The sequence below is a fragment of the Lottia gigantea genome (assembly GCF_000327385.1).
Source record: "Lottia gigantea unplaced genomic scaffold LOTGIsca_7, whole genome shotgun sequence".
NCBI lineage: Eukaryota > Metazoa > Mollusca > Gastropoda > Lottiidae > Lottia > Lottia gigantea.
The window spans coordinates 1,115,158-1,251,179 of record NW_008710370.1 but is presented as its reverse complement, the minus strand read 5'-3'; the positions used below and the strand labels follow the sequence as shown (position 1 = coordinate 1,251,179).

The following is a 136,022-nucleotide window of genomic DNA, read 5'->3' as shown; positions in this document are numbered from 1 at the left end:
CTGTATGAGCATGTGAAACGTTGAGTTAATAATTGTCAGAAATAGTATATCCATATAATCTTGTGCTTCTTTACCTACTCCTATTTCTATATGTCTTATAAACAGTAGATATAGCAAGTAATGATAATTGTTAAATTTGCTTCTATATGTATTGTATTGTAGAAGGAGAATTAACTAAACATACTGGTAGAAGACCGTCAGATAGACATGTATTTTTATTTGATAATTTAATTATACTGTGTAAACAAACCAGAAGATCATCTATAACAGGTTCCTCTGCTGAATATAAACTAAAAGAGAGATATTTTATCAGAAAAATTGAAATCAGAGATAGAGATGACTTTGATGGTAATTTTCATGTTTCCTTTCCTTATGTTTTTGAATAAACAGAACTTCTTACATCTATTCAATGTTACAAACTGATTATTAAAATGCTGATCTAGACATTTCATGATCTGTTGCTATGGTTACAGAACACATGTTGTAGGTTATTAGAATTAAGAGTTTCATCAAATGATATGTCTAAATGCAGAATTCTAGAATATAAATTTTAAAAAGTGATCATCAGCCAGCTTTAAACCAAGTTCTAATTGACAACTTTTTCGAGCATGAGACCAAAGTTGACTACAATGATTGAAGATGATTTTATCAGATCATCGTGTACGATCATTGTATAGGGTAGCCTGCAGAACACAAAAACACAAAATGAAAAATATCCATTTTAATCAGTCAATGTTATAAGTTAAATCAAGATTTTAGTCAATTGCATCGGAGAGAATATATGATTAAATATTTTTTTTACTTTCTAGACTTACGTCATGTTATTGAGTTACATCCTAGAGATCACCCTGTATTATATCTTACTGCCAAATCAATAGAAGATAAAGCCAACTGGATGGCAGCCTTAGTTTCATTACAAACTAGAAGGTAAGTTTAATGCTGTTTTCATGTTTATAAAACATGGTTTTTTATCTAAGAGCTAGAAAAGGTCAAATTCCCTTAATCAATAAGTGTTCATGTGTTTAAGTAGAATTTTATTCTCATAAAAGATGGCTATGTGTAGGATGTGCATTGACCCTTGACATAGGAGACCAGTTATGTCTCTTCATTAATACAGATTCATTGAAATTGAAGAGGTCACTGATAATAATAGGGTAGGGCTTTAGTCAAAATTGACTTTCTCCCTATAGCTTCTATAGCACAGTCGGATAGAGCAATTGTTCTCAACATGACGTCATTTGTATGGTTACATCGAGCAAATGGCGGCTGTGGGTTCAATTCTCGATCGGCGTGTGATAGTCTGATGGCCTTGAATAAGTTTTCACTCATAATTCCAGTCAACCCAGCTGTAAATGGCTACAGATAAGCCAGGAAAGATCAATGCCAAGAGGTTTGACCAAGGACCAGCTGGTGGAAAGGATCCTTAACTGTGAATCTAAATTCCTTGTAAAATATAGTTGTTTCTTTCTTTCTGTTGTTTCATGGATTAGAAATCTTGATTAATGAAACTGTATTCAATATTATTTATTTGTAGTATGTTAGAGAGAACATTAGATAGTAAACTAAAAGAAGAAGAAAAACAACATCCTCTCTGTCTCCCTTCTCCTGATAAATATAGGTATGTATTATTATTGGTTGATGTATTTTACCATAATTGCTGTAGATGTCTTACATTGTAAGGAAATGTAACATGATACTGTCCTTTTAGGCTCAGTTAGTTATAATATTGTTTCTAGACTCTGGGTTTGGCGTATGATACATTAGGATCTTTCAGTCTGTGTCTGTTAAAGGGATTGTAAAGAGATTTTCTAAATTTTTAATATGTGTCTTCGTTCCGACTTCGTTGGTTCTTGCTATTCCACTAAAACTCTCATGACATCACTAGAGGGGAGCTACTGGAAGCTACTATTGATATCTATGCAGTTCCTCTAGTGATGTCATAAAACGCGCTAGTTTTACTGTAATTGCAGGAACCACAGATGTCGGAATGAAAAGTGCAATGGTGCAAATTGAAGCTATCAAGTGTCCACGATACACATAAAAAGTTTAGAAAACCTCCTTACAATCCCTTAAATGAATAACTGATTATGTTTTCAATATTTTTTGAAGAGAAAGCATTATGTGGAATATATTACAGGGCATGAGTAGAATGTTGGTATGAAGGTCAAGTGAATGACCATTTAATACAAAAATCTTAACTTGTTTAATGCATTTTTCAGATTTGCCGAAGAAAATTCAGAAGAAAATATAGTATTTGAAGAAAACCAAGACTCTTCCATTGAAAGTCCTCTAATTAAAGGAGGTCTCCTCGTTAAGTTAATTGAACGGCTCACATATCATATGTATGCAGATCCTAAATTTGTTCGTACATTTCTGACAACTTATAGATCATTCTGTAGTCCACATGAACTCTTAGATCTACTAATTGAGAGGTAGGTCAGATTTTGAAATTTTCCAAGTCTCAATATGACTATTGTTTAAACCTTTTTTTTAGTTTTGCAGAAAATATAGAGTCTATTCTGACATTTAGTCTATCCGCATAAGTTAATAAAACTTGTTAAAACAGGCTCAGTTCTGGATTGATTTGAGTAAGACATGAAAATCCCTTTTGAAAACAAAATATACACGTAATTGTCTAGTTACTCTGCAAAATGTGTTCCCCCCTTAAAACACTCAAAAAGATATAATTCCTAAGATGTGATGGTATAGTGTAATGTTCTTAGAAGTGTTTATTTTTAAACAAATATTTGTTGTTAATTTGTGGCAGTGGACATATGTCATCATGTTTACCAACCTTTCTTGTTTGTTTCTAGATATTATGTACAAGGTATTAAACAGTTAATTCTTGATACAAATTGATGATTATTTTTTCAGAATGTAAAATTTTAAAGTTTTGTTTGTTTGTTTATAGATTTGATATACCAGATATAGAAGTATGTAATGATGATATTTCTACTAACACTGTTGAAATTGATCCTAATCTTAAAACAAGAGAAGATTTAAAGAGATTTCGTAAAGAATATGTTAAACCTGTTAAATTTAGGTAAGACTATCATTCTGCTTTATTTGTAACACTTGGAAATCAACAAAGAGTAAGCTATTGCTTCCGCCTTTACTAAAGAAAAAAAAAAAAAAAAATGAAAGTAAAGTGTTACAAATACGTTTCATTTCATTATTGTGTATGTATTGTAATAAATTGCCGATTATTAAATCAAGATTTTAAAAACTTGTATTATGGCACAACCAATGGTGTTTCCTCAAGAACTAAGGCTAGTCTGCCCAACCCCCTAGTTTCAAATTTCTTATCATTGTGTTCGTCAATGCATGGTGCTGTGAGCCCGGTTGACAATTCTGTGGCCACTACTTGACCCCCACCTATTCTAATGATTCATAAAACTACTATTTATTGTAGAATGGTAAATGTACTCAAACATTGGGTAGATCAACATTTTTATGATTTTGAACGAGATGAAACCTTACTTACCAAGTTAAAAGATTTTCTGGCAACTGTTAAAGGCAAAGCAATGAAGAAAATGGCGGAATCCATTTTGAAAGTTATTTGTAGAAGAAGAGAGAGTGTGAATGCTGAAAGAGAAATAACATATCAAACAGAATTACCTGCTATAGAATGGCATCTGACTAAAATATATACTGAATTTGACTTAATGACAGTAAGTTTATTTCACTGTAATAGCGTTGTCAATCTTAAAGAGACTAAAGTATCCAACATCGTATGCTCGAGGATTTGAAAACTAACCACTGTTTTTTGTGTGTCACATTTATCAATCCAGTTTTTCCCGTTGTCAGTCCCAATAGGACAATATTTTGAGGACCTTGTGCTATCAATCATCTTCACAATGTCAAGCTTTGTCTTATACCTTGACTGGAATAGCCACTTTATTTGTGTCACAGAAGTTAATACATGCAGCCAATCAGTGGCTTCAACAGAATGTCTGTAAACAATAAGCCAATATCTTTACACTCATTATGTCAAGGGCTCTGATTAGCTGTATTCGGTAGCTTACAATCCAATCAAATTGCTGTATTACTATTCCATGATACAAGAAAGGTGGCCTTTGCTATCAAGGTATATCTGAATCATTTCCTGATGTCGGATCTTTTATCTAAATTTATGCTTATTTTTAGTTACATCCAGTAGAGATAGCTAGACAAGTAACATTGTTAGAATTTGATCTATATCGTGCTGTACAACCATCAGAATTAGTGGGTAGTGTTTGGATTAAAAAAGATAAAGAGAAAACATCACCCAATCTTTTAAAGATGATACATCATTCTACTATGGTATGTATTTGATAGATTATTATAAACGTGGAAAAAGCGTCTAGTATTTCGGATGTGACTATAAACTGAGGTCCTGTGTGCCACAGACTGGGAACATTAAAAGTTGGAAATCAAAAAAGAGTAGGCTTATGCGGCTGTCCTGGCAAAATTCTCCTCATTGCACATTGCATGGCAATGCCTGTCTTTATTAGGTGCTTGAAGAGTAGGATGTAAAACTCCATTCATCTCATTTTTTTTTTAAATTGTCTTATTTTTTGGAGAATGCCAAATTTTCTGGATTTTTCTCTGACATCCAGTATTTTATCTGATCTATTTGTTCATTTATAATGGATAATCAAGACTATGCCAATGTTTTTCTTCAACTTAGATAATTATGATAATCTTTACTGTCTTTCCTTGTTTTGTGATAAATTAACACCATCAAATGTTTATTTTTTTTCAGTTTACATTTTGGATGGAGAAATGTATTATTGAAGCTGATAATCTAGAAGAAAGAGTCACTGTTATGTCACGTATTATAGAGATTATGTTAGTGTTCCAAGAACTTAATAATTTTAATGGTGTATTAGAAGTTGTTAGTGCATTAGTTTCAGCCCCAGTTCATCGTTTAGAACATACTTTTAAGGTATTTACTCTCTTATTATTACATGACAAACATATAGAATTATTGATCTTTTGACCCTAAACTATTTAGGCAGATTGATGCATTTTCACCAATCTTCCAATGGTATAGTTAATACATTTCATTAGTGAATTATGGACTCACTGCCTAATTACATGATCTGGTACAGATAAAGTTGAAATCTTATACAATGTATATATATCATCATAATTACAGTGGGTCAATCATTCATTGCTTGCGTTAGAATAATCTTTTTACTGATAAAGTGAAGTCTTTTGCCAGATAAACCTAGTTAAGTATGTGAATTAGCCTGTTCCCTTGACAGAAGATGCATAATGACTGCTACAACATTGATGGTAATCCCCAAATAACACATAGATAACTGCTATTTAAATTTGCATTAGGTCACTCAGTAATATACACTGCTGATGGAAAGATTGTGTTTCAAGACCTATATTATCATTTAAGTTTATATTAAGTAAATAGTCAACTACTTATTACCTGTGGGTACCTTACAGTCTTTCTCTATCAAAAATATACAACAAATAATAACAATAATGTAATATTGATTGTTTTACAGGAATTACCACATAAACTGTATAAATGTTTTGATGAGGCTAAAGAATTAAATTCTGATCATTATAAAAAATATACAGAGAAATTACGTTCTATTAATCCTCCTTGTGTTCCTTTTCTTGGTAAGTCTTAGATTTATTCAATCATTTATTATTTGATCACTGTAGTGTCTAGTTATTGTTAGTTGTCTAGTCACTGTGATTTGTATTCAAGCCCAATTAAGCAAACTTTTTTATTAATTGGTGTTTCTAACGAATTATCATGTATTCTTAATCATATCATTATTTTCTTATTTTAACTTATCATAAATGTTCATGTATGTACAGTCTGGATAAACAAAAAAAAAAAACATATTGATCTTTTTTGATCGATCACTCATTGGAATTCTGTTGGTAATTCTCTTTTAATTTAGCTAATTATGAATTAATTATGGACAAGTGAGACAAACTGGTATTTTTCCAACTCATTAGAACACCACTATTTTCTATTCATATTAGCATTTTCATTTTCATAAATGAAAATAAGGGAACCCATTTTTAAACAGCTGAAGTAAAGTGGATGAAGTGTTACTGCTATCATGTCAAATTTACTTTATTGCTTACTGCCTGATCTTCAGAATAGAGGTTAAAATGATATTTCTGTTACAAAAGATCAAAGATGTAACAAGAGCTATAAATATTATTGCATATTTTCATTTCGTCTATGACTTTCTTTTCTTCAGGAATGTATTTGACAATTATATTGTTAACTGAAGAAGGCAATCCAGATTTTCTACAGAATCGTCCAAAAGGTCTGATCAATTTTAGTAAGAGAAGAAAGGTTGCTGAAATTACTGGTGAAATACAGCAATATCAAAACCAACCTTATTGTTTACGAGTTGAACCTTCTATAAGAGTAAGTTTTTTGGTTATTTGTTTTCTTATTTATTAAACTACTTTTTAAATTTCAACATCTGAGTTTTACAGCGATCTGTAAAATCAGACATCAGAGTCATGATTTATATTCTATATTGTCAGTCTAAAAAGACTTTTAGTGCTACACCATGCTGTATACTTTGAATTCCGACACTAATATTCGATAATTGGACCCGACAAGCACATAAAGCTATATGACATCAGAATATTTGCTAGCTACAGTGAAGAGATTTTAGGTTGCAAAGTTGCAGATCGAATCATATTTTGGTATATCATCAAATTCATGGATGTTGCTAAAAAATGGCTGTGCTGGTTCTTAACTTTAGTTCTGTCCTCATCATGATATGTTTTCATTAATTAAAAGGAAAGAAACATAGGATGGTCTAGATGATATGAAAAGTATATATATGGAATTACATCATAAACCAAATAATAAAATTGGGAATGAAGAATGTTGATGAGCCCCAAAAAAATTCATAGAAAAAATATAAGAATCCGCAGATCAAAATGTTATAAATTTACCCAAATATTTTCCATAGTTAAATTCAAAATGTTAATACTCTTTGCGAGGTAATAGTGTTGTTTTGATGGTATCTATATATGTCTACATACTGTTTGTTATTTTAGGAATATTTTGAAAAGTTAAGTCCATTAAATGGTATGACTGAGAAAGAGTTTGTGGACTATTTATATGAAAGATCATTAGATATTGAACCTAGAGGAGCTAAGCAGGCTACTAAATATGTAAGTATTACCCAATAATGTTGCTGGTAGGCTGTGAAAATTTAAAAACTTTCTGTACTATTACCACTAAAAATACTCCAGCATTTTGAGTCATTTTATATGCTTTGAAGTCGAAAAAAAAGGGCACCAATTTATATGCATATAATGTATATTATATAAAATGCCATAAGTTTTGATTTGATATGACGTATATTCCTCACAACAGCAAATGATGTTTTTTCAAATGAAAATGTCTCCTAAATTGAGGCCAGATCTTTTATGTTAACTGATATTTTTTTCAAATCATTTTTTGTTCAAGACTTAATGCATTTTATTTTCAGCCTAAGAAATACCTAGACTACTCATTGAAATCACCTGGTGTTAAATTATTATCTGGTCAAAGACAGAGTTTATCACGATCCAGTCAATCCTTTCCATTTAATATTCCAAAGACTTCCGAGGACGATGACTCCTCCTCCCCATCATGTGCTACTCCTCCTACCCCAAGCACACCCCACACACCAACAGCCCTTGGAGCTGGGGATGGATCATTACATGGTAGTACATATACAATATCAAGTTCTAATACAATTGTTGGTAGTTTTGGTAGTGAGTCATCATTTGATATCTCACAAGTCAGTATTGATGGTATAGGTAAGCATGAACATTACTTATCTCTTGTTCTAGGTTCTGTTGTGACTCGGCCAGTAAGAAATGAAATGAAATGGAGTTTTACATCCTACTTTTCTGCACCATTTGGGCTAATGAAGACGGGCAACGCCATGCAGAGTGCAATGAGGGAAATTTCTGCACGACAGATGCATTAACGTGGTCTTTTTCAATTTCCAACTGTCGAGGGATCTTTAACGTGTACAGGCTGTAGCACGTAGGGCTTTGGTTAATTGTCCCATCCAAGCCACTAGACGCTTTTTCCATGTCGCCCCTCTTACCTGCATCACTGATGGGGAAACTGGGTTAAAAAATCTGAAGGTATTATCTCAGGACCTTCAGGTTAGCAAGCATGGGCCTAACTCACTTAGCCACTGTGGCTCCCCACCAGCCAGTAAGAGGTATGCTTGCTAAAATAGGCGTTAAGATATAGCTCTGCATGATAAAATTCCTTATAGTTGGTGATCAGGCTATTGCTAGCAAAGTTTCTTCAGCACATGCCAAACAAGGTTTGGAAGAGTGGGAGAAGATTCTATATTTGTGTTCAAAGTCAGTGCTTGAAATCCAGAGATCTAAACCAAGTGATGGACAAAGCTGGTAGTATGCAATAACCTGGCTGCTTGGGCTGGTTTCCTGCCGTTGAACAAAATTCGATTAAGAAAATTACATCAATTTATGATTAGTGCGTCTTTAGATTTGAATGTAATTTTTTGTAACATCTTTTTTCAGATGGCAATGACCCTTTGGAACCCCCAGTTTTGAAGCCTCCGCCTTTACCACCCAGACGTAAACATAATGAACCAGATGTCAGTTTATCGGCACTGTCATATCCGCCTATACCACCTCCACGCCATGATAGTTGTGGAGAACCACCACCAGTTCCACCAAGGAAAGATTTCAGCACCTTACCACGTTCATTCAGTCTGTCGTCACAAGCACGACCAATTATCCCACAATCCTCCAGCTCAACATTACCACGTCACAGTTCTGATAAAAGTTTTCCTAACCATTCAACTTCAAACCTGGACATAAATGGCGGTGAAGCACTAGAACTGCCTGCATTACCGCCTCGTACATATAAACATGTTCATTCACGGAAACAGAGTAGCTAAGTGATCATAATGACATGCTTTCTTCAAGCTTTTAAATAAAACAAATAAATATCTAGTCTAAATTCAAAGCTTTGATTTGCAATTGTCTAAACTTAAAATTGATTAGAATTTCAACAGAAATCTATTAGAATACAGAGATATATACAACTTTTTGAAATAATAATATCAAAAAATTAAAAGCTTTATTTGTTTAAAACAATTGGATCAAACAGCAGAAACAATTAATATTAATATATTAATTAATATATCATAAAACCAAATGTTGATGTTTATGGAGCATGATTGTGATAATTATTTGTGAATCAAAGGACTGTGTTGGATTGTTGATGTCTAATGGATTCATTTCTTTGTGGACTACATCATCATTTAACGTGTAAATAAAAGACCAAATAAGGAATTTTTAGCGAGATCTTTAAGGATCAGACATTTCTTAAGTGAATTGTATAAAATTTCAGAAAACAAAATGTGGTTATAGATTGAGAACAATGAATCACAAGTATTTTTTCACAGGAAAAGTTTCCAAAAAACTTTTGAAGAAGTTTTGGAAATAATAGAATGTACAAACATGTTTTGTGCTGTATGATATGGAGCCTATAAAGATGGACAGACTATTTGGAGATGAGCAATATTTTTGTGTAAATAATAAGCTTTTGACTAAACAGATTCAGTGAATGACTATGTTATCTATATAAACTCTGTATTATTCAAATTGTAAATATTTTGATGTGTCAATTGTAGAGTATGTGTACTTAAAAAAATATCTATCATAGTTTATTGCTGAAGGACCCTTTTCAGAGATGGTTTTATTTTCAATCCAAATGAAGATCAAAGTGCTATTGCTTGTTAATTAAATATTTAGGCTGTATAGACTGTACTAAGCAAACCAGTTAGAATTCGTTACTAATTCAAGGCCCTGTTGACAAATGATACAATCAAATTGTTACTTGTGTCTTTGAAAGGCATTTTGCAATTGTAAACACAATATATAGACACAGCTTTATGGGAAAACAATCACTGGTTAAAGTTTCAACGTTTCAACTCATGATGCGAGAAAGACGGAAACATCTGCCTCTTTTCCAGCCTCTTATAGCTATTTTGAAAGTTGTCGGCTAATGTAGAGACAAAAAAACTAGGCCCTTTTTTTCAGGAATTTTTTCGCACCTCTTAAAGTGCGGGGAATTTAAACCTATATATTTAAATTGGATCCACCAAACCCAGATATAGTGGGAAAGAGGGATATTTTTGTAGTTCAGTCATACCATCATAACCCATTATGTGAAACAGTGGAACTAATCTCTTGTGGGCCATTAAGAACTGCGGACACAGCCAAAGTTTAAGGATCACAGAGTCATGTGATGCTAACTAAACGAAAATTACTGTGATGCCCAACATTAATCTACAGTCATTATTTATAATTATATTAATTTAATATTATGTTAGAAGAACACACCTTCAGGGGTGTGGAAAATCTCCATAAAATAAGGCCTAGTTTTTTTGACTCTCCTTTAGCAAATAACTGTCTAAATAATTATCAGAGTCTGGAGTGTAAGTTGATGTTTCGGACTAGATATAAGAAATACTTTGAAAATTTGCATATTAAACTTAAACCAGTGAATGGCTCGATAAAATTGTGTAGATATATTGTACTGTACTTAGGCATTGATGTAAAATTTGACAAAATATCATGTATACAGTATGACTTGATTATGTGTTAAAGTAGGCAAATTTGTTAATTGTGACAAATTGGAGAAATATTTTGTCAAAGCCTTCAAAATGGAAAGTGAGACATAGTCTACTAATACAGTTTAACAAAGCAGTTGTCAAGTGTGATACTTCAATACAAATTATCCATAAAATGAAGCATAGTACTTTAAAATTACATGTCTAATATGGAAAATTTATTATTTTTTCAGATTAATCTTAAGTTCTGTTTCAAATGATACGTACAGCAATCTATTTATTTTTATCATTTTTTTATGCTTTGTTAACTCTTGTTTCGATGTTGGGTAAAAGTGATATATGAATATCATTTTATGATGATTAATATTATTATAAAGCAATAATTGTTGAAATGTGAATTTGGAGTTTCTTTTCTACCATTTTATCTATATCGAACATTATGTGCCTTATTTAGGTCCACCATTCACTTTGTTGTTGAAATACTATGGGTACTCAAAAGTGCTTTTACAGCCATTGTATGTTATCTAGGAGGCTTATATACAGAATTATTATAGTTTGAAAGTTAAAAAGATGAGTCGTCTTTTTTGGAGACACTGCCATATATAGAAAAGACATTCATAGAAATAGGAAAAGAAATTCCTAGTTTGCGATATTTTTGAAGGAATTATGCGATTTTCGTACATTTCTAGTACTTCTGAAGACTATTTACATACATTCAAAACTCAAATCAACCCCCAAAATGGCACATTTGTCCTTTTAAACCTTAGTACTTTCAATACAGTGCATGTGGGAAGCTCTATCAATAGATATTGTCGACAGATGGATTATAATTTGTTGGGTGATTTGATGCAAATTTTCTGTATCAGTAATGGAATGATCTTGACTTGGTTTGAGCGAGTAGGATTATCATCTTCATTGAGATTAGCTTCAGGGATGTGAATTTCTCTCAAGGTAAGATAAAATCCAGAGGACAAACCAGAAGAAAGTTGGCATCAATCGTCAATCCCCTCCTCGCATCTTGCTATAGAATTCCTCAACAAATTGCATGAAAATCATGTTGCATGTATATTTGTATATGAAAACGTTGCTGAGTAATAAAACAAAATCTTGACAAAATCAGGATCCAGCTTACAAGAAATGAATGAATAATTGTTCTCTATCTCTGGCAGTTCTTGCCATCAGATTTTGACATAACTTGCTAATATTATTCATTATCATGCAAAAAGTTTGAAAGAAGTGTGGTTATATTGAATATTTCATACTGTTTATTGTCATTACTGTCAATTATTTTTATTTAAAATCAAAGCTGCCAGCGAGCGTATATTACCTTTCCTGGCAAGCGTTGCAAAGCCAACAGGTTTGGTTAGATTTTTATGAACCTGCTGTTCAGTATACGTATATTCTTCGGCTACATTTTATTCCTCGCATTTGAATGAAAATTTTTAAAATAAGATTTTCCAAGCATGAAATTGTAAACAAAAATTGAGAAAACGATTTTCACTGTGTGATTTCAGTATCTTTTTAATACTGGTACTGGTATAAGGATTATTTAAGCCGACTGCGGCCATATCTACCCTCGCCCACGAGAAAGTGGGGAAAAGGCCACAATACGAGAAAAAAAAGGCGAGAAAACGAGGGTAAGGCGAAGAAAAGGATGAGAAAGCAAGGAAGACGATTTTAGAATTTTCGCCCTTTTGTCCGCTTTCTCGCCTTTTGCCTAGCCTTTTTTCCCCTCGCTTTCTAGTGGGCGAGAGGTCGAGAGTAGATGGCCACAGACGGAGTTCTCGCACTATATCTTCACATTTGATAAAGATTATCATATTTAAAACCGGTTTTTTTTATTATACCATTTATTTACCTTTTCTTGTTTGTAAAATTTGAAAAAGTGACTCTTAGCTTGATTTCAGTGAAATAGTAACTAAAATTGCCATAACTTAAAGGGACATTCCGCTTTTTTTGATAAAGTAAGTTCATTTTTTTGTGAGCATCTTTTCTTATTTGTAATTACCCTTAATTTATGCCTATATTGCTATCTTTTTTGAGACCATTAATTCGAATTTTTCATACAATTATGGATCTCCACGCCCATATTTTGACCTGGCTTGTATACCTTGATCCCCATTTTACACAATATACAACTTTGATTTGTTCCAAATTACCTGCACAATCCATTGCTATAGTCTTAATAAATGCCACAGTCTACGAGCAGTAGCCAATTCTTCATAAATTATTTTATTGTTTAATCCACACATATTTACAAGCTGCAAATTAAATTGCTATTTTAATCTTTGTGTATATGTAAGCAGTATTGGTATATTTCTAATTATAAGCGCCTGTCAAAATAATCTTTATATCCTCTTTAAACTATTGTTATTTTTTATTATCCAGTGTAGCCTACGTATACTTATGTAATCTTCGGTATGTTAGCCACTAAGATGTAGGACTATCTGGTACATCCATTACTGTGATATATGAAATACATATTAGGCCTACTTATCAATGTAAAGTGTATACATGTGGTATTTCCAATACCGGTATTAAAAAAAACCATTCTATCCAGTGGTGGCGCCGGTCAGGTCCCCTTAATGAGTCAGTCTCCTCGTGAGACGGGCGCCGCCTCTAATCCTATTTCTGTTATATTCGATGTATTATTGCACTGTAAATAAGATATGGCTAACCACATTTGCCACAATCTGATTCTCTTGAAATCGGATAAGTTCGCTGAAGAAAAAAAAAACATTAATATCACAATTTCGTGATCAACTTTGATTGCGTTGAATTGTGTTCAAAGTAATCCACATCGAATTTAGTTGTTAGTTAATGGTAGGGATGTCTTGTCTGATGTTGAACGTTATCATAATCGATTCGTCCGTGGTCGGTATGTCTGAACTTATAAACTCGGTTATCAAGATAAAATTTATCGTTTACAATATGGTCTGGATATTCAAATCTATAATGACCAGTCGACCCATATTTAGGTTAATACCCTAAAAAAATTAGTTATATGACGTGTGAAAAAAAGAAAGAAATACGGAATCTGCTCGTTTATAAATGCCAGTCTTCATTAAAATCTAGAGTAATAGTTTTGTGGAAAATGATTCTATGTATTGAACTAATAGGATTTTGATTTTTAAAAAATATTTTCCAATGCAGACATTTGTATTTACTATTTTAATACCTGTTTTGGAGAAAAATAAAAAGTATAAATTCGCTGTCATATTCCAATATTGTGTCATTGATAACATTGTATTCTGAGTGGAAACATGTGTGCAGGTCGTGATCAAAACTAAAGTTCATTGACAGTAAATTTATTAAAGAAATACAACATTGACAACAATCAAAATGCCAGAAAAATTAATTTCTGATATTCCCAAATTGAAGGGTAGGATTACCACTCTCTCTTATATTTTTATTTGCATGACAATTGTTTTAAAGTTAGTTTGTTTTAACATTTACACAGAACTGTATATGTATGCTATAGTTCTATTGTGGTTTGAATTGAATTTTTATTAAAGTTTTTTTCTCTAGTAATAATGTTTATATTTGAAATTTTTGAATAGGTCTTTCTATCTCTCACTTTCGAGATAAGCTAATTGGACTATTCTTAAGTGAATTGAAATATCAAAACAGTAGCCTAGTCTATTAGACCACTGATTAACTTAGCTAAAAAGTCCCTGTTTTTGAGACTAAGGTGCGATTGGTCAAACGGATGGCAAACTTGTTCTTTTAAGACTTTGAATACTATTTTGAAGTTAAAATTTTTAGTCAACTGCATCCCCAAGTATTTTAAGGTGATTTTCTTTTTTTATATACCGGTATATGTTTTAACATTAATAAATTGTAAATCTGTGTAGGTGTAGAAATGGAGATAGCCAACACCCTACGAGAGAGAGTCATGATATTTGATGGCGGAATGGGAACTATGATTCAAAGAGAGAAATTGGAAGAAAAAGATTTTATTGGCACTGAGTTTGTAGATCATCCCAAGAGTTTAAAAGGAAATAATGATATTCTATGTCTGACCAAACCCGATCTTATTTATGAAATACACAAGGTAAATGTACATTATGTGTTTTATGAAACTTGGATTGCAATGGTAGTGGTTGTTGCATTTAAAGGGATTGTTAAGTGGATTTCTAAATTTTTTATTTGTATCGGGAACACTGATAGCATCAATTTGCACCATTCCAATTTTCAATCAGATGTGTGTGGTTCCTGCAATTCCACTAAAATTTAAGTGTTTTACGACGTCACCCCTGCAATATTTGCTTGTATCACATAAGACCTTTGCAGGGGTGATGTCATAATTGCTAGAACCACAGACATCTGATTGAAAATTGGAAAGGCGTGAATTGATGTGGCGCAAATTGAAGCTATCAGTGTCCCCGATACACATACACAATTTAGAAAACCTCTTTACAATCCCTCTAACATCTGAATTTTTCTAAACTGATAACCATTATCTTTTAGAAATATTGTCAGTTTGTTTTGTGAAATAATAAGTCTTTGTTTTTGATAACCAATTTGTTATCAATAAACTTGTGCTGTTGATAGCTAATATTGGCATATGATTTAAAAGTGAATTTTGTTTTCCACTCAGCAATCAAAAATAGCAAAAGAGTCTGGAATTGAGCTGATAATTCATGTTTATATATGGCTACCATTATTTTTTATATGAATTTTTTTTTCTAGCAATATTTTGAAGCTGGTGCTGATTTTGCAGAAACCAATACATTTAGTGGAACATCGATAGCTCAAGCAGATTATGGTCTTGAAAAACAGGTATACAATAAGAAAAGAATATCATGGATTTATTATTTTTCATGATAACAAAGAAATGCAATAGATATGACATGTACAAGGATAGACAAATATTATTTTCACTGTTACAATGATGCTTAGTGGATTGTGGATTACAGAGAGATATATAGAAATATACAAAAAGGGTTGAAAATTTGAAAATCATAAATAAATGTTTTGTAACAAGAAGTAAGATACCAAAAAAAATCAAAGTTACTACCGTGTTATTGATTTTTAACTTTTCTCTATTTCTGATTAAAACATGCCTTGCGAATAATGAATTGAAGGAGATATATATACATTGCAGGTATACAGGTTAAATGTTGAAGCAGCTAAACTAGCCAAGAAAGCAGCCAAAGTAGTCACAGATGCGACAGGTATTTTTAAAAAAATTATTGCCCTTGATTTTATATTATCAGCTTGTTAACTCAACAGAAACGAGAGTTTTAACTTATTTTTGATGAAATTCATCATGCTTATGCAGATGGCTTAGTTAGAAGATGACAATGTTTCGATGAATAGTTTTAGAGTTATTGCTCTTGGCGGTGTGGAAAGCGTCAGTAATACCTTGTTAGTTCCAGCTGAAGCTTACAATGACATATCAATTAGATCTAAATCAAAGTTGATGTCCCTGAAAAAAAAAATCTGTTTATTCCAAATGCTGCAGTGGGCATATGTTACCATGTCTGGCAAGCCATCTTACTCAATACCATACTGAATTCTTACTGGTGTTTATCATTCACTTTCTACAGTATATTATACATCATGTTATATTTCATCCTCTCGTGATTTTAGGTGTGAAAAGATATGTAGCTGGAGCTATGGGACCTACCAATAGAACTTTATCTATTTCACCGTCTGTAGAAAAACCAGAATACAGAAACATTAGTAAGTAGAAATCGCTTATCGTAACAAGTGCAGTTCTCTGTAGCCTTTAAACCTCCATAATGAATATGGATCAATACAACCACATCGAGTTAAGATTGGTTTATGCTCCTCTAAACTTTGCAATGTCAAGTTTTCAAATGTTGAGCTAAAAAGAAACTTTAGACAAATACATCAACGTTTGTTTTGTCAGCTTTTACAGTGTCTCAGGTTGGTTTCCAAGCGAAGAAGTAGAACACATCCTTCGCTTAGCTTGAAAATGAACTTTCAAAGGTATAGTGAAAGTCTTTATTGCTGAACTTTGAGGCTTGCTACTCACAAGCGCGAAATATTCTGCATTTTGCTTTACAGAGCATAAACTGGCCTTTTGTGAAAGCTGACACAAGGCGGAAGCACAAACATAAAAAATGAGGGAGTTGAAACTAGAGACCTTTGACAACAATTCTATAGTAGACCAAAATTTAACTCCCCACTACTGGAATTTCATTATTCATATGTGACTTTTTCAATGCTTGTTAATTCACGAGTTTATCATGATAAGATTGAACATCAGAGCACTATTTCAACAGTGAATATATTTATATAAATATATTATTGTTCTCTCAGCTTTACAAGTTATAGTTGATCCATAACTAATATTTAATCAGAGGCTCCAAATTCTTACTGGTTTATTGTAGTACACTTTGATGTCAATATATACTGTTACTTTCTTTCAGCTTTTGATGAGTTAGTATCAGCCTACAGTGAACAAGCTAATGGTTTACTAGATGGTGGTGTAGATTTATTATTAGTAGAAACTATTTTTGATACAGCAAATGCTAAGGTAGTTCAATATTGAATGTAAAAACATATTGCTTTTAAATTGTTATCAGTTTATTCTCATGCAAACAATATTTTCATCAAACATTGTACTAACAATTACTTAATCAAACATTTTTAAGGCAATTAGCATCAGAAAAATAATTAATCAGCACATGAAATTAGCAATTTGATTTTCTATATACAAAATCCAAATAGACTCTGTATGCTTATGATAAGCTTGATATATTCTCTTAATCCCTTCAGATATCAGCTGAGTGTTAGTATTCAAATGTTCAGGGACGGTGCCAGTAGGGTACAGGGGGGCATTCCCCCCCTAGAAAAGTGGTTTGCACCCCCAATTGTACCCCCACTTTATTTTCAACAAATCTAAATGTGTACCTTTTTTCTCCAAAATATGTGTCAGAATGCACAAAATCAATTCATTTTTTCTAAAATTTCTTGAGAGAACCCTCTAAGACTCTCTATAAGAGAATTACAACTATAACACCACCACAGAGTTGCCAAAAATTGAATTCAGCCTCAGCAGTTGTCCCCCCATTGAGTCAGTCTGCCCCCTATTTGTACCCCCAGTCTCAGAAAGCTTGCACCGCCACTGCAAATGTTGTTCTATTTGTTCATCAATATTGTGTACCATTTAAATTCTCTATAATTTAAGGCTGCTTTGTTTGCAATAGAAAATGTATTTGAAGAAAGAGGTGATAGATGTCCAGTTTTTGTAAGTTATCATGTTATTTTTCAACAATTTTTGATAGTAAGAATAGCACACGAGTGTTAGCTTCACATGCCGGGGGACTTTATCGAGATCATATTGTCTCCAACACCCCATACAAACTATGAAGTTTTGTTTTATCTTTGGAGCGTATTTTGACATAAATATTCAAGGAACAGGTTCGCTATATGTTTGACCAATTGAAGTTTTGTCTCAGAAACAGGAATATTTTAGCTAAACTAATCAGAAATAGTGTTCAGAGCTCACTGTCAAAATCCATGTATGTCTAGAATTTGTTCACATTTGAAAGTTAAAATGACAACTCTTCAACTTTTCTTGAGACCATATATAGAAAATCTTCTTTTCAAATTTTTGGTATCCAACTCATATTAAGATATTGTTTAAAAAGCTATGATATATAATTAATACATTATTTTATATGTTAACAGGTATCAGGAACTATTGTTGATAAGAGTGGTAGAACACTTTCAGGACAAACTACAGAGGCCTTTATCATCAGTGTCTCTCATTCTAAACCTATGTGGTAAGATTCTTACATTAATTAGATCCCCTGAATAATTTATCAGTCAGCTGTGGGGAGTTGAGATGCTCAGTGGTTGAATCTAAAGTCTACATTCTAAAATGTTAAATTTTTGTTTAAATGATTATATTTCTGCTTTTTTTGCAATTTTTAATAGGCAAGGTAGTTAGGTGATCATCTTCACAATGTCAAGTTATTATGAACTTCATATTTTTACCTTGACTACAATGGTCACCTTTCTTGTATCATGGAAGTTGATGTCCACGGAACGCAACAATATGATTGGATTGTACACTAGCAAATCAGAGGCCTTGACGGAAAGTCTGTGAACACAAAGCCATGTAACCTTTATAACCTTTCTGTCATGGGCTGTGATTGGCCGTATTTGCTGCCGTACAATCCAATCAAATTAAAGAATAGTATAAGTATGAAGTCTGTAATAGCTTGGCATTGTGAAAGTGAAAGAAATGGGATGGATAGATGTCAAACCTTGATAACAAAATTCGCATAGCTCTCTGATTGTATATAGTTAGACCGAAACATCTGTCTCTATTCCAGCCTCTGATAGCTACTTGGATGTCAGCTTGTGTAGAGACAGAAATAATAAGCCCTGTTAAATGGGGAAATTCCACATCTCCTATTTAGATACCTTGGATCTGCAAAACCCAGGTATATTTGGAAAGATGAATATTTTTGTAGTTCAGTCATACCATCATTTTCTCCCTACACCATTTATGTCATGTCTCCGGTTCCATCAAAGTTTTATTTTGCCAAAAATGATCTAGTATCAGCCATTTAAAACTTTGTAAATAGTATGGAATAGAATGTGTACAAAATTTTAATTTATCATATCTTTATATACTATTTATAGTTAGCTTTGTAGATGTTTGGAATATAACATCGCTGATTTTTTTCTAATTCAGCCTAGGATTGAATTGTGCTTTAGGTGCTAGAGAAATCAGACCTTTTATAGAAGCTGTTAGTTTAAACACTACAGCTTTTACAATCTGTTATCCTAATGCAGGTAAACTACTTATTCACAAATCCTAACTTTTCAGATTTCAAGTGTCCCAAAACAAAACATACATTGAAAATACCAATACAAGGGGTCACTTGATTGGTGAGATCTGAATGTGCTCTGCACAGGATTTATGCTATCAAATGGACATTCAGTTCGTTCAAAACAAATACAGTACAGACTGAATTCAAAATGGTGGAGAAAAGAATTTGTTTTTCTTAGTACATTTGTACTTCTCATTTTGTTGATGTTTTTAGCCTACCTACATGATACATTTGTATTTCTAACTTGTTATTATCAGGTCTACCCAATACATTTGTATTTCTGACTTGTTATTATCAGCATAAATAATACATTTGTATTTCTGACTTGTTATTGGCCTACCTACATAATACATTTGTATTTCTGACTTGTTATTGGCCTACCTTCATAATACATTTGTATTTCTGACTTGTTATTGGCTTACCTACATAATACATTTGTATTTGACTTGTTATTATCAGCCTAAATAATACGTTTGTATTTCTGACTTGTTATTATCAGCCTAATGATAAAATTTCTGACTTGTTATTATCAGGTCTACCCAATACATTTGGTGATTATGATGAAACACCAGAAATGACAGCTGAACAGTTACAAGGTTTTGTTAAAGATGGTTTAGTAAATATTGTTGGTGGATGTTGTGGTACCACTCCTGATCATATCAGGTTGTTTTTCAATTGAATATAAAGTATAAATTATACAACATGCATTGACCATCAGTTCAGTGGGAGGTTGAAAATAATAGAGGCTAAAATCGCTGTGGTAAATCGGCTGCATTTTTTAGCTTTCACAAATTTCAAATGACTCAAGTTAAATTATGAAATTTATGTATTAATTGAATATTATTTCAGAGCTATATCTGAAGCTGTACGTGGTTTACCACCAAGAGTACCTCCTGCTACCTTACATGAAGACACTATGTTATTATGTGGTAAATATTATATTGGTTTAATCAAGAGTTCATGGGGTTTAGTTGGGGGAAAAATATGCTTATATAAGTATGAATGCTGTGTTTATAAACCTAGTTGATTTCAGAGTTGTATTATTTCAGAAAGTTGGAATGAAAACCCACCATTCAGTAATTATTCAAAAAAGATCGTAAAAAAGTTCCTGAACTGGGCCATAAGATCTTTAAGTTAATTATTTGAGGTATAGGCTAAAGAAGAAAATGATTTAATGGGATTGTTAATGCTCACTTCACACCAACGGCGCTTTGATGGCGCTTTAAAGCGGCGTACAAAGCGGTACCAAAGCGTAACAAAGCTCGACCAAAGCGCCAGGGTCGTAATAGATCGTTGGAAAGCTTTGAGCAAAGCTGGATATTCGGCAAGAGCGCCAAAAAATTTTAAACTGTTTAAAAATTTTGGGCGCTCTGTCACGAATTGATTAAAGCGCCGAGAACGTATCAAAGCTTAACAAAGCGTAACAAAGTTCAGCAAAGCTTGACTCAAAGCGTAGGAAAGCTTAACAGAGCTTTATTCAAAGTGGGGACCCCAGTCTTCACAGTCTGTCACCACTTGATCAAAAGCGGCATGAAATCAGCCATTTCGAAATTTTCCAATATGTAACAGAGCTTAACAATGCACAACAGAGCTTGATAATCGTATCAGAGCGTGATTTAAAGCGTCATAACCGCATCAAAGCTTAATAAAGCTTATCAAAGCGTGATTTAAACCGTAACAAGACCTGATCAAATCGGGAAATAATTCGTCCCCAAAGCGTAACCAATTCGTATCAGAGCTTATCAGAGCGTAACATTACTTAAGAGATCGTGATATTTTTGGAAAAGCTGATTTAAAGCGCGGCATTTGCCGTTGGTGTGAACTAGGCATAAGAGGTTTTCTAACTTTTGTGTGTATATCGGGGACATTGATATTTGCACCATTTGTGGTTCCTGCAATTCCACAAACAATAACCGTTTTATGACGTCACTATTGCAAAGGGTCTTTTGTCATATAAGCAGTTTTTGGGATAGTGATATCATTAAATGCTTAGTTGCTACAAATGTCTGACTGAATACACATGAAAAATTAAGAAAACCTCTTTACAATTCCTTTGATTTATTATTAGTACACAAATTATTTTGCTAGTTAGTAAATAGTTGGTATTTAATACCATAATGAACGTAAAGAAATATTAATCAATTCCTGAATGAATTAGATATCATATTTTCTATTTCCTTTAGGATTAGAACCAATGTATATAGGAAAATTTACTAACTTTATTAATATTGGTGAAAGATGTAATGTTGCTGGTTCTAGAAAGTTCTGTAGACTCATTAAGACTGGTGCTTATGAGGTAAAGTCTTTCTTCTGTTTTCATTATTTCCGCAAGATAGGTGGACATAAAACTCGCATTTCATCCATCTACCAAGTCAATCCTTACTAGATCACACAGCATTCGATTTTTTTTTTTTATTAATTTTGAGTTTATATGGATACATAGTTTATAGTTTGTTAAATCTGTTTGCTTGTTAGTGCTGCAGAATTTACATTTCTAGAGTATACAAATCATGAATCCAAGATAAGTTCAAATTTGAGAAACAGCTGTTATTGCTCTTGCCCCAAGTACTGAAAGTGCCTAATTGCTTCTTTAATATGTATATTACCTACAAATAAAGATCTTTTTGGAATGGGCCATTTGCAAAGATTTAAACAATTTCATGTTAACATATCTTACCCAATAATAAAAAATTATAAATTCCTAGTGATGATAATCGATTATTTGATCACTTTATCCAGCCCTACTGCTAACATGAAAGGAAGTACAGATAATATCAGGTAGATTTGAATTACCCATTTAAAATTAATATTTCAGGAAGCTTTGAGTGTAGCCAAGTTACAAGTAGAAAATGGTGCCCAGGTTTTAGATGTCAATATGGATGAAGGGCTATTAGATGGTGTAGCAGCTATGACTAAATTTGTTAATTTAATATCTAGTGAACCAGATATAGCAAGAGTAATATTTCTTTAAATCTTGTCTTATATTTGGATTCTCCCAACTTTATCAATGGCTACCTCAAGAACATTTTGGCTCATGGTGTCTCAAACATAATCATGTTAAACTGAAAAGCTTGCCTAAAAACACACTTCTATGAACAAAAGATCTGAACTTGTCTTGAACTGCACACACCCAAACAAGTACTACTTGTAGGGCAGAGGGGACACCTGCAACACCTGCCCCCCTCGCAGCCCCGTAGGCATGTTTTTCGGCAAAAATCTCATAACTAGGTTAGAAATTTGGCCAACCTAAGGTATTTGGCCCCCCTCGGACGTAAACCTGGCTCTGACACTGGCTGATAAAAGATCAATTGTCTGTTTAATATTTCTTTAGAAATTAATCTTTAAAGCATTGAACACTATGTTAAAGGGGTTGGTGCGGCTTTTGGGGGAGTGATATTAGTCTTGAATGTAGGTAAATAGTAAAAAGTACTAGAAATGTACATTATTCCTTAATAAATACTTCAAACTAGGAATTTTACTCGCTATTTCTATATATGTCTTTTCTATATATCACAGAGTATCTTAAATTCACGAGTCGTCATGTAACATTCAAACGTGGATCATTCTTGACACAAATGGATTTGAAGACTCAAATTTCAACAGTGATCTGCGAATATTACTGATTGGCTTACCTAAAAAATTCCTCTTTCTGAGATTAGAGTATGATTGGTCAAAATAAATGGCACATCTGTCTCTTTAACTAAAATAGTGTATATTTTAGTTGTGAATGTATGTAGATATGAAGTTTGTTTTCTCTAGGTTCCACTCTGCATTGATTCATCTAATTTTGCTGTAATTGAAGCTGGATTGAAGAGTACCCAATCTAAATGTATTGTTAATAGTATCAGTTTAAAAGAAGGAGAAGAAGACTTTATAGAGAAATCTAAGAAAATTAAAAGATATGGTGGTGCTGTTGTTGTTATGGCTTTTGATGAAGAAGGACAGGTATCCATGTCATTTTATCAATATGATCCAAAAATGGTTTTCTCTATTTTGTATGTTATCTTGAATAGTTATAGATTCTACTTGTTCCATTCCAATACCCTGTTTGGGGTCTTTGGTTCCTGTAATTCCAAAGAACTTGGACATTATAATGATAGTATGGCATTGTCCCGTAGTTACAGTGTATAAGTAGATTGTGTCTTCTGAAAAAATTCTGACAATCGATCAGTACCATTACTTCAACTAAACACCATACACCATTGCTCCTCCAGATATATTAATTCCCCCTCCGAACAATCTGGCTATGTGCCTGTGGCATTCATTGCTTGAAAGGCAACTGTGCTATCAAAATGGAGCAAATTGTAGCTTTTTTTTGAATAGATGGCTTTAACAACTCCCAGAAACAACAGTGCTGTTTGTCTTAAACAAGAGAGGACAGTGGCCCAAAATCAGTTTTACTATGCTTAAATTAGTTCATTCTGAATCTATATAACAATCATACCATATATCTGAACATGTTTAATTTGGTGTATTTTGAAGTTGATTTTAATTGTTTACAGGCTACAGAAACAGATAGAAAATTCAGTATTTGTAAACGATCCTATGATATATTAGTCAATAAAGTGGGATTTAATCCCAATGATATTATATTTGATCCTAATATATTAACAATTGCCACTGGTATAGAAGAACATAATACCTATGCTATAACTTTTATTGAAGCCTGTGCTATTATAAAGGTAAGAATTCAAAAATTCTCTTTACCTAAAGCAGGGGTTTTCAACCTAGGTGTAATTACTCCCAAGGTGGTATTTTTAAAATTTTGGGGAGTAATGAGATATATTGTAGTCTAGACAGGAGGCATGGTGTCCAGTGAGTTAGACTCTTGCTCGCTAACCTGAAGGTCCAGGGTTCAATACAGGCATAGGTCGAGATGATGCCTTCGGATTTTTCAACCCAGTCTGTGATGTAGGTAAAAGGGGCTGATATGGAAAAAGCGTCTAGCCGTTCTGAGGCCCTGTGTGCTACAGGCTGTGCACGTTAAGCATCGAGTTCTATTAGCTCTTACAGCTGGTAAAGAAAATAAGGAGAATGTATTCTATTCTTTATTTAAAGTGTTTTATTTCAGAAAAATTTACCAGGTGTGAGAGTAAGTGGTGGAGTTTCCAATGTGTCTTTTTCATTCCGTGGTATGGATGCTGTAAGAGAACCAATGCATAGTGTCTTCCTTTATCATGCCATTAAGGTAGGTTTCTTAACCCTCCAGGTGCAAGCTTAAAAATTATTTGACAAGTAGTAGAAAGATACAGATGATTTAACTTCAAATACATCAAGAAATCATAAGATTTCACTTTGGGATTATAATTCATCAATATCACTTGTTTTGTTCTGTAGCATTTACGTTATGACAGAATGAATCACTGACGTAAGTGGCCAAATCATTGATGGAGTAACAGATGCACATGTCTTTGTTTGCCTTTTTCCACAAGAATTACTTTCGATTGCTTGTAATTCTAATCTTAAGACTTTTTTTTGGAGAACACGTAATCATAAACTTATGATACCCGTAAATTCATGTCATAATCGTAAACTTTGTGGAACGATATCCTTGGCTATTGCTTTCTAACCATAATCTCTATCTCAGTCATTGAAGTAATATGGAGTGTTTTCAGAAAGTGAGTAAGATACCTTAGAAGCTTTGATATTTTTATGCTTTTTTGGGATAATATATGTTTATTGTTATATGAAAATTTTGAAGAGTTGAGATGTCTGGCAATGTCTGAGAGCATCACCCATGTGATCATATACAGAACTAATATATTGATATGATATTTCAGGCTGGTTTAGATATGGCTATTATAAATGCTGGATGTTTACCAGTTTATGATGATATAGATAAAGATTTATTGTTATTGGTAGAAAATATTATATGGAATAAAGATCCTGAGGGTACTGAGAAATTATTAGAGTGTGCACAGGTAAGTCTCAGTCTTTGCAGAGGGATAATCCTAGGATTATAATTGTCCACAAGGTTTTTCTTCAATCTATTTGGTCCAAAGTCCAAAAATTTTATTGATTTTCTTCTCCACTAGAATTAGTTCTGTAGCATGATCACTATAATTATTTTTGAAACAATGGCTTAGCTTGCAACTTTTGAAAACAATTTCTAAAGTTTTTGTAAGGTTTCTGAAAAATTGAGTTTGGCCAACAGGCCCACATTCACTAATACTATAAAAAGACGTCCCACTTTGGAATCCTGAAAAAAATGCTTTTTACATATCGATGCTGATATTTCATCTTTGTAATTTTTGTTTTAAGAAAATGGGTAAAAGTGCCAAGAAAGATAAAGCTGATGAAACATGGAGGAGTACTGATGTTGAAGAAAGATTAAAAACAGCCTTAGTTAAGGTCAGTTAGTGCAATTATATTTTACAAGGATAAGAACTTAGGTTCACAGTTAAGGATCCTTTCTACCAGCTGGTCCTTGGTCAAACCTCTTGGCGTTGATCTTTCCCGGATTATCCATACCCATTTACAGCTGGGTCAACTGGAATTATGAGTGAAGATGACTTATTCAAGGACATCCGACTTTCACACGTCGATCGAGATTGAAATCCACAGCCGCCATTCGCTCAACGTAACCAAGAAAATGACGTCATGTAAAGAACCAATGTTATAACCGACTGAAATAATCAACTTATTCAAAAAAATAAATCTTAAGTCACTGTATCAAGCTCTGGCCATTTTACGGGGCTTGTTGGTAGGACTGATGTTCATTAGCATTTTTATTTAAAAAAAAGACCCGTGCTATGTCTACACCATGAACTGTACAATCTTTTGTCACCAGCCAGTAGGGCATAAAATAATATAACCAAGACCAAATGGTTGGTGTGCCTGTCAAAAACCTCCTTCATGATGTGAAATTTTGCAGATCACACAATTATTTCTGAATTGCTCAGAATTGACTGCAACATTGTAGATCTTGTTGAGGAAGTATGTTGGAGGATTAATTCATTTAGTCATTGTTTTAGGGAATTGATAAGTATGTTATAGAAGATACAGAAGAAGCTAGATTATGTAAAGAAAAATATCCCAGACCTTTGAATATTATTGAAGGACCATTAATGAATGTAAGTATTACTTGTTTCAAGTTAATCCAGTTGTTTGAACAGTGAAAATATTGTAATATATGCAAGGTGGTCGTACGACTTATCTATAAGAGTTATTTCCCTTGGAAAAGCAGCACAAGGTCGCTCAATCGGTTAATTCTGCACATTTAGGAGTCATGGAATCAACCAATCGTTCATTAAAAACAAATTTGGAACAGGTCTTGTGTTCCAATAGTAGGTGTAGACAGAATTCAAAATGGTGTAGGAAGTAATAGATGTGAAAATTATGAATATGACATATCCGCTTTCGTACCGTTCGATGGAGGCCAGAATTGGAACAAACGGAACATTTTCAGAACTTTTACAATCTAGCGCCACCAATTTACAGCAATAGTAGACATATCAGACGTCAGATTTCTTTTAATCAGGAAACATCTTCTAGTATCAATGTCTCTAGGAGTAGCAATGCCTATATTTTGTAGGGAATGAATGTGGTTGGAGAATTATTTGGGTCTGGTAAAATGTTTCTACCACAAGTCATCAAGTCAGCTAGAGTTATGAAGAAAGCTGTAGCTCATCTTATACCATTTATGGAAGAAGAAAGAAATGCGTCGATGGCTGAAGGCACTACAGCTTGTGTATGTATCTTTTTTTAGAAAGAGAGAAGCAACCATTTCTAACCAGGATAAAAACATCTTATTTTAAAAGACGGTCCTTGGCACTGATCTTTTACTGGATAATCTGTACCCATTTACAGCAGGGTAGACTGGATTAATGAGTAAATATTATAAGAACCCATGACCCTAGTATCTATCTAAGGAATAAAGATTAGGCAGGCATGAAATATCAACACAATGATGAAAATATCTTGGGAAATATATTGTGTTCTTATTTATGTATTTGAAAATTTGCAGGAACCATCATATGCAGGAACTGTAATTATGGCAACAGTAAAAGGTGATGTACATGATATTGGTAAAAATATAGTGGGTGTTGTATTAGGTTGTAATAATTATAAGTAAGTAGGCCCTATTACTTACTTTTACACCGATGTGTGTTTCATATTGGTATGGATATAAGGTGTAAATATTTCAAATTACCAGAATTGACATCTTCTTCATGTCAAGCTATTACGAACTGTATGTAATACTGCAACAGCCACCTTTCTTGTTTGTAAATACAGCAATTTGATTGGATTGTACTCTACAGAATACAGCCAGTCAGAACCCTCGACAGAGAGACTAAACAATTTGGTTGCATGTGTCATTGGTTTGGTTGACTGTATAATCCAATCAAATTTACAAATTTCTGTGATACAAGAAAGAAGACTATTGCAGTCAAGGTATTAGACACACTTTGTAATAGCTTGATATTGAGAATTGCCGAATGTTATAACTCAATATTGTGTTTTGAAGTTTTAACACATTTCCTATTCTATGTTCTATCTTCCTGCAAAATGAAAAAAAATATTATGTTTTTCATCAAATGATAACTTTCAGAGTAATAGATTTAGGAGTTATGACACCCTGTGAAAAAATTTTAGAGGCAGCAATACAGAATAATGCAGGTAAGAAGGTGTTATTTAGTAGATTTCAAGGGTGGTAGGCATTGATTATGAAATGGTGCTGGGTATTGTCAATCATGCCACAATACAATACGTATCACGATAGGATAAAAATGAACATTTTATCTTCGGAGTTTCAATAATTATCAATTTATAACTTTAGAACTGTGATATTCGGTACAAACAATACTTGGTCAAGTCAGTATGGAAAAATTTTGTGCTTACGATCTCCGACTGATAAAAAAAACCCCACTTTTTAATGGAATGAGTGGTATCGTCAAGTATCGATACGCGAGGTTGCGATACCATACGCGCATCGTGGCATGTTGTAATGCGATACATCAATTCACTGATATATCGTGCCAGCACTAATATGAAAACCATAATTCAGATGTCATTTACAATTCAGATATAATTGGGTTATCTGGTTTAATAACACCATCATTAGAAGAAATGGTACATGTAGCTAAAGAAATGGAAAGAATAGGAATGAAACTACCTTTATTAATAGGTGGAGCTACTACCTCAAAGTATGTTAATGTTTGTATTCTTCAATTTTCTTGTTCCGTCTTCATTAGCCCACATGGTGCAGAAAAGTAGGATGTAAAACTCCATTCATTTCATTTCAGTTATCTTGTTCATTTTATGGATGTAGTTAAAACTGTTGCTCTATAATCTAGGGATCAAAGGGTAATATTCCGTACAGGTTGAGACAGTGCCTAGTGATTCTCCAAACTGATTTCACAAATTGACATGGAAGCAAATGCAGAGAAATAACCTACCCTTGACTGTTTAGAATGAACAAATTGATGGTTTTAAACGCAGCATGGTGTTGTTTCCAATCAGTAACAGAAATGTATAATGCATGAATTTGTATTTGTGATCTGCCCAAAAGTGCTATCAAATTGCTTCAAACTGATATGGGATACAAAAACACTTACATTTCATTAACTGTCACTTTTTTTTATCTATTTAAGGCAGATACAGTCTTCAAAAAAGCACCAAAATCAAATTAATATGTGAAACAGAATCGATTTTCATTAATTTTTCCGTTTTCTTTTTGTGTTTAATCTAGGGCACACACAGCTGTCAAAATAGCACCCAAATATAATAATCCTACCATTCATGTCTTAGATGCTTCAAAAAGTGTAGTTGTGGTAAGCATATATTTATAGGTGATTTTAAAACTAATTTGGAAAGAAACCTTTTGTCAGCTTGTTTATGGAAAGTTTGTCATAGTGTATATCACTTATTTATATGTTAACTTTGTATGTGTTGTTGATATGCTGATATGACAGTTTTGTTCTAGCATTGGCCCGGTATACTACATTGTTTATATTTGTAGTGTTCATCATTATTAAATGAGAATGTATATGAAGAATTTATAGAAGATATTAAAGAAGAATATGAAGAAGTTAGAGAAGAACATTATGATTCTTTAAAGGTAAGCTTCTTGTTATGTTGCATGTTTAAGATCCCTCAACAGTTGGAAATCGAAAAAGAGCAGACAAATGCCGCTGTCCTGGCAAAACAGTCCATCTTCATTAGATCACACAGTGCAAAAAAAGGCTAAAATTCATTCCATTTCATTTTCTATAATCTATAGAAGGACTTCCCTGAGTCTTACAATTTTTCCAAATATGTCATTGATTTCAGGATAGAAAATATTTAAAGATAGAAGAAGCAAGAAAGAAATCATTTAAAATTGATTGGCCTAAAGAAGAAAAACCAGGTGAGAACAGGATGTAGCTGAAAAATAACATACAACAACAAACTCTGAAACTGTTTTTTATTTTGCAAATTATACAAACACTTAACACTTACTACTATTTTGACTATCTGATCTTTGTTTTTTTTTTTCCAGCAAAACCATCTTTCATTGGAACCAAAACGTTTAAAAACTTAGATATTTCTGTATTATTACCTTATATTGATTGGAAACCATTTTTTGATGTATGGCAGCTACATGGAAAATATCCTAACAGAGGGTACCCAAAAATATTCCAGGACAAAGCCGTTGGTAAGTCATGTTTTTTTTGTATTGTTCAATTATGATTGAATAAAAATGAATCATAAGGATATTGATATTGAATATTGACCCAAAATGGTAAGATGCATTTAACTGCATGATCATGGAAGGCCAAATGATTTGCAAATAGAGCCAACTGCAGAAAATGAATCAAAATTTGTGTTTTAATCATACTTTCTCTAATGATCGTCAATCAAATTTTACTCGTATTTTTATGTGAATTTGAATACCAGATCCAAATTGTAAACTGATACTAAGATACAGTATTGTGACTGAAGGCTTTCAAACTAAAAAATATTACAATTTTGGAATTGAATATTGCCCTTTTGTAAATTTGATTTGATGATATCTGCTTATGTTGTCATTGTTATCAACATAAAGACTTATTCTAAGAATATTATTACTATTTTAAAGCTGTTCATATCACACAATTTGGTCAGTCAGTAAAACTCAATTCACCAAGAAAAGCAAGAATACAGTTGTCTCCCTTTAATCTATGACATCTCTTAAAGATGAAAGTATTTTCTATGTTTTAAGGAGGAGAAGCTAAGCGAGTATTTGATGATGCTCAAGTAATGTTGACTAATATTATAAATAACTCAAGTTTAACAGCTAGTGGAGTGCTAGGGTTTTATAAAGCTAATAGTATAGGTGATGATATAGCTGTATATGATGAAAATAACACTCAGATAGCTACACTACATGGTTTACGTCAACAGGTATGTCAGACTAAATACCCGGTTCCCAAACTGGGGTGTTTTCACTCACTAGGGTTTAAGGGGTGTGGCCAACCGGTGTGTGGGACTAGGGTGTAAGGGGTGTGACCAACTGGTGTAGGAGAAGAATTTATTTTGATTTGAGAGAGCACCTCACATCATCACATGCTGGAGTGGAAATGTGGATAAAACAAATTTTTGGGGTGTGAAAGGTCCAGGTGATTGCTCCAGGGGTTTGATTGTACTAAATTGATATTTCTGTGTTCGTTTGTGTGATCAAACTGCTCCTAGCTGCTGCTCTAGTATTCCCAACATAATTGATTTGTGACTTATAAACAGTATATGTATATTATAATGACTGGCTGGAGGGTTACTGAATAGAAAATATATCAACTCTGTTGTTATGTGCCTAATAAGATATATTATTTATGATTATAGGTTGTAAATGAGAATGTAGATTCGTATAGTTGTTTATCAGATTTTATAGCACCTAAAGATAGTGGAATAGATGATTATATTGGTTTATTCGCTGTTACTGCTGGTATTGGTGTAGATGATATGTGTAAAGTGTAAGTAAAGTTTACATTTCACCTTCGGGATTCAATGTGAGTCAAATTTGACAACCTTCTTTCTGTTTTGCTTGCGTTTGTATTCAAAATAAACAACATTCTTTTATGAAGAATAACTCTGTCTTCCAGCTGATCCTTGGTCAAACCTTTTACCACTGATCTCAAATTATCCATACCATATTTACAGCTGTGTCAATGGAAATATTGACTGCAGATGACTTTTTCAAGGTTGCCATGATTGAAAGAGCCATTTAAATGTATTGTATGTAACAAAACTACAGACTTCAAGATTTCAATTCTCTAATGCTGAGCTATAGTACATCTCTTATACCATTGATTTGTCTAAGTTTTAGTTTCAACTGAATTAAGCCACTCTACAAAATACTACCGACACCAAACATTATTTTCAATAATTTTAGATTTATAGATAATCATGATGATTATAATTCTATTATGGTAAAAGCATTAGCTGACAGACTGGCAGAGGTAATATTGTTATGTATATTTACCAGAATGACACGTAATAGAGCCTTTTTTAATAAATTAAAAACTGTTACCTTTAAATAGTAATGAAATACAAAAAATATAAGTTATTATGTAATTTAGATGAAACTGAATTGTATTCTTTACAAAAATTGTTTATATTTATTGCAGGAAAGTAAATCTAGAAGGTTTACAACTTCATTTCAATTGATTCTTTCAACTGGCTGGTCTGGGACCAAACCTTTTTGTAATGTTCTTTGTCAGATTATCTATATTCATTTACATCTGAGCGTCATGTGAATAATGAAGATAGGAGATCTGATATAGTTTTTCAGATTGTTGTAGATTTAAGAAATTTGTGCATCATGTGTTCCATCTAGTTCTAATAAAAGGTGTAATAAAGGTAGAGAAAATGAAATGATTGTTTGCAATAGTACTATTTTGATATGATTTGTTTCCAGGCCTTCGCTGAATATTTACATGAGAAAGTAAGAATAGAATATTGGGGATATTGTCCTGAAGAAAAGATGGAGACCAAAGATTTACATAAGATAAAATACAAGGTAAATTCTTCTATTGAACACTGATACTTGATACATGGAAAATATATTACTACAATAGATCAGTTTTATTTGCTTACATCTACAATAGGTAAATGGGACAAGATTGTGATGAAATTGAAGATGTATTGGCCAGTATGACACCATTATTTGTCATTAAAACATTAACAAGGCTCATCTTTTTCTTTGAATGTTTACATAAAAAGTTACTGTACAATTGGGGATTGGTATGCCAAAAAATATAACTGTACAGCATAGCATTCCATAAAGCCACCATCTGCTGTAAGAGCACAATTATAAGCATTTCCCTGTTTTTACTATACTGTCTATGATGTTTCAGGGTATAAGACCAGCACCAGGCTACCCTAGTCAACCAGATCATACAGAAAAAGAAACTATGTGGAAGCTGTTAAATGCTGATGATGTTGGTATAACATTAACTCAATCACTAGCTATGGATCCTGCTGCCTCTGTTTCTGGTCTATACTTTGCTTCACCTCATTCTACTTATTTTTCTGTTGGTAAAATTACTAAAGATCAGGTAAACAGATTTCGATAAATTCTTAATTTTTCTCTCCATTGTTAAATAATTATTTCAAAGCAAATATCTATACACACTTAACACATTTGACTTTCTGGAAATCACACTGAGGGGGGCTTAAATATGATGGTTGCAACAAATAGCAAATTTATAAAATAAAATAAACAGTTGATTGCTTAAAGTGATACTAGGTCTTAGAATGAACATAAAATTTAATTCTCAAGAATGGTGTCATAAAGTTACAACAGAATTCCTGTAAAATCTGGACGATAGAAAAATTAATAAAACTAAGTAATTATTGAAAAACGCTTAATCTTAATATTAAACATTTTTCAATATAGTTAATTGCATTTTTATTAAGTTTTTTGGATTAATCGGATTATATAAGGATCCTGTTATGTTATTTATGAAACCAGGTATATCTACTGATATATATATGCTCTTATTGGCCAAGTTTAAAACTTTTAAATTTTATGTTTATTCTAAGACGTAGTATCCCTTTAACTAATATATGATGAGAACTTGGATGAATTCTTCTTTGAAAACTCAATTGTGTCTTAGTTATGTGTAATCTTTAAAATTTCTCTAAATACTGAATGTTTGACACAAAATGTTTTGTTCAAGGTCTTTTTTGTCAGGATTAAAAATATTTTTATATACTGAATAATATTTGATATGAATTTCTTCCCACTGCCCCAAGAAAAAAGATAATTATGAAAATTGTAGAAAATTTTTGATGTAATTGTATTGATGTTTTCTTATTTTTAACTTTCAGGTAGAAGATTATGCATCTCGTAAAGGATTACCAATAAGTGAAGTTGAAACATGGTTATCATCTGGTCTAGCTTATGATGTGTGAAAGATTGTAGACAAACATAGATTCAAAACTAATATATATTGGTACATTTCATTGTTATGTATATCATTATTCTTGTTAAGTTTCTAAACTTGGTGCTAGAGATAAATAAAAAAGTAAAATTATTTTTCAATGGTCTAAACAATGTCTGCATTTATATCAGATTATTGTTTAGTTATTTTACTTACTACTCTATATCAATTTTCTGACTGTTTTTTTTGAATATGCATTTAGTGTTAATTAATAAAAAAAACACTAATTTAGGGTATATATTTTAAATTGTATACTTTTTTTATATATATTTTTATGACAAATTTAAAAGCACTCACTTATTTTTTACTACTGTGCATTATCAGATAATGACAAAATAATGTAATATTTGTATTTAATAATTGGGAGTATAAAAAACTGGACATAATTGTATGGAATCACTTTTATATTATTAAAGATGGGCTACGTTATGGTAGATGGTGACAGATCAAGAGAGGTCAAAAAGTCTTTTTTTGTTTATCCAGACTGTACATACATGGACATTTATGATTGGTTAAAACTCTTAATCATATGATTAACATGATAATTCAATAGAAACACCAATTTGATCAATTAGTTTGCTAAATTTGACACTAAAATCTAAGGAAACCCACTTTAAATTACTTGCAATGTTTCAAAACTGTCTTTATCATGATGAAATTCAAAGGCAGGCTGGTTTGTCCAAAAATTTTGAAGGGGTTGAGGGAAGCACGACTCTGAGCACCCGTCTGTGCCAAAAAGATAGTATTTCCCTGCCCCCTTGTCTCCTAAGCCTATGATAAAATTTATTTAATTTAATCAAGTGATTATTAGACATTCTCTATCGTAAAACATCACAAGTTTCTTGAAGTAATTAATTTCTGTATAATTGTGTCCAGTTACTAGAATTTATGCTAGATAGATTTACTGCTGGATTATTTTTAGTTTATTTATACCAGTTTAGAGTTTTTGTACTATACAGTAAAACCTGCATTAAGAGACTACTCAAGGGATGAGTACTGTGTACTGTTTGTATCCAACAAGGAAATGTTGATATTTATTGAAGTCTCTGCAACTTATCTTTTAGATACAATAGATGCTCTGTTTTTATCATCTTGATAAAACTTGGTATGCATGTTGTATGGATGAGAATTGTTCAAGTTCAAATATGGTATTTTATTTAGATTTAGACGCCTTTTACGTTGTTCCCCTCTAAAGTGATTGTAAAGAGATTGTGTATGGGGGGACACTGATAGCATCAATTTGCACCATTTCAATTTTCAGTCAGAATTCTGTGATCCCAGCAATTCCGCAAAAAATAAGTTGTGATGACGTCACTAATCGCTAAATATACTATTTTTTGCTATAAGTGAAGTCATCAAACGCTTAGTTTTAGAAGAATTGCAGGTCTGATTGAAAATTGGGATGATGTAAATTGAAGCTATCAGTGTCCCCCCATACACTTAAAATTTAGAAAACCTCTTCACAATCCATACATATTACTCTTATTGATGATATTCATGTCAAGTGATGATATTCATGTCAAGTGATGATATTTATGTCAAGTGATGATATTCAAGTCAAGTGATGATATTCAAGTCAAGTGATGATATTCAAGTCAAGTGATGATATTCATGTCAAATGATGATATTCAAGTCAAGTGATGATATTCAAGTCAAGTGATGATATTCAAGTCAAGTGATGATATCCATGTCAAGTGATGATATTCAAGTCAAGTGATGATATTCAAGTCAAGTGATGATATCCATGTCAAGTGATGATATTCAAGTCAAGTGATGATATTCAAGTCAAGTGATGATATTCAAGTCAAGTGATGATATTCATGTCAAATGATGATATTCAAGTCAAATGATGATATTCATGTCAAATTCTATGATTTGACAACATTATGCATTTTATGGTTTGTATGATTTGAAGTATTTTTTGTCAAGAAATGATATCAATCAATGTCCCCAACCATTTTTATGATTTACTTCAACAGATATTCATAATATATAATGACATAGCTCTGAAAATGATCAGGTTAGAAAAGGAAATTGATAAAGTAAGTAATTAAGTATTGAATTTCATTTAAAAACTACCTCAAATCACATTTGAATATCTATCAATTATTGTTGTTTTTTTAGTTTAGTTTTTGTGATCAATGCTAATTCTTCAATAATGGATATCAAGTTGTTTGTTTGTGGGAACTGGTTTTTACTTGGAAGAGATTTAGTAATATTAGACAGTTAATACATGATAGACAGTTTATTTACAGTACAACTTAGAAATAAAGGTGTTTTTTCCATTGCTTCAATGTCCAACTTCAATGGCCAAAGTGAATGTTTGGAAATATTGTTTTGTTCTGTTTTACTACTTGCACTTATTGCTTATATATATTTTATGGTATTTAAAGTCCAACCAAATTGATTAAAATAAACTCTACCTATATATTATTTATTCTGATCTATAACTGAATTTTGCTTTTAACTTATTATTGTCTGCCCTTGTTTGTTTCGTGCCGTATATCATCGTCAGCCAATGGCCGGCCATGAACTAAAGCAATAGCAAATACAGCATCTGTAAAGTATCTTAAACTACATCAATATAGTTAACCTTCACCAGAATAGCAAAAACAGCATCTGTATTAAAAAATTGGACAGAAATAGCAGCATCAGAAGCTAAATTGGTATCAATGGACATTAAATTAGCAGAAATAACATCTGTATTGAAGATATTAGCAGAAGCAGCAGGTAAATTGGACACATTGGCTACAGTAGAAGAAGCATCTGTTTTTGAAATATCGGAAAGGAACACCATCTGTAAGAAAACATCAGCAGTTGCAGAAGCAACATCTGTATTGAAAACATCAGAATAAGCAGAAACAGCAGCTGTATTTAAAACATCAGCAGTTGCAGAAACAGCATATTATTGGAAGCAGAAGGAAATATCATAATAGCAGAAACAGCATCTGTATTGGCAACATCTGCAATGGAAAAAGCTAGATTAGAAATATTAACAAAAGCAGGAAAAGCAGCAATATTGAAACATTAGCAATTACAGAAACGGGTGAGGAAGAGGCAGCATTGTATTGTCAGCATCAGCAATTTCAGAAACAGTAGCTATACCTCAGACACAGCATCTGTTTCGGAAACATCAGCAAAAGCAGAAGCAGCATATGTATTGGAAACATCAGCCATTGCGGAAATAGCATCTTTATTCTACAAAAATGAAATAAGTTTTTCGTCCTTTTTCTCTACTTTGATACAGAAAGCATTTATGGGCATGGACAACGTGTACCAAAGAAAGTCTTAATTTATTATTCCTTCGAGTCTTTACGAAAAATAATGACGCTGCATCAGATCACCGAAAAAATTACGTTGGAAAAAGCACGTTTCGTAGTTTGATTTCAAGGCTATTTTACTAAATTATTTGACGATAAAATCGAAAACTTTTTATTATTATTATATTTTGATGGCCCTGTTTTGAAAGAACTTAACATAGTAAACACTCAATATTGTATTTGGGTGGACAGAAAGTAAACAAATTATGTTGACAAAAATCTCATTTAGAACATGTCGATCAGTCAATATTGGGTAAATATTATTCTAAATTTGATACAAATACAATGGGAGACATAGAAATTGACATCTAATGTACACGACCAATGCATGGTCTATATAGACACAGTAAATTTCTTATCCTACAAAAGATAACTTGATTACGTGCTGAGACCGGCTCAGGATTCAATGTCAAAAATCAAAATCGATGAGTTTAAGAGTTAAACACACCAGAGACAAGTTGGGTTGTTGTAGACTGGCCAAATAAACAGACATGTTAAAAGGTTTCTTCTCAACCTCAAATTGACACTTTCCATCAATTTTTTCACGCTTTTTGTTGGCTCAAGGAATATGACACTTCCTTGAACGCGGGTTTTTGACGGATGTTCAGATAGAAAAATACACTGTGCCATGCATACTAGACGGAGAAGAAAATGTTCGATGGTATGAAAGGGTCGAAGTAAGATCAACAATGTGTAGGAGAGGTGACGATCGGTTGCTACTATGTACTCCAAATTACTTTCTTATTTGTCGAATGTTTTTTGATGGTTAACTTTCAACATATACATTTGATTTTAAGGCATGAACTTAATTATTAGCTTGAAATAAGTAAAGAAAATTGTGATCGTAAACTACTCAAAGTGTTTCTGGAGCAGGAGGTTATCCGAAACATCAGGAGAATAATACAAACCATAACCTTTTCCGGGATATAAAAAATCATTGCATATACTAAATGAATGTAGGTTTGCGTTCAATTCAACAAACCTTATATAAGATCCGACAACATTGGAAGTCCAGCGTTGTCCGTCTGAACAAATTAAAGGGATTGGTTGAACTATGTCCACGAGTCCCAACCCCTAAAGCGACTCCATATCCAGAAAAAAAATGTACCAAAGTAGGCCCATACCATTAGGTCAAAATAAGCAATAAATGAGAAATGAAATGAAATGAATGGAGTTTTACGTCCTACTTTTCTGCACCATTTGGGCTAATGGCAACGCCATGCAGGGTGCAATGAGGGAAATTTTACCAGGACAACGGTATTAGCCTGCTCTTTTTCGATTTCCAACTGTCTTTAACGTGCACAGCCGGGGCCTCGGTTTATTGTCCCATCCGGACGACTAGACGCTTTTTCCATGTCAGCCCATCTTACAAGCAATAAGAAGTGAAAATCTTTAAATATTCCATTAACAGGCCTTTAATTGACTTGCAGGAGAGCATAGTTTATGTCTATAATTTAGACTTACTATGCTTGATATTATTATGTATCTTCTCTGTATATTTTCTATACGTTGAACTGGCGACAGAGTATTTCGAACTACAGACCTGCAACTCTTCATTTTCGGAGGTATGTATGGAATTATTGCTGATTGGTTCATTAATATTTGCTGGTCCAATCAGAATCCATTTCTCATATCTGCTGCACAGTAAAAATGGAGCCCGGGGGATTCAACATACTTACTTAACCGTTTTTTTTTTAAGCTGTTTGTGAGGGAAACGCTTTGATATTTTAATTCGGGGCTTTCGCGAAAGGTAGGGGACATCTTCATCAACATGTTGGTATAAAATTTTATGTATTTCACGCTCCAAACCATAAAAATCAATTGAAAAAAGAATCCACATTAAACACAGGAAATTGGTGAATGGACCTGTTGAATTATATCATCCTTCCCATCCACAATTTTAATATTATATGTAAATATTATTCGTCCTACAGCTGAAATACGTTAGAAACTAACTAAGAATGTACCTTTGAAAAAGGGGGTTACCTCCCGTACACCACATCAAAATTTATGGCTAAATTTAGCGCGTATTAATAATTTGTCATGGTCGTTGTCATTCTGTCCGTCGACATTTTTTCGTAGTCTTCAAAATTTGCTAGATTATCCCTACTACTTTTTTGGAAATGCCGAACTTCCAGATTCATTTTTTTTGGTTACGAAGATTTATGATTTCGAAGATTTACCTCGACCAGAGCAGAGGATGAAACGCAGTCTTTGCCTTGGCATGCTTATTAAGATTGATGCCTCTAATGAGATTTCGTAGTGCTTGTGTTATTGTCACAGGCAGACCCAATTACAGAGAGCGTTCACACGTGAGGAATAAAAATTTACTCAGTTCAGAATATCGCAAAAGTCGATATCCAGAATCAGTACATGTATAGCATACATAAAACAAGTATCCAAGTATCATATTTGTATGGCATGAAAAAAACCTGTCTTAGAAATCCCTTCGCTGAAGTTCAATTTCATTCATTCGTTTCATTCATTCTGTATTTATAGGATGTGTTTGAAACTGGAGGATAAAGAGATAGAAAGTATATTAAATTTTCATTATTTAAAAACAAGTAGGTTTCTATTATTATGTTTCTTTCATTATTATTTGTCACACCTGTACCAAAACATTCTCCGTACAAACACCGTATATATCGGGCATCAGATATTTTGACAATATTGCTCTATTCACACTATGTTATTTTTTAACCACAGTATCTTTGATGTGTTGTGGGTGGCCTGAGGATATACACCTGTATATTCAATCTAAACTGTTCGTATAGTCATCGTTCAAAACCGGCTGATAACATAGGCTGTCTTTTTGCTGAAATAGGCCTAGGATTCTACCAATCAGAAACAATTTAGAGCCCTTTCGACGATTATATAAGCGGAAAACTTCGGTTTCCGTAAATCTTGAATATATTCAGATTGGTCGATTTTGCTGCATTGTTGTATTCCAACTTATGTACTCAAAAAAAATATCAGATCATTCGACTAGATCAACTAATCGACCAACATATCTGCAGTGAATGTTCGCTTATATTCGTTTTACTAAGGGACTACTACACTTTGTGCCTGACATAGTTACTTATAGAATCAGAATTCACTGTCCGGTAGTTTCAGGACCATGATTATTTTTGTACGAGCAAACATTTAATATTATGAAGTTAAGGTACTGCATGTAGCCTACAGAAAGAATTGGAACTAAATATGGAGTTAGTTAGTTAGTTAGTTAATAGAATCCCCAAATTTCCAAAAATCTTTCAATAGGCCTGGTGTTCATATTAGCGGAGATATTTTATCCAAACTATTGTAGCTTCAATGTCCTGATTGTAGAACGTTATAAGAAGCCCACTTCTATTTTAAACAAGTAGGCGAAATGAAAATAAGATTATGTTATATGAGAAGAGGATGGCCATTCATCAGCCGAGGTTCTACATGCAGATATCACTTTTGTTCTTGTGGTTTTTAGGATGGGTCTTTAAATGAGAACACGAGTCATCCATCCTGGATCTATAGTGAATCGCGGAAACCTAAACACCCAAATTTTAGCAAAAGATATTCCTATGATTCCGAACGCGTTATCTCGACTTAATTCCTTTGATTTTCTACAGAATAAAAAGGGTCAATTTATCATTGGGAATAATTTATAAGGTTCTGATAGTAGTCTTGTGATTATTTGAACCGACCAATAGAATTGGGCACCGGCTTACGCATATTAAAAAAAAAATTATTATTATACCCCCAAAATACAAAACTTGTCGACTGCTTAATAGTTCTGTAAAAATTGTGGACCTCGGCTAACTAAAGGGACATTGGTTTATTATTAAAAAAAATGCATATAAAAAATATACCTTCTTTACATCACGCTATTGTACTTGTGGCTCACCATACATGTATAAGCCATGTATTAAAATAAGGTCAATCGAAATTTGCACGTGTATTTGATGCCCAATGCAACAAGTAGACGAAGTGACGTCTTGATGAAGCATGGATGATTATAGTGATATTATTTGAATTAACTCTTCTATTTGCTTATTTCGTAGTTACAATTGCAAAGAAGGAATGATGTTTTCATATAGAGCGGTGAAGATCAACACCCATCAAACCATATACATGATACAGCATCACGAAGTATGTTATTGTATCAAAATTTACAAATTAAGAAGAATATTGGCAGGTTACAACACTCGCCACCCTTGATCTGGATACATTTTTCTTAAAGTCATGTTCAGTCAAATTATGCCCAATGGGCCTATCATCAAAATGTGTCATAACTTATACTACTCGGATCTCACCCCCAATAACTAACCAACTTATACTAAAATCTTTATACATGTACTAATTAAACCTTCCCTTCCTCAAAACCAAATTATCCACACATACTCTATCCAAGTATACATACTCTATCTTATAACGTTTTTTTCCCTATATTTCAGATTGAACTGATCCCATGCTATCAAGTAAAAACGACAGTCCGTGAGTTATTTTTTTTTATACCAGAAAAACATTCAGCTAAGCATGCATATCACATTGGGGGGAAACAGAAAGTACATGAAATACAAGAACTGAGATATCATTGAAAGTGCTTTGTCAAAATAAGGTATTGGCTATTGGCATTTAATTAATATCATTATCAGGCATATATCAAGGGAAGAAACGAACTTACACAAATACTGGTACAGCCGGATTCAGTAAAATTAGCTTAAATATAAACTGAAATCATTAGCCTGTTAATAAACAGTGTATGGTGTTAGGTAAATCAGCACACACAGTCACGAATGACGTTTATCATGTGGTGTAACTGATTGATATTGGTGTTCTAACATAAGTATTCCAGAATATTTTAACCTATAGTCTTGGGTTAGGGTCTCTTAATGTTTAGCCCTCAATTGTTTGAAATTAAATAGCTCTATTGAGATGGGTTATCTGAATTCCTGAATGATATTCTGATTAAGATATCTTTACATCATGGGCATGAAATTTGTTGCCCCATATACTTTGCCAAAAAGTCTGAATTCCAGTTTACTTTCACTTACACTCGTTTCTGTAAAGTTAGCTTTTAATTAAACTCTCCACTGAAAGGAATAAAACTTTACTAGACCTATTGCTTTAGTATTGCTCATGAGGTCGAACTTGCAACTTGCAGAATGTGAAAGCAACGGGATTCAGTGCATGCCACCATTACCACCATATTATATATTATTATGCTCCAGCAAAACTTGAATATGAAAGTCTACCTGATCAGTCAGATTTCGTAGCCACTCAGATAGTTGTTAGTATTGGTTGATTTGTCGATATGACATCGATATGAGCCATCTTTACAATGTCAAGCTATTACGAACTTCGTACTTATACCTTGACTGCAATAGCCACCTTTCTTGTATCATGGATATTTGTAAATGAAGTGATTTGATATGATTGTCCGCTAGTAAATGCAGCCAATCAGAGGCCTTGGCAGAGAGTCTGTGAACAGAAGGCCATAATGTTTACAGCCATTCTTTTGAGAGCTCTGATTGGCTGTATTCGCTTGCGTACAACCCAATTAAATCGCAGCATCCCGCGATAAAGAATTGCAGTCAAGGTATAAGTTCGTAATAGCTTGACATAGTGAAGATGGGATATGAGCATAATATACGATGGATCCGATGAGATATTGTGAATCGCCAAGCGACACGAGTTAACACCAGCTTTTACTCAATCTCATGTAGCTTTAAATATCCAAAAATACGTATCACATTATCAAGTATCATCTCATACTGAATAAAGAAAGTGAATAATAATAACAGCTTTAAAGAAAGAACGATGGGACTCTAACAACTTTCCTTGTGGGCGATTACGAGAGACAACCAAAGAACACTCTATATTGAAACTTAGCCCATTTTATATCTACTTCAGAGACGGTCTTTATGAGGGGAATCTTTTCTTGAAACTTCGAAACCTTATCAGTTTCATTATATTGTCGCTCAAGTACATTAGGATGAATGTAATCAAAGTGTTATTAAAAACCGTGTTTTTTCCTTAATCCACCAGGTGATAGTTAGATGTTTATAGAATTTTTTACAAAGTGTAAGAAATGTTTTTAATTGTCTGAGAAATATACTAATAGTTACCTACGATTGACCCAATTCTTTTTTTAGGGGTGGGCGTGGGGGGCACCTTTATATCACCATTTGAATATCTGATATATTGTACATCAATTTCTCGGTGCTCAAGATATCTATTCTTCACGACAAAAAATAGTATTCCTCAAGTAGAATAATTTTACTACGTATATCCTTATTTCTTTCCAATTCAAAGCAGAAAAAAGTTTGAAAAAAACCTAGTAAGATGTATATTTTGAGGTTATATTTACTTCATGATTATAAGGCTCTGTTTTGCAAAATTCTGATAAAAACACAATTCGTAGGAAATACAAAGATGTCGTGCTAGTAATAATTACGATCTAAGTTTAAGATTTGCGACTGACAAATTGCTGTAAAATTTTGTTATCAAGGCGAGCCACTGTATTTACTTTAAGGCTTATTAAGGAAAATACTGAGAAAATCTAGTCTAAACTTCATCTTTACGCTAATGAATACAACACTTGGATACGTCAAATAATTAAGAAATACGAGACTTAATGGTTCTTTTCATTATCTCCTTGTGCTACCTTTTATAAGAGAAAAACAGTAAAAGAAATAGTGTTGCCAAAAAGCAGCACTGATTATTTTTCATGAATAATTAAGAATGAAAATAATGAATAAAAAGTTGAGATGTATCAGTTCTGTAAACAAGTTTGTCAGAAATGTAAACAGTTGTAATAGAGAGAGATGTTTGAAGTGACATTATAGACACAATAGCATAATCTTTGTCTTAATTAATTTACATTGAATATTAGAATACAGTTTTTATCACTGGCATAATGTCCTCCTTTTTTATATTGATTTCAACTTGGTTATTTTGTGGCACAAGATGTGTTTCTTCCATGATTAAGTGATGTGGAAATTTGCTCTTTTTATATACCAAGGTAGTATGTACACTTATAAGAGGAGTGCATGTTGTTCCAGGCAATGTGGTTTTAATCAAACTTACAATGTAATGGTCACAGGGTGTAAATACAAAAGAGGAGGGGGAGGGGGTCGTCGATTAAAGAGTCGGTGCATCAACGGGTACATATGTATTGTATGATGGGATACTTATCATCAGTGAGCCAATGCTAAAATGAGTCAGTAAAAGGTATCAATTCTAGGGCTCATCAGTGGGTCAATATTATGTTGAGTCAGTAAAAGGAGTCAATACTAGGTCTCATCAGTGGGGCAATGTAAGGATGGGTTAAGAAGAGGATGTCTCAACAGTGGAGCAGTATAAGGATGGGTCAATAAAGGATGTCAATACTAAGTCTTATCAATGGGTCAATGTTAAGATTAGTCAGCAAAAGGAGTCAATACTAGGTCTCATCAGTGGGGCAATGTAAGGATGGGTTAAGAACAGGAGGTCTCAACAGTGGGGCAGTATAATGATGAGTCAATAAAGGATGTCAATACTAAGTCTTATCAATGGGTCAGTGTTAAGATTAGTCAGCAAAAGGAGTCAATACTAGGTCTCATCAGCGGGGCAATGTAAAGATGATTCAGTACAAAATAGCCAATACTGGGTCTCATTAGTGGGGCAATGTAAGGATGGGTTAAGAAGAGGAGGTCTCAACAGTAGAGCAGTATAAGGATGAGTCAATAAAGGATGTCAATACGAAGTCTTATCAGTGGGTTAATGTTAAAATTAGTCAGTAAAAGAAGTCAATACTAGGTCTCATCAGTGGGGCAATGTAAGGATGGGTTAAGAAGAGGAGGTCTCAACAGTGGAGCAGTATAAGGATGGGTCAATAAAGGATGTCAATACTAAGTCTTATCAATGGGTCAATGTGAAGATTAGTCAGTAAAAGGAGCCAATACTAGGTCTCACCAGTGGGGCAATATAAGGACGTGTCAGTAAAGAGAGTCAATACCAGGTCTCATCAGTGGGGCAATGTAAGGATGGGTTAAAAAGAGAAGGTCTCAACAGTGGAGCAGTATAAGGATGATTCAGTAAAAGGAATCAATACTAGGTCTCATCAGAGGGGCATTATAAGGACGATTCAGTATAAGGAGCCAATACTAGGTCTCACAGTGGGGCAATGTAAGGATGAGTCAGTAAAAGGAGACAATACTAGGTCTCATGTGATACAATATAAGGATGGGTTAAGAAGAGGAGGTCTCAACAGTAGGGCAGTGTAAGGATGAGATAGTGAAGGAGACAGTACAAGGTCTCATACGTGGCACAATGTAAGGATGAGTTAAGAAGAGGATTCCATTTTGGTATTTATATACGATGACTTTATAAAATATTTTCACTGTTGAAATAGTTGTTCCTTTATGTTCTGTTTAATATTACTATTTCTAGAATGACTTTATGTATAAATGCTAAGATGATTAAATCCTTCCTCAATGGTTTCAACCATAAATGGTAGAATTTTTCAAAAATATATTTATTAAGGAAAGAATATTGTACTTTAGTCAATTAACCTGCTTTTTATGTCTTCGTTCATATGAATTCAGGACAAAGCATCTTCCGTGAAAAGACTGTCATTTATAGCCATTCTAGCATTTCAATAGGCAGATATTGATTGAATCCCTGAACCAAAAATATCACTTTTGTTACACCTTTTTCCAATATGAATAAAATAGGCATGAAGAGATGACCCTGGGGCTTAATACATTATAGAATAATAAACTGAGATTTTATAGTAATTAGTCACAGGTAAAAGTCTATAGTGATCATTTAGAATACTATCATATGAACATAGTAAAATAATTATCTCCGACTAGTTTGGCCTAATACTGCCTTCAGCAATTCTCATATTGGTCATAGCCAATTTTTTGTTATAACTTTTGATAAAGACGGATTCAATCAAGCTTTCTTTGCGTGAAATAGTATACGTTTTGGTGGATACTACCACATATTGGCCTACTATTGAACATCCGGTATCAACAGACATGTATCCGTCCAGCGAAAACGGACAAAAAATTGTCTGTTATCGAAAGAAAAGAAAATCGTTAAATATTTGTCGAGAGTTACTGCCCTTATTGCCCATCAATGTATTTCGTCAACAGTTCAACAATTAAAGTGATACTATATCTTAGAATGAACATAAAATTTAATTCTTAAGAATGGTCAATATGAGTATATATTCATCAGTGAACTTACCTGGTGTAATAAAGTTACCACAGAATCCCTTTGAAATCTAGAAAATTGGAATCAATATCAATATTAAGTGTTTTTCAATATAGTTAATTGCATTTTTATTAAGTTTTTTGGATTTATCGGATTATATAAGGATCCTGTTATGTTATTTATGACACCAGGTATATCTACTGATGAATATAATGCTCTTATTGGCAAAGTTTAAAATTTTAAAATTTGATGTTTATTCTAAAACGTAGTATCCCTCTAAACTTATAAAAAACTCTCGATATAGCATTTTTTTCAGTATTCAAGTTCTCTAACGCCCTCACAATAATTCATTTTTTAAGCCTTACAGTTTAGAGAAAATCCAAATTTTATAACAATGCTGAAATTTCTGACAAGTTCTGTTATCTTGTGGCAGTGGAAAGTTAACTTTGAGTTAGTATCAATAAACACTTTATATTTTCGATATATTTTCGTATTTTGGTGATGGGATACACTGATGTTAGGGGTTGGTAACGTGGTATTAAAGAGAAGCTCTCTACATGATGCTATTAGAAGAGAAAGCATCAAACTAATTAATACTTGTCCAATCTCAATATGATCCCCGCCTTCCTCTCCAATTCAACACATTAGGTTTAATAAGGCGAGAAATGACTACACGCCTAATTTACTCTCAACTACTGTCGACTTTTGTTATTTGATAAAATAATGGTTTTCGTAATACAAACCTTCTTAAAAGGGGCTTTAGCAGGATTGGCGGTGATTTATCTGATTTTCTCCGTAAATTGTACATAGTCATTGGCAACAAGTTCAGATCTGCGTTTACTTTTTCTATTAAGATAATTGATAAGTATCACCATTGATATCATTCTGATTATAAAATATTGTAAGAATATTATAGGGCCTACTGGAGATTATTCTAAAAGCATGTATATTGATTTTTATGTGTTAGTCTGTTTCATATTGCAGTGCAGCATATTTACGATATAGATGTCATTACATAAATACTTATAGTCCGAAACATCTGCATCTTTTCCAGCCTCTGACAGATATTTTGACAGTTATCGGTTGTTTTGCAGTCGACAACTATTAAAATATCTATCAGAGGCTGGAATAGAGATCAGAGACCAAATTCACGATTACCAAAGTTCAAATGATTTTAGCATTGTATTTGAGATGATGGTCAGCAGTTTCTAAAATTGATAATAAATTCAGTTTCTAGAACTAATTAAATTAATGTAGTTTCGAAATTTAAATATAAGGTCAAGGTAGAATATCACAGTTCACCATTGCATCATAAGCATCATCAAGAGAAAACCCTTTTACCAAGACCAGATTACCTATAACAATTCTAATGAATAGTTAGGATCAGCCATAGGTTACAATAACCCCAATCCTACTTAGCATAATCTTGAAAGCTTCTTTCACATCTGAAGATTGTAAACTTTGATTCAGAGGATGCTTTCCTTTAAAAACATCATTACCATACAAATCAAAATGTTGTTGAAGCGTAACCAGTAAGTCCTATTTAATTTTCTAAAATCATTGTGTTATGTCACATAAAAAGAAAATTTAACCCTTCAAGTAAAATAGAGTTAAAGATGTTTTTGGAGAGAGAATTGTGTAGGGTTAAATTGAAATTTCAACGTGATTTATGTTCACAATAACAATTATTTGGTGATAACTCATTTTCCGCTCTGTCCATTGGCATTATAGTTTCAAAATTTCTTTCTTTAGCGATTTTGAATCATTTACAATGTATATTTGGTTACAGCGATCTACTCGATGATTTTTCAATTATTTTCCATCCAAAATGTGTCACTTTTACTTGAAGCTTTATTTTGTCCAAACATCTGAAGTTTTTTTAAAAGTAATTTGGATACACACACGTAAAATGTTGACTTTAAACTTGCATAAAATTTTATTCTCACAGTTCTTGTTGAATTTTTTTGAAACCTTTTACGCAGCAGAACGCTCGTGAAGCCACAGTCTGAAAAGAGTTGTCTTACTAAATATTAAATATGTCATGTTGGCGATGGCCTTAAAATGTGTGATTCGAAACGAAACAAAATTTTAAAATTGTGAATTCCTATGAAATTGATATTAGAAATCTTTGAAGGATTTCCGAAAGGAGCTTGAATAAATACATCAAAAAGAACGAAGTTCAAAGCATTCATCGAAAGTGGTTAATAAAAGTTGATTTTCATCTTTAGAAAATAATTAGCATTTTATAGAAAAAAGACACCAATTGAGTAAAGTTTACTTAACAGATTCCACAATTTTAATGGAGACGGTTTTTGACCAGGTTATAAAAGAGGGTCATGTGTTGCAACAAAAGTTCAATATTTGCTGTATTGTAACGAAGAGGGATTTACTATGTGACATCTATTGTGTACTTGTCTCTTATTTTCTTTTCTGTTTGTGTGAACAAAATATGGTCAATATTGAAATTCGCTTCCTTCCAACTACCAGACCATCAAAATTTTTACCTGTATGTTATGTTATACTTTTTCATATTGCACTCTTAATTATTAACATTGTTTTTGGTCAATATTCGATTATTCAAAACAAATGCTCATTTAAAAAGGCTCAAGTTTAATTTTTAATCGTGTACAGTTGACGAGGCTTTAATTCAAACATTGAAAGAGCAGTTATTCAAATTCCTGGCTATTTATACGAATGTCATACCACAAAATTAAGTTTTAATACGACGAACTTTAGTCTAGAACAAGACTAAAATAAAACTGATATAAAATTGTAATATAAAAAAAATCAAGCCAGTTACAATAAAAGCCCGTTGTCTAATTAAAGCAAGTTAGTTGGGAGTGATAAACCACATCAGTTGAGATCTGACAAATACAATCAGTTTTGGTCTGACAACAAATCGGTTGTTATTTGACAAAAAAGGCGGTTATGGCCTGATAAGAACACAATTAAGTTGCCATCTAATGTGATATGATAAAAAAAATCAGTCAGTTATGATGTGATAAATACAGTTGTGATGAGATAAAAACAGTTGTGATGTGATAAAAACAGTTGTGATGTGATAAAAACAGTTATGATGTGATAAAAACAGTTGTGATGTGATAAAAACAAGTCAGTTGTGATCTAATAAAAACAAGTGAGTTGTGATCTAATAAAAAACAAGTCAGTCGTGATCTGATAAAAAAACAAGTCAGTTTTGATCTGATAAGGACGATACATTTGTTGTCTGATAAAACAATACAGATAAGGTCTGATAAAAACTAGATAGTTGTGATCAAATAAAAAATAAATAGACAGTTGTGATCTCATGTAAATACAAATCGGTTGTGGTCTCATAAAGACAAGTCCTTTTTTGCGTGGTCTCATAAAGACAAATCATTTTTTGGGTCTGTTAAAAACGATACAAATATGGACGGGTAAAAACGAGTCATTTGTGATCTTATAAAAATAAGTCAGTTTTTGGTATGATAAAGGCAATACCAATGTGGTCTGATAAAAACAAATCAGCTGTGTTCCGATAAAAGTAAGATTTAATCTGATAAAAACAAGACATTTGTGATTCAAGAAAAACAAATCAGTTGTGGTCTGATAAAAATATCGATACTTCTTGTCCAGGCAAAAGCATGTCAATTGTTTTTTGTGTATTTACTAAATATTTAGACATTTGTTGCATTTCTTCGCTGCATATTGCAGGCTTCTGTGATTTTACTGCTTATTTTGTTCAAAACCATTTTCATTGGTAAAATTTTAATGGTGAAAATTCTATCTATGTTCAGATGCCTATTATTTGAGTATGAAAGAATGATATTTTTGCTATTTTCTCTGTGCAAATGTTTTAGAAAATGATTCCCATTCTTATACACAATTACAATATCTGCTTAAATATATCTATTCTAATGTTTGACGTAAAATTTCTATAAAGAATAAATCTCTTTTCCAGTCCTTTATCTAGCCTATTCTTTACTCGAAAATTATTCCTCTTTCAGAAAAAAGAAATTTTAAGCTTCATGCAATAACCTGCCAAAATTATTATACATAACAAAACATAGAGGAACAAAACCTCTACACAAGTGTCATGTACGAGTAGACTTCCGGCTTTTTAAGGCTGAATCTCTAATCTGGATGTAATGGGGTATAAGTGTGAGAAAAAAGGACGAAAAGAATGACAACACGGTGATTGCTTTCTGAACACCTGAATCATTCTCTTTCCAATCTCGTTTTTTTAAAGAAAAGGACTCGCCATCCACTTGAAACGAGAGTATTTTAATTCTGAAGTGTTGTATTGAGTGGTGCGAAATGGGCTAGAAAAAAAGCAATGTTATAATCCCTTTTAACATAAGCCTTTCTTACGCTATTCACAGTAATCTACTCCAATATTCTCGTTCTCACTTTAAACATTCTATTCAACACCCTCGTCTTGTTAGCTCCAGTTCGTGCCATTACCTAAACCAACTCATCCATATAACAAAACAAACGTCGCTTATATCATTGTTCTTTCTCGCACGTGGCCTGCTATTTTTGTGGTGCCTTATTGTTGTATGACCATTGAAGAGTGAAAGAAGGCCACCCGCATTTTTTGTTACCACATGTAAAAAAACTTTCTATTCAATAGTTGTAACATAAGATTTTTTCCCAACAATATAGTGGGGTACGAAATATGGTCTTTGGTAGAACTTGTTTGCCTCAAACATTACGAAATAAAAACTTTCGCCATCTTGACAACTTTTGAAATCCATATCTGACAGCCTCGTGGCCTTGTTTGCCTACAATTTTGATTTTATTGGGCCAAACCTACTGTTAATTGGTAATTGAAAAAATAAATGATTTTGTCTTACCAACCATACTGTTTAACATTATGCCAATTGATGGATTTATGGTCTTTGATGTTAATATCTGATATGGTAAGATGTTCCATAGATCTACTACTCTATTTGTGAAACTGTATATTCTTATATCTCGTTTCGTCAACTTATGTGTTCTCGCCACAAAGAGGTTGCCCAATGCTTATTTTCATTCTAGAAATTGATATTGCAGCATTGATTGAACTCCATTAGATGAAAGAACGCCTATGTTTCGATTAGTAATATTGAGAAATTTTTATTAAAGTCTTGTTTTATGATAAGAAAATTAATTCCATTGTAATATACCTAATGAATGGTAAGACATAATTAAAGGCAAAGCTGGCTGATCTTAGAAATAGCTGTCGAGAACTTAAGTTGAAATGCTAGATTTTGATCATAAAAATGTATACTATCGTCTTGTGTTTAAATTCAGTAAGATTATAAGATTATTGATATACACCATATATTACAATAGTCAATTCATTCTCCGTAGACACGTGCACATATTGACTTTGAAATTATTTTCTATTTTAGATATTGGTTTTACCAATCACTTGTTTGCCGATTGAATTATTTTGATTATTATAATGTTATGTTCACACTTTCTCTATAGTCATAGCTTCATTAATGTATGTGTGCGTGTGGTAGTCAAATGGCAGTCTAAACATATTTACATTTCAAGTGTATAAATGTATATCTAATTCTTTACTTAGTTTATCCATATACAATTAAATCAATCATACGGCACATGAATTAACATAAAAGTGACTATATTTGCCGAGAAAAAGGAAAAAGACACTATGAATGAAAAACTTTATGAAGGTAGAAAAATGCTGTAACGTTACGTTCCATAGTTAATTTGATATCGTCGAACATGGCTCTGATATTTCCGAAATTTTGAAAGTAATCGAAAAAGGTAACCTAATGTTGAAGTCCATTTAGATGTTTTGATCAACCAAGCCATATATATACTTTATGTGTCTTTTGTGTCTGTATTTTTGTTTTCTGCTCAAAAGATAATATACCCAATCGGCAGACTTTCCCAATCAGTGATGTAGGTAGAATAATTACATGAAGTGGAAGTTATATGCTTTATCGTTAAAACTTTATCAGTTTTTGGGCTTAAAAGTAAAAGATTCGCCATTTTCGGTTGATTTAGGTCTTTTAAAAAGTCTTCAGAAGTACTAGAAATGCATGAAAATCGGATGATTTCTTCCAAAAATACCTCAAACTAGAAATTATTTAACATAGAACATATATAATTATATAAAAATATATGCTTTTCTATATATGAGTCGTCATTTTAACTTTCAAACGCAGATAACCCCGGAAACACATGGATTTGAAAGCTTATATTTCGACGGTGAGCTTTGAACACTATTACTGATTAGCTTAGCTAAAAAATTCCAGCTTCTGAGACAAAGGTACGATTGGTCACACGGATAATGAAACTGTCCCTTTAAAAGATATTTTCACCATACTATTGATACTAATTATTTCACTTTAGCTTCATGCCATCGTACCCCTGTCTAGTATAGCCAGATGGACAGGATCAGCAAATCAATTAGGTTAGCCTTATTTAACACATTATTTTAGAAAAGGTACGGAAATGAAAGGAAAGTAAGCCATTTTAAATATTTGTTTACAAGAGATCACATATCAATGCTAAATTTCTTCTATTAGTGTATTGATACTAATGTATGAAAACAAATTGAATCAATATCTGTCTCTTTCTATTAATTGTTAAATTATTTGTCCTTCTATTAAAATTAACCTTAAAGCTGACAAAAATAACAAATGATGATTAAGCGCCCTACTGACTTTGTTTACATGCAACTCATTAGGGGGCAATAAACCCTTTTTACCCACTTGGTTGTTCATACGTTACCATAGTGTACACTCTTCTGTGTGGAAGGTATGAAGAGTCGTCATCTGAGGTGCTAGGGAGAAAGGGTCGATGTTCTTGACCCTTTCAATTACCACACACAAAGCTTTTCAATTTATCCAGGTGGACACAAGTGGACATTAACATGGCTGGAGTATAAAGGGACTCTTAGCCCGGTTGTAAAATTAAGCATCTTTTTCCATTTTTATAATGACATTACCATATTTGAAGACTTGCTGTTCCGGTACGTGTGACCATCGTATTAGAGTTTAATGAGACCTCATTATTACTCTGTGGTCAACGTTATACATTTCCTTTTTACTCTAAAGTCAATAAGAAGCATCCTGTATGGAAGTTGGGCATTATTACAAAATAGGGGTTTACAATGTGTCTACAATGAAACACAATTTGGTTGTTCAAAAATGATAAAAAAAAAATAATCTGTTTAGAATAGAATTGATAAAGATTACAGGTCAAATGTCTCCTATTCTTTTTATGTTAACTTTATGAACAAAAGAGAAAGTTTAAAGTTCTTAAAATGTTTTACATTTGTCTAGAACAGTTGACTAGTTTACATTTCGTACAAAGGGGTGTCCTTATTGACAAAGTGGCGCGAATTTCTCGTATATTTGTGAGGGTGTAATTTTGATTAAGAGCCAATAAGTAAATTACAACAAACATGTGTTAATTTTACTGTTGACATGGTGACAGACATGTAATCTATACATCTCATAAAAACTTGTTCATTTCGCGCACTTGTTCCTAATGTTTACCTTCAGAATAGCTAGGCATTGTTTGGGAAATGGCGCCAATTATGTATCTTTTCAAGTCCAGTTACGGGGTCGGCCATGTTGAAATCGTGGATGTGTAACGTTTATTTACATGTTTACTTGTGCTAATGGCTAAATGACATAATTTCCTTACATTGTATTTTCGACTTTCCAGTCGATTTTCAAAGAGAAAATATTTAATCGTCTGGATAACTGGATCACAAAAAGATTCTACGGTGCTAAACATCTGTTTTTGTCAACCAATCAGATGCTCTGTTAGAAATCAAAGAGAGCCGATGATGAAGAGAAAGTAATTTTGTGTAAGTAATCCTAATCACTATTTGATTAGGGTCACGAGCTGAGGTACCTCGTGCAAGGCAGTCACACAATGCATACAGTTGATAGTCGTCCATGCGTAGCGTATTATCTGTCTTGAAAAAGGGCGATTGTTTGACATGATAATTACCAGATTAACAAACTAAGAAAATTTCATTAACTTTTTATTTTTTGATACTTAGATTGATCTCCTTTCATTGAGATTAAAAGTAAGTTCTCTAAAGAACGCCCTCGTTTAAGGCAACCATTGGAAATTTATCATAAGACTTAGTTTTAAATAAAAAGGAAAACCCTTCTTCGTGAGACAATTTGTTTTTGTTACGGAATCATTAATAAGGTGTTATCATTTTCCAGAGCACAATGTAGTGCAATTTAAATCTGTCATGCTGCAATATATAATTTACAAATAGTTTTAGATTCGTTTACAGGGTTTATATATTGAAAGCATTCCTTATATTGGTGAACATAAAGACAATATTATTATCGCTGACCACCTGCCGTGTGTCTAATCAGTCAGCTATCACTAATGACTTGGGGACAGAGAATTAAAATTGATTCCTGACTACTTGATAATTAAACTAGGGACCGTATAGCAGGTTCTAATAACGGTAAAAATAGAATCGTTCCAGGCAGAATTACTTTGATTCCCGATATGAATCACTGTCGCTTTCCACCTGTTCTACCTTGTATATGGAAATTCTAGCGTAACTCACCTGTATCATTAAACGGATTTTCCCTTTAATCTCAATTGTTCATTGAAGCCGGCGTATGTTATGGAATATTGTGATACTCTTTATATCTGGACGAGTGTATCGATAAATTTGTATGAAAATTGAATTGTTCTCATTAATCAGACAAATGACTTTTGTAATTTATTTTTTTTTTTCGGTCAATTCTTTTTTGTATAGAACACATGTTTCTATGATTCTAGATATACTGGCAATTTGAATATAATTTTTTTTTACTTTTTTTCACAACTAGATCTGTCAAATCAACGAAGCAAAATTTCTGATGTAACTGAAAATAATAATTTTTTCTTAACGCAAGTAGTTTTAACTACATCATTAGATGACTGCCAACAAATATCATGAAAAAATGAATTTAAATATGTTCTAAGAATATATTTGTATCTTTTATTCAGTGATAAATCTAAGAATAAAAACTGTTTAAAAATAATTAAGGCATATTTTGTTAAACTTTTATTTTAAATAGAAAAAAATCTTAAACACCTTGTAAACCATTTAACACCTAACCAATGTGTTCACACGTTGCAAATTATACTAGAGTTGTTGTTTAACACCTCTCTAAGTGCATATTGTTGGTAAACAACACATTATTATAGTAATGGGTTAATTAACACAATCAATTTGCTCATTACCTAATTATTATACATCATATCAAAACAAAAATTCTCAATTAAAATCCCTTTCTGGAATTGGGTTATACAAAGCTATATTCTATGGCCATGGTCAAATAATTTTTTTTAAAAACATTTATTTATATAGAAGAATGACTTACAAACTTTGATGACAAATTTATTTTAAGGCGTGGATGTTCCCTTTATTTCTAAGTAGTTCTGAGGGGTTACTTGGTTTATCGCCCCATCATTATGACGATTTATTTTTAACAGCACCTCCGAACAATGAGAAAAACAATGATCGCATAAAGCGTCTACCTTGCTCGGCAGCTCACCCATCCGAGAGGTTCAAATCACAAGCAAACACCAGATAGTAGTACAACAGCGATATTCATATACATCAATCGACTAGTGATGCCCTATATGGTTATCCACAGAAGTATCTTGAATTGTGGTTTTACAGAAGTATCATGACTGGTTGTGTTACAGATATATTATAAATGGTTGTTTTACAGAAGTATCATGACTGGTTGTGTTACAGATATATTATAAATGGTTGTTTTACAGAAGTATCAAGTATGGTTGTTTTAAAGAAGTAATTCGAATGGTTATTTTTACGGAAGTATTAAGAATGGTACTTTTACAGAAGCATTATGGACAGTTCTTTTACAGAAGTTTCACGAATGGTTGTTGCAGATTTATCAGGAATGATTGTTTTACTATAGAATAATTAATGGTTCTCATACAGAAGCATTATGAATGGTCGTTCTACAGAAGTATGAAAATAACACGACATACTATTGTGAACGAAGGTTTTACGTGCTTTATCGAAGAACCATGGATGTTTTACGTAAGTGTTGCTTACCGAATGCCTTTCTACGCTTGTGTTATGAATGTCTGTTTTAAGGAAATATAATGATTGTTCTTTTAACAGAAGTAGCGTGAATAGTTGTTTAAAGATGTATCATGAATGGTTGTCAACAGAAATATCATAAGTGATCGTTTTACAGATGTATCATAAATTGTAGTTAACTTAATTACAGAAGTTTTATTTATTGAATTAACAGAAGTAAAAATGAAAGTTGTTCACAGAAGTATTATGGATGTCTCTTTTACAAATGTATCGTGAATATCTTCTTTATGGAAGAATCAAAGATGTTTTACATATATGACAAAAATACCTTTTAACAGAGTACCGTGAGTTGTTGTTTTATAGAGGTATCAGAAGTTGTTGTTTACAGATGTATATATAAAAAATGTTGTTTTACAGTCGTAGAATGTATGGTTGTTTAGTTGTTTAACACAAAATGGACTTTATGGTTGTTTCAAAGATGTATTATTAGGGTTTGTTTACAGAAATATACTGAATGATTGTTTTACAGAAGTAGAATACAAGATTGTTTTACAAAAGTATCGTAACTGGTTGTTTAACAGAAGTAGAATGTATGGTTGATTTAAAGAAGTAGAATGTATGGTTGTTTTACAGAAGTAGAATGTTTGGTTGTTTTACAGTAATGGAATGTATGGTTGTTTTAAAGAGGTATGATTAAGGGTTGTTTACAGAAGAAGAATGCTTGGTTGTTTTACATAAGTATCAAGAAATGTTGTTTTACAGAAGCACCACTGTAATATGGTCATCATAGTTGTGTATAATAATGATAAGTGAGCCATAATATAATAGTATATTTTAAAGAACGGTATTAGTGTCATATTATGATCATTGAATACTGTATCAATTAAAAGTACTGAAAAATACATCAGCAAAAATTAAAGTCTGTATTATTCTCTTCATTGAGACATTTGCACTGAGAAGCCTTTAGCCTGCAGCGAGAATTCAATGAAATACTTTCAACACCCAGTATTATGAAAAAATTCTATGTTTTTTGGGGTCTTATTCACGGATCGCGAACCTAGTTATAAATAAATCCTTTTGAATAGCCTTTTTAATAATGGACTTGCTATAGTGAGCGTTTTTCTTCTTCAAACTTACTCATTTGTGTACCTTCGTACAATGTGGTGATAGTACAGACCTCATTTTCAATTCTCAAATCATTTTATTTTTCTCTACCAATCCACGAATGTTATTATAAAAAACCCTTTAATATGATATACGTAAGATATACCTTTTAAAAAGAACCTTTTCATTAATGTTTCCGAGTCTTTTTTTTTTATTCTGTCCTGTAGTGGGTCTGAATAGAATGACTTTGATTGACAGAACATTTTATTTCAATGAAATGTCAAAAACACGTGATGTCTTGAAGAAAGGAATGTTTTGCAATTCTTCCATATTTGGTTTACATTTACCAACTTGTCTCTTGAACAGTTTTATACGCATTTCGTATTCCACAAGATATAAAATGTCGGTTTACAAATTTATACTCCGCATTTCATTTTGAATCAAAACTTTGGAGTAGGAATTATTTTCATTCTGTGATTTTGAGATAAATGTTTGTTCATCATGGTGATCGACAGTCGATAACGGCTTGTCAACATAATATTCAAATAAACCTGACACAGAGGCGGGGCCTACTGCCATTGTGGACCGATAACGAGTATTGATTGGCGGGAGACTTATTGCCAGTTCCGCCTCGTTTTTGATGTTAGAAGTGGTCTAGGTATATTTGCCCAGGTCAGAGAAGTTGGCTATATTTCCCATCGCTCGTTGTGAAGTAGCTTGGCTGAAACTGTGTTTTGTTGTTGTGAGTTGTATGAATAGTGACAGTCACTGGGTGCGACTGTAAGAAGAACGAAGTGTTTTGGATTTTATTCTGCATCTTCAATATAGATCATGTTGTCGACTAAACCGGGTTCGTACGACCCAACTAGTACGGGTGGATATTCAATGGCTTCCATGCCTGGTATCAATACTATGGGAGGTGTAGGACCGATGAGTAACATGAACTATTCTCCTCAAGGAATGGGTGGTATGCATAGTGCCATGAATTCGATGAATACCATGCCTCCTGCGATGGGCAGTATGGGACTTGGAAGTATGGCTATGCATGGATCATCAATGCACGGTCAGGTGTCGGCTATGAATCCTATGAACACTATGGGATCTATGAACTCTATGGGAAGCATGGGATCTATGAATGGAATGTCCAGTATAGGAAGTATGTCATCAATGAACGGAATTAACCGTCCTATGGATCCGAACATGATGTCAATGGATCGAGCACAAGCATTGAATAGAGCCAGGGATAAAAATTATCGAAGGAGTTATACGCACGCTAAACCGCCATATTCATATATCTCGCTTATCACAATGGCTATTCAACAGTCACCTAACAAAATGTGTACCCTCAGTGAAATTTATCAGTTTATCATGGACTTATTTCCTTTTTATCGTCAAAATCAACAAAGATGGCAGAACTCTATCAGACATAGTTTGTCTTTTAATGACTGTTTTGTTAAAGTCCCAAGAACTCCTGATCGTCCTGGTAAAGGAAGTTACTGGGCACTTCACCCAGATTCAGGAAATATGTTTGAAAATGGTTGTTATCTTCGTCGTCAGAAGCGGTTCAAGTGTCTAAAGAAAGAATCTATGCGATCACAAGATCCAGATGATCCGAACTGCGACATGCAAGACGGTCCAGGAAGCGCCGATTCTACTCCTACCTCAACTGGTGACGGCACTTCACTCTCGGCGCCTAATTCTCCTCCGAATCACCAAGTAGAACAAGTTCAACAAATGGTTCAACCAAAGACCGAACACAACCAAGCTCATCCTCAGGCTCATCTCCAGCAACAAGACATGTCGCATCTTACACATTCTCAAGCTAGTCAGCAACAAATGGGTAATTGTGGTACGGAACTAACAAGTATGCGACAACTTCATCACGATATCTCCATGAACCATCATGGTTTAAATTTGGCACCGGGACAATTAAATCATCCTCATTCATTTAACCATCCATTTTCTATTACAAATCTCATGTCGGAAAACAAAATGGACTTAAAGATGTACGAAGCTCTCAGTGGTTATCAATCGTATACTCAAATGTCCCCAATCAGTTTGCCTAAAGAAGCCTCACCCCCTATGAACCCTCAGGATGGTAGTTACTATAAAACCTACGCTCCTCATTCCACGGCGAGTTTGTGAGAAATTTCATTTATTTCAACAACTGTGAACATTTTCTTACTTAAAATGGACGTGTTCTCTACATTTTTTAAAAAGCGAAAACCAAAATTTTTAGCGAATATACCAAAGATGTGTTGAATTAAATTATATAGATTTTTTATATATTATGTTATAAATATATTATAGACAAGACTGTCTCTTTATGTACTTACAAAATTGGAGGAAAAATACTGCCAAAATGTGTGTTTTTTCTTGTTGAAAGAGTTCAAATATTTAACGCAAAAGACAAAGAGTACAAATTTTAGAATTATATTGTGTATAGAAATTTATATATATATAGTGCGAAAATTATTTGTATATATATTGCGAAAGTGCACGCGATTCGAATTGAGTGAAAAAGACGAATTTCGAACGGGTTGATCTGTATATTTTTGTGTGTAATTTTTCGTATTTTATTTCTGTTGTGCGAAATCGGTTGGAGTACGAGAAAATTTTAAACCTTAACAGAGTTTTGTCAGGTAATATAATGTAGGAAATTTAAGAATATTCCAATATTTTGTAAAATATAGATATTTACATTTTTTTTTGTTTTTAATTTATTTATATCAGAATATCATCCTTTTTTTTTCATTTTAAGATAATCTCTTTATTTTTTTCTCAAATTAAATTTATTTTATTCGAAATATTGCATTTTTCTGAAATATTTCATGAAATTTACACAGTAATTGGCGTTTATTATTTCTACAAAAGTATCTCTAAATGAAAAAAAATCAAAAGTTCTCAAATGTTTGAAAGTTCAATTTGTTCTATGTTTTTCTTTGTGTCTCAATATTTTTCTTTTATAAAAATCTTGTCTTTAGACTTAAAATGATATAAAAAGATTCATTGAAATAAATTTTCTCCTTTTTTAATCAGAAATCCGCATTCTAAAATGTTTCAAAGCAAAAATAAATTGGTAAAAAGCTCGGTGAATAATCCGTCCAAATTTTCGATAAGTCTTAGTAGAAACGCAATTTCGATTTGCTTTGAAATATTCTAGGTCTAGAATATCTGGATTTTCAAAATCGTCTGACCGATTTGAACATCCAACAGAAAATATGAACATCTTCAGCATTGGAATGTTTTATATTTCTTCGTGGAAAATTCACTAAGGGACATATTTTGAAATACTTATACAAGTAGGGCCGACGATATTTTCTTTAAAATGATATAGTGTAGTTTTATTGATGCATCCAAAACATTTTTCATTTGCACCTTAACACACAACTTTACAGTGTTTTTAGATTTCTAATTTAATATGTTCACCGTGTGTGAAAAATTTCATTGAATATTTTTGAAAAGAAATTTTGTAAAAGAGTTGTAGTGTGACGGATTAGGTTGGATTCTTATTACAAATTTTATCATTTAAGTCAATACATGAACATACTACAATATATTGTACGAGTAGACAGGCATCAAATATTTACATACAGTGGAAGATAAATTTACAAAACCATCATTTGACCAATATTTGATTTTTTAAATATTTACTATTGACTTTCATTATTCAATAGATTATTTAAAATAGGGGTTGTATATTCCCCACTCTTATCCAATAATACGCTCTTTTGACTTTTATTGCAATAAATAAATATTGCAAATCATATACAACATACAACATGTTTATTTACTGGTTATTAAGTGATTAACATAACACAATGTAAATTTGATTTTTACATAAAACGATGTCAATACAATGGTAAATAAAAGTTTTTCGGGTTTTTTTTTCACTTGGTTTAATTTATTAAAGAAATACAAATATTGATTAAATATTGTAAATATCTATGGTAAATATGTTTTAGAATCTGATCAAGCATATCGAAATCTTTCATTTTTTTTCTTTAAATATTGGATAAAAAATAGGTAGATCATCTTTTTCATATTTTTGCCTTTTTTCCAAATTCGAGCAAATAATGTTCCAGTTTTTCTTTTATTGTAAATATACAAAATACATATTTATTTTTTATGAAAGTCAATTAATGTAGATGTAGTTTTAAAAAACGAATATCTATCATCAATAAATTATATCTACTTACAAATATATTTGAAAAGTATTTGTTTAACACAATGGTGATCTATGTCATGTCGGGTTCGTTTTAAAACTGTTTATTCAGTTGTATTTTAACTATAATATTAAAAAATTCAATTTTCCAATTTTAGATAATATTTTGCAGGGGTAATAAAAACAATGACATGGAAATATTTTGGCATGAAGATTATTCCATGACAGTTTTATATAGGCCTATATATTAATCAATTTATATACAACTTCTAACAAAAATTCCATAATCGTTTACAAGCGTTAGAATATTATCTTCAAATTCTTTATAAACCTTTATCTCTGATGATACGAGTGCTCTGATAAAATTCGTATATTACTAAAATCTTTCATATTTTATGATAATGTCTCGGGCTAGGGACAATGATGGTCGAGTAACAGTCAGATTAAGGATGTGTCTTATCAGCGATGGTTTTCAGTCAAAATAAAGGAAAAATCTCTGACTGTAAATCACTAATACCTGTATTCTTTTCTTTATCTAAGAGATAACGCTGATCTATGAAAAATTAAAATTTGACAATTCTTGAATTATTCTATTACAATGTCCAAAGGTTGTTTGTCTTTTCTAAATTTTGTTCAAATTAAAGTATAGTGAAAGATTTTCAAATGACATTTTCTCAAGAAGTCGTATCACATTTCGAAAAACTAGAAAATCTACAATATTCACCAAAGTACATTCCGCTGCATGTTTAGCCTACGTAGAGTTGGATCTATTCATAAAAACTTCTACCATAGATAAAATCCGTATTTATGGAAGGCTCCAATTGTTTATTGTCAATTTTAGTATTCGCCAATTAAGATATAAGTTAAGTCTATTAATGGAAGAGTCGCTTTGTCATTTAAAAATTTGAAGAGAATGAAAAGTTAAGCGAATTTGTGTTTTAAGTTGAATTGTAATTTAAATAGATTCAATTAAGTTTTTGTCAAGATAACAGTCAAAATGACCACAGGCTGCGAAAAGGATCTTGAAATAATGAAGACTGACATAAACCTCGATCGTAACGTATAATTGTTACGGGCGTTATGGCCCAGGTGTGACGTCCGTTACCGATACACTTCAATATACTTATTACAACAATTAAAAGACAATAAAGGTGTTAATGTGCTAGCAAGTGGTTAATTGGTGAACAAAGGGTAACATATAAAACATTGTTAAAATATTATTGACCATTTAAAAGGGTGCTAAAAGTTTCATTTTGATCAACCAACAATAGTCTTTATTCTGTCACAAAAAATATTTGTAAACACCTATGTAAGAAATTGTCATCAATTTTATCTTGATAAATCATTATTGTCAATATTTCACTTCAGTGAAATAACGTGATTTTTACTGAAAAGAAACTGATTTAAAAAACAATTACCTGGCAACAAAAAATTCGAAATTAAATGAATTTTAGTTTTACGTCAAATCCGATTTTCATTTTTAAACATAATGTTTTTATTGAATTGAAATATATTTCCAATTTTTAGTTGGGAAAGGAAATTCTGTTTCCACTATGAAACGTAGACAGGGGGCTTTGGCAGGAAATATTTTTCCTGTGTAAATATATATGGAATAATAATTCAAAGTCGCTATTATACTTTCTTTTTTCGCCATTTTGACCTTCTTTGACTAAGTTAAAACGTCGCTATCATCACATAATTTGGTCCGTATTGACGATAAATATTATAAAGGACAATTTCACTATTTTCAGTCTTTGCTAAATTTGTTTCAGGCGACCCGTCTAGTTTAAATATTTGTTACTGTTATTTAATCTATATTATTAAAAGGCCAATAGAAACTAAACTGGAAAATGATATTGAAAAAAAAGAGTGTTGAGGAATGAAGTAAAAGTTGGTCGAGTACAATACATCAATAAACAAATACAATTGTAAGACAAGACGATGAAAGTTGTAGTCAGATGGAATGATAAGATATGTTAGGTAAATAAAGTTTATTTATTTTATAAAAGGTAAAAATCGATTCAAACTTGAGTTAAAACTTGAGTACAGGCCAAAAGACTAGGAAATAATCTATTAGTAATCTTGTGTTTAACTTAAAAATTTATGTGAACAATTAAAGCACGTATATTGTGAAATATAAGCAAATTATTCATTGCTTTTGACATTTTTCTAAAAATAAATACCGAGCTTCCTATAAATTTATTTTTTCCCATTAAAATTGTATACTTTAATAGAGCATATGCGATAAAGAATTTAAAGGGGTTGAAAATAGTTTTTCTAAATTTATTATCGGGGACACTGATAGTATCAATTTGCACTATATTAATTTTAAATCAGACGTGTGCGTGGTTCCTGCAATTCAACTAAAAATAAATGTTTGATGACTTCCCTAATCGCAAAATTAATACACACACGAAATTTAGAAAAATTTCTTTACAATCCCTTTCAATATATTATATAAATTAAGTAATGAATGAATGGGTTAGAAAATGAACCGATTTTTGAAATAACCGTGATACAGTTTCTCGATAATCTGACGTAGAATCTGATTTAAAATAAAGTATTATATAATGATATATTTCAATATTTAATAGGTAGGCAAATATTAAAATATTGAAATGCATAAACTGTGTTTAATCCATTAAATAAAATTTGCGATAATACTTTGGTTACTTTCATATAATCTCTTGGCCACTTTCTTTATACTCCGTCAATGTCAAAAAAAGAGAAAAGACGGATTGTTCATTTCGTTGTGAATATCTACATTGAAGAGGTCTGGACAATACAACAATCTCTCCTGTTGCATATTTTAGACTGTAATTACATCTATTTAGACATTGTCAATATTAACATAATATTATAGAGGCAATACAGCAAATATTTACTTCATAAACGATATATTTACTTTCCCGTCAAAATCTATCACCATTTTATTTTCTTCAAACTTACCCCCTAGGGAAGAGGTCTGCTCAAGAGTCGCATTCACCACGCGAAAACCTCGATTTTTGCCCCGCCTTTTCACAAGTTTCTTGATGAAGACCAAGTGAAGCGTTAAACGTCGCTAATCGTGGTTTTAGTTCCTATTCTTTCCGCTGTGTCAAACATTCTAAAGATATGATGTTAATTTCACTCAGCCGGAAAATCGGATCGTTCACCAAACGATTGAAAAACTCATTTCGACACCATTTTTCTCGCCCCACTGCTATAAGGTGAAGTGGCTTTATCATAATGGTAACGAGATGAATACAATCTTGATAAATTGTGTACGAACCAAGATTTCTCGGGGCTAATATGTGTAAATATTATTGTTATATTTATGCCAAATTGCTCTCTCTCTCTTTTGAGAATAACAGTGTCTGGAAAACTTTATCACAACTAGGCCTACCTATTGCATAATTATCAGGTAACTGGAAACAAATTTCAAGCGAATAACTGATGAAAGCAGGGATATTTAAGGGTGAAATTCGCAACCTTCGTGAAAAAGATAAAAAAATTTAGAAAGAGATACTGACATTCAAAAAAGGGTGTGTTCTGAACATGGTAGTCGTTGACATCATGACACAGATGTCAATTAGTAACATATAATCTTAATCTAATCTGAATGATATAATCTGAAATTTTCCTCATTATCTTAATTTCATTCTAGTTATTAATTTATCATAGCAATTTTTTAACATCTTAATTTAAACTCTCTGTCTTCCTATTTGATCATCTTCTTTTCAAACAAATTCCCCTTTTCTTCTCTGTTCAATGGAAGTTCACGAAAATGTGACTAACTTCAATCTAGCTCTTTTCTTTAGAAATGATATGTTTTGGTCGGATTTAATATCTCATGTGTTCGGAAATGAACTGAGCATTGACACAGAACATGGCCCGGGGTGTGATAACAGGGTTCTATTTGAATGAGTCGCCCGGAGCGAACTTATTGAAACACTTTCAAAGATGCTCCTCATCGAGTTAAAGGCTTTAAAATAGTTAAAGCGAACAGGCAATGTCTTCTTAATCAATGTTTCAATGCGTGTTTCATATAAAGGCCATTCAATGCCCTTAAACATTGAAAGGCTTCAACCACACGGTAAAGCACTTAAAATCCGCGGCCTTTATTTCCGTCTTTCGTCTATAGTGAAATTATTTCTTTAGATATTCCCAATTGGACACAGGAAAACGCTTTTTAAAAGCATTTTTTTTTTGTAACTTAGAAATCAACAAAAAATTCTTAAAATCGTTCGTTTCAGATTTGACAAAATGGACACATTTATGTCGGTCTATTTTTGAAAACGTGCCTTTTTCAAAGAGGCGGCTGAACTTTTATAAAATCATATCTTTCCATCTTGGAAACATTAACTCTTTATTGTTTAAATCGGAAAACATTAATGTTCATCAGCTTAATGTCAATGCTGTATACAGTTTCAAATAGGATTGCAAATTACAAAACAATACGGGAACATTTTCACACAATATGAGATTTGTCTTGTTATAATTTGTTTCCCAATGGTGCCCTAAGGGTGGATGACGAAATCTTGTTTCTTGTTAGCAGGTCTTCATCTGAAAGGTTTTCAGCGATTCTGCGAATCTGATCAGTTTTGAGATTCATAATATTCAAATTAAGATTAAATTTAAATCAAGAATCCAGTATACATATAGCCCCAAAAGTGTAGCTGAATCAAGAGCACTCTACAGACCAGACGATAATATTATGGTACCATAAACGAGGGTGCGCCTGTCAGTTGTCAGTTGTGAACGCTGTCAATTAAAACCAAATGCAGCAGAATATAGATAGATACAACTCATGGTAGTATTCGGTGGTAATCTATAGAAGAGACTATTTAGTAATACAGTGACATTATTTAGGCAGATAGTTGAGGGTGTGAACTAACAAATATTTTTACTGAGTGCAATGAGTCGGTTAGGTTTACTCAAATACAACCTTTTACTAGCGACCTGTGTGAGAACCACAACAGATAAATAATATTATTTAACCAATTAATTTGACTTTTTTCCCTTCTCCCTTTCTCTTGTTGCTATTGTTTTGAATAGGGTTATCATTTGCTTTGTACATATGCACTAATGTAGAATAGCTGTGTATTTTCAAGATTGTGCTTGTGAATTTGTAGATACATGTGCAATCAAAGATATAAAGTGTATTAAATGATGAATCTTTCGGCTTTCCCTTCAAGATGCATTGAAAATCGGAAAACAAGCAGGCTATTGCCACTGGCTCGAACTTATACACACCGCAATGCGTTGTCCAACCTTTTTACTCCAGTCCACCGGCAGAAAAGTATGACCTTAAATTAATGTATTTCATTTCCCCTTGACATCAATGAAGATCTGTAGGAATTCTTTCATTTGAAGGAATAGTACAATTTCATTGTACTAATGACCCGTTTCAGCACAATGACCGAACATGTACCTTGTACTTGAAATTCTATCTAACATTCAATAACTGAAGGACACTTTTCTTAGTTCATATTAAAAAGACAATAGACAATGGCTATGAAATGAATCAATGTATTTAATTCCGATCTTAAAGAGACGTAAGGGGTTTATTTATAACGAATGCAATTCAATAATATTTTATATGCATTTGTGTTTTTCCAAAAGTGAATTAAAACAAATTGCTCTTGAATGTATTATTCAAGTCAGATGACCCTAAACAGTCCCATTAACAGATCTAGTCCCACCCCACCAATCAATACAGCTTCTATATTTCATTCTATATACCATTTGTTTTCTATGAATTTAATCTTATATTTGGAAATTTTTCTAAATAAATTTCTGTATCATAGCTTGTTATGCTTGCTATTGGGCTTGCCCTGGGAAATTACACATTTTGAAAATAACCTCCCCAACGTGGCAGTATGTTTAAATGAAGCTTGCACAGACCTCCAAATATTCAAATATTTCCTTATATGGGGTGGAATTTCTCAGTTACTGCAGTTCGGTTTCAGTATTAAGCTGTATATAGACGAATCTCAATGTAAGCACTGGTTTAGGGTAGTAACTAGTTGTAATAATCGGAAAATATATTTAGTTAAACAGCAAAATTTGGTAATGTTTGGTACTTGCTACAGTAAATGTAGATAAGAAACAATAGATCAGCTGCTTCAATTGCCAAAAAAAAATGCTCTGGTTAAAAACCAACGAAAACAATTAGCAAAAGATGAAGCAGATATGAATCTATTAATATAACAAATTCTTTATTTATATTGTTACAAGGTTAAACAATTGATAAACCTAAATAAATAAATATTCAACCCTATTCTAACAATTACATAGTAAATATAAATTTATCACCCATTTGTAAATAAACATTACTGAATGAATGAAAATTGTGTAATTTTGATTACAGACTACGTATTTTGATAGTGTATATGAAATAAGCGAGCTGATACTGAATATTATCAGTGATGAATTTAGATGTACGAAGAGTGGGACAGGTGAGGGGAGGATGAGGATGCGGGGGAAGGGGGTTAATTGTTGTGCATAGCCCGATTGTATGTGGTTTATACACACATACTGCTGTGTAAACATAGTTTGCAATGCTGAAACATACCCATAATGCTGTAAATAAATCGTTTGCTTTGCTGAATCATACCGATAATGCTGTAAATAAATCGTTTGCTATGCTGAAACATACCCATAATGCTGTAAATAAATCGTTTGCTATGCTGAATCATACCGATAATGCTTTGAATAAATCGTTTGCTATGCTGAAACATACCAATAATGTTGTAAATAAATCGTTTGCTATGCTGAAACATACACTTAATGCTGTAAATAAATCGTTTGCTATGCTGAAACATACACTTAATGCTGTAAAGAAATCGTTTGCTATGCTGACATAAACCCATAATGCTGTAAATAATTCGTTTGCATTGCTCAAAATAAACATACAATGTAAAGATAATCGTTTGCAATATTGTTACAAACACATAAACAAATCATTTGCAGTGCTAAGCCATACAAAAATTATTTAAAAATGTTCAAATCGAATGATTTACAATATTGAAACACATTGTGAATATTATTGACATATCCGAACAGCGATATGTGGACTTAATTTGTATATATTTGAAAATGTGCATTAAATGCCTCTTTGTAAAAAAAACATTTGCAGTTTTCAAATTACTTATACTATACTAATTTATGATCATTCAATCAGCCAGAAACTTACGGAGTGTCGATATTTTTTTTAATCCAAATTATATGTTTAAAATTGTAGCCCTAGACGCATTTAGGAACCAGTTTCATTCCAAAAATGCAACAATTGATGCAAACAATTGATAATGAAATCACAACTAAGAGAATGTAGCTATGGTAATTGTTGAAATGAATTTCTATGATTATTTTATGAGTATTGTATAGTAACTAACTATTCCCATATCACTAGTATTATTATACCTAGTTCCCTGTGAGAATATTACCACACCTTAACAATAACAACTCAACAACAATTTTACATTATCACTTATCAATATTTTAAAACAGAAAATGAACAATGATTAAAATAGTGTTATATAATTTGATTATGAATAGATTCAGATCAGTTTAACCCTACCAAGGGAAATGAAATGAAGTGATGTTTTACATCCTGCGATTCTGCACCAGAAACTGGGCTTACCAAAACGGGGACATTTTTTCCAGGAAAGGGCATACCCATTGAATTTCCATTGACAAGGGTTCTTTAATGTTCACGGCATGTAGCACATTTGACGATCTTACATGTCAGCCCTCCGACCTGCATCCTCAACAGACGGAAAACTGGTTGAAAAATCCTTAAGTAAATCTCGACCTCTTCCAGGATTGAATTTCACCAAGGTTGAAATGGAAATGCGTCCAATTTTTGCTTAAGTAGTGAAGTTTTCTTTCATTTGCTTATGGCTAGTGAAAATCGTTGTAAATATGTTTGCTTCTATAAATTTGCATTCAAAGAACTCAATATACATATTTCGCACATACTATCTTGTATTGTATTGCTTATAGTTCAGATTCTATTTTTTTTATTTTAAACAAAAGAACAATTAAAATCGAAGGGTTACATTATCTAATTAATGTGTATTTTATCCTGCTAAAGACTGTGATTTTAATAGGTCATATCTTTATTAACCAACTGTATCAAAAATACAAGAAGCACAAAAGCATAAAATTGGTGGCAAAGGTCGCACGTGTGGTAACCATATTTACATGGACGACTGACAGATAATGGATCCTTATTTTATACTTAGAAACGGAAGTTGGACCGGGGAAATATGGAGTCGTGTGATTATTGGAAGAAACAAGTTACACGTCTGCTGTCTGGCTAGTTTTACGACAATCAGAACAGTTGCTGCGACCGTTTGGTGACATCTGCACGTGACCAAATGCTAACAGCAGTTGGAAGGTGAGATTGGAGTTATTCTGACTGAGTTTGTAATAACAATATATTATGTCCATGAACTAATATTGTCATCATTGATATTAGCCGGCAATTGATTTCTACGTCTAAGGGTTGAATTTTATACGGCTTATTTTCTACAGTGGTCCCAAATCTAAACATATCTTATTATGTTATGATACTTCAATTTATTGTTGATCATGTTCAAGCTAAACGGAAACTATTTTCCTTAATGGAGCGCAAGCACGGCCTTTGAGATTTCCCATTAGCCTATGCTAAAGAAAAATTTGCTCTGAAATTAACAAGAGCTCATCTCTTGCTGCTGTCACATTCTCACCATGAGAGCTTTTTTTTGAAAATGAAGATTAACTCTCCAAAATTCGACTGTAGGTATGAGCAAAGTTAGCAATGTCCTGTATATCCCAATTAAATAACAATAAAACGACAGTGCTTTGTCTATTATTGAAGCAGGATGTCCGTATATTATGAAAACGGTTGTTTGCATTGTAAAAGGATTCTGTTACTTTTTCACACGAATGTTTCACCCTTAATAAGGAAATTTCCAGACAAGTCTGAATTCAATGAGGACGTCTCCAACCGGTATTCTAGTAATCCCACTTTTATACTTATTTACATAGAAATATATTAATTATTTTTAAATTCTTGTTTTTCCTTAATGACCTTAATTATATTTCTGAGCACATTGAGAAAAAAACAAAGTTAGTCATTAAGAACAAAGAAAATACATAAGAAAAAAGAAATAGGAAAACCATACCAATAATGTTAGAAATAGAAAATACAGTCAAAAGCAAACCAAACAAAAGATGGCGGCTTAATATAGAAAAATGAGTTCAACATTTCGATTGCTAGATGGGGAAAAGTAAATATTGACTCAGTGAATATGTCTTCATCAGTCTTTCAACTTACATTTCCTTCACAATTCTCATTTATGAATAAAATAAGAGAAAATTCGTTTTAAGATGAGTGTGAGCTGAAGATTGGGTGGATCTTGCTCATTAGTGCCACTAATTAAATACAAAAATCCATTATAAAAATTTAATGGGGTCTCGACAACATATTTTGGAATATCTTTGTTATATTTTTAAGTGTTGTGCCTATCCTTAAAGACAATTTCTATTTACATAAATTATCATTTTTCTATTCTGAAACAGGCGTTTTTCTCTCTTTTTCTTTTGTTTTGGTAGTAAAATAGATCTGAAAAGGATGGGAAACACCTTAATAGCTTCCCTTGTACTCTATTGTACCATTTCTGTTTAATTTTTAAAACGATCTTATTCATTTTTATTTTTGCATCACGATTGTAAAATCTGTTAAGATATTTCACAATTCGGGATGACCTGGCATTATTACGATTATAACGTTTGTTCCTGGTACTCTTTCTCATAATGGGAGTGGGAGTAGGTGTTATTCAGAACGTCATTTCACCGAGGCGGAGTGGGGACAGTTATGGTACTTATACAAATTTAGATTATCAAATCAAACTTACAATGGTCTTGATATTTTATTCATATTTAAATACGCGATTCTAGATTGTATTTAATATTTAACTGCGCTATTCCGTTTTATTGAATTCTATATTCTAATTCTAATTCTAGATTATCACAAAAATTTTAAATTTCCAATTCTAGATTAATAAATCACATTGAAACATAAGATTCTAGATTTGAAACTTTAAAGCATTTATTTATTCTTTAAAAGATTATATTTTGATTTATATTTTAGGATAAAAACAGTTTGGTCATAATTCTATATACATGCATGCAATTCTAAATTCGATGTAATAAAATGTGTAGGCCTACGATGCAGATGGTATTAATTCATAGAAGTTATCAATATTTTAGATATTTGAAATTTTAAATAATTTGAAGATGTTACAGAAATATTAAAACAACCATGTAAGGTTAGAATTGAGAACGTGAATTGGTAGTAATCAATTTCTCTCAAATTCATTCTAATTAAATTCAAACTGATAATTGAATACCTATTTGGAAGTATACAACGAAACAATGATATATTTTCAATAATAGAATGTTAATGCCTTATTATTATAACATTTGAGTGAACAATGATATCATGGAATTTATCAGACAAAGTTAAAGTCTGTCGTTAACGAAGAGAGGAATTGATAAATGAGAAATAAAGCCAGGAACAAGGCCATTATCGAACCGTTTGGCTTTCTGGAAACAATCGTTTCGTGTGCAATAATAACTTCGTGTGATGATCAGAGGAATAAGAACGTTTAAATGTCGAATTTCCCATGTCTCTTATCATCTGACAAATTACTCGGCTGTTGAGCACGTAGCAATCCCCCCGTTCTTCCACAATCGCCCCTATTAGATCACGAACTTCACCCAACAATTTCAAAATGTGTTGGTCCGAAGACAAGAAGTTCCTTGTATTAAACAAGTACTAGTTTTAGATTAAACGTCCTTGCAGCGTTTATTGTCTAATCAATAGTTGAATAGCTGGGGTAAATATACCCAGTTCGCCTCCTTTATTTTCCTACCGTTTCTAAAGTCAACACTGAGAAATTCAAATAAAAGACTCATATTTTACTGGCCAAAGCGCCGAGATAGTTTGTCCACATTATCAGTGATGAGAATCTAAGTTTTCTAGCACACAAATCACAGCGAGTTTGAACTGGTAACATATCATATGTAGAAATGGAAATATACATCATAATAATTGTAGGATTAACCATAAAACTGAAACAATGTCGCTCTTGTGTATAAAGGAAACGTCTTGATTTTTCAAAATGGCGACCAAAGATGAAACGTGATGGAAAATGGCTACACCTTGGTGAAGGAAGGTACAGGAAGCTACGTCATCATGACCGGAATGTTACTACCATCAGCTCTATAGGTAACTTTATGTTGTTATCATTTTGAGAACAGTATATAAATTAGAAGATCCTTATCTTAACATTCGTAAAATAGAATGATAAAATGAATGTGAAAACAAGCTCTTTGAAATCGAGATGACTCAATATGTTGCATAAATCTAAATATTTTCAAAATAATTATTTTTATAATAGGAAAAGTGAAGTGAAATAATAGTTCAAAATTTAGATTACATACAAGAGAGTGTTTATTTTAGTTCATATATTTCTCATTTTATCGCAAAAATTAGCTTATTTTGCTTGAAATTTGAACATTATTGATCTGAAAATTAAACAATATTCATCTGAAATTGTAACAAAATTCATCTTGTAATTGAACAATATTCGTCTGAAACTGAACAATATTCATCTTGAATTGCGACAAAATTCATTTAAAAATTAAACAATATTCATTAAAAAATTGAACAATATTGCTCGTATTCGTGTTAAAAATGAACAATATTCATCTGAAAATTGAACAATATTCATCTGAAAATTGAATAATATTCATCTGAAAATTGAATAATATTCATCTGAAAATTGAACAATATTGCTCGTATTCGTGTTAAAAATGAACAATATTCATCTGAAAATTGAACAATATTCATCTGAAAATTGAATAATATTCATCTGAAAATTGAATAATATTCATCTGAAAATTGAACAATATTTACCTGTATCTGAAAATTGAACAATATTCATTTGAAAATATTGATATTTATATTGAATGTTAATTACTTAATATTATCAATGATAATGCAAAATTCTAGTGTAAAAAATTTCATGCGACATCATGAGAAAAGTAAAATAATGAATTGCATTGAAAACTCCCACTTACACCGAATCAAACGCATCAAAGAACGATTCAAATTTTAACAAAATGTCACATTAATCCATATTTAATGGCTGTTTTTGAATTTTCAACCTTTTTCATGCACAAGCCGTTTTATTCTTTTTGTCTGATTCACAGAACGATCAAAACATAAAATAGATTGCATTTTCAATCAACTTCTGTCGTGCATGACAAATAGGAAAAAGCAAAATAGAATTGTTTTGTTCAAATCGATTTGTATATTGTTTCCTATCTTCACATCAGACGTTTTTTTCGTATTAGCTATTTAACATTCACGTGTAAAAAACGTTGCCCGAACGCTGTTCAAGGGTTTTGTTTCCAAGAGTTTTGACTAGAAAAAAAGCAATGTATAGTCATTTTTCCATTGTACCGTTATATTCCTTTACAATTTTCATCAGCTTGGTATTGTCTCCCGAGTTTTTTCCTTAAGGGATTGAGTTCTAAATACCCTTATCAAATTAATACACTCTAGTTAGGGCCAAGGGCTACACTATGAAAGATAAAATTAGTTTTGAAAGGCCACTGACAATAGGCAACAGGGCGAGGACTTGAATTGAAGAGGCTGAAGAATGAGTAAAAGGATAATTTGAAAGTTATTCGCAGAGAAACGGGTCGCGTTTAATTGAGTTAAAACTAGTCCTCTACTGGTTCACAATACTTAAGATTAATCGAGCAAACGAATTAAATCTTGTTAAGTGCAAACCTCATAGTTTTTAACCCATATTGTTCTCCTCTATTCAGATGCCAGACCTTTAAAGAAATTAAAACCTTTAAAAGAATTGGTCGTGAGGACCTCTGAAATAATTTGATATAAATTCGTTCAAATTATGCAAATTTTACCGAGTTCATTAATAGCGATAAATGTTGGGTCTGTTCGTGTTTGCTCGCAGACGAAGTTTTGTTTGTTCAAGAGTGGCCATGGTATACATTCTAGCCGGTTCGTTTCGTCTGAGAATCCATTAGCGATTTTCTTCTTCCATTTCACAAATCCGTTTGAACGATCATTGGAATTTAGATTTCGACTCCAGGGGATTGGTGTCGTCATCCTATTACACGGTCGTCCATGTTGATAATAGCTCTAATCTTTTTAACGATATTATTGCTTGCTCTCACTTGATCCTACTAAACCAAGGGGATTCGTTTGAACAAGTAGCAGGGTAAGGGAGTTAATTCGCCTGAAACATTACCACTTCCCTTAGTACTAGTCGCACAATGGTCGGAATATTTAGAATCGATTATGAGAAAGACGAGCACAACTCCTAGAAGCTAGAGAATTAAAAGACCTTCCCTCCTCTCTTACTAGCTAGTCAAGCAAGAAATATAATTCGAAGAATATAGGCAAATGGTTTTTTTTCTCCGCTACCAAGCGTAGACAATCTATATACTTCTTTTGATATAAATCTAACAATTAATGCTCAAACGTGATAAAAGCCTCGTTGAAGCTTTCTAGCGATACGCGTTCAGCTATCGGGAATCTGATTGATACGAAAGCGTGAGTAAATATTTGAGCAGACACAGTTTTAATTATGGATCTTCGTATCTTTAGTATTGCAATTTGGTGACGTTATGACGCCATCGACTTCTTTTAGCAAGGACATCAATAAATGTCTGTTAAGCTTTTCAATATTCCACCATTCGTCTAATCATTTAGAGCTTTTTGGAAACATAATGATAAAAGACTTGAAATAATGAAACGAAATAGATTTTTTCATTTATTCTGTAGTTTCCTCTTGTCTGGACATCATTAGATCTATTTCTAGATTTTTTTCCAATTCCTGTTATAATATGGCATGGGAATGTATCATTTGCTACAGTTTCCGGACACAATTCAATTGAATTTATTTACACATTTCTTGAAAATTCGCTGAGAACAGAACAGTAGTTGAAAATTACTTTTCGAAATGATATTGAACTGTGAAGCTCTAACACATATATTTTGTGCTTGTTACAAAACCCCTATAACTATAACTATTATTATGCCTAATTTATTATCAAATGGAAAGATAATTGAATAGTTTTACTATAATAAGGGAAGTTATTCTTACTTATCTGGATGAATTAAAGCTTTGACAGACACTCTATTATCCCCCCGCCAAAAACACATCAGAGGGCGCCCTACTTCTGAATATAAGGTTATCGAATATTTTATTAATCCTTGCTACATGGTTAAAGTGGTTTAGGATGGCATGTCAAGCTCTACCGGAAATGACAATGACTTAATGCAAATATTTTGGTTTCTCAACTATGTCTTTTAGTTTAAACAGTTTGATCCCACCACTGAGAAAGTTGTTTACTTTGTGGACTGTGGACAGCTGACATCACTGTTTGAGATGTTCGTTATCACTGAATATATTCACAATATTGTGTAGTTCATTGTACATGTAATGTAAATCATTATATTCACCAAATTATATAGGTCATTGTTTTGTGATTGATTTTATTCACCAAATACTTTAGTTTATTGTGGTTGATTATATTCATCAAATACTGTAGTTTATTGTTTTATGGTTGATTATATTCACCAAATTATATAGGTCATTATTTTATGGTTGATTATATTCACCAAAAACTTTAGTTTATTGTGGTTTATTATATTCACCAAATACTGTAGTTTATTGTTTTATGGTTGATTATATTTAGCAAATACTGCAGTTTATTGTGGTTGATTATATTCACCAAAGTTTATTTTTTTATGATTGATTACAATCACCAAATTGTGTAGTTTGCTGTGGTTGATTATATTCATCAAATCACGACTTTATTGTTGTTGATTATATTCACCAATTTTTGTTATATGGTTGATTATATTCACCAAATACGTATGTTTATTGCGGTTGATTATATTCATCAAATACTGTGGTTTATTCATGGTTGATTATATTCACCAAATACTTTAGTATATTGTTTTATGGTTGATTATATTCACCAAATACTGTGGTTTATTGTTTCATGGTTGATTATATTCACCAAATACTTTAGTATATTGTTTTATGGTTGATTATATTCACCAAATACTTTAGTATATTGTTTTATGGTTGATTATATTCACCAAATACTATAGTTTATTGTTTTATGGTTGATTATATTCACCAAATACTGTAGTTTATTATTTTATGGTTGATTATATTTACCAAATGCTCTAGTTTATTGTTTTTTGGTTGTTCATCAAGAATGGATTAATCATCCTGGTAAGAATGTATTGAAGTTAATAGTGAATTTTAAAATTAAAAAAGATGCATTTTTATGTTGCTTTCGTAGTGTGGCTATGAACTTTTTGATTGTGTGTCATTATTACTGGGTTGTAATGCAATATAGGATTGTAAATGTCAGAGTTATTTAGCCTAAAGCCTACTGAATTCAATTTCCATCTATACAGGAAACGATCGAGATTCTGAGCAAATATTTTCTTGTATAATATGTTTTAGTTGTGGAGAACCATATTCACCAAATAATGCATTTAATACAGACAATAACAAAATACATCAAATATAACACACGAGAACAATAATATGTAATTTGCCTTAATTTAAAAAAAGCTTTATTTTCAAGTAGATAATAGCAAAGCGATAAAATTTCAACAATTCCAACATTGCTAACGTAATTAGAAAATACAGGATGTATTTGTGGGTCATTTTGGTAATAAAAAGAATTTATTGGAAAACGAATGAAATTCAACAAAAAACATTGGTTCTTCTGCCTTGGGCTTAATTAACGAGGCGTTCAATATTTGCGTACTGGTAACAAAGATACGAAATCAATTATATTTTAGTGTGTAAACAAACGTTAATGGATGAAGAGACGGGAGAAAAAGAAGCACATTATAGTTATAGTAATATGACAACAATATACAAATTACTAATTCTGCAATACCAGACTTAGATCAATGTCTATATACATCTTTTAATATACTTCAATAGTTTCTAATAGTTAGAAATAATCTGTTCAATAGTTTATAATCTATCTTTCGAATGCTCAAATCGTATTGTTCTGAAAGTTTCAGACCGGAAGTTGTGCAGCAGGCGTATAATATGGTGGGGATATCTGAGAATCTTTGCAGAGGTGAATTAATTTGTTTTGGTTATCCGACCACTACGTGTAATCGCAGAAAACAATCAAAGGAATTAAAAAAAATACTCTCTTGTGACAGTAGTACATATAGTACGTTAAGTCATGCTTCAAGTATACCAAAGTTCTAAAATTCTTGTACGAAATTGATGGCTACATTGCATGAAATTTGGAAAAAATAATTTTGTAATGGTCGCTTAAATTTATCACGGCCATGGATATCATGTTTCAACAATCAGGCGACAATTTTCTATTTGCATACCGATTTGAAATCTATTGAATAATACTACTATAATGGTGATAATAAGTGTATTCTTGAAGAGGGTCGATTAGGTACAAATTGCGTTATCTTGTACAGTAATTTATTATTTGGACATAATTCAATAACTATAACATGCCCCACAGAAATCAGTTTAAATAAACTGCACTTAAACTGCCTAGCGATGTCACAGGAAACGTAGGTCAAGTAATTCCGTTTCAAAGATATTTAAGAAAATATTTTAAACGGAACGTCCAATATGTGACCCCAGGCGTTAGGGATAGTCACTGACGATTTCATACGAAAGTATGTCCATAATAGAGCTTGTGTTATTACTGTGGTAACAGTTTTCTGTGGCCAAATTTGCGATGGTGAAGGTATACCTTGGGTTTATAAGGTTTTGAGTGAACTGAGAAATCTGGTTATCGTCAATATCATAGGAGCTGGTAATTGTCTAATTTGGACTGAGATGAAAATGACAGTTGTTGTCAGTAGTTAGTCAGTGATATTACTGACAGTCACTGATAGTCTAATAATTGTCGTTCTCATGTCGACATCGACTTAATTTTGTCATTTATTTGATTGCTTAATTAGAATAAAATTTCTATAAAAGAAGCAATTTGTTGGTTATTTTTATTTTTATTTTAAATCTTGCTCAAATATGTTGATTTCGATTCTGTCCGTTGTTTTAGTAATCTCATTAGAGAATTACCTGGTTGGCGAAATTCAGTTACATGTATTGATATGTGCTGTATAGTGTATATATTGAAATGTTATCCAAGTAAAATGTCCCCAATATATATCCATATATATCCCTACGGAGTCATTTCAATTCATATAGTTTATCCAGGAAAGATGAATTTGAATTATTTTGGTAATACCACTGGAAGAAACCTCTGGATAATGAGTTAGTGAAAATTTGCACTGGATATAAAGTCATGTCTTGCCTTTTTTGTTGGAGTTAATCCATGGACTGTGTTGTATCATTGAGGTACTCGAAAACTAGAACTCCCCATTCCCAACCATTGTTCCCTAGACAGTTGGTTATCCAAGCTACAGGGGGGGCAAAGGCAGAGGGAGTGCCCATTTGAAAAAATTCTGACAACCGACCAATTCCATGACTGCAACTAAACACAATTGCCCCTTGGATATATTACTTGCCCCTCAGAAAAATCAAGTTTGGTTCGTGGAGAACGACAGTCGATATTCCATTATTGCCATATTCATTGGATAAGGAACGTAACAGTAGGATGTAAAACTCCGATCCATACTTTTTATCAGAGAAAATATTAAACTTGACCTACATAGGATGTTAGATATTTTATCAATCGGCGGTGTAACATCATTGATATGATATTTGGTCGCTATGGTTACAGATAAGAGAGTGTGCTCAATGTATTATGGGTAATATTTTAAGTCAATAAAGGTTATTTTAATATATCTAATATATTACGTCATTAAACCTTTATTTACAAATTATCATCTATAGAGTTCACAAATACCTGATAGTTATACACGTTAAGATAGTGTAATTGATTAACCTTACAGGTGTGAGTTCAATATTTTACCATTGAAGGGACAGATTCGACATTTTCGGCGGTTGATTTGGATAATTCGCATAATTCTTTCAAAAATACAAAATTACATGAAACTAAGAATTATATAAAAATATATCTGTGCTCTATATGGATGAGTCTCAAGAAAAGACGACTCGTCATCTTAACTTTCAAACGCGATAATTCTACACACACATGGAGTTACGGGCTCTAATTTTGGACGTTGAGCTGTGAAGACTTTAACTGATTAGCTTCGCTTAAAAACCGTTTCTGATACTAAGGTTCGATTGGTCAAACTGATTGCGAACCTTTCCCTTTAAGGGTCGCTTAATTTTTGTTATAAAATGAAAAAGGGTCGTTTGATTAAGAAAATACTGGAGATGTTGATGATCCCTCCATAGCTCTGGATACACTGATATTAAACCGGAAGTAGACTGAATAATATCAAAGTGTCTTGATATGCGTCATATTCAATTGATATTATATATATATAAACAATGACAAACCATATTCAAATACTTTTCAGGTAACAAGTGCCAAAGTCTATTAAATAGGGAAAGAACAATGTTCCAATTTATGTGAAATGAAGGGCCGGTACAAAACTCATCCCATAAACCATCTGAGTAATATAGATAGAAAATTCTTTGTCTAAATTTTATACTGAGAGATTTAGTCATTATAATTCATTTCACATTACTGACATTTGAAGCTAACTAGCTAGAGTTATCATGTCGCCCAGTACTTGAAGTTAGTGATTTTATAAGTTGGGCTCGACCTCCCTCATCAAGACTTGTGTCAGATGATAAGATGGCCATTGGCTGACTCTTCTCAGATGAAATTAGTTTGATTTCATTGCTATACCTGGGAATGTGTAAACACTGCGTCATAGTTGTGACATCATTTTGCTGTCATATGTCGTTCTTTAATTGTCGTTTGAAAGCCGTCTAGAATTTCGAGAGCAGGAGACGTGATATTTAAGGATTGACGAAGAGGCATCATTAAAAATCAAGATTGTAGGAAATATGGTCATAAATATGTCCAGTTTTAGTTATTAGGTTTTCAGTATCTCTTCCATATTCAATAAATTTATGTGGGTTTTTAATGAAACTCGGTTACTTTAATGTAGTTTTATGTTCTTGAAGGATAAAAAATATATCTTCCAAAGTTATAAAATTTAAATATTTAAATCATATTGATTGTGCCTGTAAGAAGATTAATTGCTGATCAAAATGAGGTCAAAAAGCCTCTCATCTTATTGTTATGATGCAATCGTCGCACCTCATGACATTTTTATAATTTTAACAGATTGGATTGAAAACTATAAAATAAACTTATGAACTCCTGTAGTTATCACATGGTCTAGGGATACAATTTTAAAGATTTACTCGGCTTTCGACATATCGTTAAAAATAAATTTTAACCTTTGTATATAGTTTACGATGGTTACAAATTAACAAGCAATAGCCTTCCGTACTTTGCAACAATATTAATGCCTACTTATGTATTGGTTATATTAGGAAATTTGAAATTATAAAAACATTTAAGATAATGAATCAAAAATATTTTACATGTCTCAATCCTCAAGATACACCTAAAAACGTTCTTGTATTCGTCCAGAAGTTCTTATTGGTTTACATTAGAGCAGTATACCATCCAATATTCTTTATGTTTATTGCTGTTTGCCGATAAATTTATATGTATATATACTCTATTTTATTTGTTATTTGCCTCTATCATTTACCTTTTCACCTAATCTCAACTAACAGCGAATTTCTACGTTCATTCACTAAAGCAATTTTACTACTACAGTGCAAATAGAAACACAGGCCGAGATAAAATAAAGATATTTACTTTTCTATTCACTCAAGTCTACACAATACTATTGAAGATTTCAAATCATTTTCTATTCGTTTATTGTACAATACTGATTTTGATAGCAATTTTATTATGTTTGAGTATTGATTTGAAATATAAATACAAACACGCTTAATATAAATATAATAAACTTGAAAATAAAATATAAATATGCTTGATACAATTATAATACAGTTAATATGAACTTGTGTATTTACCAAGTGAACATAAGCCATTTGAAAGTCGCAATTGTTATTCTTTGACTAATATTTACAAATAGTTCATTAAATCACTGTCATTCTGTTATACAAGGGCCGATGTTTGGCGAAATGAAAAGGGGAAGAGAAAATGAAAAAGCGGATCAAACCACGAGTAAATACCAAAGTTAAATAATTCTATTCAAATTTGACAATATTTGCTTTATATTTGTGGATTGAAACTGATCATTTGTTAGAAGGTGTGTTAATAAACAGGTAATTCTATAGAATTTCTCATATTATCGCTCGAGCGTAAACTATCACCCATGTTTTTATGGAATATCTTTTTCAAAACGACATTTACACAGCACAAAATCACAATTTGTCTCGCACTATATTCACAGCACGGTGGCTATTCAACGATTCATTATAGACTCTACTACATCTAAATCCTTTCCGGTATGCCAAGTCACGTACTCTATTTTACACTATTATTCATGCGCCTAGATTGTGCCGCCTGCACAGACGAACATAACCCCATATGCCCAATTTTGCTTTGGAAATGTAGTAAAAGCTGAATAAAAATCTTTGTTTCTGACGTGACCTAGCAACTAAAGCTAATTTGACCCAGGACCATGAATGCGAAAAAATATCGTTTTCTAATGATTAATCGCTGCCTTCTTCTGGCTGAGATGGTTGCTATTCAAGGTAAATCATACTTGGAGGGTGCCATATTGTTCCCCTTTTCAATTTGTCAACATTTTCTAAACAGGTCGCTTAACTCATTATAAATTCTGTCGCTTCACTCACTTTTCAAAAGGGTGGTCTTTGAAATAAAGTTGCACAATCGTGGTGGATTTTTTGATCATTTACTTCATAATGGCCATCAACATCTTTGACAAAACTTTGTGTTAATTCGTATCAAAAGTTTATTAAAAGACACATAATGAAATTTAAATTATTTTTTACTTGTCTCCATGTCAAGGAAAGTTTAAAGATTTTCTTTTCAAAATTACTCCATGTCTTTTTAAATGGAAATGAAGGATTTAAACTACCTTCTGCCAAGTCGTCTGCGTAACTGCACGAGAGCGCGTGACACACATGATATCGTCTGTGCAAGATTTGAGGATATTGTCTGGAAATGTTTTGTAGTAAGAAGCAAATTATCTGATAATATTAAGCTAATAATTTACGCCTCATTTCTCAAAAGGAAAGGAATTATTACCAAATGCCTTTATTGAGATATCAGCGACTCAGTTTATTGTCATGCTATCACCAACGCATCCATCATTCACAAACGCCTTGGGTGACAATATTTTGGAAGGCTTATTTTGAAAACGATTCGAACGACACAAAGACTGTAATTAAACGGCAATTTAAGGGTCAGGGCGCTCACTTTTATCCGGTTGTTTTTAATTCCGTGGTTTATGACACTGACTTTACAATCAGGAAAATTGGACTTAAATGAAACTTTGTTTTTATTTCGTTTTGGACGTTATTTGTTCTATCTATTGGCTACTAACTTGTCATCAAACTACCAATTATTCTCGGGAAATTGTTATATTTGTCAGATAGAATGCTATGAATAAGGTCCATTATTTAGAGCCTGTTTAATCTATTTACAATTTTCTATTGAAATTAATGTTGTATCGAGAGCTAGGAGTTCAGTTGATCAACACTTTCAATCACGGTATCTACAAAAAATGGGTAAGAATTAATAAGTCTGGAAAGGTGCCAAAATTAAACCTTTCGTTAATTATAATTATACCCCTTCATTGTATATTGTGATGACGAAAGGCGATTTTCTGGACGTTTAATCCCAATTAGATGCAACGTTATCGTCTTTGTCCCAATTCTGTGAATCTGGAAGTTCATGAAACTTGGTATCCAAATACGATGAAATGTACGACATTCCCCTTTGACCTCGAATAGTGAAAATGCTATTGCCCCTTATTTTTCAACCAATGTTTGAAAATGGGTTATTTCATGTGGAATTTATTTGCAACAACTAAAATAATTTTCCAAATTTTCTGGTGTTGTGTTAATGTACGCTTTTGACCGTTTATGAGAGTCCCTCGCCTTCCCAAAACATGCATGTTATCTCTAGAAGCATAATATGAGCGACAATTCCTATTTCTTTAGGTACTATTATACTTTAAAATACGTTTGTCGTTTATCTTTTGTTGATTTAAAATACTTTAATATAGTAAAGTCACATTGTTTTATGTTCAGAATCTATTTATAAGGTAATAAATTAATTTGACTTTACATTTTACGTAAGATTACAAATAGTTGGGGGTATTTTAAACGGACATTGACCGCCATAAAGTCGCACCAAACTATCTCAAGTCGTAATATAGGATCTCACTTGAAATGTATATACGTAATTCCTTATTACGTAAATATTATCTACAAATTCAAACTATTTAAATTTATAATCAACTTCAAAAGCGGTTCACCACTCAAAAATATTTCTAAATATTTATTATAAACATTGCTATCTCGAGCTCAATGGTCGCCTACATCTTCGTCTATACAATGGAAGTGTATAGGAGTTGGATTGTTCAAAATGTTCTTTCCGTTGGATTTAAGTCCACAATAAACTACGTTTTGAAAAGAAAGGCGGCAGTTTCCCGTACTTCTTTATACAAGAACATCGAAAGTATCGTTGTGTCTGAAATAAAAGATTCCAAACAGGACGAGCGTATGACAACCCAATAGATGGAAAAGCTAATTTCGTTTGAGGAGTAGCTATTAATATGTCGCTTATATCCTTTTCTTTCATCGTTTGTTTCTCTGTGTTTACCTTAGTCGAGCAATGTCAACAAAATCTCATTTATGGTTAAAAAGGGCCAATGTTAGATTGACAATGGTCAGGTCCTTTCAGAAAATGTTTGCTAGTTTCCCTAACGGATGGTATCTGAGGGGTCAAATAATAACAACAAGGGTTTCAAGTTGGCAGATTTTCTCGTCTTAATATCCGTCTTGTCCAGATTAACAAGTCTCTTAGCCATCTGTAGACTAGTTTTCCATAAAGGGTATTTTATTATAGTCAGTTCTATCTTGAAGAACATATACAAAATTTAATTCAAACCAATATTAATGATAAAATCTAATTTCTGGATAGAGGGCTAAATTATAGAAGGCAAAATTGTAAAAATTCAGATAATTCTTCTACATACAAAAAAACAAAAACACTTTATCTTAACAATCTTCCAAATCGTTGGTTTTTTTTTTGTCTCTTTTTCTGTAATAAGCTGTGAGGCGTGGAATTCATTGATGATAACGTTTAAATTTGATTAGAAAACTGCTGTAAAATTCAAGCTTTTAGAAATTAATAGCAGTTATAAAGCGAAAATTCATTACTCAAATCCCCATTGTACATCGTCGATACATCACATTGATTCAATCGCTTTGAACTTTTTATTTTCTAATCAACATAGACAAAATACAGACCCGTGGAAATAATGGTGCCAATGTTTACTTAGTCTCCTGTTCAATTTCCTCGCTGTTTATAGATTTTATTCTATATTCCACGCTCGAGTGACTAGGTATACAAACTTCAGCTACCCCAGGGGAGTTTCTATTTTAAACAATATAATATTGACGCTTTGGTCAATTATGGTTTTAAGGGATATGGTCACAAATTTACTTTAGACATCAACAAAATACTCCAGAACAAATTACCTGTGGGTATTTGGACTGAACCGGAAGTAGCATTTAAATTGCAGGATTTTTAATTGTTACTCTAAAAATCGTGAAAAAAAACTCCACATCTTTGTATCATTCATCATTTCAAGATTTCCGTTCTTTAATGTTCGAGACATGAAATGGCGTCATTGGTTTTAATTTTGATGTTACAGCCCTTTGTTAATGAACACTGGCTTTATAAGGAAAAAAGTGGAAACATAACTTTAATTTCACGCTAAAAGAATAGAAGAGTTTTGTAGTAGTTACATGCAATAGGTAAATTTGAACAGTTATTTCTGAGTTAACAAGACCAATAAGATGTCAATATTTAGTTTTTGATTATATGTTGAAGTAAAATCTCTTATCCTTTTGTATAAAGAGTTATCTTATGTCAACTTGTTAACATTTTTAAAAAAAAGGACAGTTTATTTTGATAAAATATGTAAATATATTAATATGCTCATTATTATTTAAATACACTTTATTTTCTTGTCGTTTTTCATATTTGATCAGTGATTTGAATCGAGAGTTAGGAGTGTGTTTATATTATTTATTTATCGTTGGTTTTCGAAAAGTCTTTTTAAGAGTTTGTTTGTCAATTTGGAAAATGTGTTTACCTTAAATTATTATGAGTTTCATTATTTGATTTTTCAATTCCATCTATTCATCATTGGTGATTTCTATTAGTAAAAAAATAAGTAACGTTTCTTAAGAGCTTTATAGGAGTATCTAAACTTGAAAAACTTGAAAATGTGTGTATACAATATTTATTATGAGTTCCATAATTTGATATGAGCTTTCTACTTCTGAATCGTTTGGTTATCAAAAACCTTTTTGAAAGAAATTGGTTGAGCTCATCCTTATAGTATTTTCAGAAAAAAAACAATTTAAGTTTGGGGGTGGTGTAAATGTCATTGAGTAAGTGAGTGAATGTCCATATAGTGCAAAGGTGAAAACTTTGTGATGTTCAAACTTCCATAGTTTTAACACCTTATTTTAATGAGGAACCCCACATGTGTGTGTCAGTTTCTAAAAATGTCGTCATTCCATTTTATTTTAAGGTCAAAAAATTAAAAACCATTACTTGTTGCATAATTATATATCTAAAACGATTGCGTCTACGTAATTTTTTGCAATCAGATTGCTTATGAAGTCTTTGTTAAAAATACAAAGTTTTTATATGAACAGAATTTTCTGAAAAATATGAAAATATTATGGGAATATTGAAATAATATAAATTTTTTATTGAACCAGATTGGGCAAATGAAGGTAACCTCGGGGTACTTTTGTCAGTATAGAGAAATTAAGAAAAGGGAAGCGGTGCCTATTTGGAGAAAATAACAAAGTTTACTTTTTTTATTAGAAATTTAACAATTTTATACAACGAATTTTCTTATATCGACAAAATATTTTTTTCGAAAATGAACAAATCGATAAATTGTAAAATAGAAACAGGTGGTAACTAAGAGATGGTTGAAAAAGAAAATGGCAGCTAGGTGAGATATTAGATAGAGACAAAGTGATGGTAGTATACAGGTGTCTTCTATATTGTAATATGGCCTGATAACTAAATTGATCCATGATAAATTTTTATATCCCAGCAACGACATAAATTGATGTCACTAGCCAAAGATATAGGATAATAAAATTGTCCCTCCAGTCAGTCACTAATTAGTTTTTATTCTGCTGTTATATATTGAATACTTTACCTGATTTGATTCCATTCGGGATTTGATGAAGTATGCTTTAAAACCTATAAGAATCTTCTTTTGACTCATTTATCTTTTGAAATTCCTTGCAATTGCTTTGAGAATAAAAAAAAAACATTTTTGCTTCAGATGTAGATAATGCGAACAGGCGACATCAATCAGTTTGACAGCAACATATAAGATTTAAAGAATGTTCATCTGCTTGCGTTATTGCTTTCTGGCAGCCTTGCAATTTGTCCATTAATAATTCTTTTATAACTTTTTTTTATTTGTTCTTTCAGTAGCGATTCATTAGTATAACAATATTTCAAATGTATAGTTTTCTTGTCAAAATGGACCCAGGGTTTTCAAAACAGTTTGAAATCTTCGCCTAAATTTAATGAATATGATAACGATCACAAAATATTCAGCTATCTAAAATACTCAAGAACAGACAAAATTTCAAATAACTGGGATTATATCTTAATACAACATGGCGTCATATCTTGAGCCATCAATCATTTTTACCAATGACCAATCAGAAATGACGTTAATATAATTAATCGGAACTTCTCAACGAACCAATGAGATATCTGATTTCATAAGTCCAGGATGTACCTTGATCGATAGAAGTATAGATATGACAATTGACAATGAGTATTTTGTATTTCCCTAAAGTCATGATGGTGGGTTCTTTTTTTTAAGAAGGAAGACATGCATGTATTTTTTTCAGTTTTATGAGCGTATTGTTATCTGCACACCGACGGAATGGAAAAGTTTATTCATATGACATCTATTTCCCTAAACATTGCATAATGTTGGAATAATAAGTCATTATATTTGTCTTCCCTATGTCGAAAAATAATATATTTTAAAGATTGTTGGCTCAGAGTAGTAAGGAAGCATTGGGAAGAGAAATTTATCTATACGGGAAAATATCGACAACCTAGTTTCTACAGATCAAAATATTTACCTTTAGAAGGGAGATAACTCCTTTATTTAAATAGTGGTAAGGACACTATAATATGTTTTACTCTTGTTGAAACACGTTAAAGGAGGAATTTCTGAACTTTATTTCGGAGTGCAGTTCTGTACCTACTGTTAAATATTGTAATATTTCAGAAAATAGGTTTTAATTACAATTGCTAGACCTTTTAAATGAATCCAAGTATATGAAGTACTTTGTTTATGGATATTCTAGTCTTTGTATATTCGGCTACTCTCGGTTATAATAGAAGTTCACTACGTTTATCTTAACCATCTCACACTATACCTTATTGAATTTAAAACAGCAAAATGAAATTTGGTAATATGATATGTATTGTATTCAAGATCAATTTTGCGCAATTAAATGTATTTGAATTGAGAATATTGTTTTTTTGGTTTTTGAAAATATAAATGGAAAGCAAGTATTTGAGATATAGTCACGTTCTCTGTTATTAAAATAGATGACAAGCCATCGATCCGATATGTTTGTGGCGAGAAAAACGTTTTGAGGGCACGTTGATAGATTTTCACCTGGCCTGCTAATTACCGTGAAATAGACGGTAAAAACACGTCGGTAGAATGAAAGATCTACCTAGCAATGTACATGCATATGACTGGACCACGTGTTCTATTTCTTCCACACCCCCTCGACCTTTAGAGTGCTTTTAAAGTTTGAACTGTGTGTTGTTACCTTGGTAACGTCTTTTTCGGTAAATATTCAAACTTTTGTCAATTGTTCGTTTTCTAAGTCTAGTATTCGCAGATCGTTTTTCAGAAATCCTTTCAAGGCTCTCTGTCTGAATATCTTTATATACTTATATTTCAATTTACATTATAATAGATTCATATATCATTCAAATTATGGTCTATATATGGTACTTTCTTCAGAATATTTTTTAATATTAAACGTGAATAAAGTTATGTCTAGATACTTCGAAAATATTAGTCATCAGGAAATTGAAATTTCCAAAAAAGGACCGAAGCATCAAAAGAGTATAGGTTATATGTATTTACGTATCCCATTATATCCTCTTTAAAACTATTTACAAAAATATACACAGTCACCATTTTAATTAATAAAAGCCTTTTCAGGATATTTCCTTGTATAATATGAAAAAGACAAAATAAGGATTCTACCTGTTTGATATTTTGTTTGATGGATATGGCTTTTAAAATACCATATTGTTCTATTCATCAGAAGCGCTTTCACAAAAAAATATCCTGTTTGATTGAAATGACTTTTAAAACACCATATGGTTCTAGTTATGGTGTTGTCAGAACAAAAATTTATATTTATACAGAAAGTGAAGCTAAAAAACCGCAATAGGCTACCAACTTGTACATAGGCATATCACTTTTTACCTAGCGAATAAGTGGTTGCCGTAGTGAAAAATACAATTTTATCATAACGATTTTTTAAATAGTTATGACAAAATCAAAACAAAAAGTTTTCCACTAACTTTGACTTATTAGCATTACACATATAATTTAAATTAAATTCATGAGAGACATAATATTCAATATTTGTATGATATAGAATAGTTAATAAAAACATGCTTCCAACAATTTGAGAAACATGAAGATGTCAATATTTGTTATAAAATATAAAAAGAGAAATATCTATATACATTTTATGAATTTCAAATATTGATAACTATTGGTAAAGTAAATATATTAGATCTTGCCGCCAATTATAAATTTCTAAGTATGATATTGAATAAAAACATTAAAACAGAACTTGAATATTGCATATATAAGATTACTCTTACGATTTTTAAATATTAATTGTTTATGATTGCGATTTTCATGACGAAATTGTTGATTTAATTCATTAATTACTGAATAAAAAATTCATACTATAGTTTGCTAAGAAAAAAACTTTCACTATGTTATGTTTTCATTTCATGATCTGTTTTTGTTAGCAGTTTTATATTAAAAAGATTATATAGAGGTTTTTTGATTTTTCTTTGTGTGTATCATAGACACTGATAGCATCAATTTACAATTAGACGTCTGTGGAACTAAGTGTTTGATGACGTCATTAATCGCCAAAAATATAGTTTTAGTTTTAGTGGTTTTGGTTTGCAGGAACTACAGACGCCTGATTGAAAATCTAATGGTGCAAATTGATTTTATCAGTTTCCCCAATACACATACATTTTTTTCGAAAACCCCTTTATAATCCCTTTAGCGTACATGACTTGTGAATTGTTTTAATTTATTTTAGAAAAAAAAATGTTTTAATCACTTTAAAAATTTATTTCAAATAGGATTTAGATTTTCTTGATATGAGATTACGTTCGTGAACATTATATATTAACAGACTATTTTTAAACTGGAAAGTTTGTCCTCAAAATGATCCACTGACTTGGAACTCTTATCTTTACACTTGGTATTATAGTGAAAGAAACAGAACTGTTTTCTTTGAGAAAGTCAGTGTAAAACTGTGTGTAAAACTGAGTGAATATTTGAAGAAGTTTTTGTTGTTGATGAAAGATGAGGAATCAGTCAATATTGACTGGAGTGGAGTGAACGTGTTACTTAGAATACATTTTCTATCAACTTAACATAATATCAAACATTATTTTCTAAATATTGACATAACTTCCCCCCATTTTGATAACATAGACTTTTTATATTGTCTCAATGTGATAATGATACTTATAATTATCACGAGTAGCATAATTTGACGGTCTTGTTTCTATCTGGAAGATAACCAAGTTTACCATGATTTGCCTTACAATGTAATGGTGTTAACACTCCGACCATAGTGATCTCAAAATTTAGTTTTTTGTCATAACAGTTGCACAAATTTTGCCCCAAATATTTAATTTACATGCCATTTTGCACTGCTAACAGAAATTATTTAGTTTAGGAATTTCTTTGTCAGTAGGATTATTCCTCAATATGACAGGGAGAGGGTGATCTGACATGCGTTAGATCGCTTTTTTATTAATGTGTCTTATGTTCAGTTTATAGAGTTTATTTAAGACAAATCAGAATTATGTGTTCATCATTACTGTTTGAGTCCGAAACCAATCGGAGAAATGCTGATGGAAATAAAATTCCCTACGTACGAACAATCCGAACCGCAACGAAACCCAAAATCCAAAGCAACATATTAGCAAGACATTGGTAGCAGCTAATGAACTTTTTCAATTCCGCTATGGACATTTGATCCAGAATATTCGATGGATGGTGAATTCACGGATTTCGACTTTTGACTGAACTGTGTGACATTAGACTAGCGGGGAAGACAAGTTTGTTTTAGCAGGGCCATTGCGTACACATTGAATAATGTTAGGTTCAAATTAGTTAAATTTGGAACTCTTCATCAGAAAGGTGAGAATACACACCGAATGGCAATTCTTGTAGGTTTCCGTGGGTACGTGAGCATTGTCCACAATTGAAACTTCGTCGCGTCACGTCTAGTGTACTTAGTAGTAGTTTTTGAAACTCTAGGCGGAGTATTTGCTATTGATTTCAATGTTTTAAAACATAACATGGTTATGACGAAACGTGGTGTAAATGTAGTCCTATTTGTTTTGTTGTTTTATATGTTAGACTTGAAGTTAAAAAGTAGAAGTCTATAGAGTACGTGGTACCTCCCCCGCTGTCCATTTTGAACACTATTAGATCATAATCTCTTGTTTCCGTTCAAAATACGTTTTAGTACGATTTGTACCAAAATAACCACGGATTATCCCCCTTTATCACATGAAGATTATCTATTTCCTTTTGGCAAGTATTTTTGGTGCTTTTCTAGTTATTTCGTTCATTTTCACGAGTATTTGTGCTGTACCGGAAGTGCTGTTGTCTCGGAAAAATAAAATGATAAATATGTACAGCGGAAATGATTGAAACTATAACAGGTGGAAAAGACAAGCTTCAGAAAATACAGGACTATAGTTGCTTGTTTTTATTTTTGTTTATATTTAACTACAACCCGCTGTTTTGAGTTTTTCTGTGTTGCATTTTTTTAAGATAACAAGTTACTAAGCAAAACGTGTATAAATATTAGTTAAAGATTTAACTAATTATTCTAACTGCCTTTTCTCACAACACTCTTGTACTCAAATATTAACATTTTTACTTCGCTCTTTTCAAATTTGTCGTCGATTTTCTTCGTTGTCTCTGATAAATCCTTTACATATATTAAACTAGTTAAATAAATACTGTCAATTTACCCACACTTTTAAAGACGTACGTTTTCAGATGGGCATTGACTTGACTTTTCTTGACGATACGTTTGGTTCAGTATCTTTACCGCGATATCAGTTAGAATCGTTAGAACTGATCTACTTCAACAGATGCCACATCTTATTAAATTACATCATAGTGACTTTTGGAAAAAAGGACCTGAATTCTTGATAATAAAATGTCTTTAAAATTTTCCACATGTAGCCTAAGATCAATTCCTAATTCGGCATATCTTAAAAACGTATATGTTAGAAATTGAAAGTTGTATTGGGTCGCTGTATAAGGCAAGTATATCATGATCAAAAGCAACTTTTTTCATGGACATCCAAGCTTGTGATAATGAACATCTCAAATTTCAAAGATAATCGTTTTCACATTCTAAACCATCATTGACAAAAAGATGATTACTTGGATTTGCATGAATTTATTAAAAGTCTACAGTTGCAGTATGCACTATTTATGAATACAAAGCGTTAATCAATAGGGACAAAAACCTACTCCCTGCTTTACCCAATATTTAGTATATATACTAGAATTATGAAAGACATGTAGATTGTAATCCACTTTACAATAGAATAAAGAAGAACTAAATAGAAGTAATATTGATAAATATGTAGAATTATTTAACATGATAGGCATGTCTGTATTTATTTTCAGATTAATTAAATGAAAGATTAGAAACTGGTCTTTGAAATGTTAGTACCACACCTGGTTGGTATAAAGAACTACCTGAATGGAACCTTCGTTTGATGTCATTTGGCAAAGATTTCGTTGACTTCCCAGACCAAATGTAAATATTGATATTGATATTAATGCAATAATCTAATTCTTTAAATCTGAATTCATGAATTTGCATTCCTTTCAATTTGAACAAAATTTGAAGATACTAGCATTTTGCTCCTTATACCACTTGAAAAGGCAGATTACAAAAATCAAGATGAAACAGAAATTTGTACTATGCCTAAGTTTTACCCTTTTGATAATGCCACTGTAAATGTTTAATTTTTTAATGAATAAAGTTTATATTGAAATTTATTTCTTTTCATACATTGTATCACATGACTATACCATCAAGACATGCATAACATACCCCTAAATCATCACGTATTGCTTTGTTCATGCGTATGTTATCATAGGTATAAGCAGACAGTGGGTTGGTTTTCCAGAACAGATTCTTAAACCAAATTGTTGTTTAAAAATGCTTATTAATATTCAAACGCAATTGAAAATCACATAAATTAAAAAGTGATTTGTCCTTCGTATGTGTATAGGGGACAGATATAGCGTATCTATGTTTATTCTCTATTTTCGTAAAACCATTTGGTTGGAATGGTATTAACTCGCAATAGTCACACCAAAATCTTTTTTGTTCGATTTTTTCTTGACTAATTAAAATTATAGAATAGAATGAGAGACGTCCGATTGGAATCGGAATGGATCAAATAGATGCTGTGTGTCCCCGATACAAAAATGAATACATACAGGAAACCTATATTTTATCCCTTTATAATATAGCAATTCACATCCATATGCCATACCGAACAACACAATTTTAGTCGCGGCTAATATACTTATATAATAATTATAAACAGGATACATAAAAACAATCTTCTTGTCCTCAGAATGTCATAAGTCTTGAGGATAAGCTATTTCCTTCTGCAATTCCTAGGAATAGACTTAAGAGATTCAAGAAAAGTGAAAAGCAGCAAAATTGATTAATTTTCCTTCTCCCGATGGTTCTTTCTTATCTGATTTGTTAGCTAAGGCTGGAATTAAATCGACTTTATTCTACTTTAGTCTTCAACTAGCCAGTCTCGTCTAATTGGTTTGGATTCAGATTCAATAACGGATACCGGGGTCGCCATCTTGTAAGCGAGAACGCACGCACGTGAGATGGTCGATTTCATAGTCAATTAATGAAGTACAGTGAGGATTGAGTTGGATAAATGATAATCACCAATGATGAGATGATATTAGAGGTATTGGTAGTTCTATTTAAACCAATATGCTATACTCAATGTACCCATTGTATGATGGACGATAGCCGTGGGTCGGGTGCGTGCGTTTGTGAGAGATTACAAACCGTTCCGCGCGTGCGAACATCTCAAACGGAAATTTTCAGTAATATTTTGACATGGACCTCTGACTTAAAACAGGCGTTGATGTGTCTGAATGGCCACATGATGTCGTCTGATAAATCCTCACTTCCAACTTAATATCTTATCACTACGCCACGCTCCCGAATAATTGTTATCCTTTTTTAATTCACTAAAACTTCAATCAAATTCTATTGCTTATCATTGTTTTGCCATTCAGAGTCTTCTGTCCTTATAGAACTGGTGCACCGCTTTTTTCACCGAGAACAAAACTCGTCACATTTTTTAATCACATCTTTCAAAATTGTCTCATCCGTTTTATTCATAGACAAACCCTTGAAGAAATTAAAATTTCAGCTGAACATTTTGAACAGGACTATTTTCTATTGATTTGTTAAAATATGATAATAATTTGTCACACTTATTCAATATTACAAATTAAATGCGCAGATGGTCCTTCATTTCTGAAGATGATTTGTAATTTCTTATTATAGCAATAGCCAGGACAATTTTCATGTAATAATGTTTTCACCTCATTATATTAATCTATCTTCTTAAAGAATGGATGATATGAATTTTATCACAAGTTTTCATATACAATATCCATTTTATTGATATATACAATATCCATTTTATTTCAATATTGTGATTACAATATTACTTATATTTTTATTTCAATATTGTGATTACAATATTACTTATATTTTTATTTCAATATTGTGATTACAATATTACTTATATTTTTATTTCAATATTGTGATTACAATATTACTTATATTTTGATTACAATATTGTGATTACAATATTACTTATATTTTGATTACAATACTGTGATTACAATATTACTTATATTTTGATTACAATACTGTGATTACAATACTACTTATATTTTGATTACATTACTACAAATTGTGCTATTAAAATAATATAAATCACTATAACATAAATATCACGATTACAATAATACAAATATTACGATCAAAATTATACAAATGATCACAATATTTAATATGTTTCAATCAGAATGTACAAATATTACGATCACATTTTGATTAATATAAATCAAATATCATAATGAAAATATTGGATTAATGAAAGTTTACTTGAGAAACAGTATTAAATAATGTCTAAGTAATCATAAAAGATCTGTACGGTGGTTGTTTAGGACATGTTTAAATTTGTTTATAATGATTTAATTCTACTCATATTATTTTTCATTTTTGTTTCTGAATGAACCTACCTTTGAAAAAATGTCCTAAACAAACCAACGTAGATTCGAAATAATTTTATTTACAAATTATTATATTACTTTTATTCAACATTTAATAGATAATGGAATAATGGTATATATATTTATATATATATATATACAAGATGAAATTATAATAGAATTTTATTTGAAAAGATAAAATCCAGGGTACAAATATACGAGTGGACATTGCTTTAAAAACGACAAGTTCTTGCTATTTCTTTCTATTCAATTTTTAGAGCAATTAAACTATATTAATTTGTTAATTGATTATTCTTAGAAAATATGTGAGGAATTTAGAATTATAAAAAGACCACCTTGAAGTCAACTAAATACAATTTATCAATAATTTGATGTTTTATTAAATAATATACTTCTTTTTTCTTTTATTAGAAACTTAAAACATTTCTTTCACATTGAGTGTATGTCTTATTGACTAATGTCTTTTCGTTTCGCGGTAGAAAGCCGGAGGACAAACATTTCTTCGATCTAAAGTTTTATATGAAACCAAGTTGAAAATAAATCAACATTAGAAACAATGATTAAGAAAGGTGATCAAGTACATTTTACTTCAAACTTTTAATTTACCGTCTTTTGGTATGATCATGTTTACACATGGTAGGCAAAACAATAGTGTTGAAATAATTTCATTTTTTAAAATGATTTATCATTGATCAATGCTTGCATCTGATATTTTACTTGAATATTGTCATTCATTGGTTCAGACATGTTATTAATTAATGTTAGGCGATTCTAAATACAGGGGTGCTTATGTTGATGGATTTTTTGATTCAGTTCCAAAGTTTCAAAATTACGTCCACAAAAATGAAGGCACCATTGAAAAAGCCTAAAATTCCTTGGTTATTATATGATCTATTCGGATTACACAATTACAAAGAAGTAAGGTACACGCAAATCAGTGGTAATGCAATCAAAGGTCACCAGACGCCATTTTAGCACCGGAAACGTAAATTATGAAAGGCTAAACCCTCCTCACGTCGTGAAGATTTCCGTCTTAAGTAGGATTGTCTTGAACATAGCTTTGTTAAATCTGCGGAATCTGTGTTAGGGTCAAACTGGGCAAGAAGAAACCGGTTTTCTGGTTTTTAGCACCCTACTCGTTAATACTCTTCTTATCACCTGTTTGAACTTTTGGCAAAGAAAAGTTTTTAAAGCTTAGAGTTGAGAATATTGCACTGAAACGTAGTCGTTGTGGTTTGCTTCACTTTTTAGGAAGCCATAAAACCTACTTTGTAATTTTTAGTCACCCGTAAACGAAGAAATAACATTTAAAAACTAAAAAAAAGTCAATGAAACCATTAGTCGAAAACAAAAAGTAAGATGCGTTATTCTTGTTTTATCTAATTTTCTTCTGACCTAAGACATTGTAAAACCAATCGGTTTTATTTGATTTCTGCATAATAAATAGATACAAAAGATATTAGAATTGAGAAAAAATTAAAATTAAAATTAAATTTAAGTTACCCAAACGCGCGGATATATAAGTATGGCGGTTAAAATTATGCTATGTATGGTGGGCATGATGGCCTTGAATCAATTCTTTAGACTTGATCAAAAAAGATTGGGTCATAATTATAATCCAGACAATTTTGCCTGAAATTGTCACACACCCGTTTCCCACGAATGAATATTACAATTATTGTGTTCAGAAAAATGACTGCAAAAGTGAGCATTTATCTGAATGAATTATTATTGGCAAGTACATAATTTATAGTCCATATAATATATAATCAACTAGTTTGAAGTAGACGTCGAATTCTTTCTATATCTCCTTTGATCTTTTGATATACCGACGGGTTTATAGAGCTAGAATATTAAAGACACTCTAAAACTCTACTCATCAATTTTACTTTATTATAAAATGTAACGCAGTAGTTGAGATAAGGCTCCAGGTATACTAAGGGCTCGACTACACCATACTTTTGGATTTAGCAGAACATTGAAAAAGTCACTTCCGGTAGATCCCGATAATTGATTATAGCATCGGAAGATTTCAATTTGTTTCCAGTAAAAAGGCTTCCAGCTAACATTGTGACTGAACAGCCAGGTATAATGGATGCTTTGAAAGAACTGTCTTCTCATATAAAAGACACTATCCATTACGGCTCAAGACCAAGAAGGATAACTCTTACCATGCATGCTTTATGTCTAAAGGAAAGAGACTGATAAATGCCTGACACAACAAAAGTCTATACTTGCATGGTTTTGCCGGAATACAATTTTCAAAATAGCTTTGCATGAATTGAGATAAAAAGGGAACAAAGCGCATCGTCAAAAACCTTGATTGCCGATCAAATGGTCAGTTACCGACGATGTGATGTAATGTTGCGTTCTAGTTTACTCACATCTTTGTACTTTATACTTTAGAAACGATGACTTTCACCCGCATTTTAAGCTGATTTCCTAATTGATGTATTCAATGAGTAGTCAGTCGACTGGAAACAAATTTATTTACACGAGATTTTTTCTCCATTTTCATCATCTTCCGTCATTTATTTACAAGACTCTCAAAATTGTCTTTGAGATTTCATTTGCCTCTTAGCGAAAAACTAAACAAACACTTATATTTTATTTGTTTAAATTTTGAGTCGTTACGATCTATTGAAAAATCCAACATCAAAGATAAAGATTACATAAGGGACACAAAATAGCCCTCATAGTCATTAGTAGCATTATATCCTTACGTGATTTTCTATTGTTTTTTCAAGATGCAACAACATGGCGGGGATAGCCGATTCTTTTGTGCTTCAACGACAAAATTATACCTAAAACAATGGCCCTTTCCAATGATGCCATCGGTTAGTGTTAAATATATAATTCACCAAATATTTGATTTAGATTCTGAAGTACCTTGCTGCAATGCGCCTAACCCTGTGAAAGAGTCCCTTTCCTTGACTTTATAATGGATTCCGCCAATAATCTTCAGACTCAAAAACTCAAGTCAAAATTAAGCATCTAGATACAACATTTCATTAAGACAAGTCATTTGCGTTATTGATGGCAAAAGATACCAATTCGGTTGACTTCAATTCATTTCTTGTTTTACACCCCCTCTGGGTAAGGTCACGTCAAAATCTCATCTCAAGATTCTTTGGGGATGTAACGCACGGTCAGTTTCCTTATTGAAACGAATTGTGGGAAATTTCTTCCCAGTCTGCCACTAGAAAATCCCAATATCCTGCTTAGACATGAATTGTTCTCAACGTTTCCCATCAATATCTTCACAACACTGCCTTACAACAAGTCTTCCTATAACAGTTTATGCCTTTACAAGAGCACTTCTGGAAATAAAAAGGCGTGCTTGTGTTGAAGATATTAAAACTATGAATAAGACAAGAGATTTAATAATGTCAAGCCAGTAGGAGACAAAGACACAAGTGGATTTGACTAAGCCAGTAATAGAATCGCCTGTTTTACCTGCTTCAACCATTGTTTTAATTCTTGAGAAAATGGCCGCCAGCAGCTGCTCTTTCCGTGGCTCCATCTAGCGGCAGTTCATGAAAAGAGATGATTACAATAAGGGAATTAATGAAGCGAAGTACAAGTAGGTCTTTATGAAGTTCCTGGTTGGCACCAAATGGATATGGAAATTAGATCTGGTCATTTTCTTTGACAAAAAAGCAATTTAGTTGTTGGATGGTTAATTCCATTGAAATAAATGCAAACAATGATGAAGAGAATTGTTTCCACTCGTCTGAGTTATTGTGGTATCATTGGTTGAAAATTAGTTGATCACATATCAAACAATACTATTTTTTAGAAATTATCAGATTAGCTACTGATACCATGTCTGCCAGCCTCATCACTTAATTTTCAGATAAATGCGTTTGATTTATGTAGGTTTCATGCGACCTTTGTAGTATTAAGTTAGATTTCAAGCAATGAAGAGGTGTTATAGTCATTCGGATTAAGGTGATATTCATTATTCATAATCTGGTGAAAATTTTCTGAAATTAGAGAAATATATTTCTAAGCATGCTGGCTTACCACCGATGTTAATAATCATTAACTACACTATGGGTGGCTAAAAAAAAAAAAAAAAAATAGGTATTACATAGGTAAACCGGATGTTTATTCTTCAAAAATCAGATTCATAGACATCATTAAATCCAAACTATAATTATATAATCTTACGGAAAAATCATTGACGCCAAAAGAATCTGAAAGAAAATCTTGCAGTGAACCAAAATTAATTTGGTCATATTAATGCTGAATGCTATAATATAAGGGAAAACTCGTGGATATTGCCTACTGAATTTGATGTGTGTTATCATTGGGATTCTGTTATCATGGGGACTCTGGCTGATTCCTAACAATTTTTGTAGTCGAAGAAAAGTGGGGACATTGACAGATGCTGAAGTTTTATGTTTCGCTTAATCTCAAGATGAAATTTTCAACTTAAAGTTCTAGTTATGAATCAATTAGATAGCGTCATTGCCGGGAACACACTCACGACATTACTAGGGCCCGTCCATATTGATAAATTGTCCAATTTTTGGATTAACTAACTGACTGCAAAATGCATAAAACTTCTCAAATGGGTTCCGCTTTTGAATAAAAACGGATACCCGATTGCTATGACGACTGCTTATGCCATCAGATAACCTGTTGTCTAAGTATTTGAGATAATTTGCAGTCTGGAAAGTGCGTAACAAACTAATAAAGTAAAACTGATTGATGCATCTCCCATATAGTGATAAAGTTATAAAAACTGCTTATATAATGCATCAAAAATAGAATTGACAATGGCAATAGACCAGACTCATTCAGTACAAATAGCCGAAACGGGCCCTACAAACTTTCAATATCTGTACAAGTCTAAACTGGGCACCCGTTAATTCATTTATGAACATGATCTGCTTAATTCACTAAGAGAGATTAAAGTAGAGGAAAGTATGAAACCTATATGATATTGGAGATTTTAGGAAATTATGTTAATGACAAGTGTATGATACATCTCCAATCTTTCAATCTGTTGTACAAAATAAACAAAATTTGAGAAAGTTGACAAGGTTTTATCGGTAATTATATACCTTTTATATAATTTGATATCTGATCGAGGAAAAGTGAACCCGTCACTTTCGTTTGTGCGTGACTATTTAACAACTCAAGAAATTATTCGCATCGAATATTCGAATGCAAGACCAATCTGTTACCAGCGAGTTCATATCTGCAGTAATTTAACTGAAATGATTAGACGATCTGTGCATGTAATCTGGTATCCGCTAATGGAATTTGAAAATCATTTGTGTAATATCACTAATGCTTCTTGTTGATTCCCTTTTTGAAGTTATTAACACAGTATCAGCTAATTAGCATGGTGATGAAATATTTTTGCGTTTAATTTGGCTACGATTTTTATTAAGTTAAGTTCTGTTTCAGTAGATTCTGAAATGACACGAGAATTAAAGTCAAAACAGTAAGTTGGTAACCGAGTTTTTCAGAGTTTCCAGGCGGAATTCGTTTTAAAAATAATTGGATCCTCTTGTACAAAGAGATTGTCGTTGATAAAATAATATTTAGTGCTAAACTCCAAAAGCAATTTTCGTTACTATCGCCAATAGACACCAAAAGATATGTTTTTCAAATGATAACAATTTTAGCAGAGGATTTTAAGTTTAAGTTTTAGATTGTCTTGCCATTCGCATTTGCAATAGTGACAGCATAATATTGTCAAGTTTTAAAGGAATTTTAAGAACCATATCGGTATGATGTCTGCAATACGTTATATCATATCAAGAAAAAGTGTTTGGCATTATTTAAAACTCTCAGGAAATGTTCTTCATACACTCCCTTTAAGTCAGCATGAAGCTCAGTAGTAAGCATACTTAGTTATTTCCGTAATTCTAAAGCGCCATATTTCACTAAAACCAGAATTTAAGAATCATTGTAAGGTTATGAGTGATTTCCTCGTAATATTTGGAACCGCTGAATACACTTCGTCAATTTAACAGACACATCATAATGCAGTCTCAAATTATTGCGAAAACTCTTTGAATCAAATACATTTAAGTAAACATTTCTTAATTAATGCCATTAAAAACGACATGAATATTTTTTTGCCAGTTGAGATGATTATCTGATGTTAAAGTGTAAAAAAAGAGAAAAGTAAATATAATTTCTGTTCAATGCAAAATCATGGTAATTTCACTAATTATACTAAATTACTATTCACTCTTCTCGACATTTTTCCATCATACAATGACGCTGATTCTTACTTAGTTTTTAGTAGCTTGTGGCTAAAAATCGTGTAGTCTGATTAACTACGACCTTTCCGTAGGCAATATACAACACTATCCAATTTGTATATGAAACGTGGTTTCATGAAATCAAGCACAAGAGACACACTTTTGATTGTTGCTTGACTAACCAAATCCTGCTATGTTTCTGCAGATTTTTTTTGCAATCTTTAATAATGCCATGACACTTGCAGAATTGGTCAGTATGTTTTATAACATGACTCCCTGGAAACTATTAGCCTACCCTCTCACATACCTGACCAACACCATATTTTATTCTGGTATACACAGACTATACTCAATTAATTATTTCAAAAAAGTATGAAATGTCCTCTTGGTGGGTGAATTGGTCGACATTCTGCTACATAGTTGAATTTAAATCAGCTTGTTTGTAATTTGAAGCCTGTTTTGAATAATGAAAATTGTATGTAAACAAAAGTGACCTGTTCGTCAAGGGCGATAAAACTGACTGTCGCCTACATTTTCATAATCATTATAGGTTCCCTCTGTCGTCAAAACATTTTGTCATTTGAAGCTTAATACGTTCTGGTTCGTATTGGCGCACTCGGATGACATATAGTATTTATTAATTATGAGAATTTCATATGTTACCACCTGATCTACTGTCAGTTGCCAACAGACACTTTCCGATGAATCTGTCACAATCGAGTCCTCGTCTAATGTTGTCACTACGATTGAGGTCTGGAGATAGTAAGTTCTAGTAAGACTATCCCAAACATATCCAATACGATCGAAGTCACGATGCCTTTAACTATTGGTCGAGTGACCACAACGGGTTACCTGGTTACGTACTGAACATTGTCGTCCCTTGTTAAAAGTTGCACCAAATTTTCAATAAAATTTTAACTAAAGCCATCGTGTCAAAACCACACTCCCATTCGTCATACTTCCTCGGGTACAAAATACAAACCTGTATTTGGGATACTATGGAACTCAATCATGACATGCCATCGTATTGTTTCAGTATGCTTTCACCAACCGACTGTTTTGTTTCCCATCGCTACGAAAATGGAATATAAATTGATGGTACACGGTGTACAAATGGTATCATGTTTGTTGAATCATACAAATGATATTAAGTACACAGATGATGATCATGTTTGTTAAGTACACAAATAATATCATGTTTTATGAGGTACACAAATGATATCATGTTGAAGTAAACAGATGATAATAATGTTTGTTGAGGTACGCAAATGATATCATGTTTGTTGAAGTATGCAAATGATATCATGTTTGTTAAAGTACGCAAATGATATCATGTTTGTTGAAGTATGCATATGATATCACGTTTGTTGAAGTACACAATGATATCATGTTTGTTGTAGTACGCAAATGATATCATGTTTGTTGAAGTACAAAATGATATTATGTTTGTTGAAGTACACAAGTACACAAATGATATCATGTCTTATGAGGTACACAAATGATATCATGTTTGTTGAAGTACGCAAATGATATCATGTTTGTTGAAGTACAAAATGATATTATGTTTGTTGAAGTGATGAATCACACAAATACTAACATGTTTGTTGAATCCCACAAATGATATTCTGCAAACAAATGATACTACACAAATTATATCAATTTTGTTAAATCACACAATTGATACCAAGTACAATTGGTAAATTGCTACATATATTATTCGGATTTCAATTATAAGCAGCGAACACTTACAAATACTTTGCTAAAATTTAATTGAAATTCTCACGAGTTGATTAAAGGGTGGATTGCAAAAGAAGACATTTAATTACTTGTGCATTTCGGTGAGAGTTTAAATTAAATTTGATAGCGTCAACTTGAAAAGAGGATGTGAACTTTAATAGAATGGTGGAAGGAGGGGCATAGCAGCAATAAGATTCCAAATTCCACGTAGGTGAGCCATTTGTAATGAAGTCCACCCATTTCTATTCAAGTGTTATAGGGCATACAGTACAATTGGATTGCTAGTAATGTGTGAGAGTGAAAATGGTCCGTATTATGGTAATTTACATCTGGATAAGAGAGAGATGTTAATTAATTTTTTATCTGACATTTAAACAATGAAATAAAAAATACTACTTCTCTCCAGCGAGATTTTGAAGTATTTACTCGCCAATTTGAAATCTATGAAATGTCATATTTCTCAACTTTTATTATGAATTATTCTTCTTTAAAAAAGGTATAAAAATAGTCCTGAGAATTTATCTAATGCTAAAAATAAGTTTGTTATATCACGGTTTCTAAAATAGAAACATTTGTAACATGTTATCTGATGTAAAGACGATATTGAATGTCGATTGTATTCTGGAATATTTTTCATGTACGTTTACGTCGAAATTGAATACACTTTTCCGTCACTCATGGTCGTCCATGATTCCACAATATATAATAAAAATTCCAAGAGTTTTGTTTACGATCATGAATTACTATTTTAGATCAATCTTTTTAAATATTATTTCCGGTTAGGGCGTGTGGATGGCTGAGATTTAGAACATTATCATGACACCATACGTACAATCGAATACCATCGACGACAGACGGAATATATATTTATAGCTACATCATCTTACTGTGAATGAAACAATACAATTAGAGACCAACATGCAATTAATATCACTGAATGTGAAAACCATATGAGATGGTTGTTTTCATTGTAATTCCAGAAGCTCAATACAAACTGTTAAAAGATGTATTCAAACACAATGTCCAAAACCTGTCATTTAGACAGAGAAAGAAAAAGCTTTCTGTTGTGTTTGGTTGGAAAACAGTAAGGTAAACGACGAGGTGAGAGATGGGCCGAATGTTATTATTGTATAGGTAAAGAATGTATTAGTATTGTCACTGTTACAACTTACAAAATTGACTCAGGTAATCCAAATTTAAATATCTAATGTTTAAAGACCGATTCTCAACGAGTAAAACCAACGTAAACTAAATCTTCATTAAATTTGAAAAAAGTAGATCAACTAAAATTATCATACGAATAGGCAAAACTTAAAATAAAAAAGATGTTGATATTGAACTTTTTTAGAAACTGGAGATATGGAGACGCCAATAATCTTAGTGAGCCATATCGAAGGATTTGGGGTTCCCATACAAATCTGGAGGGTGAAAATTTGGAATTCCGCTGGCAAACAAAGATGTTTACAGAGAAAATCGCACATAAATACTGTAGCTCGATCGTTTGAAAGAAAAATAACCCACTGCTTACTGACAAAGTGCATGTCAACAAACTAAAACGTTGCCAATAAAATTACGCGGACGTCGTTTTTGAGAATTCTCAGCATGTAAGGAGTACACAGTCAATAGCAATAATGTAGTTATTGTACGGTGCTATTTCTTCGTTTCATGTTTAATTTTCACACCTCATATTCCACAAAAACACAAATCTGTACGCAACAGGGAAGACGTTACTCCAAATTCTTGTAAAATCAATGATGACGTTTTCTTTAAAGAAAGCATCTGTTTAAATATTTCCAAGTGCCGACAATTTAAAAGCATTTCCATTGAGTATATTTTACTTATAAAGCATTTTACGTTTTATTTTGGAAAAACCATTCCTCATTTTAAGTTTGTACACATCTTAAATATGAAACCGAAATGATTTGTGTAAACTAGGTTGAATTTTACGATGTATTTAATATTAAAAGCAACATTTTCCTAAACGCATCAGTTTGCTCTTCCTTTTGAAATATGACAGGCTAATGTTACTTTTTGATTTGATCAAAATGTGTTTTTTGAGAACAAGCAGGTTTATTTCAAATGAAAATTGGAAAAGAATTGCGGTCAATATATGACTGTGTCACAATAATCATTACTATTTGTTTAAACTCGTCCTGTTTCCAAACAATTTACCAGAATACCGTGCTTATTTTTTGTGGACACAAGCAGCATAGAACGTGCTTTATGCGAGTTGTCGCCCCATTCAGATAGCTCTCCACTTCCGGGAATATAGAAAAGTAAACCATTTGACATCCTCGACTGTCTGATAGCCTCTTGTTTGTGTGTTGAAACAAGAATTAAGAATTATCATCAAACATCAACTTGTAGTTTTTACTGCTATTCTTTCGTGCTTGCATGACAATGTGAAATAACCAACATTCGTTAGTGTGTTGTTTAATTATTCGTTTGTTGATTGTTATGTACGGTATGTTTTAGACCATTGTAGTTTAATATCCGTTTTTATCCAGCAATCTTTAAACTAACACGCATAATGTAACATCCTTTATCGCAGTAGATTATGGGCAACCATGATTTGACGACTGAAATTTTCTTTTATATGAAATCTTCTTTGGCAAAGATAGAATTGATCACTTCCACACAAAGTATGTAATATAATGTTTAATCACAGATTGCAAATGATTACTGACAAATGTTATCAATATATTTGCATAAACGTTTAAATTGTCATATTGCACTATGCTCAGAGTATGCCTAATTAATGTCGTGCAAATAATTAATGTCACCTATAACCAAATCCAATCTCTCTGAAAATTATGATTAAAATTATCCACGATTTATTTCGAAGGAAAAGTCTGTCGGTACCAAGGATATAGTCATCAATTAACAATGAATACTGCTGGCGGCGTTCGATTTGATTCCTTTTCTCTTTAGATATCTTTGTTTCAAGCTCAAGCGTATTAGTTTTATTAATCAACGGACAGACATTGGTTGTTGACATTTCAGATTTCTGTATTACAAACAGCAACTAAACAATTGTAGTTTAAGACTTTAGACAACAAAACATTTTCATTTGTGCCTTGTGTGAATAATAAAAGAGGATAAAATGTTAATCTGGTACCAAGAAGTTTGATGAGAAAATCATCTGTGGTCTCTTTTGAGGGCTTTAGAAGCTAGAGTTGGTTGTTCTATAACGAAGAATCACATCGTAACGATGTGTATTGGTTTATGAATAATATTTTGTATCTTAAAGAAATACGCATCTAAATATACCAAGGGCTACATTTGGAATAAATTGTAATAGCCTTAATATTGCTACATAGGGGATACCGTTTCTTTAAAGTTTTGAGCCTTGAATTCGAATATTCTACGATCCTTTCTATATCTCTTCTGGAGTAATCAACTCTTTACGTTTTGAAAATCCTAACACTTTTAACACATGGGATTAAGCATTAACACTTTTGCGAATGATTTGCATTTCCAAGTAGGAGAAAATGTGCTACTTATTAATAAAAAGAACTTGAAATAAATTACATGTATTAAGAAAAAAAGTGATTTGTGAAATGACCGTTATTAAACGGTAGACATGAGGTAATGATGTCTTGACAATGGAAAACTGTCTGAGTCTTAATTGCTTCGAGAGTTCTTGATTAGACAATTGACAAAGTTGGTAAACAAGTCTGACGGACTGTATACACAGTTTCCACAAAGACCATATAGAATAGGCAAAGAATCCAAATTAAAAGTGAAATCCTCACAAGATGAACTCGATATTAATTAGTCGCTTTTCCGAAGACAAAATGACAAGAAAGTGGACAGATTTTCAACAATGTTGACAGAAAACTTCAAAAAATATTTCCATGAATATTTGTGATGAAACCTGACCTAAATCTGTCGCAGCAGACTTCTCGTTTTCAGATTTTTTGTCATGATTTTATTATTTTTTATTTTTATTTTTTTTTAGAAAACACATTGAGACTATGTTTCATTAGCGAAATGAGGAAAGTAATTTTGCTTCATTGATTGCAAATGTTTCAAAATATTGCAACTTTATCTGCAATTTATGCCATATTCATACTAAATTTATCGTTCATAAAAGGTAATATAAGACTTAATATAGTTCTAAATTGAAAAATTATCGTTATAGATAAACTGAAAATAATACAGAACATCGCATTAATATAGAGTCTGAAGTGAGACACCAAAAATTAGGACCAACTTAAAGCGATTGTATTTGAGCCGAACGTGCATCTGTGTAATATTAGTGAGAAAAAATGAAAGTAAAAGGGTACATACAGACTGATAAATACTTACTTACATGACTGAAAGGTTCAATTTGTGTCAATAGAAGAAAGCAATTTAAAAATAAGGTAATATTTAAATTATAGACTAATTACAATACTTATATATAATATACAAAATTTATAGAAATTATTGTATAATGAAAATAACGATAAACAATTTGTAAATAACACTTTTTATCAGCTACGGTAATTGAAAAACTGCACTAGGTGGCTCAAACATGTCACAATTTTGTACTGGTTTTGAAAGTTGAAGTAGCGGTTGTGACACATGTCAATGCATGTCGAAAATATATACCATTAAATAGTGGAAGCTATATAACTAGCCTTAGCAATAAACTTCATAAAACAAATTACCATTATTATTATTTCATTTTTTTTTACATATTGAGTGATATGTAAACGTTATGTAGAATTTCAAGTACATTACAAATGCATTAGTATGTTTAATTAGAGATAAATGTAACCTAACGGTGTTGATATATAATTGTCACTTCAGGTACAAATTTCTCGTACGTGATTTGGAATTCATTTCGCCTCTATACCCAGCTATATTACTATAATGGATTAAAAGTATGGAGTCTAAATGACTTGGTATGAGATAATTAACTGGAAGTATTCGACGAAAAGTACATACCATTTATCCTTATGAGAGCACGTTCATTGAACGTATCAAACTAACACGTGATTATTGCTTTTTAATGGAAATTGTGGATTAATCCGTTTTAGCATTTTTGAAATTTGTACAAGAGTTTTACAATATTTTTAAAATTATTTGTTTAGAATTTTGAAAAAAAATACTAATGTGGAAAACTTCAAGTTTATTTCCTGCCTTTTATCACAGTTGTTGATTTGGTCTGGCTTTACTCTAAATAATTCTGTTCTGGCATTATAGTTCAGTTGATTTGGTCTAGCTTTATCTCTTTATTGTTCAGTTAATTTGGTCTAGTTTTATCTCTTTATAGTTCAGTTAGTTGGCTAGTTTTATCTCTTTATAGTTCAGTTAATTTGGTCTAGTTTTATCTCTGTATAGTTCAGTTTATTTGGTCTAGTTTTATCTCTTTATAGTTCAGTTTATATGGTCTAGTTTTATCTTTATATATGGTTCTGTTGGTTTGGTCCAGCTTTATCATTTTATAGTTCTGTTGATTTTGTCTGGCGTTATCTCTTCACAATTCTGTTGATTTTGTCTGGCTTTATCTCTATATAGTTCTGTTGATTTTGTCCAGCTTTATCTCTATATAGTTCTGTTGATTTTGTCTGGCTCTATCTCTTCACAATTCTGTTTATTTGGTCTAGCTTTATCTCTATATAGTTCTGTTGATTTTGTCCAGCTTTATCTCTATATAGTTCTGTTGATTTTGTCTGGCTCTATCTCTTCACAATTCTGTTTATTTGGTCCAGCTTTATCTCTATATAGTTCTGTTGGTTTGGTCCAGCTTTATCTCTATATAGTTCTGTTGGTTTGGTCTAGCTTTATCTCTATATAGTTCTGTTGGTTTGGTCTAGCTTTATCTCTATATAGTTCTGTTGGTTTGGTCTAGCTTTATCTCTATATAGTTCTGTTGGTTTGGTCTAGCTTTATATCTTTATTGTTCTGTTGATTTTGTCTGGCTTTATCTCTTCATAATTCTGTTGATTTGGTCCAGCTTTATCTCTTTATAGTTCTGTTGGTTTGGTCCAGCTTTATCTCTATATAGTTCTGTTGGTTTGGTCCAGCTTTATCTCTTTATAGTTCTGTTGATTTGGTCCAGCTTTATCTCTTTATAGTTCTGTTGGTTTGGTCCAGCTTTATCTCTATATAGTTCTGTTGGTTTGGTCCAGCTTTATCTCTATATAGTTCTGTTGATTTGGTCCAGCTTTATCTCTTTATAGTTCTGTTGGTTTGGTCCAGCTTTATCATTTTATAGTTCTGTTGATTTTGTCTGGCTTTACCTCTTCATAGTTCTGTGGATTAGGTCTGTCTAGCTTTAATTATTCATAGTTTTCTTAATCCATTTTTCGATTCTAATTGTCCACAGATCTTGGTGTTTCTGATGCTAACGACGAGGTCGCTTTTCCATGTCAGTCCATTAATAGATATTTTGCATCCTATTCACAGCGATGAAAATTACACCGCAAGGTAGCATGTTTAAAAATGCGTGAGATATTTTCTTATGTATTTAAAATATGTAAATATTAACTAAATATTAACTTTTTACGGAATGATGGCAATGTCAATATTGACTTTGTGTAAAAAATGAAATATTATCTTTTATTTACTTGAAGTAAATTGTCCACTGGGCCATGACAAATATAGATGTTTACTCGGAGATGTTGATTTCAATATATAGTTGTCACATATAGCGACAATATATTTACCTTTAACAAATATATTTCACGCTCTTTCTCAGTTTATTTTATGCTAATCTGCTTATTAACATCGTATCGTTTTGAATGATCTTTTCAAATTTGATCGACAAAAATACACATAGGTTAAATAGATTCATATTCAGCAGTTGCTACACCCAATTACACAGTCATAAAGGGTATCATAGGTGGTTGAACTGATAAACAAATCCAACCTTAATAAGGGAAGTAAGGAAGGGAATTACTCGGGTTTTATACCAGCAGTTATGTATATGATAAAAGGCAAAGGTATACTCTTAACAAAAATTAAATTTATTGGTTGCAGGTCATCGGTGCACCGAAGGTGATTAACAAGACAAAATAATTTTGTTTTCAGCAAAATCTTGACCCAATTGAACTACATAGCTTTAATTAGTACTTATATGTTTTAATTTTTTCATTTAGCGCGGGCGAAAGGGTATCACAAGTAAATAAAAACAAGTGAGGACAAGAGTCAAAGAGGCTCGCAACCAAAATACCTTTGCGTAGGGAAACTAATAGACGGAGTTAGTGCAGAGTGGTAAGTGAGTCCAAGACAGCCTTAGCCCTGTGCCCGATATCCAATAAATTTCTTAATTTACTAGCACATAGCCTAACTTAACAACTACTTAACAAAACTTCTAACAAACTGTATGATTATAGCCTTTTCAATATATGAATCTTATATGTTCTCTTTATTCGTCGCTCCTTCACTTTAAGTGCTACATCTGTATGAATACAGAAATGTGAGTGATGTCTTCAATATGTAGAGCAAAGCATCCGATTTTGTGAGTGAAACTCGAGGGTTAGTCATATCATATTGCATAGCTCACAATACTTTGGACGTGAAAAGGTACAAGAAGTAACATGATATATAATTACTATTAGAGGTAGTAGTTAAAAAATAAATGTCGACCGATGGGAATGTATTGTATTGGGCACATTTCTGGTCTAGTTATTAAAAATCGTTAATGTTATTGGGTACAAAAGGCTAGTTGACAGATAGCGGTATCTTTGTGAAGGTATTGAACAATATTGTGAGTGGTTTGTACTTGATTGATATATAGAAAATATAAAGATTAATAATTAGTACCAAGATGTCAATTAAACATTCGATATACAAGAGCCTTTCGCCCCGTGAAGAGACACATCTAATGTCGCTTTTTACCTCTCTTGATTTTTTAAAGGGGAATTTGAAGACCTTGCTCATATTTGGAAAGCACTATCTACATGTATACAATATTTAAAAGGTGTTTCAAGATATCGAGTTCCCTTTCTGAAGCCATAAGTAAAAAAATCCATGAAATAACAGAACAGAATTTTATGGTAAACTACTCCCTGAGTTTTATTATACACGACGTTTCAATAATTTACATTGTTATCATCAGGTTAATTGAGGAAATAAAACAATAAGAATATATTTTGTTCGGTAATATTCCATTTCGTCGTGTACAAATAATCTCGGGAGATGTACACCATAAAATTATGATGTTATATTATCATATTCAGTAGTATTTATTTGATTCATAATTCTCAATAATAAATATGTGTCTTGGTTGTTGTTTTTTTTTCGGTTATTCCACAACATGGACATTGCAGCATGATTTCAGTTGCCAACAACAGACACAAGAAGTTTTCTTATTGTCTTGAGCAATTCTAAACATTATAGTGTCAAAATTTTACCAACTTAATTCAGACAAGCCCGGCAATGAAGGAACATCTGCTGTGGCTGAACATCTTGCTATGGGAAGGAAAACAGGACATAAAGTCAACTTTGACAACACCAACATACTGACAATCAATAAGCACATAGATAAAACCAGGAGACTTCATGAAGCTATCCACATCAGAAGATATCAGCCTGGCCTTAACAGAGATGAAGGTGTTCGTTTATCGCATGCATATGATAAACTTATCAACTTGTAATTATTCATATTCAAAACAATTTTCAACTTTAAGCACAGTTAGTTATATGAACAATGTAATTTCTATGAATAAAAGACTCCAATACCAGCAATAGTTGTTTAATTAATCTTCAATTAATCTTTTTTAATTCATTTACTTTACTACAATTATTTTACTTAATCAGCCTGTATGTTATTTTAAGAATTATATACCTCTTATTGTACCTGTTAAAATTTAATGTAATGTATCAATAAACCATTTACCTCTTGTGTGTTCTTAATAATAAGCATTAATGTATATATAGTTTGCCCATCACTTCTTCTCATTATGTGCCTGAGGACGACGGGGGAAACACGTCGAAACGTTGCATAAAACTTTAACCAGTGATTGTTGTTCCATAAAGCTGTGTCTATATAACTTAATTCAGTATTATCCTCAGTTCGATTCCAGTCAGCTGGTTTGTGGGAGGTGAAAGCTAAAATATTTATGTTATTTCCGGCGTGTCCTTAAAGTCTTAAATGAAAGGTACTCAGAAAATGTGTTAACAAAATTTACTTTTTCTTTCCAATCAACAATCGACTTCTTTTTCAGTGTACAATTGACAGACCGTTTTTCTCTTCCAACTTTTGATACAAACAATAGAAACGGCTTTATATCACGGTTTATTTGAAACTTTTATCAGCTTTTTCTTACAGTTTTTTGGGGTGTTGTTTTAATTCAGAAAAAAACAATCTTGTTTGACAACTCAGCAAGAAGAGATTGGAACATCAAATAAAGTAGTGAAAGATATAGCTCATAGCTCATGATTTTGTTCATTGTAGTTGGGTTTTACGTTTTAATCTTTTCTGATATTAAGGGTTTTTAAAGGTAAACACGGCGACTCGATATATTGCTCCATCCGAACGACCAATGCCCTTTCTGTGTTAGCCCCTCAAACCTAATTCCGAGACAGGGGGAAACAGGATTGAAAACTTATTCTTTTCGGATTTAACTGGTTTTTAAGGTTAAACATGGCGACTACACATCGCTCCATCAGAGCGACCAAGCCCCTCAGACGTACTTCCAAGACAGGCGGAAACAGTGCTGAAAACTATGTATATTGCAAAAATAATGTACTGTCTTTAAATACTAGTATCATCGATGTCTGAAAGTTGTACCTAAAAATTAAACATTTATAAATAAATATTTTGTGTATGAATATTGTTGTATTTCACCCATGTCGGCCCATTCGTCCACCAAATCCTTTGTAAATGTACTGGAAATAATCGAATAAAAAAGGCGGAAAATTCAAATGGTTTTTTTAGGACCTTTAAGATTGTCATCTGAACAATGTTTTTAGTTATTCGTTGAATCATGTCAGTTTTATGTGTCACCTTTAACTGGAAATGTTATATTTGACAGACAAAGAAAAAGAGGTTGGGGAATGTGAAATGAGACGAAAGTTTCAGAGTCTGGTTGTCGACCGGTAAGGCTTGAATTGTTTCTATGTCAACAAATTCAGATCAATTGCTCTCTAAGTTTTCCACTACCGATTGGCGTCTGACAAACAAACGTAGCATTTTTCTCGATGGGTTCATGACAAAATGCTGTGGAGTTTTGAGGAATTGGACACAGTCCAGTAGGACAAACAATAGAGCATTGTTTTAAAAGTCTGTGAGAAAACAACTTAAATACTGTTCCAACAATAGTTAACACAAGCTTCCCGGACCCGAATTCAAACATACTGCACCGTCAAATACTTTTGAGATTAACGACCTATCATAACTTTCCCTGAACCCAACTTTCAGTCGCCATCGACAATTTTTAGAATACAAACAACGTTTCTGAATCGCTGGAATAGCTATCTCACAACAGATCCGATTTTCTTCATTATTTTATGTCTCTTTTTCTTTTTGACATCACTTTGTTTATTCTCCTGCTTGCCGAACAATTTACAAACACGCCAGAAAAATGTAGTTCGAAAACAAGGAAATCGACATTTGCTTATCGTTGCATCCAAGAACAAATTTGAGAAGATAACAAGAAATTGAGAAATGGTGATAAGATTTAAACATATCTATTTGGATAGATTTGTTTTCGGCGTTCAGATCATTTGTCCTAGAAGTGTCAAAAATAAAGAAAGCCAGATAAAGAAATGGAAAGTTGAAGATGTGGAAGTGTTGTTAAGAATTTTGAATGTAATTAAATAGAATGCCCTAATGTTGATATAGATTAAACAGTTCAAGATTTACCGAGTGAAGAAAGATTGGTTTCATCGTGCGACTGATAAATACCTAGTTCGAAGATCACTGACTCTTACCTACCTCTTATAGTTAATTTTCACGAATGTCGGCTTGCAAAAAGAACGAATCGTAAAAACTGTGGACTTCAGTGAGTTGAGCCCCTGGAAATTAATTTTAAACATATCCTCTCGTGCATTCTGAGACCACTCTGTAAATCAATTTCATGCATGTTAAATTGTTTTTAAAATTTTGTAATTTTGTCTGGTAGTGGGACCCCTTTAGAGGTGGGGGCCCGTGGACTTGGGTTAACCAGTCACTATAGTAGTTAAGCCACGGATAGAAACAACGTTCGATTAGTAAATGTACTGATAAATGGCGCTGGTATTGATGTGGAAGATATAGTAGAAAATATAACATGAAAACTTTAGGACTGTAAGCATCTGAAATTATGATTTCTGCTCAGTGTATGGTCATAATGTTCTTTGTCCTTTCAACCATTTCGGCCAAAGCTCATGTAAGAGTTGTCTATTGAGTGAATGGCAATTGACCGGATTGTTCACATCAAAATATCGGTTAAACCCAGATTACTTGGAAGAGTTTTCAAAGTAATATTGGATTAGGATAGACTTCTATTTCACTATCACTAAAGTTTTAAGGGTCAAAAAAGAAACATGTTCATTACCATTCTGTCATCACGTTTTGGTAACTAATCTTTTCAGGTATAAGACGTGTTAAAGACTGTTAATCAGACAGATTAGACTGGCTTTCATATCAACTCTATAGCGATTGACCCTTACATCTCCTCCCTATAGAAACCTTCAGATTACATTTGTTTTATTGGGTCGAGGAGACCTTGCATCTGTCAGAAGCCGAGAACGACTGGATTTTTGACAACAGGAGGCATCTGAGAGAGCAAGGACGACTGAAAAATATCAGTTGTTCGTATTCTCCTTTTTAGCAAAAGCTGCGACCACCGGATTGATCGTATTAACTTCAATTTGGTCAATTTCCCGTTATATGGATTTCTACAAACCGATGAGATTTTTTAATCACAAATCGATATGGGGCTGAGGTAATTTTTTACCCATTGGCATTAGTCTTGGACCAAAGACCAATGGATTACGCGAACTAAATGCATTTTCCTATGATCTTTGTACAAAACAATAATATCAAAGTACTCCGTAAAAAACGTTTTTTTATGATTCAATTGAAGGATACATACATTGGTGTAATTTGGTTTTAAATGAAAACTGCAATTCATTGGTGATGATGAGTCAGTAGTTTTTCAATATATAAATCTGCATTAATTTATTGAAGATGAAATTGAGTGTTTTTTCCTTTTCACTGTCCTCTATAGTCTATTATCACAGTATGTAGTTTCAGTCCACTTTAACTAAGATATTTCAGCCACCTGGTTTTCTTGACTCAAATTATGCCACCTGTTTTTCGATGCTGAATCCAATCCAGAAGACTCAAAATCAGAAGCTCCAGCTTCGTCCACTTCCAAAGGATAGAAAGCTGTGGATTTCAGGTTTCGTCTAGCGGTTCGGATCGCTTGTACTTGGTTTATTCATTTATTAAAAATATCTATTTTGTTGGGAGGTCCATCAGGGGCGTTAGCAGAACTCTACTTTAGATGTCAGATCCATATAGGTAAATTGTACTTGATTTGATGTCTGGCATTTTAATTAAGATGTTGTTGAGCTTTGTCGCTGGCACGACAGGGCGTGAAGAGGTAAAAGGAACTCTACAACCAAGATGAAACAAAATAATTAGCACAGATCTGGGTCGTTTGAATGATCTACCATTTAATTTACCTTTGATAAAATGACACCGAAATTCATTAAATAGTAAATGTCATAGGTAGCGAGCACTTGATGTTGAGGTCAAAGTTTTTATTATTTACTTGATTCTGACGGATTGTTTGATTAATGTAAATCAAGTTGTTATCAAATGTTTTGTTTCTGCTCTCGACTTTCAACACAGCAACTTTATATTCTCTTAAAATACTTGCCCTTATTCCAACATCATTAGAACCTGCATACCTTCATACTGAATCTACTGAGCCATAGCAATCTTAATAACCAAAGTAATGTCATCAGCTGAGAAAACTCAGCTACCTGTATCCTAGACCGAAAATGTTTCCTCTCTTTCAGCCAGAAGGGACTTTTCCGCTGGGATATTGTCCTGGATGTTTTGGACTACCCTAATACATTTTCAGAAAGTCACATGTCATGTTTATTCAAAATTCAATACACTATGACTCTGCTTTCGGTCTTTAGACTTCATGAACATCTTATACTAAATCGCGACTAGATTCGTAACTCAGCATACAGCATCCAGATAGATTGATTGAAATAATATAAAACAATTGTGCTGAATATTGCTTCTTGTAGATTTTTTTTTGTTACAAAAATATGGAAGACCATATGAAAGACAAACAAATGGAAGCATAACAAACACATATAGACTTTTCAGAAAGGTAGACTGATACCATTGTAAGTCATCTCTTAAAGTAAACATATAATATGTATGTCACATTGGCATACTTATATTGCTGGAATTCAGAGTCAATATTTTTAGCACTGTTTTTAGATAGAAGGTGTTTATGGTATCAGGTATTATTCAGTTTACCAGATGCTGGTTTTTCTTTGTCTTCAGGAAAAAATTCGTAGGTTAACATGCTGAAAAACACAATGAATGTTTTAGAAAACCAAATCATGAAAAATTGGGAATGCTTGATAAGATTAGTTTACTACAATATTTTAAAACAGAGCTGAAAACATTATGTGCTTGTTAATATGGTCACAGTGATGCAGCCCTTTATAATATTGTTTGAGCGGATGATTTTTTATTACCTGTAGCTCTTTCAAATTAAACCCAAAAAAACAATCTCTTGTACAATTAAGGAAATTTTCAGTTACTGAAGTCATTCTCTTATAGAATTATTAGTGTAATTTTTTAAAAATGATATCTTTATAATATTTAAAATTATCAATATAGATAAGTAAGACAGACATGAATATAAATCTCTTAGAATGAGTAATATAACACATGGGCTGTTGAAATTTAAAATGTTAATTGTAACTTAAATCTACTTTGACCTGATATCAACTAAGAGACTGGTACGATTACTGTTATATCAACCCCTCTATAAAATTTACACGTCTCTCTTACTTTAATCATTTCTATTCTATACAGATATATTGAGTCTGGTAAAGGGTGATCAAGTTTATGTAAACTTCGCTCCCACAATAATTTCAAACTCAAATTCAACCTCAGTGAAGATATCGGCTCAAATTTCACTCTATACCTCCCAAGGCTTATTGATATCTGAATATTATTATAAAAGGTTTATTAAGGTGACAGCACATTTTATACAGTAATAAATATTAAGTACACTACACTAGAACTGTGCATACATTTTTTACATCTACATATAGCCATAGTCATCTTGTTAGTCAATATCTGTGACTTTGTAAGTCAACCAAGACTATTGCCTTTACCTGGTTAAGTTATCTGGTTAGTAAATGTCTTTGTCAGGCTTAGAACAAGGTAAATGACATAAAAGCCATTGTCATTTACTTTGTAAAATCATTTTGTTAGTCAATGTCTGTGACTGTCAATGCTGTATAAATCAGCCAAGACTAATGACTTTACTTTGGTTAAGTTACTTGGTTAGTAAATGTCTTTGTTATGGCCAAGACTATTGCCTTTTACTTGATAAAGTCATCTTTTTAGTGAATGTCTGTGGCAAATCACCTAAGGCCATTGCCTCTAACATGGTCAAGTCATCTTGTTAGTCAATGTCTGTGACTGAATAATTCAGCCAAGACTATTGGCTTTACCTTGGTTAAGTTATCTGGTTAGTAAATGTCTTTGCTATGGCTAATCACCTAAAGGCTATGTGTTTTACTTGATAAAGTCATCTTTCTAGTCAATATCTGTGACTAGGTAAATCACCTAAGGCTATTGCCTTTTATTTGGTAAAGTCATCATGTTAGTCAATTATTTTTCAGACTTTGTGAATCACCCTAAGCCGGATGCCTTTTATTTGGTAAAGTCATCTTTTAAGTCAATGTCTGTCACCTATTGCCGGTAACTTTGAAACCTAAGTAGGCATGGCCTCGGTAAAACCTTGCAGCCAAAAGACTTTGTAAAAATTTAAAACAAAAATTCAAATACATATATATTTACCTGTGTGTTAATCTTAAATTATTGAAATCTTCCTCTAATTCTGTCATTGAACATGCAGTCTAAAAAATAAAATATATATAAGTTATGTATTTCCTTTAAAATATCAATTAATAAAACATAACCAATTTGTGGAAGGGGCTAATTCAATGCTACAAATAGTAATAAGAAAGCTAGAAAAAAAGAAATCCTGTTTCAGGAAAGAATGGGAAAATTTAAATTTGATCAAGTTAATATCATTGTTCTTCCAAGTCTTTTGTTTCAAAAAAAAGGATCGAATTCCAAGCATCGAGTCAGTATTATCATTAATATGCTACAGCATGCAAAACAAACACTGAAAATATGTTATGGAGAGTAAACGAATCTGGAAGGCCTCTCACATTATCACGTTAAATTGATTCACACGCTTAGCTTCCACTAACTCTGTTTACTCTAGTGCAAATTTCAAAGCAATTTTGCCCACATGATTTTCGTAAAAGCTTCAGAAGATTTGCAGGATTCACTTATATCTTCCAATGAACCCTTATGACTTTAATGAGTTGCATTTTGTATCGTGGGTTTAGAGATTCACACAAATCCTTTTAATTTCCTGCTCTTACTATCTCTTCTATTTCAAACGGAACAAACAAGACTCATGAATTAAAGGCAATTTAACAGTCAAATTTTCATAAAAGTTAAATTTTCATAATTTAATAACATTTTTATTAAATTGGAGTGATGATTGCATTTTTTAAATTTATATCCCAAAGTGTTTTGAGTATATTCACAGAAAATTTAATAATTTTTTTTATCTTTAATAGGACAGAATTGCAAAAATTGTTTGAAAGCACCAATAAAAAAATATCTACCAAAGAGATTTTACTCATGCTTTGTGGATTATCCATGAGAAATAATATCATAGCAATAACCGTTTAATACTTGTCTGTTGTACAACCATTTTTTCATGCACATGCCATATATGTTATGCATTCAGTTGCAAATCAAGCATTATGTAAATCTAGTTGTCATAATAGGTACTTGAAGACGAACAAAAATTGTAAAAAATTGAAAAGAATGTGGCGCTGGTATTATATTTTTTCATCACAATATGTTACCTTTTTTAAAATAAATAAATGAATAGAAATTTTTACTTTTGTAATAATTTAAAGTGATACTACGTCTTAGAATGAACATAAAATTTAATTCTTAAGAATGGTCAATATGAGTATATATTCATCAGTGAACTAAGAACTTACCTGGTATCATAAAGTTACAACATAATCCCTGTAAAATCTGGAAATTGAAAAATTCATAAAACTAAGTAATTATTGAAAAATGCTTAATCTATTAAGCATTTTTTAAAAGTTAATTGCATATTTATGGATAATTACTAAGTTTTTTGGATTTATCAGATTATATAAGGATCCTGTTATGTTATTTATGACATCAGGTATATCTACTGATGAATATATGCTCTTATTGGCCAAGTCTAAAATTCTTAAATTTTATGTTCATTCTAAGACGTAGTATTTCTTTAAGAATGAGTCAGAAACAGAGAAAAACTTAAAAATTGTAAAAAGGAAATGTAATTTTGAATTATTCAAAAAACCCAAATGCATTCTTATATCCTTATATGAAGTGTTTATCGCCCAAAGATGTCATTATTTACCTATACAAAATATGAATTGACAGAAATTTTTATCCTTAAATGGATGTCAATGAAATAAATGAATCATTTTGTGATATCAAATTTAAGCCCAAAATTCTTCTAATATCTTGCAGTAAAAAATGTATTCTGTGAAAATTTTTTGTGTTTATAATCAGACTTTCAGTAAAAATTAAATAGCTTTTTGAGAAATGGACTTGAACTTTGTGTTAAATTGTCAATTAACTTTGTAAAAAACAAGTTATATGTTGTTTTGTTATATTGAGTGCTAGTAAAATGTACCAGTGGTAATTTGAAGATAAGAACATTGAACATAATGTATGAGATTTTTCAATTAGAAGCAGGCAGGGCTATAATATGAGGGAATTAATTAATTTTGATTGATTATCTTTGTTTCAATATTGACTGATCAATATTAAGTTATCAATAATCAACATTAGCTTGATTGATTAAGTGGATGTTTGAGATGAACTTGATAGATTATCCCCTATTTATCCATGTAGGTTAAGAAGATACACAACTAATTTGGGTGTGGTGTTTTGGTTCACCAAGTGTTTTCAATTTGATTAACCATATTAATTAAATATATAATTCTAGAGAGATAATTCTCATTTTTCTAAGTCTATATAACATACTACTCATACAAATTCAGCCAAATTTTTGCCTTATGAGATCAGTTCTGTGACTGAGCACGATTTAGAAACTGTGTTCATCACGATTTAGAAACTGTGTTCATCACGATTTAGAAACTGTGTTCATCAAAACTTTAGTATTCTCTTCATTAAAACATTAGTATTGTGTTCATCAAAACATAAGTATTATGTTCATCAAAACTTTAGTATTGTGTTCATCAAAAATTTACTATTGTGTTCATCAAAACATAAGTATTGTGTTCATCAAAACATTAGTATTGTGTTCTTCAAAACTTTACTATTGTGTTCATCAAAATTTTAATATTGTGTTCATCAAAACTTTACTATTGTGTTCATCAAAACATAAGTATTGTGTTCATCAAACCTTTAGTATTGTGTTCATCAAAACATTAGTATTGTGTTCATCAAAACATTACTATTGTGTTCATCAAAACATAAGTATTGTGTTCATCAAAACTTTAGTATTGTGTTCATCAAAAATTTACTATTGTGTTCATCAAAACTTTACTATTGTGTTTATCAAAACATTACTATTGTGTTTATCAAAACATAAGTATTTTGTTCATCAAAACTTTAGTACTGTGTTCATCAAAATTTTAATATTGTGTTTATCAAAACTTTACTATTGTGTTCATCAAAACTTTACTATTGTGTTCATCAAAACTTTAGTATTGTGTTCATCAAAACTTTAGTATTGTGTTCATCAAAACTTTAGTATTGTGTTCATCAAAACTTTAGTATTGTGTTCATCAAAACATTAGTATTGTGTTCATCAAAACTTTACTATTGTGTTCATCAAAACATAAGTATTGTGTTCATCAAAACTTTAGTATTGTGTTCATCAAAACGTTAGTATTAAGTTAATCATAACTTAAGCATTATGTTTCGAAGATTCAATCATCTTATCTACAAGCAAAAGCAAAATTTAGTTATTGGCGATAGAGAAATTATATTGAGAACACAGATATTAAAATATGTTCATAAATTATAGCATGTCAAGTTGTATAGAAAAGTTCTGTGATCAAACTAGCTTTGATGTGTTTCAAGTGAAGATATAACATGATTTATATAATATTATCAATGGTTATAAATATCACTTCTGATGGATACTAAATTATTGGCAACATCTCTTGTTTGGTATTTCTAATGTTTTTAACCTGGATCCTGAGTTACAGATAAAAAAAAAACAACCTGCTTTTGTGACACAGTCCAAAAACCTGACCAATTTTTTACCCAACTTTGTGTCTGTCATGATTGTGCGCTGAAATGTTATGTTACTGCAAAATGAGCTATGAACACTGAAGTCTTTGTCTTTGAATATTAATATTTTCTACTGTGGTCTGTCAAATACCAATTCTTGGTATAAAGAGGCACTAACTAACAAAATCCCTATATTTCCAATATTATAAGCTTATAGAACACCGCACATGTATGTATTCTTGTTTATTGAGGTTTCAGTCAAGATTACTGGTATCCGTAAATGGAGAATATTTTTATTATTCACTCTTCACTACAGTTCAGTGAGTAAGCTTACTTCTCTATAAACCCAAACATTTGAAAGTTCGACTCCATTTTATATCTAGAGGATTCATTGACAGCATCAGGAGAACTCGTGTAAAATCAAAACATAAAGAAACTAGATGAGGTAAATCATTGGAGGTAAATTTAACTGATAAATTGAAAGTGATAAGTTATTGAAATATAAACATGAAAAATGATAACCTTAACATATATACTATCTTGTAGACAAAAGACTTAAACAATGTGTTGAAATAGTAAGAGAATAAATAGATTGTGGTAGGGGTTAAGCTTTTATAAACTCTTCTAAAGTTGATATAGTTAGACAAATGATAGCAGTGATAAGAAAAAACAAATTTACACAAGATACACTAGTTACATATTGACAATTAACAGTTTTCAAACCTCCACATTCTCTATTATTTTATTTTTATATAACAGATGCCAATAATAAGTATGTGTTATCTTTTTATATAACACATGTCAAATATACATATGCATTATTTTTTTGAATTAAACCATGTCAATAATACATATGTTTTTTATATTAATACATGTTAGTAATAATTATGTATTATTTTCTTTATATAATACTTACCAATAATACATGTGTATTATGTTTTTATATAATACATACCATAACAAAATGTGTATTATGTTTTTATATTAATTGTCAATAATACATATGTTTTTATGATATAATACTTGCCAATAATCCATATGTATTATGTTTTTATACAACACATGGCAATGATATGTATTTTGTTTTTTTATAAGACATGTCAATAATACATGTGTATATATGTTTTTACATTATAAATGCCAATAATACATATGTATAATGTTTTTACAGGTTTTGCAGTAACAATGTTCCATATATAACCCACTTTTTCATCCAATCAGCACTGGCTTAATTTCCTATTCAGTGGCCCGCTTAATTGTTAAGAATGTCACAATCACATGACATTGTGAATGACAGCTAGCTTTATGTTTTAAAAAAGTTAGATAATATTGATTTATTTATTATTTATTAATTTTAATGGTTGAGTAGTGGGCATTTAATACCTGTGCTGGGGCTTTCTAATGTCTATTGGTTGGTTATGTTTATTATATTTTATTCATTGACTATCAGACAAATAGTGTATGAGATAACAGTTAAAGAAAACATTGACAATCTGGTCAAAATATTGATAATTCATGAAGAACTCTTCATATTTGGAGGCTATCAAATAGCTATTTCTTTTGGTATTTGTTATCACATGTGATTGCTAGTGTCATCACTGGGTGTTAACTATGTATATTTACATATGTGATGTGTTCACAAGTTAAACAATAAACAAATTTACTCAACAAGACAGTGAGGCTAATTTCTGTCAATATTCACTGTCTTCTACTTGCTGAAAAAATACAAACAATACGAGAAAAAACTCAAATATCATTTTCATTGAGGAGAATTATGAAAATATTAAATAAACTACTTTAAGAGTTCTCAGTATTTTTTTCTAGGAATTTTCTCAGGTTTGTTTGGTAAATATTTAACACTTCCAGTGTATATTTGGTAAAGGATTGTTTTCAATTGATTGACATTGGCAGTAGTGAATGAATGAGAACTTGAAATGTAGGTTACTATTGTAGTTTTTTTTGTTTCAATTTTGGTAAATGCAAAGGAATTTACTAATCTGGTCTTAGATCATATTAACAATACAGAAGTTAAGAAACTTATTTCATCAAATTGAGACCAACAGAATTTTTTAAGCAGTTAGATAGCTCAATGATCATTGTCTTGCCTCTCCTATTTGTATCAGGGAAGGGGAAACACAATTGAAAAAATTCAACAGCACTATCACAACCTTTGCCACGATTGATTCCAAGACTCATTCCCATTCCTTAAAGGGTTGTAAACATCGCAGACGTGAAAAAGACCACCCACCATCATCAGAAATCTTAAAGGGCAGTCAATAAAAGAGAAGTTTAAAGATTTTCAGAAAGACCAAAATATAATCCAAGCTTGGAATATGACACTATTGAAAGTGAAAAGATAGTCATAATTAGATTCCAGATGTTTGTCAACTTCCGAGACTCCAAACCAAAATTTAACATCAGTTGTCTTCCCATATCAAATTTGCTCAATGACCACTTTGTCCACTCTCTCCAAACACTGACCTTTGTCCACCTAAGAGCGGTCATTTATAGGCTTAATAATAAGACTCTCATTAAATCATCTGACCGTTAGAAAGGAGGTTAGATTGAAGGCCAGAAGTGCAACTAGCAGTGGTCAAACAACTGTTATCAAGCAACTAAAACCTTCAACAATTGTTCTAGAAAGAGAAATTTCATTGACAATGGCCTCTTAAACATTGGGTGTGCCTGACCAAGGAGATTTCGTCAACTTGCTCTCCTACTTAAAAAGTCAAAATAAAACTAATTGAGCAGATGGGTCAAGTCATTGAATAATTCATAAAATACCACCAGGTTGACAATAAATTTTAATGAGAAAAGACATGGTAACACCCCTCACTATAACATAATATATAGAATCTGCTTGTTATTTTAACTTTTATAACTTTATACTGTTATAATGTACTATGTTATGTTAGTAATTTTTATGATGGTAATGGACAATGGTAAAGAGTAATAGTAAGTGTGAGAATGACTTTGTGTTGATAAAAATTCAACTGTAGAAGCAATTACTATTCTTATTTTCAAATTTGAAACATTTTTGTGTGAAGTGTGCTTATTTCAATTGTCAAGTTACTTTCATTAATATTTTGAAGCACATATTCACATAAAATTTAGTAAAAAATGATTTTCCAATAAAGGTAATTTACAGATAGTAGTTTTTTTTTTATTGCTCCCATGAATACTGTTAATCAACCTAAAATTTTAAATATTTTGACATAAATCTTCACATGATCATTGGTAGAGCACACTTTAGCGATTAGTTGTATAAGAATAGAAATATCAGCATCAAAATAGTACTGTTAATATAAGAATATTTTTGCATTGATAAAAACATAAACATTTGCACACATTTTCATTTTAGATTGTGTTTTCACATAGGACAATTTCAGTCAAAAAATTTTTGGTTGCAATTTCTAGGAGAGAAATGTGTTAAATTTATATATTTATCAACACAAAGTCATTTTAAGATTAACAGTACTGTTTTGTAGTTTATATACAAATTCACTTTTTAAATAAAAATGGCAAAATATGAAAAAACAATGAACTCGCGAAAACAGTAATTCCAAAAATTTAGTTCAAAACCCCAAAATTTGTACTTGAAAGATCAACTTCAACTTTGAAAGAAAAGTGAATTTAACCACACCTTTTTCAAGTTAGTACATTGTTCTGAAAAACACTTAAAACAGAGGATTTGCACTTAAATTGTAAAGGTTTAAAGAGTAAAAATGGCCACAGGAACTAAAGTTGTAGTTGTAAATCAAAAGTAAATTAGGTATATGGTGTCAAATCTTAAAGTTAGGACTAGGTGAAACTGTAAAAATTTACTAAGCATTCCTATCATATGTTTAAAGATCAGAACTAGCTTGCCTTAATACTATGTGTATGTGAATGTCTTTACTCTGTCAAACCTTTAAGCCTTGTGTTCCTTTGATGAAGAATTCTTACCATGGTTAAGTTACACAAGGCTTGTTTGTTAAAGACCACAGTTTCAACATGTACGAACACTGCAAGGTGAAAATCATAACTGTACATTCAAATGAAAACCAAGACTTCTGCACCTTAATGAAGACAGAAATTTGATGATTTCAGGCTTGAAATATATTCAAGAAGAATGACGGGTTTGAGAAAATAAAAAAAATATTAAGTGCTATGACCTATTGATATTCAATTTTTAAGAAATGAATTTATATAAAAAGCATGTGAACTTACGTCATTTTTTCTCATTTTTGCCATTAGTAATTCTTGTTGCAGTTGTTTAACCTACAATATATATATTTCAATTGAACGTTATGAAAAAAAACCCAAATTTGTATTTAATTATCAGCACCTATCCGGCCAAATGAGTTTGCAATGCCATGCAGTGTGCAATTATGACAATTTTTCCAGGACAGCTGGATTTATCTACTATTTTTTTTATTTCAAACCGTCGAGAGATCTTTTACAAGAATTTTTTAAAACACAATGTCTTTCTGCAACTATCATTACTTTTTTCAGGCTTATAAAAAAAAAACAAAAAAAATTATCAAAACAATTTGAGCAAGAAATTAAGATTTGAGATGCAAAACACCATTATTTAAAAGAGAACCTTTACTATAATAATTTCTTACCTGCATTTGAAAATAATTTCGTTGTTGTATTAAAATTTTCATTCTGGATTCAATTATTTCTTTTTTTCTTCTATTTTTCTCTTTATAAGCATGATTAAATCTCTTGTGTACATCATATATTTCTTCTTTTGATTCATCATCCTGAAATACCACAAATTTCTTACAATATCATTGAAGTTTAGAGTGTGATCTAGCACCATTTAAGCTAAAATCCCTACTTAAGTTTGTTGTAAACCAGAATGTGATCTTCAGACAACTGAACCATTTCAGCGAGTAACCCTTCTCAAGTTTGTTGTTACCCAGAGTGTGGTCTTCAGACAACTGACGCATTTCAGCTAGTAACCATACTGAAGTTTATTGTTACTCAAGTGTGATCTTCAGACAACTGAACCATTTCATCTAGTAACCATACTGAAGTTTATTGTTACTCAAGTGTGATCTTCAGACAACTGAACCATTTCATCTAGTAACCCTACTGAAGTTTATTGTTACTCAAATGTGATCTTCAGACAACTGAACCACTTCAGCTAGTAACCATACTGAAGTTTATTGTTACTCAAGTGTGATCTTCAGACAACTGAACCATTTCATCTAGTAACCCTACTGAAGTTTATTGTTACTCAAATGTGATCTTCAGACAACTGAACCACTTCAGCTAGTAACCTAGTAGTCTTTAAACTTCATACAACTGAATCGTTTCAGACAACTGAACCATTTCAGCTAGTAACCTAGTAGTCTTAAACTTCAGACAACTGAATTGTTTAAGCTAGTACTGAAGTTTGTTGTAAGTCAGGGTGTGATTTTCAGCAAAAACAATTTGGTGCATGATTAGGACAAGGTTGGTGACTATGACCACTAAAACTAATTTACACTGGGATTCAAACAGTACTGTAAACAACCACTACATCACAAATAGGTGTGACCAGACCCACCACAATCATTCAAAACACATCCTGAGTAACAGCAACTTCCATGGCTCCCTTGATTTTACCTAAATTAATAAACTTGTTTGGATAGACCTATTTATTTGATTAACAGTGTAAAGTGAAAAGCTTTGCCTCCATTTTAATTAGACCTGAAAGTGGGAGTCACTTGCCACCAATTTCAGTTCACCATAGTGAGGAGTGGCTAGCAGGATTCAAATTCTCCTTTAAGTCAACACTTGTATCAATTCAACAAAAATCTTGCTTTATTAATTTGATGATGGTGGAAATTGACTCGGGTATGGCGTTGCTAGATATGGTCAAATTATTTTTGTGGTCAAAGGTTAAATCAAGACTGTATGTTACAGCCAATTAAATGGTGAAATACAGGATAAGAACTGACGATGTGCAGGAGATGACTTTTCCGCTAGATAATGGGTTGGAACAATAGACAACCGACACGACCATGTTTACCCTAATAGTCACTTAGTCGAGGACAGAAATATTGGCTGAGATTGGACTGACCATGATTTGAAAAAGAACAGTTAATCAAGAAATACAAGTGTTTACTCTGTATGGCCGTTAATTGAAATCATTATGTCAACACCCATCTATCTTGCCAGTAAATGTACAAGTTGTGTACCTTTTCTATTATGAACTCGGTGAATATTTTAATGAAATCATGCCGACAATATATCAATGTCTTTTTTCCCACTAGTGATAAAGGAATGAAGTTGTTCTAATGAGTTTTTCCCTTTTATCTTTTTGTCATTTGGTGTGAATGTAAAAAGTGTGAATAACATGTGTGTCACTTAGCAACATGTTAGATCTTATTATAAAAACTTTGACATCTTTTGGCTTTTGGGAGAAAATTAATGAAGTTGCAAATGAGATCTTTTTTTATCTACAATAAAGAAGTTATATTACTTCAACTGCACCTTCAACTGCATCCTGTGACCTGTATCAATGTTCTATTACAATATGGTCTGATTTAACCAAACCCTAAATGTAAATCTTACGCCCTTCAAAACAGTGAAATAAATAAAGCTAACTTAATCTGACATTACATTATTTAAGCGTTTAGTTCGATAAAATTTTGATCAAATATAGCACTTCATATGTTTCCTAAATATTGATTGATTCAAGGCTGTACCAATGTTTTATTACAGAATGATCTGATTTAACCAAACCCCCTAACCTCCTACCCCTAAACCATGGATTAAATAAAGCAAACTTAATCTGAAATAACTTGAACATTTAGTTGCATAAATGATACCTTAAAGTTTTTTGACAAATTTTCACTTGACACATACTGGTAGCAGCTAATGAAATTTTCATATGAGGAAGTATTCAATTGATATCTTTCCTAGAATTGTGATATTTCGTAAAAAAAACATGTTTCTGTAATTATATGACAATTTTGCTTTTGTCTTTCCACTCAATCTTTTAGATTTTAGACTGTTGGCCTTTAAATATACTTACTGGTTCTGAGGAACTGAAGTTTGTTTTATCTGAAGGGCTTTCTAACTTGTCTTGACCATCTTTACCCTTCCATGATCCATTTCTCTCAGATCTGAAAATCAGTTAAAGTAGGGTATCCTCAAAATAAAAATTAAAAATATTACTTATATTCAAAGGATTTACTTTGAAAAATATAATTTAATGGAGCACCTTTCACTATCTGTTCGACCAATCATACCTTAGTTTCAGAAACAGGAATTTTTTTAGCTTACATAATCAATAATAGTGTTCACAGCTCATCGTCGAAATTTGAGCCTTCAAATCCATGTGTATCCATAATTATTCATGTTTGAAAGTTAAAAATTCGAATTTTAGTGAGACTATGCCATATATAGAAAACACATATATAGAAATAGACAGTGAAATTTCTAGTTTGAGGTATATTTGAAGGGATTATTATTCGTGCGTTTTAGTACTTCTTAAGACTATTAAAGACCCAAATCAATCCCTGAAAATGCCAACTGTTCCCCTTTAAAAAAAACAATGAAAATTTAAAATATTACTGAGCAGAGTAGCTTGCCTGTGAGCAAACCCCCTTAACAATTCTGTGGTCCTCAGTCTCAACAATCAATCTCTTTCTGCATCCAACCTATTTCAAACCCACCCAGACCCCTCTTTGCCTCAATTTAACTTAAATTGTGATATATCGTCGATAACAAACTGTTAAATATCTTACTTTTCTTTCATAATATTGAATATATCATCAACTGATACTTCTTTTTTACAGTATTCATCCCACATTGCCTTATCTAAAAAAATCAAATGGAATTTTCAACAAGTTCCTCCATGCAATGTAGAATATATTACAAGTCAGTGAATGTTAGTTGGGATTTTTTTTTCAGTATAATTCTATATTTCATAATTACATCATAAAAATGTTCTTTCAAAAAACTTCTTTGCTGCTTCTTCAAAATTTTTTTCTTTGTGATTCAAACTTTTATAGTACGAATAGAACTCGGACAATAGTATAGAACTTATTTTATGCTGCTTATTCAGGTCTTAATTCTTTTTTAATTCATAGTACATTTATAATTTCAGGTAAATATTCTAGTTAAGAAACTGAGAGTTTATTATTATTAGATAGAGTAGGTTTAGGATACCAGTGTCAATATAACTCAAGTTAGGTAAAATACAATCTTAATCACAGGTGATACAGAGAGAAAATCTTACAAGGTAGACAGTTCTACAAATGTTTAATACCATTTAATATTCTACTCATTATCTCATTCATATTTTTGTACAATACCCCAGACACAAATAATTATCATAGAAACATAGGTTGTGGAAGAGGTAAGGGGTTCACATCCTGTTTCGTTGAACCTCCTAAACCAATTAGTTGTGGACATTTTTTAAAGAACCATAAAATTGTGGACATTATAAAATTACCGAATCTTTGTGCTTCAACAAAGGACATGGATCTTAAACAACTTAACAGATGTAGAAACTTACCGAGATTGAAACTTACAGAGATTGACCTATGTCCCAAATTAATGATTGCATTCAGTCCTGTTATTCTTTCTGGTGCTCACTTAAGATTAAGATTATTGAGATTAGTAAAGTGCTCATTACTGCTTTAATGTGAGCATTCAATCACTTTAGCTCAAGAAGTTACTACGTAGTTCAAATTGTGCCTTCAGATTTTCAATTATTTTCCCTCTGTCAGTGATTCAGGATAGATGGCTTACATGGAAAAAGTGTCTTGTCTCAAATGTAATGTTAACGCAAGATCGGAGCATAACAAAAATCCCAATACAGATGAAAATCGGCTACCATGACAACATCATTTTCTCTAATTGTACACCACATGGCATTGTCCCTTCTTTTTTTTTTAGGCCCTTTACACATTGAAAAGTAGAATATACAACACTATTATTTCATTTCCTTTCTAGTATTATTTCATGATAAAATATATTGGACTGTTCAGATTGTATATTTATCATTATGAGAGAAATTTCTACCTGAACTACCTCTCTTTCATAAAACTCATATTATCTTATGTCAATATTGAACTAGTATTTGATTAGGGTCTTTTCAGCTTCAATCATATCCATACCCGTTTCTAGCAATCTTATTATTAACAGAGAAGTCTGATAAAAACTGTTTTATACAACAGACGTCTGAAGTGTATGGAACATCCCCTTCCCACCACATTCAAATCAAAAGAAGGAAACAAATATAGTCAGAATCTCATTGCTCACTTTGCCCAAATATCTCGGGGTGACCCTTATTTCAAAACCACATGTCCTGTTGAGGAATATATATCCGAAACATGTGAGCAGGAAAATGTGACTACTGGTACATGAAATGGAGTTTTAAACGATAAATTGCAAATTGGAGAGCAATGAAATTTTTCTATGACAATGCCATCCAGTGAGCAATGAGATTTTTCCAGGACAATGCTATCCAGTGAGCAATGAAATTTTTCCAGGACAATGCCATCCAGTGAGCAATGAAATTTTTCTATGACAATGCCATCCAGTGAGCGATGAGATTTTTCCAGGACAATGCCATCCAGTGAGCAATGAGATTTTGCCAGAACAATGCCATCCAGTGACCAATGAGATTTTGCCAGGACAATGCAATCCAGCAAACAATGAGATTATGCCAGGACAATGCCATTAGCCTTTTATTTTCTGATTTCCGTTTGTTGAGGGATCTTTAAAATCCATAGTTGGTAGCATAGTGGCCTAAAGTTCAATATACCATCCAAAAAACAAGATACCTTTTCAGTAAACAAAAATAATAGATAAAGAACTTACAGTAATTGAGTTCACTGCTTTGATTTGCCATCTGGGTTCTTATAAAATCAAGCTCTTCTTTTAAATCTTCATTTTGTTTCTTGAGCTGAAAGCAAGCAATTAGCAGAAGTCTAGAATTCACTGTCAACCAGCATGTCCAAAGCAAAGTTTTTGACTTTGATGACTTAAGAAGCCTGTGATAAAATTTGCATTGTCATTGCTCTGAAAAGAAACTATATTTTACAAGGATAACAACACAGGTTCACAGTTAAGGATCCTTTCTACCAGCTGGTCCTTGGCCAAACCTCTTGGCATTGATCTTTCCCGTACCCATTTACACCTGTGTCGACTGGAATTATGTGTGAAGATGACTTATTCAAGGTCATCGGACTATCACATGCCAATCAAGAATTGAACCCACAGCCGCCATTTGCTTGACGTAACCAAGCAAATGACGTAATGTTTAGAACCAACCGCTTGGGATTCAGACTTATCTGTATGTATTGATCAATGCTTTGAAATGAACCTTTCCAGGTTTTCCTGTCCCTTAATGGCAGGGCGAAAACATACCTCATAATGATTTTCCACTGGTCCAAAATTATTTGTAGTGAAATTTGCAGGATAGGTTGAACCAGCATACGCATTTGTGGACAATTTGTTGCCCATCTTTGGATCTGATATATTGATATTTGGGAGACTGGAACCATAGCTTGGTACAAATCCTGAATCGTTGTATGGATTTGTATGAAATGGTGTGGATTGGGCTATAGGTGTAGGCTGTTGTTGGTAATTACCACTATATTGTGGTGGTTTAGGTGGTAGAAGTGGTTGTTGAGTATACTGTAGTTGATATGGAACTGATCGTGCTCTTGTAAGGGGAAAGAACTCATCTGATGGTGGATGGATATCATATGGTTGGTCAGATTTTCGTCTGTCAAAGTCATTGCCTACAAAAATTTAATAGACCATTGTTTTGGAAAAAGATAGCTTGCCAGGCAAGGTAACATACGCCCACTGGCAGCTGTCAGAAATGATTAAACAGTCTTTAGTGACTACAGGGTAGCACAATATAGCTAATAGAGTGAAATGTCACGATATTTCGGTGAAATATTATCCGATCATCGCGAAAATCGATAGGGATCATCTTCATAATGACATTGACATACAAAATAAAAATCAAAAGAATCTGTAAACAATTGTAGCCTGTAGAGTGAGCACGAGTTGCACAATATAGCTAATATAGTAAAACGTCAGGTCAGACACGATATTTCGGTGAAAAATTATCCGATCATTACGAAAATCAATAGGGATCATCTTCATAATGACATTGACACACAAAATAAAAATCAAAAGAATCTGTAAAAAATTGTAGCCTGTAGAGTGAGCATGAGTTGCACAATATAGCTAATAGAGTAAAACGTCAGGTCAGACACGATATTTCGGTGAAAAATTATCCGATCATTCGAAAATCAATAGGGATCATCTTCATAATGACATTGACACACAAAATAAAAATCAAAAGAATCTGTAAAAAATTGTAGCCTGTAGAGTGAGCATGAGTTGCACAATATAGCTAATAGAGAAAAACGTCAAGTCAGACACGACGGACGGACTGACTACAATATACGCCCATCTTACGTGTGGGCGTATAAAAATAGATACTGGCATACAAATATTCTGGAATACAGGCGTATTTTGTTTAACCAGTTCTAAGAACGTTACTAGGGGTACACTAAAACAATACTGAATTGCTTAAACATGTCAAAATGACATTTATCATAGCTTATTTTAATTTAATTTCAGACAAACATGAAGTCAGATTTCCATTTTCTAACAAGCTTGGAACATCAAAATAAGCCTGTTCATATTTAAAGAAACGATCAGCAATAAATTAGATTAAGGAAATAATGCAAACGTTACTGACTTAAATTTCTTTTGCTTCTTGGAATTCCACTTTTCTTGATCTTCCCAAAATTTTCTGAACTGGAAAATACTAACAATATTTCATATGCAGCATATGATATATTTATTTTATAAGTACACTCAGCTGCAAAAGTAGTGCAAGTACCCTGAACGCTCACAGGTCAACTAACCTGAAAACCTTCTTCTAACCTGAATGCTGACAGGTCAACTAACCTGAAAACCTTCTTCTACCCTGAATGCTGACAGGTCAAATAACTTGAAAACCTTCTTCTACCCTGAATGCTGACAGGTCAACTAACCTGAAAACCTTCTTCTACCCTGAATGCTGACAACCTAATGTAACTCTTAAAGCTGAAATGTCAACAAACCTGGAACCCTAATGAAACTCTTAATGCTGAAATGTCAACAAACCTGAAAACCTAATGTAACTCTTAAAGCTGAAATGTCAACAAACCTGGAACCCTAATGAAACTCTTAATGCTGAAATGTCAACAAACCTGAAAACCTAATGTAACTCTTAAAGCTGAAATGTCAACAAACCTGGAACCCTAATGAAACTCTTAATGCTGAAATGTCAACAAACCTGAAAACCTAATGTAACTCTTAAAGCTGAAATGTCAACAAACCTGGAACCCTAATGAAACTCTTAATGCTGAAATGTCAACAAACCTGGAAACCTTATGTAAATCTGAATGCTGAAATGTCAACAAACCTGGAAATCTAATGTAACTCTTAATGCTGACATCTCAACCAGCCTGAAAACCTGTTGTTTACCTTGTTACAGGAAGATATAATACATGTATTTTTAAATATATTACAACCCTCTTGTAGAAAATTAAAAAAATCATAAGCACAATTTTTTTGGCATAAATCCTAAATTAGGTGTAAGGAATTCAACTTATATATGACTTTCTAGTGCTCCAAGCCATGATATACATGTATAGTGAATGAATCTTAATGTTGGCTAACCATGGTTAACCAAATTTATTCTACCAGTTTAACTATTGACAGTCTTATTCATATTACACCCCTAATAAATCACTTTACAATCATCTCAACAACACTGAACTAATATTTTTCTTTACACATATAATATGGTAGTTGATTCAAGCCCTGAATTTGATTTCAACAAGTTTGATTGCGAATTTACATTCTAATATCAGGAAAAATCAACACTTAGCCCGTCATTTCTAATAGTCTGACAAATATACAGATCACTGACAAACCAACAAAAATTGTGTACCCTAGCTGCTCTATTACATAGGCCAAGTGGTATAATTCATACATTGCTCTCAGTCGAGAACGTATGTGGTAGATTTCTAACCAAATGACTCTGACACAAGACAATCGACAAGTTCTTGACTGTTATACATCTGTACTTTGTGGTCATGTACTTAATCACAGCAATATAATCTGTCCATCTAATCCAGTTGTACTTGTTTTAAACAGACATTACATCGAAATATTGTGTAAATATTTATTATTTTTTTCATATCATTCATTGTAATGTCCCTGAATAGGCTGAATATTAGACAGAACCTTGTCCTTGTGTATTGGACCTAATTCTCACCCATGTAAAATAAAGAGTTAATCATGACTAAGGAGGGAAGGTTTCAGCATATTTCAACAAAATGGTAACATTCTCATTGATGTTCCTAAACTCAAGCAGTTAACATCAAAATAAATGGATTTGAATCATTGATGGCACTAGCCTCCTGAGATTGGGGGATATAACTTCGGAGCAGTCTGACTTTATGGGGGCAACTGTTGAGTTTGACATTCAAAATGTGGCATTTCCGTGGAACTGACACATATTTTGGGGCTAAAGCATAAAAAAATCACATTTTTGAATTTGTTGAAAAATAAGAGCAGGTACTTTGTGGGGAATGAAGTGTTTTTCTAGGGAGGCAAATGCCTCACCCCTGTATCACAACTGCCATTGTTTTGAACAGGCTCATAATCAATAGTGGTAAATTATTTTGTTATAAAACTGCTGAGCAGAGAATTTTGTCTTCCTGTAAACAGAATTTGTGGACATTGTACATAAGAGGTCTTCATTTACACACAATCACAAACTGAAACTTATCAATGGCTTCACTTCATTTCAGAAGAAATTTGATAAGAATGAGAAGCTTTAGAGTGTTTACAATTTTCAATTGACAGACATTGGGTAATTGTAAAATGAACTATGCCTGTAGCCATGACATACTTATATTTCCTTTTAAATATTTTTACATAATTCAAACAGACTGCATGTTAATTTCTGTCTTTTGGCACTTC

General features: G+C 32.1%; 5 protein-coding genes across 5 annotated transcripts in view; 3 read left to right on the top strand and 2 right to left on the bottom strand.

The window, feature by feature from the left end:
* The window catches only part of LOTGIDRAFT_210797 (hypothetical protein), a gene marked incomplete at its 3' end in the record, with an annotated part of 14,187 nt that extends 6,223 nt beyond the window's left edge, over positions 1-7,964 (top strand). Inside the window, exons 11-22 of the mRNA XM_009065449.1 lie at positions 163-348; positions 810-927; positions 1,535-1,618; positions 2,220-2,432; positions 2,912-3,043; positions 3,413-3,671; positions 4,147-4,302; positions 4,745-4,927; positions 5,505-5,622; positions 6,222-6,394; positions 7,042-7,158; positions 7,479-7,964. Coding sequence (XP_009063697.1) covers positions 163-348; positions 810-927; positions 1,535-1,618; positions 2,220-2,432; positions 2,912-3,043; positions 3,413-3,671; positions 4,147-4,302; positions 4,745-4,927; positions 5,505-5,622; positions 6,222-6,394; positions 7,042-7,158; positions 7,479-7,964 — 2,225 coding nt within the window. The remainder of the gene's footprint in view (positions 1-162; positions 349-809; positions 928-1,534; positions 1,619-2,219; positions 2,433-2,911; positions 3,044-3,412; positions 3,672-4,146; positions 4,303-4,744; positions 4,928-5,504; positions 5,623-6,221; positions 6,395-7,041; positions 7,159-7,478) is intronic.
* A 6,496-nt stretch (positions 7,965-14,460) lies between these two features.
* LOTGIDRAFT_210794 (hypothetical protein) lies at positions 14,461-33,790 on the top strand (the record flags this gene model as incomplete). The annotated part of the gene is made up of 32 exons (XM_009065448.1): positions 14,461-14,652; positions 15,291-15,380; positions 15,706-15,775; positions 16,194-16,286; positions 17,000-17,106; positions 17,761-17,820; positions 18,264-18,358; positions 19,279-19,379; positions 19,951-20,083; positions 20,267-20,346; positions 21,601-21,713; positions 22,233-22,373; positions 23,177-23,362; positions 23,920-24,099; positions 24,489-24,605; positions 25,198-25,338; positions 25,679-25,768; positions 26,392-26,490; positions 26,952-27,107; positions 27,384-27,487; positions 27,969-28,036; positions 28,443-28,563; positions 29,109-29,190; positions 29,379-29,477; positions 29,690-29,765; positions 29,898-30,053; positions 30,600-30,781; positions 31,217-31,347; positions 31,767-31,833; positions 32,292-32,393; positions 32,731-32,931; positions 33,707-33,790. 32 exons carry the CDS (start codon positions 14,461-14,463, stop codon positions 33,788-33,790), a joined length of 3,717 nt encoding a protein of 1,238 aa, XP_009063696.1.
* Positions 33,791-58,108: 24,318 nt separating this feature from the next.
* LOTGIDRAFT_183845 (hypothetical protein) lies at positions 58,109-60,477 on the top strand. Its single transcript, XM_009065447.1, has one exon. The coding sequence runs from the start codon at positions 58,297-58,299 to the stop codon at positions 59,608-59,610; it is 1,314 nt and encodes a 437-aa protein (XP_009063695.1). The 5' UTR covers positions 58,109-58,296; the 3' UTR covers positions 59,611-60,477.
* Positions 60,478-68,312: 7,835 nt separating this feature from the next.
* Positions 68,313-68,498, bottom strand: LOTGIDRAFT_98283 (hypothetical protein; the record flags this gene model as incomplete). Its single annotated transcript, XM_009065446.1, has 1 exon — positions 68,313-68,498. A coding segment is annotated over one exon (186 nt), but the record flags the coding sequence as incomplete, so codon positions are not given.
* A 48,454-nt stretch (positions 68,499-116,952) lies between these two features.
* On the bottom strand, positions 116,953-134,714 carry LOTGIDRAFT_154941 (hypothetical protein; the record flags this gene model as incomplete). The annotated part of the gene is made up of 11 exons (XM_009065445.1): positions 116,953-117,022; positions 118,536-118,594; positions 126,240-126,290; positions 126,638-126,778; positions 129,043-129,133; positions 129,758-129,830; positions 131,841-131,925; positions 132,390-132,766; positions 133,956-133,974; positions 134,369-134,437; positions 134,712-134,714. 11 exons carry the CDS (start codon positions 134,712-134,714, stop codon positions 116,953-116,955), a joined length of 1,038 nt encoding a protein of 345 aa, XP_009063693.1.
* Positions 134,715-136,022: the final 1,308 nt, after the last annotated feature.

Coding starts and splice junctions, on each gene's coding strand:
- LOTGIDRAFT_183845 (XM_009065447.1), top strand. CDS start 58,297: ATGTTGTCGACTAAACCGGGTTCGTACGACCCAACTAGTACGGGTGGA.